The 144,179-nt window shown below is 39.2% G+C and overlaps 1 protein-coding gene across 1 annotated transcript; it reads right to left on the bottom strand.

The window, feature by feature from the left end:
• Positions 1–34,258: 34,258 nt before the first annotated feature.
• LOC134853232 (protein dpy-30 homolog) lies at positions 34,259–138,340 on the bottom strand. Its single transcript, XM_063869200.1, has 3 exons — positions 138,328–138,340; positions 34,982–35,188; positions 34,259–34,549 (listed from the first exon to the last, which is right to left on the bottom strand). Exons 2-3 carry the CDS (start codon positions 35,159–35,161, stop codon positions 34,457–34,459), a joined length of 273 nt encoding a protein of 90 aa, XP_063725270.1. The 5' UTR covers positions 35,162–35,188; positions 138,328–138,340; the 3' UTR covers positions 34,259–34,456.
• Positions 138,341–144,179: the final 5,839 nt, after the last annotated feature.

Below are 144,179 nucleotides of genomic sequence, written 5' to 3'. Positions count from 1 at the left end.
CTTCAACTGAGGCACTTTGGTACAAACATGGGAGACACCGAAGATGCAAGTTACAGTTTTCGAATGATGAATGGAACTTTTTTTCCTTTCATTTCTGCTGTTTTCCGCACAACTAATTCATAGATGAAACTTTGATAAACGATGGCACTTTTTAGACTGAAGGGATAAAAATCAAGAAACATTTAAGACGCTGTATGGCAGTTTGATACGAAGATGTAAAAGATGTTTACTTAGTGTCAAAAAATATCCGTAAAAGCAGAAATTGTTTTCAGCTTCTTACTCAAAACATAAGGTTGGAATGCTTAGATGTTAGCTAGGCCCTCATATAGGTTTCAATTCACAAAAAAATCTCATGTACGAAATTAAACCGTTCACGGATTTTGGCATTTTACTATAAAAATTGTTGAATTTTTGTTCAAATTCTGTCTGATTTTGTCGTTTTTATTTTTAATAGAAAGTTAAAGCTATAAAAGAGCTGCGATCCTTGGCTTACAAATGAACAATCCTATGCCTCAAGATTTCCTTCTGCTTCTGCGTCTTACGAGAGTTTTTAGGACAAAAACACCTCTCTGTCTTAGAACACCTAATAATTAAATGGCCATACGAAGCCTTGAAAACAATTTCTTACGATTTTTTTTTGTCTTTCTGATGAACAGTTTCCTGTATGCTATGTCGAAATTTGAACCATAAATTTTTTTGGTAGTTGCAGGGAGATTGGCATAAATGTGAAACGTTTTTTCTATCACTTCATCTTTTGAAAAGTAAAAGACGCAGATTCATTTTTTTTTATTGAAGGGTGTACCGGAAGCTTCGAGAGCGGATGTTATAGGACGAGTTTTTCTCTTATGAATTGAAACTCAGTTTGCTTGCCTTGTTCAAGTCTATCTGCCAACAATTTTTGCCTCCTTTTTGAAACACGATGCGACATTCTTCCCAGTCTAATTCACAGCTGTACTCAGATTTGACCACTGTCCAAAACTTCACGAAGAACAATAAAATCATCATCAAAGTATTCATTTTTTGGTTAAAAAACTGATGATGTGAAATAATGATATAGAAATATCTGATGCGTTTAAGTTTTTGTTGATATATGAAAATAAATATTAGAATTTAGTTTATGATTCTGAAATCTATGGTTCGACGTTCTTATTTTCGCCGCTTTATTTTTGCCGCTGATTTCTTTGGTTCGCCGCTGAACTGAATTTCATGAGCCACTCATACTTTTTGGCGGTTTGAATCAGAAGTTTGGTGCTTTCTTTTTCACCACTTAATAATTCCAGAGTTTTCATTGAAATTGAAGATTGCCAAATTGAGTTCGGCTCATTTTCCTTTTCTTCGCCACTTCGTTACAAGAGTATGAGTTCTACAAGTCAAAGTATGACGACCGTATGTGTTTGTCATGGCATCAGTAGTCCGCATGTCAATTTATCATCTCCGCATTGCCCTTTTCATCAATACATTCGGTCAAGGAAAAGGAAAAAAAGGTCTTGAACCTATAGCGCTTGTATGTTTACAACGTTCGGTTGAACTCAAAGAAAACCTTTTTAACAAGATCTTAAACTTTACACTTGAATATTACAGCCTGGTCAAATTGGGCCCAATTGAACCTACGATTTCTCATGACTTAATTCTACTGTGTTTGGGTAAAATTAATCACAAAGACAGGCGGTTTTTAGCCGACTACGCGGATTAAAAAATCAACCTTAACAAAAGCTTAAAGACTAGTTTTTCTATATATCTAGTAACATAAACTTAAAGTGATTTGATTGGTTGCAACTGCTTCTTTAGAAAATCAAGTGCAAAAAGATAGAAAAAATAGAAAGAGTGCAGAAATAGTTTGAGCTAAAACTTCTGGCAGAATAATTTAAGAAGTTTTTCATGACAGATCATTAGGTTTTTGGCTAATTCATTACATCAACCAGATACCAATAACGATTAAGGCTAAAAACTCTAATAGGTTATTCTTGACACTTACAGTTTATGCAGTACAAGCTGAATAGATTAAATTTCTTTCGATAGATTGAATACTTTCCAGAAGTTTTGCAGTGTTAACAGATTTTCACACTTTTGTTCAACCAAAATCATTCAATTCCCTAGGCTTCTTTACGTTTTGCGAAATTCGGGCCCAAAACTTTACCCCAAAAATGGGTCGTTTTTGCTTTTCTTAGTTAATCAAAAATTACGCCAAAAGTACCCAGTCGATCACAGACATAATTATATCAAAGTGAGCCCCTTACGTAGCCCAACAAACTTTAAGGAGGGTGTTTTCTCCAAAAAAAATTGCATATTGTTTAAAAAAAATTTTTAAATAAAAAGTTGGTATTTTATATAGTAAAAATGACCTTTTTTGTCTATCAAACAAAAATAAATTAATTTATACAAAATTTTGGAGATTATACCCTTCTTAAAGTTTGTTGAGCTACGTAAGGGGCTCGCTTTGATATAATTATGTCTGTGATCGACAAGGTACTTTTGGCGTAATTTTTGATTAACTAAGAAAAGCCAAAATGACCCATTTTTGGGGTAAAGTTTTGGGCCCGAATTTCGCAAAACAAATAATACCATATTAATTTTGCTAAAATTTTAAGCAAGTTTTGTCTTCATAAGTTTTCAGCTAAACTCAGCCCAATTTGAGAAAAATGCGTTTTAAATTTCAAATTTAACGCGTTTTGTCCGGTTAATTTAAATCAGCACTGTAGTCTTTAACGCTTTTGTTAAGGTTGATCTTTTAATCCCCGTAGTCCGCTAAAAACCGCATGTCTTTGTGATTAACTTTACGCAATTACGCAAACAACGTAGAATTAAGTTGAACAAAGGTGTGAAAATTTGTCAATTCATGATGATCATACTGAATTTAAGACTTTGTCCAGGTCTTACTATGCATAAATTGTGAGTTTAACCATTAATTACCTAAAAGTATGTTGAGACATTTGATTCTCCTTTTGTGATAGAGAGCCCTTAACTCCTTGAAAGATTTTAGCTGCTTTTCCAGCTTTGTTTCCTCCCCTGCTTCTGGCATTTCTGAGTGTTTCCAGCTTAACCTGGTCGGTCATCCATCTGGACTGCACTCGGATCTACTTAAGAATTGTCACCCCTCTTGATGCAGTAAAATAGTGCTAGAATTTTGTATTGAGACTTCCAATTTTGCTGCAGTGTGATTGGTCGAAAATGCGTTAATTTAATCTAATTAACAAATGCCCCCCCCCCCCTTTCCTAAAAGGGGGTAATTGTTAAGTAGATCCCTGCACTCCTCCCGTTGAGATCACTTCACCATCCTCCTTCAAATGTAAGTTTTGCTGATTTTCACATCTTTGACAGAGTGTCCTCTGCTCTGTTTTGGTTTTGATCGTACTGTTTATTTTTGTTTGCGAATTTTTTTCTTATGCTATAGAAAACTTCTTAACTTTTGGGCTCAATTCTTCCATTCGACTCAATTGTTCCTTCTCAGCTTCCTTCTATCGAAATTATATCGGTATTCAGTCTTCAATTTCAGAAATATGTAAAAACTTATTGGGATGGCATTGCTAGCATGTGTAATAAACTTGGATGTTTATACTTTTTGTCGTCTAAATGGCTTGTCGCCTGATTTGCCTAGGTCCAGTTTGTATGTACGCATCGTTGTACATACCCATAAATGTATGGACCTTTAAAGTTGAGCAAATTTTTAGAACTTCAGCGCCACAGAATGTTTGTTAAGAGTTTTTGTTTCTATTGATGTGGATCTAGAGAAATTCAAACGAGCGAACTAGTTTTCCTTGATGACAAAAGCTTTCAAGGAAGATCATGCAAGATTGTGGCAAGATATCCATGTTTCATGGATAACCCTTAGCCATGATCTTGGCAAGCTTTTCCAAGATCGAAATACAGGGTAAACTTTGAAGAACTCTTTGATACAGGGTAAATTTTAAACGTTTTTTCAAAAATTGTTAGATTACAATGTCGACTTTTTTTAGGCCGACCAAATTGATTTCCGAGCTTTAAAAAGACTTGTTTTGGCAAAGTTTTCTGCGCCGCAGGCACAAATAAAAAACAAACCAAAAAAGGAATTTGTAGGCACTTTTTTGTGGAAAATTCTGACCAAAAAACTAAGCTTTTTCGGCGCGCGCTCCCTCAAAAACAGTATATATTGGCGCATAAGGCGCCTTTAGAAAAATTATCAGTCAGTCCTCAAACATGGTTATCTCAGAGTAGCATAAAGCAACCCCCCCCCCCCCCCCCCCTAAATCCGCCTCTGCATAAAACGGAAACGTGTTTTCATATTTCGTGATAGCAGTTCATCGGTAACTAATCAATTGTAAACTGCCTATCTAGAACTAGTCTCGATGACTCAGCGCTCATTTTTCATCAATTAAAAAAAGTTGAAAAACTAATGATACCAACGAAAAAACTAGCCCACAAGCTATAAAAGAGTTTTTAACAAAAGCTAGTGTTTTCACTCAACTAATTTTCATTTGATGTTCACAATGGTGATGGTGCTGATGTTCCTAATCTGCTAAGCAACCTAGTTTTGGCAAGGATAGTTTTCAAAAATGTTGATATGATTTTTTTCATTGAAGATCTTAAGAGATTCCGAAAGAATTGCAAGAGTACTGGACAAGGTGTGATATCCCCTAAACTCTACCTTAAAGCTGAAAAAATAATCAGATTGAATCAGTAGTAAAGATAAAAAGTAGTTATGAGAACATAAGATTGTTAAGCAACTATAATCTGTCAGAAACTTACAAAAAGTAGGTTAGCTTCAGTTAAGCACAGCAAAGCTGATGAAAATTATAGACAAGATTGGCAGGTGTCTTATTCGTAGCGATCAACCGATCAACGTTAAATGATAACAGGACAATTCAATTCAACCTTATGTCATCAAACACTTGGTGGACAATACTCTGCCACCACATTTCCCCACTGGGAAAATTTCTAACAACGTATTATATTTATTTCACTCTAAACAAAAGTTTTATCCGTTTTCTTCTCCTGTGCTTCGTCTGATTTGTAAAACATAACCATAGGTCTCTTCAATTTCCTCCTTGGCGACGGCGTGTTCCCTGACGAAGACGGAATATCCCCCGCTGATACTGGAATTGCCTGAAGCTTATCTTTCCATGACTTCTCTTCCACACTCGTATCTTGATGTTTGGATGGTCCAGAACTGGTCCGATTTTGTCCGGAGTTTCCATTTTGTCCGTAGTTTTGATTTCTCCAGACTTCTCTCTCGGCTAATCTTCCACCTCTACTGAATTGGTTCCCGAGCCTGTTGCTTTCGTCTTCACTTCTTTGCCCAGTGAAGTCGTCGTCTTCTTTACTATCGAAAGAGACGATATCAAGCAGCTCTCTGCAATGCTCCAGCTCGTAGTTTGCATTTTCTTCGCTATGATTGCAGACGATATCGGACATTTTTCCGCTAAAATCTTGCTTGCACCTTGCACAATTGTACTGTTGTTATCGGGCTTTTATTTGTCTCCTGGTTTTCTGGCTCGTTTCTTCTTGGTACCGCTTGTACTCCTTGTTCCGGTGAGCTACTTGAAAACAAAGTTAAGTCTATGACTCCGCCGCTGGGAATGTTAAGTAGTATATTGGGCGAGGCTGTATATCTGGCAGCTAAAGTTGGAGGTTTCTTCTCAGAAATCTGCTTCTCAGAAATAACGTATACAGCTTCATTGTCTTTGCTTGTTGTTTATATAGTTTGGCGAAAACTCTTCTTTCTTCTCAGAATCTGAATCTTCTGTCGACTTAGATACCGGAGATACGTCTGGCCACTAGTGAAGAAGTTTCCTCGGCCCGCTTGTGACTGGTGTCTTTGAAACCTAAATCTTAACAATGTACTGATTTGAATTTCCGTTTAAATGATATATGGTTCTTTCTAATTAATTTGCCCTTTGTCAGTGATACAGGTGTTGTTAGTAATTTTAGCGATTAGCCCATTAAAAATTTTAAATCATGGGCGCCCGATTTTCTATTCAAAATCTTCCGATAAATAACCACTTTTTCCGGACAACGCAATATATCGAACTCAAGGTTACTTGTTTTTGGCCTCTGAACTGGCATCTCCTGTTCTACTCTAAATCTCTGTGTCCCTTGATGAATATCGCTTCTGAGACTTGCAGCGAGAGGAGGGGATTCTTATCTGTCAGGGCTTCTGATCCTTCCTCTTCTGCAGTTTCCAATCGCTTACCGCCTTTGCAAGATTCTTTAGGAACCTGATGCTAACTGGCGCTTCCACTGACTTCTTCAGTTTCGGTGAAACTTTTCTACTCACCATTCCCCTCTTCACCACCTTCAGTCTGATCTTTGAATCGGCTGACTCTCGAGTTTCTTCTGGCTTCAGCATGGATCTCTCGAGCTGTTGCTGGTCTGATCTTAAAGAAATGATTAGTTTATTGCTAAAATTAGACCATTATGAACCTAATTACCGGCCATAAGGAAGTTCAAATGGAGACTTTTTAGAATACTCTCACGTGTTTTACGAGTTTCTCCTAAAATTGATTTGACCATTGATTGGATAACCTCAAAATTTGAGTCTAATCGCATTGTGCCCAAAGTTCTTTTGCGAGACTGAACACACCTTTCCGTCAATTCGCAACCACGGTGATCGCCTACTGGGCAAACTAAATGTTTTATCTCCTCATATTTGCAGAAATCTGATAGTTTAGCGTTTTTGAACTCAGAATACTGATCTGTTTTTATATTCCTCGGTATACTTCCTTAGTTGTCCTAACTGACTGTCTTCGGTTGTAAACTTCCCCAGTAGATCCGCATCTAGAAGGTTTTGGAATCCCGTTGTGAATGAATTCCTGTCTAGTGTAAGAATCGGAATTTTTGGTGTCGTCCTATTCCTGGCCTGACCATCAATCATGTTGACTCTCACCGAATTTTTTAATCCGTTCACCCTGAAATTCGAAAGTGTTCAGGCATAGTTTGTCTTGTTTCTGTTGACTGAATCACTCTTGTTCGTTTCCTGTTGGAAATGAGAGTTTCAGCATTGCTTCTCTCATTGATTGACTTATTGAAGGAAGATCAAATTTACTCATATGGTTTCTCTGAAAACTTAGGTTTTTTTAGTTAACTGGTATTGAAGAATTGAGGCTGTTGAGACTTAGATGTAAAGTAGGAGACAATGATTCTGTCTATTAATGAATGAGTGTAACTTCAGAATGTGTAAAACTTGGGAATTGTAATGTATTTTTTGCCATTTTGCTTCCTCCAAAACCTTGTTTCATCTGATTTGTGGCCTTTATCTTCTGAAATTGCGTTGACTGGACTTATAGGAGGCTTTAATTCTGTTGTTACTCTCCCCAGTTCCATAGAGTTTCAAAGGCTTGATTTTTTAATCAACGTAGGTTGTGCTTGTCGGGTTCTTAATCAGAGATAGGATTCTTCCGTTAGGATCTTTTGCTAACAAAAAACCTGCCGTACGTTTGTTAACGAATGATTCTGGACACCCAGTGTCGATAGTGGCGCTGAACAATGGGCCTCATGATTTCAACATTGCTCGGAGGCACTTAGTATTGCCTGTGGCGGAGTTAACTACTACTAGATTTTTGACTAAACCCGTCCAAATGATAAACCAGAGACTTTAGGGCCGAATTTTTCTCTTCGCTGTTTGCGTCTCGGAAGCTGCAATCTTCCTCGTCCAGCTCCGGTTGTTCGACTTTGGCAACTTGCGTGCTATTACAATATTTAGCGAAGTGTCCCTTTTTCCTCAGCTTCTGCATAATGCTCCCATGACTGGGCATTTCGGCTTTTGTTCAGGTGTGAATCTTTTTTCACAGCAATAACATGATTTGGATGGGGTGTTCGATTGGGCTTGTTGACATTTTCATTTCAATTTTTCTTTCCCTAGCGCTTTTTAATTCTGTTTTCGACATTGTTTTTAGCTTGGATGGTCATTAGTGGTTTTTTTCCAAAATTGATTGGAAGAATTGATTAAATTTGTCGAGTTGCTTACTGCAGACGGATTCTTCTTTTGGAGTGGGTTCGCTGTTTCGAGCCCTTTAACCTGCAACAACGCTGATTTGATGGTGTCGTCTACTATGTTTTCTGGTCTAATATCTTTTTATGTCAGAAAATCTCATTTTTGTGATATATATTTCGGAGATGACTTAATTCTTAATTTTCTCGGTCCATCCACACTTAGAGGCTTGCCATGCTAGGCAGAGATGAAAAATATTCGAGAACTTCTCCTTTTCCATGTGATGCTCTGTAAATCTGCATCCTTTTAAAGATAAAATTTTTCTCACGTTTGAATAGTTGTTCACAAGCGTCATGGAAACATTTGAGTTTTACTGAGTTGAGATTTTACTGTGCGTGTTGTTGCAAAAACCTCTTCTTTGCTTCATTTCCTGAGGCAAAGAATAATTTTAATTTGGTTCGTGGGTCTGCTTTGTGGTAGTAGACCCTTAGACTTATTTTGGGTCCCTTCTTCCGTCATTCATCGTTCGCTTCGTTTGTTTTTCTGACTGCTGCTTTGTTCCCTGCGGTCCTCTTGTCCGCTTCTGTTCTTGATTCTGGAGTTGGAAAAGCTTTTCATTTCGGCAGTGGTTGTCATGTATTGGTGCTGGGTCTGAGATTCAGCCGACGATTTTCTCAAGAATAAGGACTCCTAGCAGTTCAGATGAAGAAACTAAACTCTATCTGAAAACTGAACTTAAAAGAAGGTTGAACTAGCAGTAAAGGTAATAAATAGTAATGGGAATGATAGAATGATAAATAACTAATATCTTTCAATAGTTTACGAAGAGTGAGTTAGTTTTAGCACCGCAAAGCTGATGAAAATAATAGACACGATTGGCATGTGTCTATTTTGTTGCGATCAAACGATCAACGTTAAATGATAATAGGACAATTCATTTCAACCTTTTGTCCTCAAATACTTGGTGGTCTTTACTCTACCACCACACAAGGGTGTCCTCTGCGCCATCCTCGCTTAAAGCTACTGCAACATTCCAATAATAACTACTGGAAGCCCATAGAAGTATAAAGTATAAGTTTAATTCTGATCATAGATGTTTAAAAAATGTTTATTAAGTGAAATTTCAAAAATTCAGCGATATGATTATCTAACAAAAGATCAACACGGCTTGTCTATTCGCTCATTCATTGCGACACCACACCACTTAACACAGTTTCAATTCATTACCAATCTTTCTACTTTTTCGATTGAGTAATGTGCAATTTTTGCAGCAGGGAGGGAAAGTTATGAGAAAAACAATCATCGGTTGAAAAGTCAAAGCGAAAACTGTCGCCAATGCACAGAAGGATAACTTTATCCGGCTCAAAGTTTTGGTCTACTTTGATCGGAATGATCGTTTTGTTTTTGTTCCAAGCGTATCGCAATTCAAGCATGCAGTTTTTGCTGCAGCTGTAATCTGCAGAAAGACAGCAAAGCACGCCTATAGAACCATCAATTGCATTCGCCATATTTTCTAGCAAGCCTTCACCTCTATGCATATGGTCATAATCTATCCAGATATTGTAAATTCCGTTTTTGAGTAGTTCGTTCTTGAGTTTTTGGGCAACTCCTTGCTGTTTATGACAGTAACTAATCATAAAATGTTTGTCACTTCTTTCCGCCCCCATTCTCTGCTGATTTCTTGTCTGCTTTTTTGGTTCCTTGAGACTATATTTGGAAAAATATTCGTTTTTGCAACAGTCTTTTTCTGAAACTGGCTCACTAGATGTCAATAATCCGTCTGCGATTTCAGCGATGTCGTCAATTGGGTGTTGTTTGAATTTGGCAATTAGGTCTTCGAAATTGAGCAACGGGTTCAAAAAAGCATTCTTGTTCAATCTGTGTAAAATAACCAGGGACCATTTGGTCGTTGAATTTATCGAAGAACTATATTTAGCACAAAAACCTGTCGCCATTGCTTCAAACAAAACTTTTTCGCAAATGGATACAATTCCTTGTTTCACAAGTTCGCGACAATTCTCCGAATTGGCTGCTAGGACAGACATTGGCTCTAAAATATCTTCTGAACCAAGCGCTGCAAATTTTGCATCCGTTTGGATCTTTACGGAATCAGTTTCAAATTCTATCGTCCTGATTTGATCTGTAAACTGCAAAACGTGTTTAATCAAAAACTCTAGATTCATTTTTTTGGCCAATAATAATTTCCGATCTTTTTCGTTATTCACATCGACTACAAAAGTCAAAATTAAGAGAGCTTTTGAGCTTATGAAAACATCTTCAACGTCGAGCAAATTGTTCAGGGCGTATTTGACCTTCAAATCTTTCAGATTTGACCTGAATGCTTTACAGCTTCGAACAATGTTGTGTAAAATACCCAGAAAATATCCCATAATTTCATGAGCGCCGTTTTGTTTTGGTTTCCGGTCCAAATAAGTCTTCTGGAAATCTGGATTCTCTTGCAGATTTGAAACTATGTAAATATGCAGGTCACTTTTAATGAAGTTTTCGCATATCTCGCTGCTGCTTTTTGTTAATTTCTCCAGTAAATCAAGTATAACTGTCTGATACATCTCTGATCTTACTTCTTTTAGATAATTCATTGACAATGGAATGAAGCTCAAATTTACCAATAGCGAGCAAAAATGACTTGCACAGGAATTTTCAAGTGTTTGATGCTGGATTTCTTTCAGCTGCAAAAAAGCAGAAAACGCTTCAAAAGTGTGATGAGACAATTCGGGTTTTGTGAGCGTTTTAACGGCATCACGTGTCTTAGTTCGCCAGTCATCCGTTTCAGTCATATTTCAATTAATAACTAGTTTCTGACTAAACTAATAATATGGTTCAAAAACCACCTTTCAACTCACTCCATTCAACAGAAATTTAAAATTTGGTATGTTTAGAGCTGTTATGTACTGCGAACAAATAAATACTGGTTGCGCTTAATGTAATGACGTCACATGGCGCGAAAGCTATGAAGTTAATATTAGAATTTCTAAGACATAAAAAAAGTCTAGAAATAACTGGTTTGTCCGATTAAGTCAGTTTGCCCTCAAATTTGTTTACAGATTTTTGAGATGGCTGAGAACGTTTTTTGAGTTCATGTTAACCGGAAAACGATTACTGTTCACCTTTTTTGTTCAGACATTATTTTTCAAATGTTAATCTGCTTAAAATAGCCGATAATTTACAGATGTTGAAGCAGGTTTTTTAGCCCGAGCCTTACAGGATACGAGAGTGCATCACATTTTGGTCTGCCGACCCGGACGATATTCGGGGAACGAAATTCCCGGACGATAATCCCAACTAGCCGAAAGTGGGCAGTTAGCCGAAAAGTGCCCGAAAGAACCCCAATTGTCCAAAAGTGTTCGTTAGCCGAAGTTGCCCGAACGTGACCTAATTGGCCAAAAGTGTGCAATTAGCGGAAAATTGCCCGAAAGTGACCAATTGACCGAAATTGTGCAAAAAGCGGAAAACGTGCAATTAATAAAAAGTTGCCCGAAAGAGTCTTAAATAGCCGAAAGTTTCTATTTAGCCAAAAATTGCCCAAACGTGACCCAATTGGCCCAAAATATGCAATTAGCCGAAAGTTGCCCCAAAAAGTCCCTTTGGGCCGTAAGTGTCTAATTAGCTGAGAGTTGTCCGAAACAACCAAATCGGTCAAAACGACCCATTTGGCCGAAACGACCCAAATGGCTGTAACGACCCAATTGGTAGAAACGACCCAGTTGGTCGAAACGACCCAATTGGCCGAAACGAGCTGGTTGGCCGAAACTACCCAATTAGCGGAAACGACCCCATTTAGCCGAAGGGGAGGTCTTTTGAGATATCCTGACAGTGGATTGTGGTTCAATTGGATCGTGACAACCAATTTTTTCTCGACACCCGAAGTTTTCTGTGAATTTTGGAATTTGTTGATTTGAAGCTTTAAGTTCTGATAGAAGGTTTTTGAATGGCAAAACCGTTATTCCCAATTTCTCTCGATACCAAAACCTGATTAAAAAAATCTATGATTTTGGGAAAAAATTGGCTCATAAACCTTAATTACGTTATTTTAATAACATGTATGTAAACCAGTGAGTTAGTTTAAACAACTGTGTCGGTTGTTTTGCCCAAAACTTGTTTTCTTTTTTGAGCAAAAAAATAACAAAAAACTTTAAAAAGTCGCAAACGCATCAGGTTACTGTTGAAAGTTGAAGCGTTAGATAAAAGCGTAAGAAACGTTTCATAAAAACGTTCTGAAAAATTTTCGGAAAGATTTCGGAAAAATTCGAAATTTTCAAAAAAAACTTTGAAAAACGCAGTGAAAAATGCTTTTTTTGAAGCGTGTCGTAGCTAACTAAACAACTTGTATTGAAATTAGTTTACCATTTTTGGGAGATCCCCGTAGTGTATTATCAAGCACTTCGCCTCGCTTTTTGCTACAAATACTTTAGCTTAGGGTGTTGCGGGTGGTCAGGTCGCGGTTTGCTAGATTCCATCCCCTTAAAACTTGATTCAAAATTACTAATGTTCATTGTAGCTGCTAGCTTGCCGCACCACGCTTTGATACTTCTTTTACAATCTTCACAAAAGCGTGTATCGCAACCTGGCATGGCCATTCTCGAGTTAACTCTCAACCCAAACGCTGCCAACGTCCATAAAAATTGTCAGTATCAAATTGATCACTATCTGTCTAACCGAACCGACATTTTTATCTGGCATTTGGCACGACGCTGTTAAGAAATCTAATAATAGACACCGTAATAGTGATTTTAAAGCCTTAACACCTAACTAGCTTAAGAAAATTCTTTTGAACAATAAACAAAATCTTTACGCAATCAGGTATTGTAAACCTATAGCCACGCATAATATTTATAGTGAGTTGAAAGAGTCAAGTGTACCAGTTAATGATCTAGTAACAGATTTGATTTCTAGAAAAAAGCAGTACCTCATTGAGTTAGGGAAAAACTGTTTACAATTAGACCAGGATCCCTTCCTAGAACTGAAAACGTTTACGATCCTTAGTCTTCATAACAACGAATTGAAGTGTTTTTTGCTAAGAAAAAAGTCCTAAACTAGGAAAAAGCAAGCGGCAAGCTAATACAAACAATAAAACTGCTGAGCAGCGACTGTGAGTTATATAAAGTACTTTTCCAAAATGTGATATACTTTCTCGAGTCCTAATATAAATTATTAATAGCAAAGTTAAAGTCTAATTTAACTTTTTTCTTCAAATTGAGCATTGGAGTAGAGTTGAGCGAATATAAAACTATTAAAAATCTGAGTTATAATATTGAGGGTTGATGAATGGTAGAATATCACCATATATGAATGTTACCTAGGCCACAGTCGCAAAACTAAAAGTGTAGAAGGGCCAATTGGAAAAGCCAAAAAAATTGGTTGAGTCTTGAAATAACGTTCTCGAAAAAGCATTAGCTAAGAATGATGCACTTGTGATATAAGCTAATAAAGCGGATGAACAGCAAAATTATAACGGAGTTGACTGCATGGTGGTACAGAAAATTTAACTCAAATTTAAAGAAAATTTGAAGTAACCAGTGAAGCTCATAGGGAATCTGATCCGGCTTCAGAGGTCTGTGTTAATGAAACCAGTCGTTCAAAAGCTTCATCAGCAACGGCGAAATCCGCGTTCAGTAGGCAAAGCTCGAAGAAATTGATGACCCCAGTGAGCGCCGCAAAAACTGCTTCGAGCGAAGATGAAGCCAGAAAAATTAGAAAAACAACATGAAGCAACCTTAAGATTGAAACAACAGGAAGCCATCATCGAAAAAAAACGGCTTCAGATTAATTGGAAAAGAAAAAAACAAGAAGTTAAACTTGCAATTGACCGTCAAGAGCAAGCAAATTGTTCAAGAATGGAAAAGAAATTGACTTGAAATTGAACGCCTAAGCAAAGAAGGTCGTATTAAGGTAGCTGAAGCAAAATTTGATTGTCGTTCTGAAAGGATAAACGATTGGTTGATCACGCACTAGAGAATCAAAGAGGACCCGGGGTGATTCCACCATCTTCGACGTTTGTCACAGGCGTAAAGATGGAAAGTTGTACCAATCCATAGAGAAAAACATCAAGAGTTGGACTTTCCTCTCGGCCAGCATCGCTGAATCAAACTCTAGGTTGTGAGCAACAAGGTTACCTTTATCAATTTACCGTTTCGTTCAGCGATGGCATTGGAATCAAGCACGCTGTATCCACTAATCCTGAGCACGAAACGGAATCATTGCCTATTTCAAAGAATGCTGCACTTTACAAAACAAAAGCATCGTCAGTTTTCAATCCAGCTGTAATAGCAGCTACCAAAACTCTGGTATGCTGAACATCATCAGCTTATCGATGACCATTTCCAGTCTGGTGGCTGTCCTTAGGTCTCTTTACTCTGTAAAAGATTTTAAAAGCATCTCTTTGTTAAATCAAGCTCTTGAAAAAACCACCAAACATGAGAGAATCGTGGTCTCTTTTTTACGCCCGAACCTAATTGATTGGTCATGCCCGAACCTAGTTGACTTTAACAATTACCTAAAAGAAAAAGCAGAGGCTCATGAGCAAGTGAAAATTATGCATGAAAAGCTCAAGCTCAAAGAGGCATCCAAAACTAAAGCTGTACCGAAAGTTTTGCCTCGACAACTACAGTTGAGAAAAATTTTGAGTATCCATCTTGTATCCTCTGCAAGGGCAATAATTTCTTGTGGAAAAGCACTATATTTAAGGAGAAAACGCCAACACAAAACGCTGTGCAGAAAACAAATTGTGCTTCACCTGCTTACGAGGCAACCACGCATTCCAGCTGTTTACTCGAGCAAAGAAATGCACTAAGCAACGATGCACTAGCAGAAATAGTGTAAATATCCATGGTGTGTAAGTCCACATCCCAACAAAACTGAGTGCCACCCAAGCCCCAACACTGCTCAAACAACAACCAATGCGTCCCGGATAAAGCAAACACAAACGCTGATAGATACTTTTTCAGCAACAAAATACCAAACACAATTTCGAACCTGCGGGCACCCATTCCCCTCCGGTGGATAAAAGTTGCGCAATCTCGAACAACTATTCATCAATCCTAACATCGAAGGGTTATTGTCCATAATCAAACTCCTAAATTTCCAGAGAGCTGATTATTTAACATTGCGTGACTCAGATTCTAGCCATTTCTGGATGTCGGCCAATTTAGTCAAACATCTAAGTAAGTCATTCTGTTTTTGGAAGGGTTTGGATCTCACAGTTAATGTGATTAACACAAAGACTGCTGGTAGAACCAAATAAGTTCAGATAGAGGTATTTTCTAATTTCGATGGATTCGAACTTAGATTCCAATTAACCGCATTTGTTAAGAATAAATTTAAAGTCGGTACTAATATCGTCAACATCCCTGCCCTACGAAGCAAGTACCCGTACCTTGTCCCGATCAAACCAATTGCATATAGTTACGCCGATGTAGACTTAGTAATTGGTCAAGACTTCTTTGATACTATTCGGCCGATGAATTTTTTAAGAGTGAGGCAGATCCAATCAATTCGCCGGTCTCTGCCCGTTTTTCGAATGGCTGGGTCTTGAGCGGACCAAAGCTGACAACTACCGGTTGCCTATACGTTTTTTTCAAGTTCTATACAGATGATACCGAACTAGCAGGTCAAATAAAACGCTGATATGAAGTAGAGTCATAGGAGGCCTACTAACAGCTCGACTCCCTTTCCGCCGCGGACAAAGGAGCGGCTAAAATAATTGATTCAACCACCGTGGTCCATGATGGATCAAGATACGCTATAGGTTTGATCTGGGCAGAAGAAACTATCAGGTTGCCAGACTACTACTATTTGTCTTTGGCTCAGCTGAAATCGCTGGAAAATCGTCTAGCAAAAGATTGATCCTCACTTAAGAAATCAATACTCGAAAATTATTGAAGAGGATATGAGTAAGGAATACGTGATTCACGTTCCTCTTCATAATTTTTCAAACCGCAGCATAGTATCTTCCTCGCCTTACCGGGATGAACCTAAAAAAAGCTGGTAAAGCGAGGCGTGTCCAGAACGGAGCGTCTAAGTTCCACGGTACTTGAACAAATCTTTGCTTGTAGAACCGGACCTACTGCAAAACCTTGCATCAGTTTTCGTCAATATCATTCAGCCGTATCGCCTGACATTGAAGGGATGCTCCAACAAGTCGGAGTCAATCCAAATGACCTACTTTTTCTTCTTTTTCTGTGGCAGGAGGAACCCAGACCGATGTGGTTGTACACCAATACACCAGACATATCTTTGGTCCAAAAGATTGGCCGACGTGTGCAAATTATGCATTACAACGGACCGCATTGGATAATCAGGCGATGCTCCCTGATGCAGCTTCTGCAGTCCTTGTGAAATTTCAAATTGTAGAGATAGGCCTTGCATGTTTTTGGTCTGAAGAAGACCATATCGACGACACTTTGGTCGAAAGCCGTGGTGTCAACCATGAACTTAAAATTTCGACGACACAGCAAACGAAGTTAAGTTTGGTATCTTCCGTTTTCGACCTCATATGTCTCATAGCACCCTGTGCCCTAAAGGCGCTATTGTTGATGAAAAAAATCTGGCGCATTCACGGTGAACAACGGGATGATGAGCTACCCATTGATATCCAGAAAAAACTTCTTGTGTGGCACCCTGGTTTGCCATTTTTAGGAAAAATGAGTATACAGTTGCAGCTACTTCACCGCACCAGTTGATTATGTTGAACTACATATGTTCGGTAACAGCTCTGAAGAAGCTTTTTTTCGCTGTAGAATTTTTTCGCGCCCGTTTGAAAACTTCAATCGAACTACAAGTTTCCTTCGTCTTTGGGAAAGCAAGAGTTGCGCCAATGAAAGCGCTGTTCATCTAGAAGCTTGAAATGCAGGCCGCGTAACTCGCAACCCGCTTGAAGGAAGAATCTTGTGTCGTTCATGTGAGCTGATAGCACCACTGTGCTCCAGTGAGTAAATTCTGATAGTAAGCAACCCACTGTCGTGGCAAACCGCATCTGAGAAATTCTGGAAAGTACGAACGTAGACCAGTGTTTTCACATTCTGAGTAGGAAAAAAACCCTGCTGATAAAGAAACCAGAGAAACCTCAGAGGAGTCCTGAAAAAGATCCTTCATGGAAGTGCTTAAAAAGATCCTTCTGACTGGTCCGGCTTGTGACCTTATTGAGGGTTTAAAACCAAAACAACCCATTTTTGCATGAGCAGAATTCAGCTCCTTTCGTAGACTCCAGCGAGTGGTTTGCTCTGATGGCCAGACGGAGTCCGAATCACAGGCACTGCGCAATAAGGTCAATGAAATAACCAATCTGATTGAATTAGAAACCGTCAAACAACGACTTTTGTTGCTTTTCCAAAAGGAATAATCTTAGGTGCATTATTTATTTCTGTCCAGTAGAAAATAAAACGTCAAAAATGCTAGCCGTATTGCTCTGTATGCACCATTTATTGGTCTTGCATGCCTCATTTGTTCAACAAAGCTATTTCGCCATCGAGTTGAAACTGAATATGACACAAAACACCCAATAATCTTTAATGGAATACATACTCTCGTTAAGTTGTTTCTTAGTGACATTCGCTATCGTTATCAACGCCAATTTTTAGACTATCATTGAACCTTGTTTCACTCAGAGTTTGCAATCTTGAATCTCTGCTCGTTGCTAAAGTCCATTGAAGTCTAAGCCAAAACAATCACACCAATGACGGCAGAGATTCCAGTTTGAAAACTTGGTTACCGCCAGCCTCCCTTCAAAAATTGTCGGGTTGATTATTTTGGACCTTCTACGTCTTAATCAGGAAAATTTCCTTTCTACATGTATGACCGCAAGGGCTCTACATATTGAGATTGTCTCATGAACACGAGTTCATGTGTAATGGCAATGGAAAGATTCGTTGCCAATCGCGGCTTTCTATCAGTAATTTGGTTCGATGACGGCATCAACTTTCTGGGAGCCGAGAAAGAACTCTTGAATTGAATTCAGACGGTGGAAACACAAGCACCCGCAGCGCTGGCGAAAGCAAAAAGATCCGCAAACCTTACGAACTTTGAACTATGAAAAACCATTGTGCACTCAAACATTCTTTTGTGCTTGTAGCAAAATCGTATTATTTGTGAAGAACTTTCGTATCCTGTAAGTGGAATTTTAACCCCTGGCAGCCCCGCCACACCGTGGTTCATGGAAACATCTCTTTTGGTGTTGTAAAAGAGTTTTCTACGCAAAAATTGGAAATAGAAAACTCTTTCCCGAAGTTCTTGAAACAAAGTTTTGTCTCGTAGAACAATTACTGAACGCTCGCCCTATAACATCAGCCAGTGCAAATTCCGATGGCTTTGAATTGTTATCTCTTAATCACTTTTTGTTATTGTTACGCTCCGGGGATTTAACTTCACCGGTCGTGAAACTCGCTCCCATTTTCGGTTTGTCCGATTGAGGTCAGTTCGCCATAAAAAATGTTTGCAGATTTTTGAGATGTTTGAGAACGTTTTTTGAAATCATGTTAACCAGAAAAAGCTTACTTTATCTTTTCAGATGGTGTTTATTTATGTTAATCTGTTTAAAAATGCCGTAATTTACAGATATTAAAGCAGGTTTTCAGCTCGAGTTTTATAGGATACGAGAGTGCATCACAAGTAATAAGATTTTGCTACAAACACAAAATTTGAGTGCTCACAAATTAGAGTGCACAATGGCTTTTCATAACCCTTAAATCGAAAGGTCAAAATTGTCCGAACTCGTACAATAATGCTTGAGTGCTCAAAACAATCTGCAAAGGATCTGATGTTTTATTGGTTTAAGAAACGATATAAATCCGGGTGGACAAAAAAATGCTTATTGTATAAATTTCGTTAATGGAAAAATTACTTATGGTACAATTTCGCAGAATTCCATAGAATAAAAATTATATAGGTTAATAGCACGACAAGCATTTTTTCTATTATAGAAAATGTGCGATAAACTCTTTTTCCATCAAGGGAGTTGTACGATGTGCATTTTTTTCAACAATAGAATTGTATGATGAAACAATTTCGATAACAGTTTCGATGAAATTGTACGATAACCTTTTTTTTATCAAGGAAACTGTACGATAAGCACTTTTACATCAACTGAATTGTATGACTAGCACTTTTCTTATCAACGGAATTGTATGACTAGCATTTTCTCCATCAATGGATTTGTATGACTAGCACTTTCTTTTTAGGTGAAAGTTATACAATAAGTTTTTTTCGTCAGCCCGGATATGTATCACTTGTTAAACCAACAAAATATCAGATCTTTTACAGATCAGTCTAAGCTCACACGCCGAAAGCGGCTTTAGAAAAATTTTCAGGTTGTTCAGCCAAAAATGGATGTCGTAAAGTTTGTGTCTCTGTGTGTGTATGTGTATTAAAAACGTCAATTGTAACAAGAATTTGCAGTGTGCGTGTGTGTTTGTGTGTGTATTTAGAACGTCAATTTTGGTTTTTGCAAACGGATACAATTCAGGCGAAAAAAAAACCCGCTCCATGTCAAAAAAGAGTATAAATTGATGTCTGTCTAGTAACGCGTTGTTTGAACCAATAAATGTTCCTCAGTTCAGTTAGCAATGGTTTATGAGCCGTTTTAAAATTTGTTTACGCTGCGCGGTAAAAGAAAACTGATAAAAAAGCGCACACTGATTAATTTAAATCAATCCAATTTTTAAAATCCCGTCCATTTGTGGAAGAAGTGACTATCAGATTTTTTATTAGATCAAGGCATCAACGAATTATCAGATCAAGGCATCAACATCTTTCGGATGGCACAAGCAACAATCAACATAAACTGTTAAATCAAAAATAAAATTTTGTCTGCAAACAATATTGCACGAGCAAACTTATTCCATCACCATCTTCAAAAATTGAAACAAAAAGTGGCCAAAGAGCGGGAAAGCATTTTGTAAATTCATGGGAAAAAAGTAATGGTCCCGTAAAATTCTTGAAGTTAGTAATTTTCTCTGATTGTTTTTCGGATTTGACTTCATGTGCGAAACCTAGCCAACAGATACAAAATAGATGCCAAAATGAAATGCCTTGAGAGAACGAGTGGATAGTTTCTCTTTAGTATCACTTTTCAGTTCAGTTTCGATCTGCGCTATCCCAGGTTGACCAAAACATCCTATCACACAATTTCCATATATGAGAAACTTCTTGTCATACAATTCAAACACTTCCATACGTACAGAAATTTGTATGAAATCTCTATGATAACCATTTTTCCATATGTGAAAATTGAATGACAGGTGTTTTTCCATAATGAAAAAGTTGATTTTTTTTTTCAAATTTATTTCTCAAATTTTGGTTAGTTAAATAACCAAAAGCAATTGACAAAGACCTTGGTTTACTCCAAGCACCAAAGGTTGGACGCTTTTGCATTTACAATGTATGGAAAATGACCTGAATTATCTTAGAGCTATATCTCACGAATGATATAACGAAAGTAACAAGCTTTTGAATGAAGAATTCGATTTGCAGTTGAGAAAAAAAAACAGAAAAAAAATTGGGGCAAAGAAGACGCTAATCATACAATTTCCATTTATGGGAATTGTATGATAAGCTATTTTTTCAAGAAACCAAAACTTTTTACCACCAGACTATTTTATTAGAATCAGAAAGTCGCAGAAAATAATTTATATCTTTTTCTCAACCATTTCTCGAAATTGTACGAAAGTTGCTTAACAATCATTTTTCCATACACTTGATGTATGGAATTGTTTGATAAGCTTTTTCGGTGTATGGAGGTCAACCCAGGATCATGGCCTAACTTAAATCAAGAAGCTGATTAAAACTTCTGAATGCGCGAGATGCTAAAGAGTTAACTGCTTACGGTCATCGCTTCCCCAGATACGAGTTAAGCAAAAATTTCTCGTTAATTTTTTCCGACTTCATTGCTGACAAAAAATTGCTAGCGCTGAGGCTGCCAACATATTTATACGAACTGGCGCTGGCTACGAACTGGCCCATGTTACGAATTTTCTCTGGTTACGAACTTTCCCGTTAGGAATTGTCACGCTACCTAATCAAATATCGCTAACTAAGCTCGGGAAAGACTTCCGTGAAGTTTTCTTATGCGATATCGGCAGCCATTTATCAATTAACTTTATCTGTTTAAAAAGACTAACTAATTGATAAAAGTCTTCCCGAAATTCGGGTTTCAATTTTCAGCGATGATAATAACAACAAAGGTGAAACTGAAAGATAAAACCAAACCAAATGTAATTGGACGACATCTACATGTATGTTCTGCCGAACGATTGAGATGACAACACAAGTAGATTCTAGGAAAACTAGCCCTTATGTGAAAACAGTAAGACAAGTCTGAGTTTTCAGATAAAACTTTAATTTACTGGTAACTTTGCCACCAAGCAATCGCACAATTTTCTAACACGCATAATCATCGTATCAAGACGTATCAAAAATAAAGAAACTAAACACACACAGCCGTCAGAGGTCACAAATTGTTTTTGGATCATGCCAAAGTATATAAATGTGTGTAAGTGTGTGTGTACGTGTGTGTTTAGTTGTTTTTATGTTTAGTACACTTTGGCATGATCCAAAAACAATTTCTGAATTCGGACAGCTGAAATGAGAAGAGGTTTCGCAGTGTAAATCAGTACTTTTTCAGAACTGTTTCTGAAATATCGCTCCGCATCCTGCCAGTGCATCCTCGTCACTTTTGTTACCTTTAAAACACTCATTATCAGAAACAGTTTTTGTGTTGATTCATCTCAGCATTCGCAGAAATTGTATATTTTTTGCAGGGTGAAAAAAGTTGTATTTGTTTATGCAGAGAAAACAAATCAAATGTGATCTATGACATACATGGGCATAGTTGTGTTGGTTCGAGCTACCATGCTAGAGATCTGCATTTTTGACCTTTGTTCTAAAAACGACGGGGCAGTACTGATTTGCTCTGCTTCGTCAGTCCGGTTATCTTAAGAATCTTATAAGAATATCAATTAACTGAGGTTGCAGCTGGGTTTTAAGTAGAGTCTAACAGTCCACTTGTGATATACGGTTTGCCGAGCGAATCAGTACTGCTTCGTCATTTTCAGAACAAAGGTCCAAAATGCAGATCTCTAGCATGGTAGCTCGAACCAACACAACTGTGCCCATCTATGTTCATAGATCACATGTGATTTGTTTTCAGAGTACTGGATCACCGATCAGTAAGAATTCGCCGTAAAGGCTTTAGCCTAATAGTAATGAAAGTCTTAAAAGTTTTGCTTTTTATTTTCAATTACACCGTGCAAAATATTAGACAGTCCACCTGCGATTCATCTCTAAGAATCCATTTGCAATAAATGACCCTCTTATACTTATAGGAGGGTCATATAGCGGTCAAGTGAATAGAAATGATTGGGCGGCGACATAGGTTTTAGCGGCAAGAACCTTGAATCGCGGAAAAAAGTATAATAAAATAAAGAAAATTGTTTTCAAGCGTTGCGCGCTAGCTACTAAAACCTATAAAAGTTTGTAGTTTGAAAATTGAAGAGCACCAGCTTGAGGAGACTCTGAAGGCAATATTCAGCTTGTTTAAAGTGCCGCAAATTCTTGTTGATTTGCAAAAAAATAGTGCTGTAATAAATTAGGAGAGGAATGAGGGGGTTCTTAGAAACTTCCTAAAGTGGATTGATTATGCTTAAAAATTATATAAAAAGAGTAAAGGTTAAAAATTTATGATTTGAAACCATTCAGGTTATGTTCAATTCAAGCAGTGATTTTTCAAGTTATTGAGATTAAACTCTGCTTTTTGGGACTAGTTTTTTGTCCACGAATGAGAAACAGAGAGAGCCCTTTGTTTATTGAACGCTCGAAATAAAAAAAAAATTGTTTAATTTATCCAATTTGCTTTTTTTATAACTGATTAAAAGCAAAAGCCATTTACCCGCTTCACATCAACAGCCGATGAAAAATTCCTTTTTACTGTGAGTTTTGGTTCTAAATTAGTTAGCAACAAAAAAAATTAATTCAAATTTGTAGTTACTGTTCAGAATTTTTTTTAATAAAAACTTTTATGTTGACTTACATAGTTTTCGAAATGGGCTTGATTAGATGTTTCGTTACCTTGAATCTGAAGATCACTGCTACAGAATTGTCTATTTTTGTTCAAAATTTTTAATAAAAATCATAATTTAATTATAATCAAATCATAATAACCATAATAATAATAATAATAATCATAATCATAATAATCATAATAATCATAATAGTAATCACAATAATCATAATAATAATAATAATAATAATCATAATAATAATCATAATAATAGTATAATAATCATAATAATCATAACAATTATAATCATAATAATAATAATCAAAATACACATCTTAATATAAAAAAAATCATTGTTTATTCGATAACTTTTTGATGAAACTAATTTGAGTTTTTAACAAATAATGAAAGTCATATTTTTGTTATATTTCAGATTTATTGAGAACAAAAAATGCTATCTATTAAATATTATTTTCATCGCGGCAAGTGTTAGTCACTTCTCCCCTTTAGAATGCTGGAGAGACAAGATATGACGAGTAATATCGTCTACAACTCAAAATTATTGAAACAAAAAAAAAGAAATTCAATCATAAAGCGAGAGTTTCGAAAATTTTATCTGTGTTTACAAAAACCATCATCATGACCCTAAAATTTAACACAAACAAAAATGTTGGATTATTCCTTTACGCAGATTGAACAAAATCAAACGATTTGCGCTCAAACTAGTCTTTTTTCCAGGAGAGATCTGCGGAAAGGGCTCGTTGAGCGAGAGTTCCAAATGATATAAAACATTTTTTTTTGCAAAAGTCGGACTCATCTTAAATTTCTTTTCCAACTTCTTTTTATCCGCTATATTGATAGTTCACTATCAAATAAAAACTTTTAGAAATGATTCAGTCACAATCCCCGGCTAAGAATCGAAATCAGAGCAGAAATAATCAAAGCTACTCGTATTAGAGGCATCCGCTAAGTTTTTCGATTGCACATTAATTTCGATCAAAAAGTTTTCGGCAAATTTTTCAAATGCTGATTTCTTACTTCCTCCCCGCATTGATCTTCAAAATTTTTGATATTAAACGGAAAAAAAAGCTTCTTTAAACATTTTGATCAAAACCTTAATTATGTATCGCAAGTGGAATGTTAGAATCTTAGTAAAACCAAGCTGCAATCTAAGTTAGTTTAGATTCCTATAAGTGTCTTATGAGAGGGTCATATAGCGGTCAACTGAATAGACACTTTTGGGCCACCAGACAGTTTTTAGCGCTAAGTGCACTGAATCGGGGAAAAAACAATAATTTAAATAAAATTGTTTTCAAGCTATGCGCGCTACAAAATGTATGACACTTTATAGTTTTACATTCGAAGAGCACCAGCTTGAGTGGACTCTGAAAGCAATCCAGCTTGTTTAAAGCGCCGCGAATTCTTGTTGAGTTGCAATAAAATAGTGCTGTAGTAAGTTAGAAGAGGAATGAGTGGTCGTTAGAAACTTACTTAGGTACTTTAAGTTGAAGCATATAAGTTCCTATAAGTTGAAAAAAAATTGATGTTTTGATATCGTTTAGTTTATGTTCAATTCAAGCAGCGGTTTTTCAAACTATTGAGATTAAGCTCTGCTTTTCGGAATAGCTTTTTGTTCATGAATGAGAAACAGAGAGCGCTCTTTGTTTATTGAACACTCGATTAAAGAAACTTTTTGCTTACATTTGAGGGAATTTGCATTTTATAAAACTGATTTCAAGCAAAGTCCATTAACACTTCACATCAGGGAATTATAATAAAAACTTGATTTTGCTGCTAACTTTGATTCTAAATTAGTTAGCATCAAAAAATTTAGTTCAAATTTGCGGTGATTGTTCAGAACTTTCGCTATAAAAACTTCTATGTTGATTTATATAGTTTTCGATTTGGCTTGGTTAAATCAATTCAAAAATTTTGTTTAAATGAATCCGAAGATCGCTGCTTCTAAAAATGACTATTCCTGTTGAATTTTTTAAAATTTTTTGAAATTTATTTTGAATATTTTGAATATTTTGAATATTAATTTTTGGAAGAATGGAAGTCATATTTTTGTTTTATGTAATCAGAACGAAAATTGCTAATTTCTAAAATTTTTCTAGCTCTCATCATTATGTTCTACACACTAATCATTCGATATCAGCCTTTCCTTCCGAACACTTCCTTCCTCCGTAGTGTTTCAATTGGAAGTTGGGACACTAGTTGTAAGTTGGAAGCACAAAAACAAACTTTTATGACCTATAAAACGAATAGGTCATAAAAGTGTATGAATGTATGCCTCTTTAAATGTATGCCAGGCTATTTTTCAACAGACACTATAAAAAAAGAATGACAAGCATATTTATTGTACTGAGATATATAAGCAGTGGCGAGTTTTTGAAAAAAGCGGGTTTCGGACGCCGCTTCTTTTCCCTTCTCTTCAATGATTCTACTTTTCACTGCATACAGAGTACCAATTTATTAATAAAAAAGTAGTAAAAGGGCTAAAATGTATTGTACATCCAATTTTAGCTGACACTTCAAAATTTGTTGAAAGGCCCAAGGTTTAATAACTTCAGGGAAAAAAACGCATGCCGAAAATAAACTAAATGTTTTGGTCAAAAGTCCTATAGTTAACCCTAGATCCTTGCTTGCCTTTTAGTACTTGCGATGTCCTTTCAATTTTTGCTCGTACTGTCAATTTTTTTTTGTATTAAAGTTAACTATTATCCTTAACCAGATTTCAGTTTATTATTCACCCATAGCTTCATATATCTTCGTTTTTACAACAGACATACACTGCCCTGTTTTTCACACCATTTTCTTAGAATAATTTCATTGGTATTTTCCATTTATCTGAAATTGATTAGGAAAACAAAAAAAGCTCAATAGAAATCTCAAAAAAATGCATTGCCAAGAATAACTGGGACATTTTAGTTCCGACCATTGAAAAAAGGGAGGAACTCTGCCTTCGGGTGTTTTTTAGTTTTTTTTGTTTCCAGGCAATATAGGTACCACAAATAATCATCGAGAAGGGTTTGATGAAGCATATTATTTCCTTTTCAGTCGTTATTTCAAACGTAACAAATTCTAACAAAACAGTACTCCCAGTGTCAAAAAAAAGCGGTTGGAAAAAAACGGTGGAGAAAAAGCCTCGTTAAAATTACCTTATAAGCTGTGACTATTGAGCATATTAAGTTCTGGGTTTTTGTTGATATTTTCAACGCACCACGAAAAAAAACACTTGAAAAAAATGTAATATTATCCATAATTTTTGAAACTTGTACCTTATATCGAAAGCCAGAAACAAACAGAAGATACGGTAATACGGTGTTTTCTTAGAGTAAAAAAATCTGCTGCCAAAGAAAACTTGTGGCAGAAAATTTGCACAACAAGAAAAAATATACACAAAAAACAGAACATTATTATAGAAGGACGTTTCGGTTTTTTTTTCACTGATAAGCAGGGAAATCTAGTTTTAAATCATAATCGCGTCATAACGCTCAACAAGCAGTACATCAGTTTTCAGCTTTTTTTGGCTCATCATTTGCCTCAAGAATCCCACTTAACACTACTTCCAATTTAAACTACACTGTTCAGAAGATACGGTAAGACGGTCTTCTTAGAGGAAAAAAAATCACATGCCGAAGAAAACTTGTGGCAGAAATTTAGCACAACTTCAAAAAAAATGAGGAAAAAACAGAACCTTATTGTAGGACAATTCGTTTTTCTTTTTCGCTGAGAAGCAGGAAGTCTATATTTAAATAATAATCACGTCATAACGCTTAACCAGTAGTACGCCAGTTTTCAGCGTTTTTTGGCTCATCATTTGCCTCAAGAATCCCAATTAACACTACTCCCAATTTAAACTACACTGTTCAGAAGATAAGGTAAGACGGTCTTCTTAGAGGAAAAGAACATCTGATGCCAAAAAAAACTTGTGGCAGAAAATTTCCACAATTTCAACAAAAAAAAGAAGAACAGAACCTTATTATAGGACATTTGGTTTTTCTTTTTCGCTGAAAAGCAGGAAGTCTAAATTTAAATAATAATCGCGTCATAACGATCAACAAGTAGTACGCCAGTTTTCAGCTTTTTTGACTCATAATTTGCCTCAAGAATCCTAATTTACACTGCTCCCAATTAACACTACTCTGTTCAGAAGATACGGTAAGACGGTCTTCTTAGAGGAAACAAACATCTGATGCCAAAAAAAACTTTGGCAAAAAATTTCCACAACTTCAAAAAATAAAGAAAAAACGGAACCTTATTATAGGACATTTCGTTTCTCGTTTTCACTGAAAAGCGGGAAATTCAAATTTAATTAATAATCGCGTCTTAACGCTCAACAAGTAGTACGCCAGTTTTCAGCGTTTTTTTTTGTCTCACCATTTGCCTCAAGAATCCTAATTTACACTGCTCCCAATTTACACTACTCTTTTCAGAAGATACGGTAAGACGGTCTTCTTAGAGGAAACAAACATCTGATGCCAAAGAAAACTTTTGGCAGAAATTTTCCACAACTTCAAAAAAAAAAACGAAAAAACAGAACCTGATTATAGGACATTTTGTTTTTCTTTTCCGCTGAATAGCAGGAAGTTTAAATTTGAATAATAAACGCGTCTTAATGCTCAACAAGTAGTACGCCAGTTTTCAGCTTTTTTTGGCTCATCATTTGCCTCAAGAATCCCAATTTACACTGTTCCCATTTTACACTAGACTGTTCAGAAGATACGGTAAGACTGTCTTCTTAGAGGAAACAAACATCTGATGCCAAAAAAAACTTTTGGCAAAAAATTTCCACAACTTCGAAAAATAAAGAAAAAACGGAACCTTATTATAAGACATTTCGTTTCTCGTTTTCACTGAAAAGCGGGAAATTCAAATTTAATTAATAATCGCGTCTTAACGCTCAACAAGTAGTACGCCAGTTTTCAGCGTTTTTTTGTCTCACCATTTGCCTCAAGAATCCTAATTTACACTGCTCCCAATTTACACTACTCTTTTCAGAAGATACGGTAAGACGGTCTGCTTAGAGGAAACAAACATCTGATGCCAAAGAAAACTTTTGGCAGAAATTTTCCACAACTTCAAAAAAAAAACGAAAAAACAGAACCTGATTATAGGACATTTCGTTTTTCTTTTCCGCTGAAAAGCAGGAAGTTTAAATTTAAATAATAATCGCGTCTTAACGCTCAACAAGTAGTACGCCAGTTTTCAGCTTTTTTTGGCTCATCATTTGCCTCAAGAATCCCAATTTACACTGTTCCCATTTTACACTACACTGTTCAGAAGATACGGTAAGACTGTCTTCTTAGAGGAAAAAACATCTGGTGCCAAAGAATACTTTTGGCAGAAAATTTCCACAACTTCAAAAAAAAACGAAAAAACAGAACCTGATTATAGGACATTTCGTTTTTCTTTTCCGCTGAAAAGCAGGAAGTTTAATTTTAAATAATAATCGGGTCTTAACGCTCAACAAGTAGTACGCCAGTTTTCAGCTTTTTTTGGCTCATCATTTGCCTCAAGAATCCCAATTTACACTGTTCCCATTTTACACTACACTGTTCAGAAGATACGGTAAGACTGTCTTCTTAGAGGAAAAAACATCTGGTGCCAAAGAATACTTTTGGCAGAAAATTTCCACAACTTCAAAAAAAAACGAAAAAACAGAACCTGATTATAGGACATTTCGTTTTTCTTTTCCGCTGAAAAGCAGGAAGTTTAAATTTAAATAATAATCGCGTCTTAACGCTCAACAAGTAGTACGCCAGTTTTCAGCTTTTTTTGTCTCACCATTTGCCTCAAGAATCCTAATTTACACTGCTCCCAATTTACACTGCTCCCAATTTACACTACTCTTTTCAGAAGATACGGTAAGACGGTCTTCTTAGAGGAAACAAACATCTGATGCCAAAGAAAACTTTTGGCAGAAATTTTCCACAACTTCAAAAAAAAAACGAAAAAACAGAACCTGATTATAGGACATTTTGTTTTTCTTTTCCGCTGAATAGCAGGAAGTTTAAATTTGAATAATAAACGCGTCTTAATGCTCAATAAGTAGTACGCCAGTTTTCAGCTTTTTTTGGCTCATCATTTGCCTCAAGAATCCCAATTTACACTGTTCCCATTTTACACTACACTGTTCAGAAGATACGGTAAGACTGTCTTCTTAGAGGAAACAAACATCTGATGCCAAAAAAAACTTTTGGCAAAAAATTTCCACAACTTCGAAAAATAAAGAAAAAACGGAACCTTATTATAAGACATTTCGTTTCTCGTTTTCACTGAAAAGCGGGAAATTCAAATTTAATTAATAATCGCGTCTTAACGCTCAACAAGTAGTACGCCAGTTTTCAGCGTTTTTTTGTCTCACCATTTGCCTCAAGAATCCTAATTTACACTGCTCCCAATTTACACTACTCTTTTCAGAAGATACGGTAAGACGGTCTGCTTAGAGGAAACAAACATCTGATGCCAAAGAAAACTTTTGGCAGAAATTTTCAACAACTTCAAAAAAAAAACGAAAAAACAGAACCTGATTATAGGACATTTCGTTTTTCTTTTCCGCTGAAAAGCAGGAAGTTTAAATTTAAATAATAATCGCGTCTTAACGCTCAACAAGTAGTACGCCAGTTTTCAGCTTTTTTTGGCTCATCATTTGCCTCAAGAATCCCAATTTACACTGTTCCCATTTTACACTACACTGTTCAGAAGATACGGTAAGACTGTCTTCTTAGAGGAAAAAACATCTGGTGCCAAAGAATACTTTTGGCAGAAAATTTCCACAACTTCAAAAAGTAAACAAAAAACGGAACCTTATTATAGGACATTTCGTTTCTCGTTTTCACTAAAAAGCGGGAAATTCAAATTTGATTAATAATCGCGTCTTAACGCTCAACAAGTAGTACGCCAGTTTTCAGCGTTTTTTTTGTCTCACCATTTGCCTCAAGAATCCTAATTTACACTGCTCCCAATTTACACTACTCTTTTCAGAAGATACGGTAAGACGGTCTTCTTAGAGGAAACAAACATCTGATGCCAAAGAAAACTTTTGGCAGAAATTTTCCACAGTTTCAAAAAAAAAAAACGAGAAAACAGAACCTGATTATAGGACAATTTGTTTTTCTTTTCCGCTGAAAAGCAGGAAGTTTAAATTTGAATAATAAACGCGTCTTAATGCTCAACAAGTAGTACGCCAGTTTTCAGCTTTTTTTGGCTCATCATTTGCCTCAAGAATCCCAATTTACACTGTTCCCATTTTACACTACACTGTTCAGAAGATACGGTAAGACTGTCTTCTTAGAGGAAACAAACATCTGATGCCAAAAAAAAACTTTTGGCAAAAAATTTCCACAACTTCGAAAAATAAAGAAAAAACGGAACCTTATTATAGGACATTTCGTTTCTCGTTTTCACTGAAAAGCGGGAAATTCAAATTTAATTAATAATCGCGTCTTAACGCTCAACAAGTAGTACGCCAGTTTTCAGCGTTTTTTTGTCTCACCATTTGCCTCAAGAATCCTAATTTACACTGCTCCCAATTTGCACTATTCTTTTCAGAAGATACGGTAAGACGGTCTTCTTAGAGGAAACAAACATCTGATGCCAAAGAAAACTTTTGGCAGAAATTTTCCACAACTTCAAAAAAAAAACGAAAAAACAGAACCTTATTATAGGTTATTTCGTTTTTATTTTCCGCTGAAAAGCAGGAAGTTTAAATTTGAATAATAAACGCGTCTTAATGCTCAACAAGTAGTACGCCAGTTTTCAGCTTTTTTTGGCTCATCATTTGCCTCAAGAATCCCAATTTACACTGTTCCCATTTTACACTACACTGTTCAGAAGATACGGTAAGACTGTCTTCTTAGAGGAAACAAACATCTGATGCCAAAAAAAACTTTTGGCAAAAAATTTCCACAACTTCGAAAAATAAAGAAAAAACGGAACCTTATTATAAGACATTTCGTTTCTCGTTTTCACTGAAAAGCGGGAAATTCAAATTTAATTAATAATCGCGTCTTAACGCTCAACAAGTAGTACGCCAGTTTTCAGCGTTTTTTTGTCTCACCATTTGCCTCAAGAATCCTAATTTACACTGCTCCCAATTTACACTACTCTTTTCAGAAGATACGGTAAGACGGTCTGCTTAGAGGAAACAAACATCTGATGCCAAAGAAAACTTTTGGCAGAAATTTTCAACAACTTCAAAAAAAAACGAAAAAACAGAACCTGATTATAGGACATTTCGTTTTTCTTTTCCGCTGAAAAGCAGGAAGTTTAAATTTAAATAATAATCGCGTCTTAACGCTCAACAAGTAGTACGCCAGTTTTCAGCTTTTTTTGGCTCATCATTTGCCTCAAGAATCCCAATTTACACTGTTCCCATTTTACACTACACTGTTCAGAAGATACGGTAAGACTGTCTTCTTAGAGGAAAAAACATCTGGTGCCAAAGAATACTTTTGGCAGAAAATTTCCACAACTTCAAAAAGTAAACAAAAAACGGAACCTTATTATAGGACATTTCGTTTCTCGTTTTCACTAAAAAGCGGGAAATTCAAATTTGATTAATAATCGCGTCTTAACGCTCAACAAGTAGTACGCCAGTTTTCAGCGTTTTTTTTGTCTCACCATTTGCCTCAAGAATCCTAATTTACACTGCTCCCAATTTACACTACTCTTTTCAGAAGATACGGTAAGACGGTCTTCTTAGAGGAAACAAACATCTGATGCCAAAGAAAACTTTTGGCAGAAATTTTCCACAGTTTCAAAAAAAAAAAACGAGAAAACAGAACCTGATTATAGGACAATTTGTTTTTCTTTTCCGCTGAAAAGCAGGAAGTTTAAATTTGAATAATAAACGCGTCTTAATGCTCAACAAGTAGTACGCCAGTTTTCAGCTTTTTTTGGCTCATCATTTGCCTCAAGAATCCCAATTTACACTGTTCCCATTTTACACTACACTGTTCAGAAGATACGGTAAGACTGTCTTCTTAGAGGAAACAAACATCTGATGCCAAAAAAAAACTTTTGGCAAAAAATTTCCACAACTTCGAAAAATAAAGAAAAAACGGAACCTTATTATAGGACATTTCGTTTCTCGTTTTCACTGAAAAGCGGGAAATTCAAATTTAATTAATAATCGCGTCTTAACGCTCAACAAGTAGTACGCCAGTTTTCAGCGTTTTTTTGTCTCACCATTTGCCTCAAGAATCCTAATTTACACTGCTCCCAATTTGCACTATTCTTTTCAGAAGATACGGTAAGACGGTCTTCTTAGAGGAAACAAACATCTGATGCCAAAGAAAACTTTTGGCAGAAATTTTCCACAACTTCAAAAAAAAAACGAAAAAACAGAACCTTATTATAGGTTATTTCGTTTTTATTTTCCGCTGAAAAGCAGGAAGTTTAAATTTAAATAATAATCGCGTCTTAACGCTCAACAAGTAGTACGCCAGCTTTCAGCGTTTTTTTGTCTCACCATTTGCCTCAAGAATCCTAATTTACACTGCTCCCAAGTTACACTACTCTGTTCAGAAGATACGGTAAGACGGTCTTCTTAGAGGAAACAAACATCTGATGCCAAAGAAAACTTTTGGCAGAAATTTTCCACAACTTCAAAAAAAACGAAAAAACAGAACCTGATTATAGGACATTTTGTTTTTCTTTTCCGCTGACAAGCAGGAAGTTTAAATTTAAATAATAATCGCGTCATAACGCTTAACAAGTAGTACGCCAGTTTTCAGCTTTTTTGGCTCATCATTTGCACCAAGAATCCGAATTTACGCTGCAGTTGACCAGCAAGTTGAATTTGACAATATTAGAAAAATGAGCGTTTGACCAGCGTAAGAAGAATCTGATTGTGAAATCAAACGAATTCAGAAACAACAAAAAAAGTCAATTTTAAATGCCTAATTCTGAATTTTAGGAAAAATCAACCAAAATCAATTAGCTCACCAGAAACAAAACGAAAAAAAAAACCTAATAACGTACATAGTATTTTTGTGCCGTGTATCAAATTTTCGCTCATCTTGTCAATGAGTTCTTTTGTTACCAATCGGATATTCATTCATAACTTCCCTTATAGGTGAGGTTATTTAGCAATACATTCATTTTTTTGATTACCGCTGCAAGATTCGCTGTACCAAGGTATGCATTTGAGCGTTGGTGCATTTGAGCGTTCGCATTTAAGGAGTTTTGCGACAAAAATGTTTGTTCTATATGTTGTTTATCAGTCACCTTTTCTAGTCTTTTGGATTCCATTTTTAAAGGCGCATATGTATTTCTAAGGGGCATTTTTTAAGAAATTAAAACAATATTTCGAGGGAAAACTATAAAGAAAAAAAGATAATTTTTCTATAACAACATAATTTAATTGCTAGTTTTGATACGCTTATTGGATCTTGTTAACTATCCCCCCCTTTTTGGACCTTGTTAACTATCCCCCCCCCCCTATGCATGTACTATTTTTGACAACAATTTCTGTATAAAATATGCATTTCAAAAATGTGTAACATTAATTGGGTTTTCATTTTTGCGCGTTCGTATTTGTATTACTCACTATTTATATAAAACCTTCACAAAAATTTTTAATTCAGTATATTTTCTGAAATTGTTTTAAGCTTATTGAAAATTTGGCAGCCAAAGTTGAATTTCTGAAAATCGAAATAGGGGGTGGGGGAATAGTTAACAAAATCCCGCTTATCATTACGTCATTATTAAAATAAAACTCACAGAAGTCTTTTTAGTATTTTATTTGCAAAATGGGAATTGAGAGCTAGTTTTTACAAATTTACAATGTAAATGACAACAACACACTACATTAGAATAAGAAAATCATAGCACTGAGAATTTTAAAAAAGCTCGGCTAGGATATTTTATTTACTGTAAACTTAACAATTTTCATGAGAATCATTCATTCACGTATTCAAGTTTTCTTTTTTTTCACAAAAAAAAATCATATTTATTCGTGGAAACTTTTTTGAAAATTATATGCTCACTTTCGAAGAGTTCAACGTGTATTTTGAAATAGAACATCCATAATTGATGAACTTTTTCTCGTCAAAAAATAGGTTTTAAACGTGTTTCTAACGTTTAAGCATCACACTCCCAGTTTTCATCAAGTGCTTCAAAGTAATCTCTGAAAAACACCTAAATTTTAAAATGAGTATAGTATTTTTGATTTTCACCCGATTACGATACTATTACTATGGTGCTCAACGTTAGCCAAACTTATTTTTAGAAATAGATAGAACATCAACAATTAACAGTCCTTGTTAGGGGATTATTCTCGTTACAGAAGGATCGAAACATTTCAACCATTCAACGTGCTTTAAGCTGACCAAAACTGATTTAATTCCAATTCATTTTCAGATTTTCGAATACTGAATTCTGATTGGCTAGTATTATTTTGGGGTATTCGATCCATCGTTGACAAGAGCAATTCTCCCGTTGTTTAACAAAGAGAGATAAAAAGATAAAGTTAAGTTCAACAGAGGTCAAATTGCAAGTACTTCCGTTCTGTGTTAATCTAACCAGCCAACCAAATTTCACTTCTCATAAAGGTGTTTGTTCTTCATCAAAAAAGCCGCCATGTACTCGATTGGATTGGGAGGTCTCTCTTTCGCTACTGTATTCATCCCCTTAAACAGCAAAAAAATAAATAGGTTAAAAACGTTCAGAAAATGCAACAAAGGAAACACGGTCAGAAAACTTCATTACTCAAAAAAAATTCGGCAAAGTTATTGAGCTTTCAATCTTTTCAATCATCACTTAACTCGAACAAATTTCGTAATTAACATCAATACAGCAGCGGATTTAGCTAGCGAAAAAATCCACTGCTACAGATCGTGAAAAGAGCCACCAAATGATCACTTTACATACTAAAATCTTCACGGCCTATGTAAGAGACTACTTTCATTGACTCTTATTAACTGTCAAAAAATTATGAAATTGCTTAAGTAAACAGTTATCATTAATTTATAAATGGAAAACGATTATTAGTCAAAAAATGGTATAACAAAAATAGATTATAGGATATTCGGAATAACTCAGAACTATAGGGTCCAAATTACCTGTAGCACAATTGGCACTACTGTTTGTTCCAGATACTGTCTGGCTGGTAGGTTGTCCACTGGCCCCTTTTTACTCTCGTCCAGAGGTGGGGGGTCCAATTTGTCAGTCATCTCTTTCACTTCTGAATTGGCAGGTGGGGGACCTCCTTGATTGGCAGCTGCTGTTTCTTGTGTCGTCATTCTAGATTTCGGTCAAAACACCGGTCTGAAAAAAAATTAAAGCTCACTTCAGGTGCTAGAGCATACAACGAGACTGAGTTACAACGACATTCCTCGATCTTTTGACGCAGGTGCAGAATTTTCGGTTTGCAAATTAAGGTAACTTTGATGAAGAAACCTTTGAAGGAGCGCTCGCACAGAGTTTGACCGCTCTACAAGAAACCGAACACTTCGAGAATTTATATGATGAGTGTTTTTGAACTCTCAAATTTTTTGGATTCATAAAATTGTTTCCCCCATTTGTACTTCTGTTAATCAGTTGTTAGTTCACTCAACATAATCAATAACTCGTTTCCAACAAGTTACTGTTGTTACTGAAATTTTCTCTCTAAGTTACGTATGCTATCTCCATTTAAGTTTATCATGATAAAAAGACAGGAAAAAAGAAGCAATTTAATCAAGTAAACCACAATACCTCTTTAATAAAAAAAATATCCACCACTATTTTACAAAAAAAACTCAACAGTCAAAATGACGTAATAATTCTTTTCCATTCCTAAAAAAAGTTGAGAACAGAATAATTTCTTTTTCAAATGATAATTGCAAAAATATCACATAACACAAATTTTCCACACTTCTTCGTTTATAATAAATTGCACGTTCTCGAATAGTGGAATTCAACAAAATATTTTATCATTTGAGTTTTATTGCTTCTCGCAGCTTGTATCAATAATTTAGCCTTTAATTTCCTGTTTAAGTTTGAACCAATCATTTTGAAAATAATAATCAGATTTCGAGTCGAATGTTAATCGCATCTCCGTACAGAATATAATTCATCGAGCGTAAAACTTTCTTAGAAACATCAACTTTCGCCTCTTTTGGGTTATTCGAATACACTGACTTGAAATTTTGCCCAGCGTGAAACAATGATGCTTCGTGCAAGTTGAACACCGAGTTAGTTTTCACTTTAAAAGGTACTTTATCCATACTTTTATATTTCAAAACTTTCACTAAACGACCAAAAACATCTTCAGATGGTCCCAAAAGTTTTTGCGAAAACGCATTCGACCTCTTGACATAATCTGCAACTACTACCAAAGCATGAACTAGTGCTTCCTTCGCGCTTTCTCCTTTTCCCGCAAAAGTCAACAACGGCGATTCCTCGTTTTGTAGACGAACTTCAACAGTCGAGTAAAACTTCGCAAACCCGTTTGGAACCGAATCAAAACTTACGTCGCGTGGATAAAATTGAACTCCTTGCTTTTCTAAAAATTCTTTCAATTCTTTTTCTCTCTCGTCCAAATTTTCAAATTTTTCAACAACAGGTACACAAATCCTTTGATTAATTATAAACCTTTCAACTTTAACTAATGTGTCCAAATGCTTTTCTTGTAATTCTTTCTCTTTCTTCGCAATTAGCAATTCGGCCTCATAATGAGCTATTTCCTGTCGCAATTTCTCGTTTTCTTGCTGTATGTGCTCTTCGCGAGAGCTCGTTGAACTTTCACATTGCGAAGGTTGTTTCGTTTCCAGGCATTGCTTTTTGGCAGAATTATTTCGATCAGGAGCTACAGAATGTTCTCGTTTTTGAGCCATTGAAGTCGCACTTGAACTTGAACTATTTACGACATTTTCTCGATTAGATGTCGGGCTTTTCGATTCGTCATCCGGTCTGAACGGACTAACCATCGCCGTTTTCACCAACGATTTTGCACGTAGAACTTTAATTTCTTCACGAACTTCCAAATCTTTCAAATTAAATCTTGAATCGCCTTTCTTTTTGGACAGAAAATAGTTATACAAATCAGTCGCGTCTTGATTAAACTCTCCGTACAAAATAAGCACCGCAACTTTTTCAAAAGAAGATTCTGTATCCCAGCCTCGCCCACTGTACACAATATTGTTTACTTTCACAGTTGCTAAGTAATCGCTGCCTTCTTTTTGGTAACTTTCTTTGGGAATATTGAAATTTTGCCGCTTTGCCAGATAAGTTAGAGCATCGGTGGGCTTTCGGGGTTTGAACGCTTCGACTGGCTGAACGTCCATTGGTTCCATTTTACACTGAGCTGGACCAGCCATTTCATGCACCTGAAAAATTATTAGTTGAGCTATACGAATGATCACAATGCCCGTATAATGACTGATTAAAACATTAGGCATCCATTTACCAACTTTCAATTTAGAACACTGTTTGTTCATTATTTCTTTGTGATATTTGTTTTTTTTTTCAGAAGAAGAACTCCCCAATAGTCGCTTCCTACCGCCTTCGGTGACCAAAAAAATATGCAGTACTTCGGCTAAACTTTGCTTATTATCTAGTACGAGTCCAGACTGCTTAAATCGAGTCCAGAAAATCAATCCGTTAAAAATTAAACCAGATTCAAAAAGAAAAAAACAAGCTGAGGTGATTGAATGTCGTTTTATGATGTCGGATGACGGCTAAGACCAGCAGTAGACTCAAATAATTCACAAACGATCTGTTTACAGTGTCTAAATTTTGTTTTACTTTCATAATCCATTGACGTGGCATAAAAATGAAAAGATAGAATCAACCTGACTTTCGATGATCACAACCAGTTAAGTATGTTGTACAATATTTCTTCATAATCTCTTATCCCATTCTCAACATCATTCTTTCTGATTCAGTTTTTTTTCTGGGGTGGATCTATGTCGAATCAATAGAGAGGCCGCGACCGAATGGGTAAGGCGCAAGGTCGTGTATTTGAATCCTCAGTGCGGTTCCGGATGGAGAGCTCAAAGTTTCAATCGCCTCCGCAACGTGAGATGACCACAGCGAAACCGAAGACAACACCCCGCACCTGCCCCAGGATGGCTCGCAATTAGTAGTTTCAATGTCTCACAAAAAAAGGTATAACAAGAAAGAAAAAACAGTTCTACAGAAAAAAACTATTTCTATTCAAGTAATTTAAAATTCAAGAATCTTTGGATGAAAATGAATTGAAATATACATTTTTGAATTCCGCTGGGGTACTTCAGGTTTAAATTCATTTTAAAACTAAAAATCATTCACGTTTTTTGAAGAGAATAATTTGTCTCTTATTTAGCAAATTAATTTGAGGTAATTTACAAAGAAACCATAAGCAAACAGCCAAAATACAGCCATTATTAGTGGAAAACACAAGACTCCCGTCAAATTTAGACCCGGATACTCAGTTATTTTACAGTTTAAAATATATAACAAGGATAGCCGGTTACTGTGCAAGTAGCACTGAATGTTCCGACCATAGTCTTCAAAATAACTACAAGATGAAGTTTTTTTTTCAAATAAGTTTTTCTGCGTGGGGTGATAAAAAAGTCTGATCTAAGTTCATATTTTAGGCATATCTGACATTCATATTAAAACAGGCAAATAAGACACAAACAAAAACAAAAAAATCAAAAGATTTCAAATTTTTCTTCCAATTCATTTTAGAAGTTTTTGGAGTTTGGAGCTACAAAACTCCAAAAATAACCCAGAATGGAGCTACAAAACTCCAAAAACAAAATTTACTTGCTTAAAGTTAAACTTTTAGGGCCTAAATTTTAAAATTCTCCTGATTAAGCTGTAGTAAGCCTGCTCGCTTGCTTTATTTGCTCGAATTAAGACAAAAAATCAAATATTTCCAACCGGTTTTTCTCAACACTGGGAAAGAATTTTCAAGATTTTCTAATGTCATTCGAATCACGACAGAGAGAACTTTATTATCACTCACCCAGCCCGTTGATTACTCGTGGTAGCTGGTTTTGCGTGTAAAACAAAAAACTTAAACACACTCGAATACAAAGTTCCTTCCCATTTTCAATGGTCGGAACAAAAACACGAAATCGATTGCAAGGTTGAAAGTCGCCCCAATAAGTTGTGCTAATGGCAATTATTGTAACCTCCGATATTTAATCTTTCAATAACAATTGTCGAAATTAAAGCCTGCGCCATTATCGCTTTTTGTAAACTTGACATCAAGAAACATAGCAACGACCCCAGCCAATGTCAAAATTAGACCGAATAACCAGCACTTTCAAATATTGAAAAATACTCCAACAGTCGCTTCCTCTCGCCTTCGGTGACCAAAAAAATTATGCAGTACTTCGTCTAAACTTTACTTCAATTAATTAAGACAAAAAACCAAATATTTCAAACCGGTTTTTCTCAACACTGGGAAAAATTTTTTCAAGATTTTCTAATGTCATTCGAATCACGACAGAGAGAGCTTTAATATCACTCACCCAGCCCGTTGATTACTCGTGTAGCTGGTTTTGCGAGTAAAACAAAAAACTTAAACACACCCGAATACAAAGTTCCTTCCCATTTTCAATGGTCGGAACAAAAATACGAAATCGATTGCAAGGTTGAAAGTCGCCCCAATAAGTTGTGCTAATGGCAATTATTGTAACCTCCGATATTTAATCTTTCAATAACAATTGTCGAAATTAAAGCCTGTGCCATTATCGCTTTTTGTAAACTTGACATCAAGAAACATAGCAACGACCCCAGCCAATGTCAAAATTAGACCGAATAACCAGCACTTTCAAAACTTGAAAAATACTCCAACAGTCGCTTCCTCTCGCCTTCGGTGACCAAAAAAATTATGCAGTACTTCGTCTAAACTTTACTTCAATTAATTAAGACAAAAAACCAAATATTTCAAACCGGTTTTTCTCAACACTGGGAAAAATTTTTTCAAGAATTTCTAATGTCAATCAAATCACGACAGAAAGAGCTTTAATATGAAATATCACTCACCCAGCCCGTTGATTATTCGTGGTAGCTGGTTTTGCGTATAAAACAAAAAACTTAAACACATCCGAATACAAAGTTCCTTCCCATTTTCAATGGTCGGAACAAAAATACGAAATCGATTGCAAGGTTGAAAGTCGCCCCAATAAGTTGTGCTAATGGCAATTATTGTAACCTCCGATATTTAATCTTCCAATAACAATTGTCAAAAATAAAGCCTGCTCCGTTATGGCTTTTTGTAAACCTGACATCAAGAAACAGAGCAACGACCCCAGCTAATGTCAAAACTAGACCGAATAACCAGAACTTTCAAATATTGAAAAATATTGCTTTAAACTAGCCAGTAGTGACCCAGCGCATATTTTTCAGACACCTAATTGCTTCTTGCAAATGATGCAACTTTCACGAGCAAGAAAAAAAATGCTTAAATTAACATTCAAATAACTTGATTGTGATTTCGAAGTAAATCTAGAATTTAATGTCAGAAGTAAGCCTTATAAACTCTTATAAATCGAATAATAATCTAATAAGAGAGCCAAGTAACCAATAACACTAGGTAAAAACAGTGAAAGGATTTTTCACTGATATTAATTTTTAAAAAAAGCTCGAACTGAAATAACTAAAGCAAAAGCATTGTGGCACTCGACTAGTGATGACGCCCAGCAACCATATAATCGTGAGCTCTTGGAAAAAAAGTCATAGCTTAAATGTGTGCTCGTTATATGCGCCATTGTTAACATAAATAATTAACCTACGGGATGGTTAACTATAAAAAGAATCAAAACCTTGCGAATCAATTTCAAATGAAAATTTACATGAGGGCACAAAATATCTCAAACTATTGCGTTATATTTTAGGCAAGATAATAACATCAACAAAAATTGGCCAGTGATTAACCTTCAAAATGCAAAGCCTTCGAACTTTATATTTGAAAATAAAACAAAATATCCACGGAGTTCAAGTTTTTTAATGAAAAAAAAAGCAATTACATTTGTTGGGCAAACAGTACTTCGAACCATGTTACAATAGAAGAAAGTGGAGAAACGTAAAAAAAATGAAAAACATGGTTGTTTTTTTTTGTCCAAATTTACTTAAGTTTTTCAAAGGTTCCAGTGGGACTTTGGACATTCAGAAAATTTTGCCAGAGTCTCATTGATATTACGAAAAACTACCAGACAATTTATGAAAAAAAAATCGTTAAATAAGCAGACAGAACTAAAGCCGACAGTCAGTGAGCTGGAACTCAGCCAAAAGTTTTCTAAAAAAATCATATTGGAAAATATTGCAGTTAACACCCACATAGGATCCACAACAGCTATAAAGGTCGCGCATTCCAAGTAAGCAACTAAACCCACAGAGCTTAAGCCGACAATCATGAAGCCGAAAAATCATCAGAAGAACTTTAAGATCGAAGTTCTATAATTATACAAAAAATGATTTAAGTTCTAGATTAAGCATGTGCCACTTGTAAATGGTACACAGTAGTTAAATTTGACCTTTCATGAAATCCATCAAGCCAGCAGCACCATAAAAGATTCAACTAATTATGAAGCAAAAAGATTAAATTAATTGTTAACCCAAAAAAAGTCTTGATTCCGATTTGAAAACGCTTGCTAATCGCAGCCGTAATAAAGCAGTATTTTTTGCTATAACAGAAAAAAACAAAGATCTGAATGAATTCTAGGAGAATCACATACCTCCTTATGATGCCACACAAAAATTGCAATACAATACAACTAATAGAAAAGAGACAGAAGCCAGATATTTTTCAGAAAAACTTAGGTAAAACACAGCCAACAAGACTGTTGGAAGTGAGTCAAGGACGTAAGCAACAGAATAACAAAAACAGACTTATTTGTTTGAAAAAAATTCATCTTTATTATTTCAAAACAAAAACAGATAGTCTTATAGCTCTCTGAATAACTGCAACAAATTATATTTGACAGTTGTTTGATAAAATTAAACCAATTTGAGACAACTGAACCAAAAGGTAAAAACTTCATTTCTCTGGGAAATTCAATAATTAAAATTCATTTCCGAAACTAGAGGTCAATCACGTTTTTGGTGACTTTTACACTTTTGCTGTTCGTTACTGGAGTTCGCCTTCCTATAACAAAAAAAAAGAACTGAACTTTTAAAAAAATCAAAGATAAAAAAATTCGGAAAAAAACCATCGAGACCTATATCAGTCTGAACTGCGTTCATCAACTCTTAGAAATTAAATTTTAAAAATCTAATTTCCACACCTCTCTTGGTCCATATTTATAAACAAACCTAAAAAGCATTGGGCAGGATTTATCGAGCAGCAACTAAGGCGACAAAACTTAGGTGGAATCGCGTTAAGCCGAAAACAAATTGTTGTGATAAAATTTTAAGCTAAGAAATTTTGAAACTCAAAGTTTTACGAGCCATTTCCCGGGAAAACAAAAAAGCATGAGAAAAAATTAACCTTTGACGCGGCGCAAAATCAGATGACTAAGCAGACATAGCATAAGCTGAAAAATTTTGATGGACAAACAATTCAAAATCAGAAATTTACATATTACACACAAAGGCGAAGTTGCACTTCGCATACACAAGCAAAAATGAGACAACGCTTCTCGGAAAAACTGAATGAGTAAAACTTTGAGTAAACAAAATTTCTTAAGTGACGCACACCAATAACGAGTCTACATAATTGCTAAGTGACGCAAGCCAATTATGACGCATTAGCAGTACCATTCAATTTGAAAAAAAAATACCAACTAACATGCCTCAATTTATAGAGCGGACGCATTTCAATTAGTATAAGAATGGTTCATTGAAAACATGCGACCCTGCTCAGGTTCGAACCCTCTTATTTTGCTGCTGGTCTCCTTTCCTCGCTCTACGCTACGGATCCATGATACCTTGAAGCTAAAGTGCTATTTGTAATATAATAGTCTGTGTTAATATCCTTAGCATTGACTGTACTTAATAGCTGGATCAAAATGAACACTTACCAAATGAACACATTTTGTCGCATTAATTGCATCACAGCAATATCATGTTGGGAAAAAAAGAAAGTTCATACAATAACACAAGCTATGCTTGTGTGAAAAAATTTTCAATTACAGTTTAAACGGTTAACACTAAAATTAAATACCTTTCTTTGGAAATTATGCTGCTACAAAGCATACCAAATAAAAAAAACTGAGTTTGAAAAATCCAGAAAATTTTCCGACAAATCCGAAAAAAAAATCTTTTTTTTTATCAAGTTAAAATAAAAAAATTAACTAAGTACCTACAATGAACTAAAAGGTAGTTCAACCAACTTGAATTTTCAAAAAATTAAGCATCTTAGCACATATTGCACATTACACAAAGTTGATCTCTAATTTATTGTTAATTCTGTATAAAAACACTTCTGATAAAAATCTCAAACAGTGGGCATCTTACCGTGGATATGCTGCCAACAAAATCTGATTTGAAAAAGCTACCTGAAACAAAGTTTCTGGCCAAAAAAGCACAACAAAACTAATTTTACCTCGTAGCCTGTTTATTTAACTTTCTTGAACAAAATCACTCAACCGCTGCTGCCTCTATTCATTGTTATAAGTCCCTAGTCCCCTTGCTTAATGAATGAATGACACCCAATTAAGCACTTGCATCATTAACCAGTGAACAATATCAACTACTGTCGAAAAAAAAACTACTCACCAGATATAGAAAAAAAAGACCAGAAACAATAGTTTGTTGAAAGTTGGTCTTTCTAAGTTGTTTAACCACCTTTTTAATTAACCGCATTACGAGCTAGAATTGCACTTTTAAAAAGCTTCACAGCGATTTGTTCCTTTTTAGTTTTTTTTTCGATAGCTCTGCCATGTTTTATACAACTTCTGAAAAAGCCTTGCAGTGATTAGTTCCATTTATATGTAGCAACACACTGCAGCCTGCTTTTGATTTTTCATTTTTAAAAAGAAGTGATTCGATCTTTTTATATGATTTTCTTTTGAAATCTCTTTGTTTTTCTGTTAGAACTCTTCCCGAAAGTTTCACAAAAAAACTTCAATTGTTTCATTTTTTTCCGAAATTCTTCTAAATGTATTTTCTTGGAAATCCACGTGAACTTTATTGGAACCGCTTGTCGCTGTTTTTATGTTTTGATTGTTTTAAAAGTACAAAACCTAACTTATTGCTGAAATTTAACGAAAAATGTGAGTTATGACCGAGGTGTAACTCATAGAGTAATTTCGGATAGGGTACACCGTCTGCTCGTCACGCTATCTTATTTTCGGCCGGATAGATTCGTGCAACTTCTTAGTCTAATACCGATCCTAATCTTACTCTTATACTATCTAGTCTCAGGTTGTTTAACTAGTCTCTGCTAGGCTCAATAGATCTAGGGTATACTGGTTTATTGCGGCTGCTGAAGTGCTCGGGAGAGTCCAACTAATTTCTAAGTTAAATTCAAATCTCTCTGGTGCTGAAATTACAAGTAACTTCAGCACTTACAAATAAGTGGGTTGTTAGTTAGATGGATCATGATTGGTTAATATTAAATACTTTACATTGGTAAAACATTTAATTTATCCAATCATAAAATGTAGTTTAGATCAGGTTCCACCCATCCGGGTTTTACAGAGTTTTTTAGAACAGTTCTTCTGTAGTTCAAGGATGGATGATGGACGTTGGTATTTGGCGAACATCATAATTTTCTTCCGCTTCTTCTTGTGACAACGACAGTCTTTGCAACAGCATCAATTCTGATTTCAGAATGGTTGGCTATGTCAGGTTTTTCTGTTCTTCGGAGAGAACTTCTTTTGTGTTTGATCTAGCTTGGGAATGGCGTGGAGATTGTGCGTGGAGGGGATGCCTGGTTACTCGGATCTGTACGTATACTTGAACATCGAGGTGGTCATTGGTCTAGTTCAATGAAGTCCTTTTCTGCGAAGTCAAGTCGTACTCTAAATCCTTTGAGTTGTGATTGTGAGCGGCATATCGATTGTAGTTGGTCATTCTCTCTCGAGTGTAGTGAGGTCGTCTTGTCTTTTGATGTTCGTCCTTGGTGTTGTATTCTGATCTATATATTGCATCATGTGATTTTACATTTTATAAAACTTTTATTAGTTTAGTATTTTTTAATTATGATTTTAGTTAGTTGTTTTCACAAAAGCTTTTTGTTTTAGTTCGGTTATTTTGAAGAGTTACTCACCCTTGAGTAGCTCTTATTAAAAATAAAGGTGTGGTCACAAAGCGTGGATGTAGCGCGGTGGGTTAGGCCGGCTATAGAGCATGCTCAGGACGTCCTTTCCTGGTGGGTTAGGCCAGGTGTGGGAGTATAATTTCATGCGGTGTTTGTGAGGGGTCCTGTTTATGTGACAACGTTTTATGTTGGGTTTGTTGTGGTTTTACTTATGTTTTGTTGGTTATGTACTTTTTCTAAAAAGCAAATTGTTTGTGGTATGGGTTTGTCTTTTGACTTTTTTGTGTTTTATTATTTCTTTCTAAGACTTTGTAATAGTCTTCAAAAGAATAAATTATCCAGTTTTAAACTGGGTTAATCCGGTTTGGGTACCGTTGGTTTCCTTTTCTTAGTCATGCTGTTATTCTATGATTTGTGGTATTTAGTAAGCTGCGTTGGTTAGTTTTGTTTAGTATATGATTCCTTTCCAACCGGGTTAAAGGAAAGTTTGAAACATGTTATTATATGTTAGAGTTGTTGAGTGTGAAAACTTGAAACTGAAATTCATTATTTTAAACAATTCTTCGTGGGCGAGCTGTGCGAGTGTGGATAGAATTTCTGTGCGAATGAATGAAAATATCAAAAGGTTAGTACTGCAATTGCATTTTATTAATTTACTGCATAGAATTTGGAAATTTACTGCTAGTTATGGGGGAATTTTAAGATACAAATTTTCATCATATGAATATTTACTGCTTTTGGGGGAAAATTTTATAAATTAATTTACTGCATTGGTATTATATTTATTGAATTGTTGGTGCACAAGTTTAATAGGGTTTTTAACAGTTTTGAAGAAGTTTGCTATTTTTTATTTTTCTTTTGTGAATTTTTCAGATGATCTAGGATGAAGGCTAAAAATCTAAAGAAAACATGAATAAAGAATGGTGAGTTTTTTAATATTGTAATTAGTTAGTAATATTCATTGAATTCATACTTACCTGTTAGTCGTCGGGGAAAAAACCGTGGGGGAAGATATCGTGAATTAGTTCTGAAGTTGTTAGTAGTTTAGCTAAGATGCGGATGATATTTTTAGTTTGAAGCAGTGGCCAAAGCAATTGAAGTGCCTTAATAGTGGTTAGTTCTTCAGTGCCTACTGCAAACTCATAAGGTGTGTTTTGGATTAAGTTATATAATTTGTGGTTAAATTTAGTGTTGTGGATGAATTCTAAAATTGGGATCTCTATAGGCTGTACAAACTCGTGCGGGATAAGGAAGGGTCGGGATTCTTCGGCGTTGAAGGTTTTGGTGATGGGGCAGAAAATATACATTTGGGTTATGGGGTCATAATTACGAAGAATACCATGGAGGTTAGTGTCTTTAATACAATATGTGAAATTTAGGAAATACGGTGAAGTGTATTTTGAATTGATGAATTGGAAACGATGGTGTGGTTGTCTAGAGGGTGTGTGGAGGTCAAAGTGATTTTGGATGAAACGATAGTAACTGTATGTATGTGTTTGTTTAGTGCGCAACATAATATCGTGTGAGCAGTGTAAATCTCTTTCGTGTGTTGCAAGGAAATGAAAGGTTAGTGAAAAGATTTGGAAGCGTTCTTTAAAACTTTCGTATGCTTGTGTGTTTGTTAGTGCTTCTGAAATAATGTGATCAAACTTTCGGTCGAAAATGTTTAGTGTAAATACATATGGTGTCTTGATGAAAAATTTCTCGGTGATTTGTGGATTAGCGAAGCGATCGTCGTCTAAGAATTGATCTTGGTTAGCTCTGATGATGTTGTGATCGTAGTATTCTAGTGTATATTCATTAGCTCTAGGTGCAGTGTGTATTTTTAGTGATTTTTTATATCCTACGTAAGTAAACTGTCTAGCGGTGAGTGGTGTAGTTAGTCGATATAGCATATCTTTGTTTCGGTCTGTATCGATGGAAGTGTTGGTTAAAGGTAAGCAAAGAGGGTTAGTGAAATGATAGTATGAGGTCCAAGAGAGAGTGGGCATTAAAACGTATTCGTCTACAAAGTTGCGTGTTTCGTTAGCGTCATGAGGGGTGTTTAAGGTGTATTGTGGAAATGAGGGTAAAGTGATAGCTAAAAATTCTTTGGTGTTAGTATGTTGGGGGTGGTTGATGTATTCACGGGCTGTTCCTGGTTTTGCTGGGAAAGGATGGTTGGGAAACTTTCTTTTAAAAGTGCGGTAAGCTCTATTAGTGTTGAGTGAGGATTCAGTTGATGTGGATGATGGTGCTAATGATTCAGTATAATTTGAAGAGGGTGTAGGGGGATTGGATGAATTTGTAGTGGAGGAGATTTGGTTTATGGTCGGGGTGTTAAGGTGGTAGGGTTGTTGTTGGAGGGTAATAAAATTGTCTAGCTCTGGGGAGATTCGGGGGGTGTCTGGAGATGATTGGTCAGAATGGTATGAGGAATAGGTTGGGGTAACTTGGGAAGCATAAGAGGGTGTGGGAGTGATTGGGTCAGGGTTATTTGACAATATGGGTTGAAAAGGAGGTTGAGAAAAATGAGAAGGGTTATGAAAATTATTGGATGGAGATGGTTCTGAGTCGGCAAATTCATCGGGGGTTTCAATATTCGGATTATTTAGCTGTGAAATGGAGTATAAAACTGAAATTTGTGAGTTAGTGTCGGAATTCATGCCTGATGTTACATTGCTAGGTGGAAAATCGGGTGGCGGAAAAGCAAAAAGTGGTATTATTGGGATTGAAGAAGGAAGGTTGGTTGGATGGGAATTTGATCGATGGAGTGATCCAAGTTGGCGGCTCATCGTGGGCTAAAAAAATTATTATTTTGAGATTGAAAAGCGGTGGTATGGGGTTGTTCAATAATTTGTTCATAAGTATTATCATCTTGTGATGGATGTGTTATTATATGTTGGACGGGACTTTGCGATGTGGTGAGTCTAAAATTTGGATTATGGGTGATGGCTAAATTTCGAAAATTTCGTGGGACTAGGGATAGTGGATGGTTATTTGGTAGGGGTGGTAATTGTGGTGCCGTTGGCTGTGTGTCGACATTGTTATGTTCTTCGTCGTATGTATTTTGTCGTGTTGTTATTTTTGTGTTATATTCTTTTATTTGTGCGTCTAAAAGAATTTTGTTTATAGATGTGGAAAAAATTCCAAAAAATCCTGCGAATAGTATGCGTGCTACACTTGCTTGTCTGTTTACTTGTGTGTGTATAGCACATGTGTTGTAGATTCCTTTTAAGAGTGAGAAAAGAAATCCAATAAAGTTAAACATTGCGTATAAAATAGTCAATTTTTCTAAGATGTAGTAGGGCCATCCTAGAAAATCGAGGATCTCATTTTTGAGTGTAACAAAGCTAAAAATGTTAATTGGTGATATATCTTGGGGACGGTATTTTTCGCCGTTTAGATATATATAATCTTTAATGTCTTTAAAATATCCGCTATAGTCTTGTGTGTAGATATCGGCAAAACCTGCGGTTTCTGCAAGTTTGCGTAAGTTTTGGTCAATTGATTGTCTTTGTATTGTGTCCATTTGTGTTAATAATTCCTGGAATTGTTGTGTTCTAATGTGATGTTGAATATCTGATTTTGAGTATATTCCTATTGATTGTAAGTCTATATTTGGGTTTCGAGCGATAGCGCGAATGCTTTCTGGTGAAAATTTTTTGAGTGATTGCATTAATGTGGGATATGGAGTGAGAAGGTAATATTTATTTTCATCAGGGTTTAGTTGTACTACGTTGTGGCTATTTTCTGATCCACATGGGACTGCGGTATCCCAGAAATAGGTTCTTCGTGAAAGTGTATCCACGAAATGTACTTTATTCTTATAAAAGATAGGGATTCTTTTATAACATCGTTTATCTTCAAAAACGTAGAGTGGTGATACTTTTTTGGTACAAGTATAAAACCATAAGATGTTTCCTTCATAGTCTAAAAAATTTGATCTATTTCCAGATAATAAGTATCCTGCGTAGGGTATTTTTAATACTGCTAGTGCAAGTGATTGTAATATTTGTGTTCGTTCTAATTCGCATAGTTGGTGTAGTGTTTCTAATTCGGAGAGTGACATTTCTTGAAAAATGCGGCTAATTGTATAGTCTAGTTTCATATCCAAATGAATATCATAGTGGATATTACCGAAATATGTAGTATTCATTAGTGATAGTTCTTGTAAGCGTGTGCTTCTGGTGTCATAAGGTTTTAGATGTCCACCAGGTTGTCCGTTGCTTTTTTCAAAATTAACTGGTATATAGGATGTTCCTTCGTTTAGAGGATGACCTGTGGCATATGGGTCGATTTTCACTTTTCCAGTGGTCATGTCGAATCCTTTTTCGTATTCAACTAATATTTCAGAGTATTGTGTTCTGTGAAGTGGATTCCTGTATTTACATGCAAGTTCTGTTTCTTGATATATTTGAAAACGTGTCAATTTATTTTCTATATTATCTATGTTTCTAAAATCGGAACTTAGTTTGCGTGATGGATGGACTTGTTCATATGGAATGGATTGTATAAAATATTTTTCGTGAAATTTTATCATACGAGCGTGTATTTTTGCTACTTGAAATGTTGTACATGTATCTTCGGGGAACCAAACAATTGTTGCTTGTGTTCTCGTTGTAGGGTCGCAATATCCTTGATCATTTTTACAAGGTAGTCGGATTCCTTGATAGATCATTGTATTATCAGATAAATCTCGTGTGAGTTGTATTTTTTCGAGTTGTATTTTCCAATCGAAAAACATTATTTCTTGGTATCCTTTATTTTTCGTGTCTGCTTTGCAGTTTGATGGGTTATTTATACCAATGTGTGGTATCCAATGTTTATCATGTAGGTCATAGGTTAATCGTCCGTGTGCGCCGTTATACGGGTATTTTTCGTCTAGTTTTATATGTCCTTGGTGTCTTTCAAGTTGTGATTGATGTACAGAGTCTGAAAAAACTTGAAAATTTACTAACTTTCTTTGGGAGTTTTTATTTCGTGTGATGTTTAGTCTAAGTAATTCATTTTTACAATCGTCGGGATTGAGATGTAAAAGACGTTCTATATTACTTTGATAGAATGATTCATGGTCAAGTCGGTTTTTGTTTCCGTTCGAGACTTGTGAACAATGTACTTTCTTTTCGGAAAATGTTGCTGTGAATTTATAACCTGTAACTGTTGTTGCTCGGGCTTTTGAATAGAGTGTTGCTATTATATCTGTGGTTTCTATAGCTTGTGGTTCTGTTTCACATTGTGATACTTGATTTATTGCATATTTATGTAGTGTTTTTTGTTCATTTTCTTCGCAATCGTAATGTGTTACTAATAAATCTTGTGGTCCTGTACGAGGGGAAGGGTTTATGTTTTGATTTGAGGTTACTAGAAAAAGGAGTTGGAGAAAAATTAATAATTTTAGAATATACATGTGTATGATAATCCTGAGTATGGGTTATAAAATGTAATGTAACCAATTGTGTTTTTGGTGTATCTGTCGTACTTATATATTACTTCAGTAGTTATAAACGGTGGTGGTAATGATTGAGCTGTTATGTTAGGTGGATTTAATGGGTAGGGATGTTGTGTAATATTGTTTAATTTAACTGTGATTTCAAACTTTAATTGTAAACTGTTTTGTTGGAGTATTTGAATATTGTGATCACGGATATCGTTGTGAATATCTTGGCGATATTGTAATCTATTAAGTGCCCAGTTATGAAGGCGGTTACTTTCTTGATGTTGTCCAAATAATGGTGGAGGTGCTGTAAATGTATTCCAATCTAATCTTAAAGGAATATTTATTGATGATTGTTCTCGATATCTGGCGTCGAGATTATTTGGAAGATTTAAGTTAAAGGGTAGTGGTGAAAATTGGCTTATTGATGGTGTTGATGGTAGTGATAATGTTTCTGGTAGTGATGAGGATGTTGTTGTATCCGTAGAAATATCTATGGGGTCATTGACTAAATTTGGTTCACCTTGTGTAAATGAATGTGTAGTCCAATATGGAAGTCGTGATGTTAGGTTTGGGGGGTTAAAAGGATTTTCTCGTGCTTGTTCAGATGTTGGTGTTGAACCTAAGTAGTCTGAGGGGAGACTTGAAGTGCTTCGTTGTGAAAAAAGTGTAGGAGTTTCTGGTGTGATACCAGTGGTGTTTTCTGGAGTGGTTTGTGATGGGGATTGAGGTATATCAAAATGAACTCGGGGAGTTTGAAAATTTCTGTTTCGTCGAGGATGTATAATTTGTCTATCTATTTCTGTTGTGTTTTGGTTTTGACTAAGGTTTCGTATTCTACTTAGTTCTTGTGGTAGTGTGGGGTAAAGATTATATGTTGGTTCACTTAGGGATGCTTGTCGTTGAACTGGTTCTAGTGGTTCAGATAAACGAGCGTGCCGTTCTTCAAAAGTGTATGGATTGTCTTGAAAAGAAATACGTGTAGATGTTGGAGGATTTTGAGTAGTTGAAGGTGGTGTTTGGTTATCTTGGGATGATGTCGGTGAAGACTGATTCTGTGACTGTTGGGTAGCAATTTTTGATGGATTTTTGAATTGTTACTTTAGTGGGAAGGTTTATGTTTATTATAATATTCTTCCAAAAAAATAATTAAAAAAATTGTTGCTAGGGCAAATGTGATGATTGCTTTCTTTATACATTTACATATTGTCAAAATGAGGGATGATAGAAATGTTATGAAAATTATAAACAATAAAAAAATATCAGTTCTACTGAAAATTGTTCGTATCATTTAGACAAGTTGTTAAAATCGTACCTGTGGATATATTCAAGGGTTTTGGAAAGTTGGAGGAATAGTTCGAGTATTGTGTAGAAAATTAAAAAAATGTTACAAAAATGATTAAGATTATTAGAAAAGATTCAAGTAGATCAAAAAGAAATATTATAAAAGCTTCAAGTATTGAAAAAAAATGTTTAAAATTTATAAGTATTTGAGCGACTGTTTGAGAGAAAAGCATTTAAGAAATGATCTCTTGGTCGAATATTTTTTGCTGTTTGAGGCGATTTTCTAGTGTGGTCGAATTATTTATTAGTTTTTTGACAAGTGGGTTGAGTTTTGTAAAAAATTGTTGGGGGCAATTTTCATGGTGACTGGGAGGTCGTCTTTTTCTTTATTTTTGTTTGTCAAATGATCCGGGGTATGGTGAGATTTTTATACTTTAGGCTAATTAAAATCTTCATTTTGTTACTTTAGGCTAAGTTATCAAATTTGTTTTGGGGGTATTCGTGGTCTGAGTTGGGGAAATATTGTTGATCTTTGGGTTATTAGATAAGGGAGGGGTACGGTATTATGGTGATGTTTATTTTAGCTGTCAAGTTGGAGTGGTTTGCTTATTTTTGACCTGGAGGTTGTAAAGTTATAGTTAGAGATGTGCCTGGAGTTCTAGATTATTCGTCTAATTGATCTTAGTTTGAGTTAGAGAAAGTGACGGATTGGATGGATCCTATTGGTCTATTTTGAACTAGAATTATTGCGTACTTGTGAGCATGTTATTTTGAAAAAATGAAATGAAAAATGTTACGGAGGTTTCAAGATTGTGAAGTATGAAATCTTAAAATTACTTTTTAAATTCTACTTTCTTTAATATTTTAGATTGGGGGATGAACATTTTGTAGTTTTTACGTGGTTGATTTCGGAGTCTTGTTGTTTTTCTATGTTCAGATTTGTCTATTTCTTCTTGGGGTATTATTTGTTCTGTCATTTTTCTATTTTTTCTTTGTTTTGGAGATTCTTTATGGTTTTGTGTATTGTTTTTGGTGGCGGTTGGTTTTGTGTTTTGATTTTCGGTGGGGTTATCATTTTGTTCTGTGTTTTTCAGATGTGGTTCATTTTGAATGATTTTTAATCCTGTGAAAGAATATAATTGGGTTAATTCGCGGAGTGCGTATTCTTTTGGGTAATAAGGTAATAGGTTGTTTCGATGTTGAACGATTTCTTTTTTATTTGAGTCGGTAATTTTATATGTGACATCAGTGGGTTTTGCAATTATTTGGTATGGTCCTTTTCGAAGGGGTTGTAATTTTTTAGAAATTCCTTTTTGAGTATTAAAATTAGGTTTTGCAATTATTTGGTATGGTCCTTTTCGAAGGGGTTGTAATTTTTTAGAAATTCCTTTTTGAGTATTAAAATTTTTAAATCGGAAGCTGGTGTAAAACGTGAATTGATTTGTTCATTTATGTTTTGTCTTTGTAATAACTTTTTCGTTATTTTTTGGTAAATTTCATTGTGTTTCTTATCTCTATTTAAAATCCATTCGGTGTGTGTACCGGAGGCTAATTTAAGAATTTGTGGGTGATGAAAATGATCTTCATCGTGTGTATGTAAAGGTAGGTTATAACAAATTGAGTCTTTAGTTGGTTGACAATAACCTTGTGCGTTTTTATGGGAATTTGCTGTAAACATTATTGGTTTGCGTGGCTTTTGGTTGAAAACCATTTCATATGGTGACATTCCTAAAGTTGTTGTGATTTGTGAATTATATGCTAAGGGAAATAATTTTACATCTGCTGACCATTCGGTATATTTTGTATCATTTCCGTTGATGATACATCTAAGATATTCTTGTAGTGAACGGTTCATACCTTCGACTAAGCCGTTTGTCCAAGGTGCATGAGATGTACGTGGTTTGTGTTTAATGTTGTATAAATGACATAGTGTGATAATTTCATTATTTATGAATTCTGTACCGTTGTCTGTAACTAAAATTTCTGGTAGTCCGAATTTTGCTATCCAGTGTTCATAGAGTGTTGTGTAAGCGTAATAAGCGTTACAATGTGGTACTGGGTTAAGTGCTACATAATGTGTAAATGCGTCAACAATTACCATAATGTAGGAGTTTCCTTCTGATGAGGGTGAAATTGGGCCTTTAGTATCAAATGAGATACGGTGATTAAAGTACAGACTTTGTCCTTTAAAATCTTGTTTTTGTGCTATTTGTTTTTGATTTGGGTAAGGTTTATTCAGTTGACATACTATACAATCATTGCATAGTACTTTTATCCAAATCGGTGCATTTGGGAAGTAAAAATTTTGTATAAAATTTGAATATGTTTTTTCTGATCCAGAGTGTCCTTTAATATTTTGTGTATGTGAAATATTAAAAGCTATAAGAATCATACTTATAGGGAGACAGGGAACTGTAGATTCATTTAGGTTATACTCTAAAAGGTCTGTTTTTTCGTTAATTGTTGTGTTGTTAAATTTGCGAAAGTATCGGAGGAGTGTTTTGTTTCCTAGAATGGTTGAATCTGCTTTGATAGGTTTAGTTTTATATTTGTGCCATGATTTCAGTTGTCGAATTACTGGGTCAAGGTTTTGATATTGTTTCAGTGTTGAAATTGTAATTGTTTCTGTTGGGGGGAGGAAAATGTTTTCGATTTCTAATTTAGATAAGGGTATTGTATCAAGTGGGTCATGGAGGTCAAAAACTTGATTTATTGTGTATTTTGAATCATTTGTTTGTGGTCCTGATAAATTTATTTTATCAGTTAAATCTTCTTTTTCGATTAATGGAAAATGGTCTTTCTTAGGTAGGTGTTGTTTTGTTCGTTTTTGTTGGGTGTTACTTTTTATCCATTGAGAATATGGGATTGGTTTGAAGGTTGATGTTCCAAGTAAATCAACTTCATAATGATTATTTTGACAATCTAAATAAAGTGGGAAATGTTGTAAATTATTTATTTGTGATTGTTCAATATCAGTTTTAACTGCATATTTGCATTCTAATCGAGGTGATGTTTCGTTTTCTGCAAGGTAGAATTTTATATTTTTGGGTATTTCAACTGTTGTTTTTCGTGTAAGTAATTCAGGTGGTGTATTTCGACTTAAGGTGTCTGGTAATGCAAGATTTTTTCCTGCAGTCCAAACTATATGTAAGTTTGGAAACTTCATTAGAATTAATTGAAATCTGTAAACTCGGTGGTTTGGGTTAGATTTTTGTGTAAAAAGAAAGATGATTGGTTTGTGGTCTGTGAATAAAACTGTGGGATGTTTTGATCCAAGTATCAGAAATTCATATTCTGTAAGTGTATAGATTATGGCTGTACATTCTCTCATTAGGGTTGAGAGTCGTAGCTCTGCTTGAGTGAATAATCGGGAGTTTGCTGATATAAGGTTCATTTTGTTTGTACCATTATGTGATTGTAATAATGCTGCGCCGATGCCAAAGTTCGAAGCATCGCACATTGCATAAAATGGTTGATCAGGGTCTGGAATTGTATTTGAAATTTGTTCAGTTAAAAGTTTCTTTATTTCTTCGAATCGTGCTTGATGTTCTGTATTCCATTCAAAGTTATTTTGTTGTCTAAGGATGTTATAAAATGGTCGTAGATATAATTGCATTTTATAAACATATTTACTTAAAAAGTTTAACATTCCAAGGAATTCTTGGATTTTCTTTTTGTTTGTTGGTGGTTGAAGTTTTTGAATAGCGTCAATGCGTGATTTCAGTGGGGTGATTGTTTTTCTTTCTATGTTATGTCCTAAGAATTTAACTCTTGTCAAAAAGAAGTGTGATTTATCGGGGGCGGCCTTCAGATTTTCGTTCTGAAGTATTTGGTGATATTTTTCTAAAACGTTGAACATTTCGTCTTTTGTTTGTGATTGCATAAAAACATCGTCTAAATAGGTGATTGCGTTTTTCTTGAGTATCAGTGGTCTAAAAATTTTGCTCATAAAAGCTGAAAATGCTGCTGGTCCTATGGATATTCCATAGAATAAGCGGTTGAATTCATATTGTTGGTTTCCGATAACAAATTGTGTTAAACGTCGTGATTGTTCATCTAGTGGCATTTGATTGTATGCACTATTCATATCGGCGGTTGTAAAGTATTTGCCGTTTATTTTTGTTAAAATAACTTGTATTGGTTCAATGGGCCAATTACATTTTGATTCATCTATGAGTGAATTGAGGTATCTAGCGTCGAGAACTATTTTTAATGATTCTCCTTTAGCTATAATGATAACGGGGTTGATGAATGTGTTGCCTTTTGGTTGTTCTTCTTTATTAACTGGTGATATAATGTTGTATTGTTCTAAAATATCGAGTAATCTGTTTACTTTATCATGTAAATGAATTGGTACTTTACTTGCTCTCTGTTTTTTGAAAACTGCGTCTGGTTTTAATGGGAGTTGTAGTGATGAACTAATTTTGCCAACATCGAATTTTGATGTTGCATAGACTGATGAATATTTAATTAGCTGTTTGGCTAATTTTTCGAATTCGTCTTGTGTTATTTGTGAATGTTGGAAATTAAACATTGTTAAAAATTTCTGTTGGTCTGCTGTGTAGTTACTTATGTTGAATGTAGGTTTGAAATATGGAGTTTTTGTGAAATAATCCGTATTCCTGTTTTCATTACTTATTATATTATTTATAGATAATTCTTCATTAAGAATTGTAGATTGGCAAATATCTAGTAATTGGAGTATATTATTTACGCGATAGGCTTTTTCGTGTATTGGTGATATTGTAGCGTTGGTTTCACAATATCCTAAAAGTCCTAAAGGTAATGTTACTTGGTAAGGTGTATTATTATAGACATGTAAGGAAATGATATCGGAATTCGAATTTTTCAAATATTTTATTGAAGAGATTGTGATTTTGAAAAATTTATGAATAGGTTTGAATTCAAAATCTGACATATAAAATTTTTGTTTGTTTTGTTCTTTATCATATTGGTGAACTTGTTTGATTGAAAAATTATAGATGTTTCCTGATAGTGGTTTCAGGTGTTTTCTTTGTTGGTTAAATATCGGATAAAATTTTGAAAAGAATGGTGGTTGTTTATTTAATCTTTGAAAAAATGTTAAGGATGTTTCTTTTGTTTTTGTATATTTATCTTTGATTAATATTTTACTATTTAGTATGTTAATTGTTGGTATATACTTTGAAATAAATGGTATTCCAATGATATTATATTTAATATCAGTGATATGAAATATTTGTTTAAATGGTTTATTTAAAATTTTGCTTTGCTCCATTGTTCTGGTAGGGAGGAGAAATAATTGGATTTTTCCGTAGTTTATCAATGTTGATCCTTGTGCTGTTGCTAACTTACTGGAGGTTTCGAGAGGTGTTAGCTTTGGATGTAAAGTTTTTATTTCATTCCATGTGGGAATGTTTATTATGTTTGATTCTGCTCCTGAATCAATTAAAAAATCTATTTCAAGGTCTGGTGGTTGAAATTCTTTATTTCTTGGGCTTTCTAAGAGAAATGGTATTGTCCAAATTTTTTCTTTGGGTTGTTCTTTTTGTATATTTTGATAAATGTGGTTTGTATTCAAGCATTTTGTTTTGGTATTTTTATTGGTTTGATTTGTAGTGTTTATCTCATTTGTTTCTTGCGTCGTTGGTGTGGAATTTATGGGTGTAGTGTAATTATTTTGGAGAAATTCTGATTGATTTTCATATATATGTGATGGAAAGGGTTGTTCATATATGACAGATTCATAGTCATTTTCGACTTTTATCATATTGATAGCAAGAGTGTTTTCAGTATCACTTTCTGAATCTGATGATGTACAGTTTATTTGATTGAGTTGTAACGTATCAGTTACTGTGTCATCAATACCTGGAGGGTCTGATGTTGTTTCTGGGTTAGCTTGTACTTGATTGATTTGTCTTTGATGTTTAGGTGTACTGCTTCTGTGACGATTATTAGAATTATTATAGTTATTATTATTCCTATGTGGTGATTGGGAATAATTTCTATAACGATTATTATAACTTGGGTGTCGATTTTGTGAATTATTTCGCGATCTGTTTTGGTAATTATTGTTTGGTCTGTTATAGTTCGATCTATTATATGAGTTATTTCTTGATCGATTATTCGGGTAATTCTGGTTTCGGTTGTTTGAATAACTTCTATTTCTATTATAGGAGTAGTTTCTATTCCTATTGTATGATGAATTTCGTGATTGGTTGTTTGGATAGTAGTTATTTCTTGATTGGGAATTAGATCTAGAAACAAATCGTTGTGTATTTGAATTTGATCTGGAGTAGTTATTTCTACTATTTGGTCTATTGTAGTGATTTTGTGATGAATTATACGTGTTTCTTCGTTCTGGTGATCTTCCTCTATAACTTGAGTTATATGGGGATTGATTTCTTGTATAATTTGTATTGTTCGGGAGTGGTTTTCCTGAACTGTTGTTGCTGTGAACTGTTTTGTTCGGTAGATTTTGATCTTTTTTCATGTATTGATAGAATGATTTATTTGGTTCTTTGTATTTTTGAGGTTTATTTTGACTATCTTGCTGTTTTTGTCTACATTCGGAAATACTATGTCCGTATCGGCGGCAATAATTACACCATTTTTTGAAAGATGGTTTGCCTTTAAAGTTCGGGTTTTTTTCATAAATATTGAGTATTTCAGTGATTTTTTCAACGAGGTCTGTTTCTGATTCCTGTATATTGTTAATATTAGTGGAAGTCGTTTCAATTTTGTTAACGTATTGTAATTTCAGATTCTCCGTTTCTTCTAGTTTCATCGTGATTTCTGCTTGTTCTAATTTGTCTACTAGTTTTCGAAAATCTAAATCGGGTTCTCGAATTGAAGAAGGATGGGATGCTCTCTTTTTTATTGCTATTTTCCTTAATTGTGGTGTTAAGGTCATCATTAAGATTTCTGTCATCTTTGTGTTTTTATAGTCATGTGTATTTAGTGAATATGCTTTTCGAACTAGTGTTTCGATTCGTACTGCTATTTGCTTGATGGTTTCGTTTGGTAATCTACGAATTTCATTACATAAAACTCTTTGTTGTTGTTTGTTTCTTTCGGAGTCAAACATTTTTGAAAATTCTTGTGTAAATCTTTTCCAGTTTGATTTTATTTCTAGAGGTAGTACTGAAAACCATTTTTGGGCTGCGCCATCTAAGGTTGTTTGTATCAACGCTGTGCGTCGATGTATCCAATTTTGATGTAGTGGCGTGTTAATTGGTTCAGGTCCTATGTTTAAAATCAAATTTGCTGTTACTGCATTTAAGTAATCTTCTACAGAGTATTCAGGGTCTGTTCCTGTGAAGACCATTAAAGGTTTATTTGATGTTATCGATGATCCACCCATAAGGTATGGATTCATTGTCATTTGTAATGATTCTGCTGCATTTGGCATTTGAGAAAAATTTGAAAGTTGGTTTCTTGTTATTTCATGTTGTTGAAGATAATATGGGAGTGGTATTTCATTTTGCATTTGTGATGGTTGATACGAGTGTGCAGTCATTGGATTTTGTTGTTGAATTGGTTGAAAAGATTGTATATTAATTGGATTTTGTTGTTGAATTGGTTGTTGATGTTGTGCATCTATTGATTGTGGAGAAAAATTTCTATGATTTGTACGTGTTTTTTGTATTCCTTGTCTACGATATTCTTGAGTATTTGGTGCAAATATATCTGGTTGTAAGAAATCATCATCTGAGGATAAATAATCCATTTGATAAGATGTCTGTTTTTTATTTTTATTTTGTTGAAAAAATGGGTAATTTTCACTGCGATCCTGTGGAGGATTTGGTTGAAAATTTTTGGAATTATATTGGGCCGTTGGGTTATCCCAGTTTCGAGGTTTTGTATATTGATTAAAATTCCTTTGTGGTTGATAATTTGTTTTTGATGGATGTGTATAATTATAATTATGTTCTGCAAAGTTGTTTCTAGTGAATGTTTTACGTGTTTTTGATGGTATTGTCATGGGTCTGTATGTTTGGTAATCCATATGTGAATATTTAGGAGCAACCGAAGGTTTAACGGTTGATTGTAAGGTTACCTGTGTTTGTGAAGGATTTGTATTTCTTGGTGTTGTTAAATTTGGGCGTATTGGTGAAATACTTTGTTGTGTAGTTGTTGTGTGTACAATTTCTTCATTTATGAAGTGTGATGGTGTCTGGATATCTTGTTGGGTAAGATTCCTAGTTCCATTGAGGTTTTCGTTGTGTATGACTGTAGAGTTTAAACTATTATTTTGTGTATCGGGTAAAAATGTATTATAGTTTAATGGTGTTGCATCAATTGTTAATGGTATTACTCTTACGTAATCTCTTATGTAAGATATTGTACCTATTGCTTGACTTGAGATTGATTGTGGAAAGCTTATAAATGCGGGATGAGACCATTCGGGGTCCCAAACATAATCTGATTGTTCTGTGATAGCGGTATCATCGTTCGAATTTTGGGGTCTAAAATTTTTTCTTGCTTGTGCAATTAAATCAATATTGTGTGTGAAATAATCTATTATGAACCATGCCAAAATTTTTTGTAAATCGTGTTTGGTGTGTTGTGAAACGTCGTCTTTCGTGAAATTTTCTTTAATGATGTTTAAATAACTAGAGAGTAGTGTAATTTCATGTCGTACTTTCAAATGTTTGGATGTTTCTGTCGGTGAGACATTTGTTAGTGGGAGTTCATTTTCTAATATCGAAATATAACTATATATTATTGCGAAAACTTCATTGGTGAATATGGAGTTTGCTCTTTGTGAGTTATGGTATTGGATGCTTTTTATATATTCTGAAAAAACTTTTGAAAATTCTAAATCAAGATCGTCTGTTTGAATAGTATATGTTCTATTATTATGGTTTGGGGAAGTGAATTCTATAGAGTAGATTCCATACTGCTGTGTTATGTTGCATATATCTTTCAGATAGTGATCTATGATTTGTCTTTTGATTTTTACATCGGGGAACTCTGTTTTACATGGACTGATTCCGGGTTCAAATAAATTTACGAGTAAATTTTGACAAAATATGTGTTGTCCTCTATCAGTATCTGCGTCTACTATAAAAGGAAAGATTTCATCATCATCTGGAGTTTCGTCACCTGGGGTGTGCGTTGAACTCATTTTTTCGTTCGATGACTGTTAATATGTAATTATTAATGTGTCGAATTGGTTGATTCCAATTGTATAAATGTACTGGTTTGTGTTTGTACTGTTTTTTTATTCTTCTTTTTCCTCTTTGTGATGAATTTGAAGTTGTTTCTGAGTCAGAAAAATATAATTGATCGTGAAGTGGGTAATTTTTATCTATTGATTCTTTTAGTTTGTAAAGTTCGTCTAAACTGTTGGTTTCTGATTCTGAAAATGCGTTTCGATTTTTTGAAAATCTTTTTCGTGTTATTTGTCTTTGTTTAGTTATTATTTTTCTCTTTAGTGTTTGTCGTTTTGTTCGAATGTATCCAACTGTTTGTGTATGAGGTGTGATTACAAGGTCGTATTTTTTATTATCTATTTCACAATTGTGTAAAATGATTGTTTGTTTATTTCCTAGGTTTTTAAATGACATAAGGTTTAGGATGACGGATGCAAAAGGTTGTTAAATGATTTCTATTTTCCTAAACTGTTAGTTCTTACGATTTTTTGGTTAGCTTAACCTGGGTCTATTTGTTCAGGGTTGGAGAGAAAAGTATATCGATTCCGAAGAATGATTTTTACTTTCTCGTGACTAGTATAAGCTAAGGTGTTAACTTACTTAATCTTACTTAGGGGTAGTGATTGTGTTCAAGGGTTGGAGAATAGTAAATCGATCCACAAGGTTCAGGTATAATTAGAACGCGAGTAGTTCGTTAGATACTATTTTAAACTTACTAAGTCTAAGATTTATCCTGGGTCTGGTAAGAGGGGGGGTCAAGTGAAGGATGATTAACCGAAGTTCTTCACTGTTTATCCTAATTTGAATGATTAGTTTTGTTTAAAAATTTCTATTAGTCTTGGGTCTTTAGAAAGGGTTGGGTAGTGAATCGACGTTTGAGGTCGTTAGACACTAATTAAGTGGGTGGGGGAGAACAAAGTTGTTCTGTTTGATCCAAGGATAAGCCTTGATGATCAATTTTGAAATTTAATTAAGTAGAAAATGATTTAAGATCCAAGGATAAGCCTTGATGATCTGGTTTTAAAATTAAGTGACTTTAAGTTTTAATAAATTTTTAGATGTGTGTAAAGGAAAGATTTAGTGTTTTGATGATATTAGTGAGTTGATGATTGCTGTTATGTTTTAGATGATGAAGCTGGAACAACAAGATGATTTATGATTACTAACCATTTATTGTCATGCTACTAATTTTTATTTTTATTTTCCAATAAATATTTTTCAAACATGTTTTGTATAATACTGCAGAGTTTTAGGAAAACGATCTTAGATCTTTTTATCAATCGTTATTGTATAATATTAATTTTGTTTAGCGCCTGAAATGATTTTGAAGATTAACTTCAAGGTTTTATGTTTGCAAATGGAAATCTAAATTCATTGCAAGTAGTATTCGAAATATAAAAGTTTGTTCTGGCTTTTGCCGAACTATCATATAACTATACGGCAAGTTTCTGCTTTGTCGTATGTCGTCTTTGGTTCGATGTCTTCTTCCAATTCCGGGTAGTTCTATTATGGTTCGGAATATTGGCTCTGATCTATTGAGTCGGAGAGACATTTCAATTAAATTATTGTCGTATAACATTTTGTAAATGTTTTTGTCTAATTTCTAATCTATTTTTGGTTAATTCTAATCTAGTAAGGTCTTGTTCGAGACTTATGGTCGCACCAGATGAGTTATGACCGAGGTGTAACTCATAGAGTAATTTCGGATAGGGTACACCGTCTGCTCGTCACGCTATCTTATTTTCGGCCGGATAGATTCGTGCAACTTCTTAGTCTAATACCGATCCTAATCTTACTCTTATACTATCTAGTCTCAGGTTGTTTAACTAGTCTCTGCTAGGCTCAATAGATCTAGGGTATACTGGTTTATTGCGGCTGCTGAAGTGCTCGGGAGAGTCCAACTAATTTCTAAGTTAAATTCAAATCTCTCTGGTGCTGAAATTACAAGTAACTTCAGCACTTACAAATAAGTGGGTTGTTAGTTAGATGGATCATGATTGGTTAATATTAAATACTTTACATTGGTAAAACATTTAATTTATCCAATCATAAAATGTAGTTTAGATCAGGTTCCAAATGGGTTAAATTAGAATGGGGCTATAATTAGCTAGAAAATAGCAAATACAACTGTTGGATAATTTAACTGTCGACTAGGTCTGGCTACTTGATTCTACGCGATTCCAACTCCGACTTAACATCGAAAACTTGAAAAAAAGGAAACAAATTTTTATATATAACGGCGAAATAGCACATTTTCATTCAATAAAACTTGCTATTTCGTGTTTATGTTTTCGAGCATAGTGAGTTTTCAAATTAACTAACTGCCTATTATAATATGAACATAAATGACAATAGAAAAATTTATTTGCGTGCGATCTTGCCTCGTGTAGCTTCAAATACGGTTTCTTGTTTGTCGTATAGCTACATTGCGAGCATGCAAACTGATCCCCATAATTATTTGCCAAACGGATTGAAGTATCCGCCAAATTTTGTTTGCTGTGGAAATTTCTTCTTCCGTCCATCATTTTTGAACTGCTTGCTCTATTTGATGTTTGGCTACTGCAGTTTGGAACAATTGATGCAACATTTATTTTCGAAGCTGTTGAGGGTATGCTTAATTCCGAAACAGAGGAAGTACTGTGAGAACTACAATTAGAACCACTGGTAGTTACAACTTTATGATTGGAGCTGGATGTTATAAACACGTTATCCGTAACTTGTTTCAAAACAGTTTTACCCGCTAATAACTTTGCCTGTTTTACTTCCAAATTGTGCATTTTCTTATAGTGATAGGCTAAATTGATTCTCTGGCGGTTGGAGTACGAGCACATTTTACAGTGAAACATCCAATTTCGATGTGTTCTTCTGTAATGTGCACCGGCTTTGGCAGTATTGCCTGATTTGAAATTGCAATGCACACATGCAAATTCTCCTGTTTGCAAACGGACAAAATGGCGTGATGATAATCGGTCAAAAGGCGTCGGTGCAATGAAATTTGAAGATGTAGGTGACATTTGAGACTCGTTGTGTTCGGATGTGATTTCATTCTCGCCAATGTCGTCGGTGTAAAAGCCATCCGGTAATCTAACACTGTGACACTGTTTCGTATGAAGTGAGGTGACATCTTTCATTTTTGAGCTTGAAGTTTGATCTTCGTCTTCTGTCGGAAAAATTTGAGCTTGTTGCATTTGAAATTTTTCCTGCTCCGGGAACACTAAATTCAAATAACAGTGGTCGTTGAGATCATTTGTGAGGTTTTTCTGATTGTTTTGATTGCTTTCGTCGTCTTGGGAAGAAACGCTACAGCCAGTGCCCAAAATTTCATCAGAGAGAAATTTTTCGTAAATTGAAAAACTTTCGGCTAAAGAACCAGCTTCTTCTACATCGTGATTTAAAGCAGCAATTACTGACACTCTTTGAGGCACTATTTCCTCAACCTGCACAGGATGATTTTGTAAATTGGTACTCTGATTTACAACTCTAAACGTGTCCTCGTTGATCTCATTTATTGATGACTGCACTTCGTTTTTGACTTCACAGGCCGATGATTGAGTAGGGAGAGATATCTTATAATTTTCTGTATCATTGTAGGGATTTTTTGACCCACTCGAGCTCGATAAACTTACAGAAATTGATCCTATGGTGTTTCTTGAAGAAGACTGAACTATGGTATAACATTCATTTGCCTCTGATGTGAACGAATGCTGATTATCTTGTTCACTCTTAAGGTATTCTATAAGCATATTACAGAGGACAGAGCTGTCGAACTTGACATCGAACGAAATTTCCGGCGGGATCTTGAACATTCTGCCACTGAAATTCTAACAAAAATATGATTCTAAACTAAACGACACCATTGAGCGCAAATTCAGGTTGTTAGTCTTTTAAAGTCATTACCTCAAGGTTCATTTTGAAAACTAGGTAAAACTTATACAGCAATTGTTCTCAAGTTCTCTTTACGAAAGTATCACGATTTGAGTTGATGCACTTACAAGCATACTCGGAAACTAAAAGTGCCATTTGTAGGAGGCTTTCTAGGGAGCATGCAAACTGGCAGACACCTGTTGGAGGTTTTCTCTCATTATTATTACAGTGGCGAAGCTGTGCTTCGCATACACAAGCGAGGAAAATGCAAAAAAGAGCCCTTAACAGGCAAAATAAAGTGAAATAAAGAAGAAGGAAAAGAATTTAAAATACACCTTGAGACATTTTATAACTACGATTAGGAGTAACGCGTTCTGACATCTGCTCCAGGACCGCTTGTAAATTTACTTGCACTAGCCACCAATAAAGCCCCTACAGTCTCTATAAATTGCAAATGCTTGAAAAACTATTTCAATATTACTGATTTGAATCTCCCACCTAATGATTAGGAATCTTACGTCCTCGTACTTGGGCCACAGTCACTTGGAACTAAACTAGTGGCCCAGATTTCTGGTTTCACCTGTTTTAGTATTTTAGTCATATATTGTACTGATACCGAAATGCGCAATTTTCCAAGTTTTTTTATAAAGTGTATTTTACGCAAAAACCAAACAATACAACACACCAACAGGCTCGAGACAAATCTCAGGAGAAAAAGAAAGAAACCATTAGACAGGCGAAGCTGAGCTTCGCAAACACAGTAAATATAAATTTTTGTCGATGTATTTATATAGCGTTGGTATGGCCCTATCCAACCTGTGCACGTACCGTCGCATGACGGAAGGGCCCATTTTAATCTAAACAGGGAAAACAAAGTGATATCAGGAAAAAGGCAAAAATTAAAAAAAATTACCTTGAGAAAGTTTTTTTACTTAGAATAAGAATAACACTTTCTCATATCTGCTCCACGACCGCTTTTATTTTGAATTAAACTAGCCGCCAATAATGCAGCTGCAGTTTCTATCAAATTGCCAACGCTATGGAGCAAAAATTCCACCAAAAAAAACTATTTAAATTTTCCGGATTTGAATCTCCCGCCTGCTGATTAGGAGTGTCGCAATATTGCAGTTGCACAAAGGTCGCGCTTACAAGTAAGATAGTGGCCCAGCTAATGCGGGATTCATCTGTTGTAATATTTCTAATCATAAACTGTACTGATACCGATTTGCATATTTTTCGAAATTTCAAAGAAAAAAATTTAACATAAAACCCTAGTGATTTCTCTGCTATAATAGGATATTAACCGCTTATTTGAAGGAGAATTTTTTAACTAGAAATTTGGCTGGGTAATTTTCGTAAACTGTGGAAAAGATTCCAAAAAACTGTCAAATTGAAACTTGACTGTTTCTTAATGCATAAACTTTTCCTAAATAAAGCATCATAAACTGTACTGATACCGATGTGCATATTTTTCGAAATTTCAAAGAAAAGAATTTAACATAAAACCCTAGTGATTTCTCTGCTAAAATAGGATATTAGCCGCTTATTTAAAGGAGAATTTTTTAACTAAAAATTTGGCTGGGTAATTTTCGTAAACTGTGAAAAAGATTCCAAAAAACTGTCGAATTGAAACTTGATTGTTTCTTAATGCATGAACTTTTCCTAAATAAAGCATGGGAAGAATCTCTTATGCAGGTTCCAATTTCCACACTTGATATATAGATTGAACTCTTGATATCAGCTTTAGCACGGTGTTTTCGAGAATAGTGATGAAATTTCCAAAAAACGGTTAATTTTCGAAAAGTGGATATTTCTGATGTTCATATCGGCTTTTCTACAAAAAAAATTAGAGTTAAACAGATTAAACAGGGATAATCTAAGCACCATCTTTGTTTGGATGAACTATCAACCTCAGAATCAGCAGGTTAGTTTTTGAAGTTTCTGCGATATGTAACATTCGCCCGAAAGTACATATCGACGGAAAATAAAGCTAGGTTCTGAAACGACTAGCTAGCGTCAAAACAAAGCTCTACATGCTTTTCACCGTCTCTGCCGAAGCCAGTTCTTTTGGTGCTTTTCCTAACATCGGGTCGACAAAAACGTTAGTGCTTTCCGAGTTCGACTAGAACGTTCAATTTTACTTAATTCTTTGCAAAAATAGTGAGATCATGGCTGGGTCTCAGTATCCCCAGACCACGAGGTCACTCCTAAAAACAGGGCTTTTACTATTTATTATATTATTATTGTTTTTGTTCAGTAGATAAAAATCATCATCTCCATCGAAAATGAATCAACCCCTTTCCTCAACTCCTAGCTTCTCATTCTCTGAAAATGAATCCGGATGTTAATTAAATTCAACTCAGAACATGACCAGGAAGCTAAAAATTTATATATAATAGTCCTGGGTCCGCGACCCCTCCGTATTCTGGATTCCGTGAAAATAGCACTCCTAATTCTTTCCAGGAGGCTGGACACGCCGTCCCAACAGCCTTCCTTGTTTGTAACATTCGTCTACAGCAGTCACACATGAGGCTTAAGAAAAATAGGCCCTATAACCATTGGCTCAAGAGTCAGGGTCACTATCTCTTGTGTTTTTCTACCTCAAATCAGTCGGAGCCAATTCGGTTCGCTTGTGACATGAGACTACGATTCGTTACAGCTTAAGGCCACTAGCAAAATATCCCCCCACTCTAGAAATAAGAACGTCCCCATACTTAGGTCTCAAAATACCCAAAATACATGAACACCGTTAAAAACCGGGTCGGAACAATTGTAACATTCGCCCGGAAGATACATATCGACGGATAACAAAACTAAGTCTTAAGACGACTGGCTAGCGTCTAAACAGAGCTTTGCATGTTTTTTACCGTCTCTACCAAGCCAGTACTTTTCGGTGGTCTTTTCCAACATCGGGTCGACAAAAACGTTACTGCTCTCCGGCTTCGACCAGAACGCTCAAATTAACTGAATTACATGCAAAAATAGTGAGCTCATGGCTGGGTCTCAGTATTCCCAGACCACGAGGTCACTCCTAAAAACAGGGCTACTACTTATCATATTACTATTGTTTTTGTTCAGTAGATAAAAATCATCATCTCCATCGAAGATGGATCAACCCTTCCCCCCCTTACTTCTAGCTCCTCATTCTTGTCAAAACGAATTAAGATCTTAATTAAATTCAAGTCAGGACATGACGGGATGCTAAAAGTTTATGTGAGTTAATAAAAATCTCCGTCCCGAGACCCTTCCGAATTCTTGAATCCGCCGAATCAAGCTCCTTAATCTCAAGTTCACGCTAACTCGGAAGGCTGGTCTTCACCCTTCACCGTTGTTCGCAACGGTCTTGCAACTATTGTAACAGCACAATAGTTGCAACTCGGAACGTCCTCTGCTGTTCGGTAGTTCGTTGTTGTTTTTTAGTCTCGATTTTCGTACTGTTCGCAATCGCAGATAAAAGTTGTTCTGTTTCTTTTTGCTATTTTAGCTAAAAATGGCCGTTTCTGACGTTTCTCAGAAATATGACGTCATAATTCGAATTTTTAAAATTTAGAATTCCAGAATCTTCTAGCCTTCACCGTTTGGCCAATCGTTCAAATAACGTCCTTATCCGTTCTAAATCGCCAATTCGGAAGGCTTGCTGCTAAAATACCGAATTTTGCAGAGACTGCATTTTGGCCATTCTGGTCGAATGTCACATACTCCCCGGACAGTCCGGTCAATGTCCTCATTGAATCGCGCAATGTTCATAAAATGGTTACAGTGCCATCGAACAGAATTTACAAAATGCACGGAATTACTTTTATCCACGTCATATCAACTCACTGCAGAATATAAATGGCGGCATCATACTACATCACTATAGCCTTCAAACTCTTTCATTAATCTGCACATTGAGAATATAACCTAAGATAAAACATGTTTTCTGACTTCCAGTGTCTATGTCCCGATTAAAACTCTTTTCTCTTAGATTTAAAAGGTGTTGGCTTGCAGGACAGTCCTGCCAACCAACAAGCTAAAATTATCCTACTATGCTCCTTCCCTTCGGAAATCTTGCTTGTTTATTGTCCTGAATATTAAAACTAAGAAACTTTGTGGTTAGAAAGAACAATGCACCAACCTCCTTCTTCAAGAGGTTACTCAAGTCCTTCATATCACCACAAAGTGATCAGTTTTCCTAAGTGATTAAAAACAATCATGCAGGCTGGAATATTTAAATATACTCTTTTCTTAAGCCTTTCTAAATAAATAATAAGTGTCTCTAAAGCCACTTCTGCTAAAATCAAAATGCAAATTTATAAATGCAACAATTTCAGAACTCAACAAAATGTTTCAGTTTTCAATTACAACTTGGTTGCTTGGTTTCTCACTTGAGTTTTTCACACACATAAAACAATTCTGAGTTTTATTTTTCTTCATCATTTCTTTGTTCTCTTCTTTTTCGTCGTTTAGAAGTTCTAAAACTTCTAAATTCTTCTAATTTTCTTTCTTGTTGCCTCTTGTTTTCTCGACCATTCATCAATGTTCCATTTCCTCCTCCTGCGATGCTGACTCCGCACTTTCGGTTTCCGTGTCTTGTAGCACGTCGTTGACTATCCTGACGCTGTTGGAAGCCGTCCTCCAACACTTCTGCTCTTCTACCCTCTGTTTACAACAAGGTAGGGGATCCACGTTGGATTCTCTGTTTCTACAGAAGCTGTTGTGGAGACACAACGTCACGTTTCTCTCCAGATCTTCTTTCAGCATCTCTGCCTTCTCATTTCCACTACGCTCACTCGTTCTGGAAATTCTTTTCACAGCGGTGGTCACTGCATTCCGATGAGTCACGAAAGCTCGCTTGAAAGCTCCTGCCCCAATGTCCAGCTGATATTCACTGTACACTCTGCCATGCTTCGACATATGCTTTTTCGCATACTCGTACAACCACGCAGTCATGTTAGCTCTGAACCATGGCATCAATCGTTTTCTCGCCCATATCTTCTTCACTTCCATCGGAATATTCAGAACTTTACACATTGTCTCAAAAAGATCTAAATCTTTTAGACAATCCAATTTCTGCAATTGTTCTCTCGTCGGTGCCTCCTGTCTATTGTTTTCTCTCACATGAGCTTCCAGCCATCGTATCGCCATCATAACTCCCACTATCACTATTGTTACGGGCTGTGATGAATCTGGTAAACCCATGGAGAGCAGCTCTCCAGAGTCCCAGATCAACATCAGATTACTACGCTTGGGATACCACCAGGTCTGCAACAAGCAGTGGCAAGGAAACTCATCATGCGTCAACATGATGCTCCTCCAATTACGTTTTCCCGAAGCTTCCAGCAATGGTTCCACTTCCATCATCACTCGGTGGATTTCATCATTCTCATCTACTGCATTGTAATCTGTGACAGTTGATCCTCTCTGCTTCTGTTTTTCAAAGTCACTGAAGTTCCCGCTCACATATCCCATGAACCTCTTTCCCAATATTGACTCCAACTCTTCTTTGGTTCTCTCTGGAACTGCTGAGAAAATCTTACACAGTAACTCGTAAGACTTTTCAGACATTCTTGCCAACCTCACGCACTTCGGCACTGAAAAGGCTTGATCCACAATCGTTCTTGTACTCTTCACGTCCACAGCTACGAAATGTACAGGATATCTGCTCTTGCACATTGGAGCCAACGTTGAACCCACCAAATATCGTGCTCCTGCTGGTCTACAATAAGTTTCGCTGTGTCTGATGTTCATTTCTGTTTCAATCGCCTCCCTCCATTTTCCTATGTATTTCTGCTCAGTCTGCAGAACTCCTGGGAATACTTCTACGCTGATGGCTGTGACCATCTCATGTTTCTGTTCTAGATTCAATAGTGACTCTAAAGAACCAAACATGCTGTAGAATCCTAGTGCAGTCACTAGATTCACATCAGTTCCTCCATGGCAATCTGCTATCAATTCCGTTTCCGTTCTTGCTTTCATCACTACATTTCCAAACAATACTGTCAATTGCTTATGTTGTTTCTCCAGGGTTTTCACACAGTCTAAACTTCCACAAACATGACCCTCCAGTCCACAGACTTCCGCCAGACAGCTACCAGGTTTTACCCAGTCTTCTGGTCCCCAGCCAGGCAACTCCACTTTATCTTCTCCGTTGCATTTAGAGGCTGTTATCATCACATTATATATGATGTTAAGGTCACGCAGGTTACAGTCTGCACTCAGTTCCCTCTGTACGTCTTGTGTCGCACGTAATATTGAGTCAGCGTTGGGACTAGGACACCATGATGGCTTCATCAATTCCCACACTGCCATCAAGCTCGTTCTCAGTAATTCGTCTGAGAATCCCAACCCAAACTCCACTCTCCTGTCGGATTTTGGTACCGAAGGTGCAGTCACCTCTTCTTCCAAGACCAGTCCCAACTTGGCCTGTGGATTGTTAACGCTCTTGATCGTTACAATTCTGGACGTCCAGAATCTTAGTAACACCGCCTGCTCATAATCAAAGAAGCAATCACGTATGTCTTCACTCAGGAAAGGATTGTACGCTATCCCTATGATCCCAGATACGTAGCTATATGACTTCTTCTTGATCGGTCCACAGTATTCACTGGATTTCGGCAATGCTCCCATAGATTCTTTAGTGAGTCTTCATTTCTTCTTCGAAATACCTCAAAACTACTGCTTTCCATGGAAGGCTCACCAACTGCTCGATTGTTTCCGCCTGTACGTCAGACGACGCCAAAGTTCCGTACGCCTTCTGCTTGAGGGTGGTGCCTTGCAACATTGCTTCTAGATAACCCTCCATGGCTTTTTCTTCTTCCAGGGCCATTACATGCCCTCTAGCCGAGTTTCGGTATTCCAACATTTCCTTGTATCCACCGGTGGGTTCATCTATCGACACTGTTTCAGACACTGTTAGTCTGTTGTACTCCACTGGTGTTAGTTGTCCGGCAACACTTCCCTTTCCATGATTCATGGGAGATGGCTTGAAATCCCTCATTTTACTCTCTCCACATTGACTGAGTATTTCCATTTCTAAAGTCGCTCCAGTCAGAGTGCGGTCACTCCTTTTGGATTTATAGCCAGTTGACTTTATTCCCGCCATGAGAATGGGTGGCACCATCGCTATATCAGTTAATATTCTATCTGTGCCAGACAATTGATAATCACCTTGCCCCAAATCCATGACTTCCTCGACTCGTTTTCTTTTCGATGAGTTGCCAGCTTTCATCGATATTTCCGAATCTACTTTCGTCTTTCCAATCCTCCTCGGTATCACTCTGCTACCTAACTTCATTTTCATCGCGTTGATTTTATCAATCACCATTTTCGATCGTATCGTCCCTCTCCTGGTTCTTGACAGATACACCACCTCTCCTTCATTGTCCTGCGGTGTCATCTTGATGGGAGAATTCGCTTCACTCTCATCAGTGGCTGAGTCGATCAATAATTCACTCAATCTCCCTTCACACTCATCGAGTTTGTCAAGTACTTCCCTCATTAAGGGTTGATTGAGACCTGTTTTGAGAATGGACTGGGTCCCATAGCTCTGAATCACAGTCCAGACTTCTTCCATGAACGCCACTCTGTCCAGCTTACATCCCGTCCTACTCTCGTGGTCTCGGTGATGTACTTCCCATTCTTCTTCGGGCAGCGTTCCCAAGAAAGGTACTCTGGCTGAGGCCTCTATTCTTCTCCTCCGAGGTGATTCCATGAGAATTCTCTGATCGTTATTTCTTGAATTGCCAGGAGAGCAGCTCTCCGGCAAATTCCGTTTCATTTCCATAAAGGCTGACGGAGGCTCCAGTGTCGAGGTGCCTTCGTCCAGCTCAGTCGTTTCCAACGTATCCGCATTGTTTTCAAGATCACTGAAGATGTTGAAATCCAGGCTGGAGGTTCCTTCTATCGATGCTCTGTCGTCTTCCCCACCAGCTTGATCTTGTTGCATGGGTTCTTCAGTCTGACGGCTTCTCCCCTGTCCGTCATCTCCTTCTGACTTGTCTCTATTCGAGCCCGATGGTCCTTGTTCACCTTTGTCGGCTTCTTCCTGGAATCTCGGTATGAGCAATGTACCGGCCGACTTATCTTCCTCTTCTCCATGGACCACTTTGATTTCTTCGCAGCCAAAGGGTGCTAGGAAGATTCTCGTCTGCAATACTCCCGCAACCTTCATCTCTTTTCTCACACTGGTCAGGATCACTGAGGCTTCAGGCAATTCAGTCCTGCCTCTCATCCTCATTGGAGCTAAGCCTAGTGCCTCCCACTCCTCATCAAATCTTCCAGGCTTGGGAGTAGCAGCGTTGCTTATTCGCCTTCTCGTTGCTTGATCCGTGTACGCAAATCGTGTGTACTGTAACACGGCGGCATTTCTCCCCACGAAGTATGTATCCATCGTCGCCGAGAAATTCCCCACTCTCCTTTCATTGGTTTCGAATGCTCTCAACCTAGGAGTTTGTACTACGGAGACTGCTCCGAGCAACATCCTTCTTACCAGAGGGAATTCAGGGATTGCTTCCGGTAGCTTCTTGTAATCGCCCCAGTCCTTCGTCTCTTCTCTCACCTTGTGATATGCTGCTGTGAGACGAGGCACTCTGGTTATTTCACCATTCGTTTTGTCATAGGGCCTCAGATTCCAAAGCTTTGGAAACACCTCGATGTGTCCTCTTTCTACTTCTCCCATGCGGTCGCAGAAGTGATCGTCAAAATTGATGACTGTCATTTCCGGCTCCGCTATTTTCGCAAACAACAGATCTTCACTCATGAGCTCCCGCAGTGCCTGCTGCTCACACCAGTTCAGTGCACTACCGTCCACTGCCGATATGAGGTTCAGGTGCAGCACCGACCTCCTATATGCTTCCACTTTAACGTCAGGGAACGCAAAGGTGACTGCTGGTCCGTAGATCACTGTCACGAACTCCGTGACTCCTCTGATCAGCGCCAAGGGATCAGTCCTCATAGCTAAGCTCAAATCTGTTAATAGCGGCATGCCTCCAACATGTCGTCTAACATCTTCTTCCTTTTCAATTGTCTCGTCTTCTCCTGTTCCAAAGCGATTTTGCTGCAAAAGATACTGGATCAGAGTGTGTCTCAGGTCTCTTATTTTGTTCCACGAGTCCGTGGATTTCTGCATATCCAGATTCCTCACTTTCTCTTTAATCTGCTCTGGACAACGTGTCAGTTTCATTAGTCCTGCCAAGTTTCCGTGGGTTATTGCGATCAATGTCAGAAGTCCATCTAGTCTCAGGTTCTGTATTCCATCCGTAAGCAGTATCGCCGGTCCTTTCACGAAATTCTCCGCTCCAAATGTCACGAACAAGGCTATTAATTCCACTATCGATACTTTCACTACTGCTTGGAGGAATTCCTTTATCAAATAGTGCGAGACTTTCGGGTATACTTTTGCCAAGAAGGACGCGGTCCATCCGGCTCCCAACCCTTCTAGCATGCTGTCTGTCCTTTCAAATCCCTCCTGTCATTTCACTTCCTGGGTCCAGAAGGTTTCCAGAGTAACTTGACACATTCTGTTCACGAACTCAGCGGTCTTTTCTCCAGCATTTTCCGCCAGGTTCACTTCTTTCAGCAAGTAGGCGTGTATCCTAGTGATCATCACTGGGCCTTGCTGAAAAGCATCAGCACCCAATGCCGCTACTCTCGGATTCAGGTGCAGCCACTGGTTTGCTTCCGGCTTGGTTCTCAGAACCATCGCCTCCAGTTGAGCTCTGGTCTCCAGTGAATTCTTTCTTCTCGTGCCTTCACTCGCCACTTCCATTGCTCGGAACCACAAGTCGTTGGACATTGCCGTAATCACTCGATGGTCGTCATCTATTCCTGGTTTTAATTTGAGTTGCCGACTGAAGTTGGACAGTTCCAACGCCAGCACCTCGTCCAACACCAACATGTGTAGCGCGTGGTCCTTAAATCCTCTCATCGCGTTTGAGATATCTGACCACACTGCAGGCAGTTCAGCCTTGAGTGGCCTCAGGTTCTCCACTTCAATCATGCGATTCGGGGCTGATATGATCACATCATATTTTCCTTCCGAAAGTAAGGCTACCATCGCGTACACAAATTTCAGTCCATCCGGGAGATGTGCATATCCCGGAGACAACGCAAATACTACTTTCAACGTCACTTTATTGAATGATCCCTCCTTTGTCGCATCCACCACTTCACCCATCGACTCCAAGATGTCTTTTATCGCTGGCCATTTTGCGTTTTCTGCCGTTGCAGGATCTCTGAGCCTGCTCAGAAAACCTCTACTATGTAGATGGTCATTGATACCAGCAAACACAATCGTTATCGGGTTCATTTCTGTCTGTCTTTGTACCCCTATAGCCAATGACACTGATTGCAATAGGTCTAGGTCAACTGCGGCCAGCATTATGACGTCCGGCCAAAACAAAGACTTAGAGGTGTACACGAACTCTGAATTCGCTACTACCATGATCTTGGCCTTTCTCATTTCTGCTTTGTCGTAGGCGGCGAAGATGCTCTCATCTTTCTTTATTGCTGTCAATCCGCCATATCTCCGGGCATCACCATCTTGGTTCACTTGTTTTGGGTATACTCTCTCCTTCACATGACTAGGTGGTGTCGTCAGTTGCCTGAATATCTTCACGTGTTGTCCAATTGGCGCTCGCGCCGTCAGGAATCTTCCTGGCCTTTCCTCCCGATTCCTCTCCTCATGGTTCAATCTGACATCCTGCAACGGTCTTGCATTCACAGGTCCCATTGTGTTATTGGAGGGCAGTCCCTCCAAGTCAGCAAATCTTAAGGCTGTCGTGGAGCTGAAATTTATGCTAGCGGCTATCAACCAGTCTACGCCGGTTATTGAGTATAATCTGCTGACGGATAGCGTCGCTCCATTTAGCATCCTCCTTGCATCTTCGATGAAGCTTACTTTCTGCAGGTCCAGCTTCATCAGTTCTTCTTTGTATATGTGCCAGGGAGACGGCATGGGTCTCGACCATAACAATGAGCCTCTGTTCGGTTTCTCCTCTCGACTGCTACTCGTTGTCTCCGATCTAGTGTCTGATCTGGACGTGCCTGCTACTCCTTCGTTTGGTTGGTTGACGGGTCCTATCCTTCTCCTAGGATGAATTGTCCTCCTCGTCGGTGCTTCTCCCAACCGATCCTGCACGTCTGTTCTTCGACCTGGTTCGCTGGAGCTTTGTTGCCGGTAATTTATTGCGGCTGGGACTGTACCCAAACGCGTTTCCAGGTTAGGAGGCACAAAAGTAGTGATCACCGTATCATTCACCGTTCCCTCTCCCTTCAGTACTCCTGTGTCAGAGAGTTCTGCTTCCAACTCATCCAACCGTTCTTGGAAGACTCGATTCAACCAAGCTTGTCCCTCGATTGTGTCAAAGTGGATGCCATCCGAAGTCAGTCTGGCTTGCTCCATGGCTCTCAATTCGTGTTCAATGTCCATAAGGATCATTCTTCCGGCATTTCGATTTGCTAGGTTTCTTAAGATGTTGTTCCATCTCATGACTCCCTCGTTGTGCCTTCTTCTTGATGCTGTCAGGTTTCTTGCGTTCATTGGCACCGTGCAAACGGTCAGTACCGCGCAACTGAACTTCTGCCAGAGAGTGGTGAACAAACACACCATCATTGATTCCCACAGTGCTTCCTGCTCGTCTGATCCTCTGGAGATATCATTCGTCCCAACTAATATCATCACACTGGGTATCCTCCCGGGATTCATCAGCTCCACCATCCGGTATAATTGGGCAATTGTCGCGCCTCCAAAGGCCATCACCGTGGTGACCCATGAGGTCCTCAAATTCGTTGGCACTCGGACTAAGCTGTCTCCCAATATCAGGTGTGATGTCCCGAGTGGTGGTTGCTGCAGGTTCACAGCCGGGCTCCAGGTAGCTCGATTGAAGCAGGCTCTCGGATCTGTCTCCGGAACTCCCGTGAAACTATACTTCAATTGATTATTCTTCTGCACGTCTATTACGCGAGATACTTTCTTCGCTGGCATCTTCCTTACTTTTCTCTCTGTGATTTTCGAACTCCCCCTGAGTGGCGTCACGTCACTTATCCCTTGTCTGATTACTGTCTGGGAGAGTTGTACTCTGCCCGTATCGTCAATCGTTCCATAGGGTGCAGTCACCCCGGAACCTGGTGCATTCTTGTTAGCGACCAATCGTCCAGCTGTCTCTATCAGTCTCCTCACTGTCTGTTCTACGACGGGATCACCCAAGGTGTCACTAGGATCCGGGATTGTTACTCGATTCGTCTCTGCTGGAAGCCGTGTCTCCGTTGTTTGACTCATTTCCCGAGGTGTCAAGAGCTCCATCGGGGACTGCCCACGAGGAACATCCCTTGCAGGTATTACTTTCTCCACGGCTGTTGTCAACGCCGCCTGCTTCGATCGCTCTTTGTACTCCTGCCTTAAGCGTTCGATCTCTTGACCTTGCTTTTTGTTGCAGTCTTCAAACAACTTTCTCCACACGTCCCGGTCTTCCTCCATCGCCAGCATGGTCTTCGTCATATCGTCTAACTCCTTCTCCGTTCTTTTCAGATGATCGTTCATCTCGTCCAGATCTTGCATGGTTTGGTTCGTCTGAACCTTCTGCGTTACTTTCGCCCTTTTTGGTGGCACAGCTGCTCTCAGTGGTGAACCAGACGAGGTCGCCTCGCTGTTCATCTCCCTATGCATTCTCGTCAGCCCAGTTTTAGGCTTAGATGGCATTGGCATCTCACCTGGTTGGTAAGTCCTAGAACTTCCCAACCCAGGCTCATTCGCCAAGTCACTCCCTGAGAGAGCCCCGTTTCTCCACCTCATCACTCTCATGTTCGGGCGGTCTAGTACTCCTCTTTCTCCATATGCTGCCATCAATAGGACTTACGTGGGGCGGTCCCCACGGTTGTCGTGCCCCAAGATATTGATCAGGGCGGTCAGCAACATGACCACCTCTGGGTCCTCCAGAGCGAAGTCTCGTTCGATCAGCCGACGATAGATCGCATCTACCATCGGTCCCACATATGCCTCTGCCAGGTCCATCAATTCGTCCAGGTTGAAATTGTCCATACTTGTTCTTTTCCAAATTTGATTCGATTCGATTTGATAACTTGACTCAAGTGAGTAATTTTAAATGATCAATCAGGATCTAGAAAAGCAATCACGAATGTCACACTTGTCAATTTCACCTTAACATATATCGTTAAAATTTTCTTAAAGACAGTTCAGATAAAAAGATATTTATCCTAAAATTTATTAAAATCAATTGGTTTCTAAAATTTTGGAATACGACCTAAGATTGGACAGTCCAAACTTTGGATCTATTCCCAAAATCGTTATTTAGTTATTCATGGTCACTAACCCCTACTTACCCATGATTTTAATAACTTAACACATAACATAACATAACATAACATAACACACATATCACATATTACATGTAACTTGGTCTTTGGCCTAACACCCTCTCGCTCATCACTCAGCCTATACTTAAGTAATATTTCTTATGTAGATACACTTGTATGTTCGTATCAGAGAATATCACGTGTACGAGCGCGTACAATTCCCGAGGATGCAGTCTTCCTCTATTTGGATCGTACACTGGAAGCGAAAGCTCCTTCACGTCCATTTCCACAAGGAAGTCCCTCAGCCTCGTCAAGGACAAGACTAAATTTTCTGGGTCCACGTGTTGTTTCTCCGTTGCCCTCGTTACCAAGAAGCATAAGTACTTTCCCGGTATCTGCGACACCGCCGGGGGTAAGGCTGCTACGCCCCCTATCCCTGGTCTTTGCTTCCAAAGGAATTCCACGTTTTTGTATTCTCTCTTAAAATCTGCCGCTAGCGCCGTCCTAAAACTCATGTCTGCGGTGATCGCTATCGCACATGTTCTGTTTGTGAGTATGAAATCACTATCTGTTAGTACTATGTTACTCGAATATTCATTTGGTAAGTTAAAATATGACTCAACTACCCTGCCTATGTCAGGTTTCTTAGGTTCTTCGCCTGTTTCTGCTTCTAAGTCTCCTGTTTCTCTTGCTATTCTCAATTTTTTTATTATCAGGTTTTCAGTGTGGGTAAGTCCTACCCCCACTCCCCGGACAAAAATATCCATCGGCGTCCCCGTCGATCGCATACCGGATATTAAGTCGAGGTTAGAAGCTGGAATGAGGAGTTGTCCTTCTTGGGCAGCCCAAGAAGGATCATCTCGCTCCGTCTTAATGTATTTCGCACTTTCACGATCCACATCTTGAATCGTGACGCTGGTCTCTTTAGGATCTGATGTCATTTCGTTCAGCCACTCCAAGACTCGCAGATTTGTGAGATCATCTCTGTTGGACTCCGATTGCTCCTCATCGAAATCTACTTCGGGTTCCGATCTGTCCTCGATCCATTCCTGGTCGTGATCATCCACTATGTCAATGTCTTGTGAGACTGTTATGCTCTCTAGACCTACCACTTCTTCCACTATCTTTTTCAGATCTATCTTGTCTACTACATAGTCGTCACCGTAACGGTTGTATTTCTTTCTAGGTCTTTTCCCGTCGCCTTGTCGAGTCTGCATCGTGAACGGGAGATCTGGATCCATATTTTTGGGAACCTCAGTCTGTTCGGGATCCTGCCAATCTTCCTCCGGGTAAGGTAAGGTTTCATCATCCGCTTCTATCACCTCATTTGGATCCAGGTCCAGTGGTGTATTAGTTCCCTCCTCTATTACCTCATTTCCATCATTCTTCTCCCTGGTGCCTTTCTCGTTGACCTCGCAAGCAGGATCCATCATCAGGTAATCCCCTTTTTCCATATCTGCAGGTATACACCAGTCCTCTGTCGATGGATTGTGTGGCTTGATGTTTTCGTAGTGGGCGGCTCGGCCTGTACTCAGTCTGTAAAAGCGTCCCTCCTGGTGCACCTCTGTAATCATGAAGGGTCCCCTCCACTTCTTTAGGAGCTTCTTCGTCCCTTTCGGTGGTATAACGTTCTGAAACACCCATACGTAGTCTCCCACCGAGTAAGCTTTTGCACCAGCTGCTTTCTTGTCGAATCTTTTCCTTTGCCTTGCTTGTGCTTGCTGAGTATTTCGTCTGCACAGATCGTTCAACTCCTGTTGACGTCTGATCACATCCCTTACGTAAACCTGTGGAGATGTTTTCTTTCCCTCATACTCTGGGTAGAAGAATGTCAAGGGTAAAGACTTCTCGTGTCCCGTCAGCATCATGTGTGGACTGACTCCAGTGGTGGAGTGTTGCGTGCTATTATAAGCTCCCATCACCTGCGGAAGGTATCTGTCCCAATCGGTCATGTACCTGGAACAATATACCCTCAGCATCGACACTAGCGTCCTATTCTGTCTTTCCACCAAGCCATTCGTCTGAGGATGGTATGTCGTGGAGTGAGCCTGAGCGACCTGTGACCGTCTCATAAGCTCTTTCGTAAGCTCGCCTACGAAAGCCGTTCCATTGTCCGATTGAAATGTCATTGGACACCCATGTCTTGCTATCCACGTATTGATCAGGTGGTCGCATGTCTCTTCCGCCGAGGCCGTTATGCAGGGCACGGCCTCTGCATACTTCGTGAAGTGATCTATCATGACCAAGACTTGGTTATAAACGCTGTCTGTCATGCATATCTTCTGGTGATCTATCTGCACCACCTCGTTGAATTCAGACGACTCAATCGATTGTAACGGAAATCGTAATTTCCTTGGGTCCTTTACCTGTTGGCATGACAGGCACGCTGTTACCCATTTCTCACATGCCTTTTTCATTCCAGGCCACTCAAAGCGCTTCAGTATCCTCTGATACACTTTGTCGATCCCTTGATGGCCCATCTGATCATGCGACCTGAATAATAATTCTGTTTGATAGAGTTGCGGCAACACTATCGCGTTATACTTGTATAAGACTTTGTCTTCTTCTCTTCTCTTGCAAGCCACAATCCCGTCCTTGTTCAGATATAATCTCCCCTCCTTCTGCATGAAGTATTGTCTCAGGATCCTATAACTGTCTTCTTCTAGGTCACCTTTGTCTGGTTTACCGTTTTCTATCCACCTCTTTAGGTTACTTGTCATGCGGTCATTCCTTTGCGCCCTTAGTAGGTCCGAGAGTCTGTATCTCGCCTTCAAATATGTCTTCATGACCCTCATTTGACCATTCATCTCATTGGGCTGGTGCGTGTCCTCCTCCATCTTTACGCACCAAATCTTTGCCAACGGTTGTGTTTCTTGTTTAAACGGTTGAAGATCAGTCCTGACTACCTCTTTCTGTGGCAATAAGCTCATCGACCGCTTTGACACTGCTATTGTTTCCAAATCGTCTGCTGCGCTGTCGAAGATCCTTTCCTCTGGTATGAGATAGCGATCGCTGTCAGGGTCTTTGTACACTTCTCTATCCAGATCCCTTGCGTGGGTTTCTACCAGCAGTGTGTGGATCGCAAGTTCTGACAGTTCTGATCCCGAGCTCGAGTCCCTGTCTGAGTATGTGTCCATACTCAAATTCCTGGAGCTGTCCTCCATTGAAGCGTCTGTGATGGAGTCCACTCCCTCCTTCAGATCAGGTCCATACCTTCTCCGCATCCATCTAAACTCCCCGGACAAAACCTTGTTCTCTAGGTCCTGTTTCTGGTCAGGAATTTTCTCGTCTATCTCGGACTCCCCGGACAAATTTTCTTGTGCCGGGTGTTGATCTTGTGATCTTTGATCTTTCTCTTTATCCTTCTCCCCGGACAAATAGTCTTGCAGCAGATTTTGTTTTACAACCTCACCCTCTTCATCCCGGTCCACAAAGGTGACAGTTTTCTTTTGCTTGCCGCTCTCCTGTTCTTTTTGTCCGTAAGAAGTACTGGTTAAAATCTCTTGGGGTATTGAGGATACTAGTTGCTGAACTATTGTCCTACAATCCCTCTCGTTCTCTTCGTGTTGTCGTCTGGACGGCATGATCTTTACTTTCTCCCTGACTGTTAGCGATGCCACTGCTGCCGTCCACTCGGGGTCATCTCGGGTCACTTCTCTCTCTAACAATCCACCCAGCATCCGCATCACTTGTGGTGTGACTTGCACCGTTTTATCCAGTAATGAGAGGCTGTTTATATTCATGCGAGAGAGTTCTTGCTGGACCAGGTTCGAGCGCAGCAGCAAATCCAAAGGGATCGGGTCCCCCTTTGACAGGATCTTTATCTCAGCTGCTTTCTCTACAGGTAATTCAGGATGTCCTGGAATTGGATGTCCAGACTTATCCAACCATCTCGTTAAGGGAAGCGCTTCATAAGTTTCTTTGTCTAGAAACGAGAATCCCTCCTTTATTTCCGCCTGATTGGCTTGCTTCTGCTCCAACCTTTCATAGAACTCAGTTTTCTTGCTGAGGCTATCAGCATTCTGGTGTTTATCGCGCATCCTATGCTCGATTATCATATGGTAGCCATCCAATCTTACTATCCATCTACCAATATAACTCTGATCCATCGAGTAGGTTTTCAACCAGGATAATGCCCTGTTGTCCACGCGCAACTTGAAGGGAGCGCTCCCCAAGTATGCACGGTACTTTTCCACAAAGGTGACTACTGCAAACATTTCTGCTTTTGGTGCGCCATATTTCATCTCTGTGTCACTCAGGACCTTGCTGCCGTATGCAATGGGACGGAGAACTGTTCTTCCGTTCCATTCTTGCTCTTGATGCAAGATTCCTGAGATGGCCACCACCGATGCATCTGTGTCGAGAACATACATGCCCTTTTCTGTAGGCATGCCCAGCACTGGCGCTTCGCACAGTTCCCGCTTTATGTTCTCGAAAGCAACTTGTGCTTCATCGTTCCATTCGAACTTCTTCCCTTTGTTGCGCATCAGCTTCTGCATCGGATACACTTTGTCCGCATATCCTTTAATGAATTCTCGGTAGTAATTGGCAAACCCCAGGAAGCTCATTAGCTGTGTGTCCGTTCTCGGAGCCTTCCATGTCAGCACGGCCTCTACTGCGTCCGGATCTGGCCTCACACCATGCCTGTCCACCATTCTTCCCAGGTACTTGATCGAATCCCTAAGGATTTCACATTTCGATGGTTTGCATTTCAAGCCTGCTCTTTTCATACATCCGAAGACCTCATCGAGCCGATCAATGTGATCCTCTAGGCTCGGTGTCGCTATGACTACGTCATCCACGTAGCACATCAAGAGATTCCCGTACTTTTTGGTCACTCCTGTCAAAGCCTGAGCCATCAGCCTTTGAAAAGTTGCTGTTGCATTGCACAAGCCGAAGGGCATCCTCTTCCACTGGTACAACCCCAATTCGCACGCGAATCCGGTTTTCTCTCTGTCCTTCTTTCGCAGAGGGACCTGCCAGAAGGCAGAACCTAAGTCCAGTGTGGTGAAGAACTTGGCATCACCAAGTTTAGATAGGCTCTCGTCTATTCGCGGTATCGGGTACGCATCTTTGATCGTTACCGCGTTCAAGTAACGAAAGTCGCAACAAAACCTAAGCTGCCCCCCTTTCTTTTTCGCCATTACTACCCCGCAAGCCCACGGCGATTTCGAGGGTTCTATCATGTCGTATTCAAGCAACATTTCTATTTCTGCTCGGCACGCTTCCGATTTCTGCGGCGTCATTCGCCTTGCGCCTTCCCTATGGGGTACGGCGCCTTCTTCCAGTTCGATTTCGTGTTCGACGAAATTACAACAACCGATATCCGCCTTATGTTTTGAAAATACATCAGCGTTCCGATTTAGGAGGTCCCGCAATTTTTCGAAATCCCCCTCACCTATTTTCCCTTTTAAGTGTTCTATCTCTGGCAAAACCGGTTTGTCAGATTCTAATTCATATGACGAGGGGCGTTCCGGAAAATTCGAGCAGCTTGATAAGCCGTCGTCCGTTTCGCATTTCATTGAAAACAATTTATGAATAGATTTTAATTCATCAATCCTCTTTAAAATTTTATCTTTATTGGCATGATAAGGACAGTCTTTCACACTATATTTCTTCAAGTTTTGTGTCTCTTCATAGTCGGTCCTCATCGGCAATGCGTAACCAAGCTTCTTTCCACGCTGGATTGAAACCGTGGTGTCCAGTGTGTTCAACAACACACTGACACACAGTCCGTTTCGCGTTACCGAGAAGCTCCGGCCTAAAATCACCGAACTCTGACTATTTGGATTCGGTACTAAGCAAACCTGTTTACTATCACTTAACGAATTTAAATTTCTCATTCTAAAAATTGCTACCACAGCTTGTCCTGGTTGTAATTTTACTTTTCTATCCAAAAAAACTGGTACCTTATTCTCGTCTGTTATTATCCTATTAATTGGTTTCTTAACATACTTTCGGTCCGGGTTTCTAATCCGTATTAGACCGTTGTTCAAGTCGATCATCACGTCAAAGTTCCTGACAAAATCTCTGCCCAAGATGAATTGGTCGGCGTCGTCCAGATTCTCTACCACCAGGAAGCTCATCCAAAGGTTCCGTCCTCCCATGTGAAGGACCGTCACTGGTGTTCTTCCGGCTACGTAGATAGCTCCTCGATTTGCAGCGGCTAGTCGGAGATTCGTAGGAATCAGATCTTCCCGCGTGAAGCCCATTCTTTCCCAGGTCTTTATCGGCATCACACTCACCACCGCGCCTGTGTCCAGAAGCCCTGTGACTCCGATTTTTGTTCCGTTGGTGTCGAGCAGGTGTGCTGTCATATCTGCTTCATATCCAACATGCACCGCGTCTTGTTCCATCATGGCGTCATGGCCTATCCTGCGGACTTTGAGTTCCTCTTCACCCAAATAGATCTGCCCCATTTGGTCATCATCTGTTGTTATGTAAGTCCTGGTGTAAATGCTGATTCCATCCACGTTCAGCATTATTTGATACGGCCCATAGACCTCCAAGTAGCGTCCATGAAGTTTCTTCATGCGAGGGCCACCCGTCGTTAGTAGTGCTCGCACAGCTCTCGACTCAGTGCGTGGCTCCACCTGCCTCAGATAATCTGCATATGTGTCCAAATGCATTAAAGTGAATTCTGATGGTTCACTCAGATTTCTTATTACCTGGTGTCCAGCCACTGAGATTATCGACTGTATCTTCTTTCCTTGCGGCGCCATGCCGAACCTCTTACCGGAGATCACTTTAAGTTTCATATCTAAACTGCTTGGTGTTTTCGTCTCCTCGAATTCCGTTGCCTCGAAGCTATTCAGTTGCTCCTGAAGCTTTTCATTCTCCAGTTCAAGTTTCACTTTTTGTTCGATCTCTTTCGTCACCAGTTCCTGTTGTACTCTATTTAGAGCATCCTTTGCGGCTGCCTTGTAATCGATCTTGAAGTCATCGGCTGCAGTTGCTGGTTCCGGTTCACGTGCTTCTTCTTTTACCGCTTGCATTTTCTTTGCCGCCAGCTCTTGAGGTTTGTCCTTCCTGCGTTCCTCTGCTTCGTTCAAAAGTCGAGCCTTGCTTGCTTTCACTCCTGACAAAGCTTCTTCATGCCTTGGATGCTTGATGTCTGCCACTGCATCCCAGAATTGTGGACAATCTGATTTAAAATGACCTTCCAGGTTGCAAAAGAAACACCTCGGGCCGAATTTCGCAATTACTCCTCTCATGAAATCCTCATGTTCCAACTCTGACGCATCTTCGTCCTCGAGGCTAAAGCCTATTGCTTTCATGCCTTGTTTATAAGCTGGGCATGCTGACACATGATGGTCTGTTGAACTACAATTAGCACAAGAGCGTCTCTTGTCCATATCGTCCCTCGGTTTGTACCAATTGTTCCCTTGGTTCGCTGGTCCGTTGTTAAAATTGCCATAATTGTTCTTGTAATATCCAGATCTCGAAGGAGGTTTCAACAATAGATACTCTTTCGATTTGAGCCTCAACTCCTCCGGTGTTGGCGCATTAGTTGATAGTGGTGTGTAATGCGTGGCTAGCATCGTACGAAGTTCATCGTTTTTCACACCATCGATGAATTTTGAGGCTACGGCCAGGTTCATCCTTCGGTTTGACTCATCCGGTTGGCTGCGTCTTCTCAGCATTTCCAAATCATCGAGAAACTTGTCTATAGTTTCATCTTCCCGCTGCCTCCGTTTCTCGAAGCGCATCATCGCCTGGTGCCCCTGCACCCCTGATCTGAAACGGTTTAACAAGATTTCGAAGATTTTCTCTGCAGTGTCACGTTGATACTGTTTCTTGGCCATGACACAGTTCAGGGCCGTCCCTTCTAAGTTGCTGGTGAGGGCGCTGCATTCCTGTCTCTCAGACAAGTCCTCTTCCTCGAAATGCTGCTTCATTACCTCTATCCAGGTATCAATACAGCCGTCAGATTCGTCTTTGTAGCATCTTGGCTTCTTAAAGACTCTTCTGGACTTTTCACTGCGTTCATTGGTTTTAGATAACCTCGTCAGGAATGTCTCCAGAGACCTGTTCAGGGGTTCAAATGCTGTGGCCATTGCCGTAGCATCCCTTGAGTGTCCCGCTTGAGTGTCCTCACACCTCGTCGAAGGCTCTGTGTGCGGTGCATCCCTGCAATCCGAATCATCGTGAGCACTTCCCGCTTGGCCCACGTGACCCCTCCTCGGGCTTGTATGCCCCCTATTGCCGGAATCACTTCTCCCAGTCGCCTGTGCGCCTTGCGTTGGTCGTTCGTTAGAGGTTCGTCTGTTCCCCGTTGAACTTGCTCTATTGTTCGGGCCCCATGCTCCATTATCCCTTGTGGCATAGCCTGATGAACTGCCCCTGCCTCTAGTGGATCCATACGTCTTCCTCTTTTGATGTTCATTGAAGTTCACCTTCGGTTCCCTGCTGGGGCCTCCCGAGTTCGGTTCTCCTTCTTTTGGTCCACTTTTGCTGCTTAGTAGCCCGTCCAACCTATCCATGATAGCCTGAGTTCGCCTCTCCATCATCGCATCTATCTTTGTGTCAAGAGTCCCAAGAGACTGCTCTTGCTGTATTCTTAACTTCTCCATGTCGGCTCTTAAGCGTAACTCCCTCTGTTCCGCCTCTCTTGTCATTCGCGACAAGTTCCTCGTCATGTGTTCATCCGTTCTCTCTTTCAAGCGTTTTTCGCTCCTGTCAACTTCTTGTCTGTTGCGGTTTATTTCTTCCCGCAGCCTTTCTCTCTCAATGTGAACTGCTCTTTCTGGTTCACTCATCCTTATTGACATTTGCTCGTTTTGTTCTCCTAAACTGTCCACTATGTTGTTTAAGGCTTCCTCTAGTGCTGCCCCGTTATCCACCAGTGGCGTTACTAGTGGTGGTGTAACCCTGTCGGTCCCAGGTAACTTCGTGCTTGTCGAGATCCGGGCCTTGACTCTCTGCCTCGACGTCTTTTCATTGTTTGTTTCAAGATCATTTGACGCGTTGCCGAGCCCTCTGGTTCTATTCTCACCAGGTTCTGGCTCCGAACTTGCCCTCATCGTGAAGTCTTTTGACTGGCCTGGTTCGCTTGCTTCTTTGCTTATTGTTGTCACCACACCAAATTTGTCCGTGGTTCCAGTCTCTCTTCCGATGTGTGCCTCACTCTCTTGGACTGAACTATTGAGGCTGACTTGAGATCCATAGTCCCCTTGCTCCTCTTCATCTTCTTCCTCCTGGGACTCACCATCGTTGCCTGCTCCTCCTCCCATGCTGAATGGAAAGATGTTCCCGAAGGTGTTCTTCATTCTTTCTGAGAATGATGATGACGTTGTTTGTTTCCCAGTTCCACCTGCCATCATAGTGTTGTCTGTCGGAGATCTTCTCGTTGTCGCTACCTCAGTTGAGATGTCGGACAGTTCCGACATCTCTTCTCGATCCAATGTCCCGGTGGAAGTGGCAAGATCATGGCCTTGTTCTACCGGGGTAGATTCACTCGCCAGTCTTCTGCCTCTCCCTTCCAGTTCATTTACTTCCTGGTTGTCATTCATGGTATGGTCCGTATTGACCTCCACTTCTAATGGTTCTCTTCGCTCTTCTGAGGTCTTTTGACTTCTCGTTTCAACCATTCTGCCTGAAACCGTTCCCCTTTTGTTGGACCGGGATCGCTTGATCCAATCCACAAAAGGATCGGTCATCGTTTTTCTTTGCTTTTCAGGTATGAATTTCCTAGAGCTATTACCTCGTTTTGGTATCCTTGACTTGTCTAGACTCATTCTCTGTTCGTCACTTTCCTATGCCTACTCTTGACTCAATTGCTAGAGACCTTATAGTTTTATTAACAATAAAATGACACAACACAATAAATTTCACCAGATTCTATTAAATAGTGACCACGAATCTCTGTATGTTATCAGAGTACAGTTTGTATAAAATTTATTCGCACTAATCGATTATCGGTCCAAAGATTTGGAAACTAGCACAATATGATGTTATCAATCAATTTAAAAGATAGTGTATTCACTACCCAATCAAGCACAATTTACGTTGATTTAAAATCAAAAACAAAAATATATATTGACACAATATGAATGTATATATGATAAAACAAAAAAAAAAGTATGTGTTTTGTATTCTTAGTCGGTCGCAGTACAATAGTCGAACCTGTATTTGAAAGAAAAAGCTTTCCCTGCTTGGTGCTGCACCAAACAGACAAAATTTTGAAGGCAGTAATTTTCTCAAGTAGGCGTCTATCGCACCCACCGAGTACTGTGTTACCTATCTGCCTTCGGACTGCCCGAGCTAGACCTACTAAAATCCTCAGGGCAGTCACTTTTCCCAAAAACGTATTATGTCCAATCCACACCAATGAACCACGTTCTTTTTAATTTAGACTTAGTGTCGCGAATATCCGAGTTTGGACTTGTTTTGTATTAGTCTTGTTCTTGTCGAAAGGCAAGTTACCAGTGCAGTCACTGATACCTAGCCTGTGTATAAATAACTTAATACCTCTCACTTTTTAGTCTTTCTTTCGTCTACCTAAGTCCTTAATAAAATAATACCCCTCCGGATTGGCACAAATAGGACCCTTCCGGATTTGTCAGAATCTAGACCCCTCCGGATTGGGACCCCTCCGAGTTAGTTAATATAAGACCCCTCCGGATTTGGACCCCTCCAAATTAACAATTATAAGACCCCTCCGGATTCGGACCCCTGTTGAAAAAACTGTGACCCCTCCGGATTGGGAGCCCTCCGATTTTGTAAAAGTAGCTTTTAGGAGATTTCCTTTTTTCAACCTATACCCCACCGGATATGTTCTGTGTTGCTTATTATGCTGTTTGAATTAACTGGGAAGGGTATAGGGTCCTTTCCTAGACCCCTCCGGATTGAAGTTAAGGCACTTATTTGACAATTCGCACTAACGGTGAAGGGTCTTATCGCTTGCCTAATTTCGACTCTATTATGGTTGTCTTGTGCCTTCAGCCCTCCCTTTTCGTCTAGAACTGTCCTAAGTTACTTAGTTCAATCGCTATTACCTTTTGGTAAGGGTATAAGGGCTTTTCAGAAAAATTTGTAAAACGTGAAGGGTGTACCCCTCCGGATTTGTGTAATTTGCTAAAAACAATCTCAAAAAATTTTCTCGCTCGTTTTTCCGAAAAATTTCTGATCCTATCAGTAAGCTCAGCTAATTTCTGATCTATTGGTACCAAGATCAACTCGATATGCTCAGTAGTTCCAAAGTTATTAACCAAAACGTCTTTTTTCCAAACTCCAAAATTTTCTCTCCTATAGGTTCCGCCTAACTTTTTTCGCAAATCTAGTCCTTTCGGCCTAAAAATTATTGATCCGAGCTCAAAAGGCCTATACTCTTCTAGTTCAATGCAAAAGACCCGAATTAAAACGCTTTTGTAGAAAAAATTTGCGAAAAACTATGCTACCTGGACCCCTCCGGATTGGTGAATCTACCAAATCAAACACGTTAAGTTCGATTTCTCTGCAACCCGGAAGGCTTTCGGGTAGCGGGTTTTAAAACTCGTAGATTCACTAGTGGACGTTGTCCAAACAACTATTTTTACTGTCCTAACTCAAAAATTTCAAAAAATTTTCTGATTTTATAGCGATTCTTACTATCAAAAAATGGGAAAATTTGGTTTTTGGTACCAAACTAGTTCCAACCACTTCCGAACTAAAGTTAACCGGTTCTACTTGTTATAGTAGTGCAGTTACGATGTAACACACTAACTTAGCGCTTTTTTCCGTTTCAAAAGATATCGATATCTCAAAAATCGCGACTTGTGGGGGGATCAAAATATCGCAATTTTGACCCTAAAAACCGGTCAGTTTTCGTTGTTTTTGGCTGAAAATCGATATAAGACTATTAATCTAGGCTATATAAATAATAATATTAGGAATACTATACCCCTCCGGGTTTGTTTAATCTCCGAATTAAGGTGCTTAACTCGGATATTCGCAGTTCGGTGAAGGGTCACTACAGTGCAGCACTGTCGAGCCCCCCACAGATTACTATCTTAATTTTTGCACCAAAAGGGATACAAAACTTGTTAACGATACCCAACAGTCGACTGTAGTTGTCGTTGAGCCTCTTCCTGTTGTTCCCTGTACTGCTTGCCGGATCGGTCTTCACCCAAGACCCTTCCGAATTGAGCGCAAATCAGCTGACCCCTCCGGATTGAGCGCAATTTATCATTAACGTGCTTAAATGCTCAAATAACCCTACAGTACAAGCCTCACAAACGGGCTACAAAAATGATCGTAACGATCTTGACTGATATAAATGCCTGTAATAACAATATATCTATCAACAACAAACGGGGGGGTTGAATCACACCTTGTCTGGGGGGATGATTTCTACTGATTTTTTACTTTTTTACTGTTTTTGGTTTTTTCGGTTATTTTTTTTTAATGTTTTTTGTTTTTCTTGGGTACTATACTACTTTTTGTTTGGTTTTACTTATATCTTTAAGTGTTTCTGGTCACCAAACACTCAGGGGACGAGGGGACGGCCGATCCCCCCACCCTTCCTGGTTTGTGAATTTTCGGTCTTAACTAGGTTAAAAAACTATTCACGGCAATCCGGAAGGCCTCCGCGTTCCGAACTACCCTTCCGCCCCGGCGGTTTAGGCCTAATAAGGGCGTTAATGTGAGCATCCGCTCGGCGCGGAATGCTCGTTAACGGTTCCGCCGGTCATGATGTTAAAAAAGAATAACACCCAGGAGCGCCATAAAGACATACATGTAACATTCGCCCGGAAGATACATATCGACGGATAACAAAACTAAGTCTTAAGACGACTGGCTAGCATCTAAACAGAGCTTTGCATGTTTTTCACCCTCTCTACCAAGCCAGTACTTTTCGGTGGTCTTTTCCAACATCGGGTCGACAAAAACGTTACTGCTCTCCGGCTTCGACCAGAACGCTCAAATTAACTGAATTACATGCAAAAATAGTGAGCTCATGGCTGGGTCTCAGTATCCTCAGACCACGAGGTCACTCCTAAAAACAGGGCTACTACTTATCATATTACTATTGTTTTTGTTCAGTAGATAAAAATCATCATCTCCATCGAAGATGGATCAACCCTTCCCCCCTTACTTCTAGCTCCTCATTCTTGTCAAAACGAATTAAGATCCTAATTAAATTCAAGTCAGGACATGACGGGATGCTAAAAGTTTATGTGAGTTAATAAAAATCTCCGTCCCGAGACCCTTCCGGATTCTTGAATCCGCCGAATCAAGCTCCTTAATCTCAAGTTCACGCTAACTCGGAAGGCTGGTCTTCACCCTTCACCGTTGTTCGCAACGGTCTTGCAACTATTGTAACAGCACAATAGTTGCAACTCGGAACGTCCTCTGCTGTTCGGTAGTTCGTTGTTGTTTTTTAGTCTCGATTTTCGTACTGTTCGCAATCGCAGATAAAAGTTGTTCTGTTTCTTTTTGCTATTTTAGCTAAAAATGGCCGTTTCTGACGTTTCTCAGAAATATGACGTCATAATTCGAATTTTTAAAATTTAGAATTCCAGAATCTTCTAGCCTTCACCGTTTGGCCAATCGTTCAAATAACGTCCTTATCCGTTCTAAATCGCCATTTCGGAAGGCTTGCTGCTAAAATACCGAATTTTGCAGAGACTGCATTTTGGCCATTCTGGTCGAATGTCACAAATCCGTTTAGTTACTTTTTTTTAGACAGTGGAACTTTGATCCATTTCAGATGGATCAACCTAAAACTCGCCTTACCTCAACATAACAATCATAAAACACACTCTAGATATTTCAATTAGGTAGTCACATCGTAGCACGCTCAAGAACTGGGAGTAATTAAGTTGGTAAGCAACTCGAGAATCAAATAATATAACTAAATGAGTTTAATGTTTGTCAGTTTCAACAACAAGAACAAGTTCGTACTCTAGAGTATAATTTCTCGTGTACCATTGGGACACTCAAGCTGTCCACTTTTCCATCGAAGGTTCACTCTAGTCCAGTTTTAGTAATAATCCAGTCGAGAAAAAATAGTCCAGTTCTCGGGAACACGCTTCCTTCTGTTTCAGATGGGACAGCTCTACTCTAGTTTTTATTGTGACGGAAATTGCGAATAGCAATTTCCTACTGATTTATTTGGCAACTTTCCCGCGATCGTTACTCGATTGTTCTGATCTCTCTTTTTCTGTTTTCAGTTATCGCGAGAAAATCGTGCATGACAGGCTCCATCCGAATTTTTGAAAAATCAAATTTCACTTCAAAATTAAGCGCTCTGGTGTTTCTCAAGGTCAAACTTCCAAATATGACCGACTGGCACATACTCCCCGGACTCAAGATCGATGTCCTCATCGCGTGCTGTCGTCTGCCAGTGAGTCCCAGAAAATCGAGTGTTGCTCAAGGTACAGTGCCAGTGGTCATTTACAGAAGTTTGCAGCAGACTTAAGCTTATCTACACCCCAAAATTCACGGCCATGTAAAATTTTCCCACTATCGCTAAACAGCAATCAAAATCTGCACACACCTGCACCCTTGAATTCTCGGTTTTCAAGCCAATCATTTAAAATTTCTTTTGTCCCATTCAATCAGGAAATTGTCACGCAGCATTTTGATTTATATAGTAAATATAGCATATTAATAACAATATCTGATTCGTTAAATTTTCTTTTCCGTGAATCCAGATTTCATCCGGATTCACACTCAAGTCCCCCTTCCCTCTCAAGACTCAAGACTCCTTCGAACCACCCGCTCATTTCGCACTCTTCGCCTTGGAGGTGCCGGACCCTGAAGTACTAGACACTGCAAACTGTCTCAACAGTTCTTCTTCATCATAGGAGCTAATCACGATCTCCTCCCAAGCCTTCAGCTATTCGTAGCATCGCATCCATTCCCTTTGCTCCTGCAGCCTCTTTGCTTGATTGATTAGCGCCTTCACCCTAGATTCCCGGTTCAAACAAAAGGAGTTGTGTAGGCTCAGGCTCACGTTCTTTGCCAAGTCTTCCTCTAGTATCGATTCCCTCGCTTTTGTATTGTCTCTAGACACTTTACCCACTCTCTTCCATCCTGTCGTGATCGCATTTCGATGGGTTAAAAGGGGTCTCTTGAAAGCTTCCGGCCCAATCTCGGCCTGGAACTGTCGATACTCCTTTTGATATTTTCTCATACGATCTTTCGTTGTCATGTATAACCAAGACGTCAGTGTCGCTCGAAACCAGGGAAAGTACCTCAAGCGGCTCCATACGCGTCTGACTTCCATTGGTATGGCAAATACTTTGCATGCAGTTTCAAACAACTCGAGTCTCCTGCTGTAGTCTATCGCGTATATCGACTCAGCCGTTGGCGTCTTCGCTGCCCGATACTTCGTTATATTCTCTTCTATCCATCTCAGAGCCAGTGTCGTACTCACTACTAAGAGCGTCACCTTCTGCCGGTGATCCGGTAATCCGATCGACCGAATTTCTTCCATATCCCACACCAGGCAGAGGTTCTTGTGATCTGGATACCACACCGCTTGTGCCAAACAGTGACATGGCATTCTCCATGGGTGATCTCAATGCTCCTGAGGTTACGCTCCCTCGAGGCTTCCAAGAGAGGCTCAAGCTCCATCATTTTCTCATGCATCATGTCGTTCTCCTCCATGTTTGGAGCACCCCCACAGGTTTTCCGATCACGTTTTGTCTCTCGTGATCGCTTGTGTTCTCTCGTGATCGCTTGTTTCCAACTTCAAGAGCTCTTCTCCCCAGATCTCACTCAAGTCATCTCTCAACTCTTTCGGTACTGTCCCTCGGATTTTTCTCAACAACTTGTGCAAGTGATGCGATACCCGAGCCAACCTCACGCACTTGGGCACTGAGAAGGCCTTGTCCACTAATACTCTCTGGCTGGATGCTTCCATCATCGCCATGTGCAGTTGGTAGTGACTTCCACTCAAATTGGCCATCACTGGCCCTATCAAGGATTTCGCGTTCAATGGCAGGCCATAAGCTTCGCTCATGGGAAATCCCATTTACGCCTCGAGACCAACCTTCCAGCTCCGGATGTGCTTTTGAGTGACCTGCAACAGCCCAGGCCATGATTCCACGCTCAACGCAGTCACTAAATGGTGTTCAGACTCTAGCCTCTCCAGTGACTCTAGACTACACATTCTCGAGAAGAATCCGAGAGCTGTCGCTATGTTCACCGTAGTTCTCGCGTAACACTCCGCCACTATCTGTACTTCACTTTTCTCCCTTTCCGTGATGTCTTCAAACCAAGTAACCAGATCTTCTTTTTGAAAGGACAGTATCTCCATTCCCACACGTCGAATCCAGACAGCTAGTCGGCTCCATCTTCTTTGCTGGCCCGAGATTGCTCGTCTTTTCGCCTGACTCCTTCATCTGAGGTAAGATCAGTTTGTGCACCACACTCAACTTTGCCAAATCTTCATCTTCCGTCGGTGCTAACCTCACCCGTTCGGTGGTCTCCTCGATCAGACTCGCGTGAGGATGTGGGCACCAGGAGGGTCTTAGTAACTTCCATACCACTCCCAAGTTCGTGATCAACAAGCCATTGCCATTACCCATGTTCACTTCAACTCTCTTGTTCGAGCGCGGTATGCTCACCACCTCCGGTGTTTTCTCAAGAATCAGGCCCAGGCTCGGCCTCTCTCTCTCCAACGAGTCTATTTCCACTATTTTTTCTGTCCAGAACTTCAGCAACTCCGCTACCTCGTGGTTCCTGTGAGCAACTCCAACTTCTGAATCTAAGAAGGGGTTGTAGGCTATCCCCATCACTCCCGACACGTATTGGTACTCCCTTTTCTCACTGAGTCTCGAGTACTGCTCTGGCGAGGCCAGATTACGGTGAACATCATGTTCTTCTTCGAACTTCTTATTGTAAAACCTCCTTATCTCGTCCAGCTTTCCGTGGTTCTCTAGGGATAGTCTGGAACCATCCTCCTTTTCTATTCCAGTGCTCTGATATACGTTTAAGATGATCGTTGAGACTCTTCTTTCCACGGTTTTACTTCCGCTTGCTCTTTGGTGGCACGCCAAGATGGAACTATCAGACATCATCGACATTATCCATCTCAAGAAACATGTGGCATCCTTCCTCCTGGCCAAGCTCAAGCCTGAATTATCCCTGGCCACGTGTTGCATCAGTGCTTGATACACTTCTAGTTTTTTGCTTCCCAACTTCAACCTGTCATACGAGGTCAGTGTCTCCAACTCTATTCCCACCAGACTCCAGGTGAACATCAATTGTCCTGCGGTTCTAACGAAGGGATTCGCCATCAATGGCGGTGCTGACGAGGGTGTCCTCATTGCCTCTTCAAAATGATCCTTCAATAAGTTCTGCCAGGATCTCTTCAGCTGGTTCGCCAATTCTATCTTGTTAACCTCAGCCTTTTGCTGGTTGGCCCAATTGCGTCGTTTGCGAGCTACTCCGCTGTCCAACTTCTTCAGGCAGTCCTCCATTTCCTTCAATGTCTCGAGGGCCACCCACCATGGCCGGGAGGTGTTCCTCGTCTTGCTACTCTCCAGTGGATCACTCGTCACTTGCTTCCCCGTGGCCTGGTGCCCCTTCGAGACCCATTCCTTGCCGACATCCACTTCCCATATCTGTCCGTTTGTTGAGCCTCTCTTCACGTTTATCTTCTGGGGCTTGAAGTCTTCCTCCGACGTCGAACTGGTGGAAGCCTCTATTTCCCTTTCCACTTCGAGTGGTCTTCTGAGCTCCGTGTTGCTCTTGTATGCCGCCGTCTTGCATCGCGCCAAAACCATGGGCGCCGTCTCTCTCAGGTTTCCTTCCGAGACAGCATCCACTGAAGGACTACTCAATCCTTCTACTTCTCTCTTCCTCTTGCGAGTCTTCACATCTCTGCTTGAGGGTGTTGTCGTTATCATCACTGATTCGACTTCTCTGTCCACATCCAACCCTTCCAACTCTTGCCTCCCCCCTGCTTGAGCATTAAGGATATTAGTACTTTTAATCATATTACTAGTCCCAACCTTATCCCCCTTTATATCATCAACTATCTTATCTACAGTTTTTTGTTTCAGAGTAGAGCTGTTTTCACATTTTTCATCTCTAGTCTTTGATCGTGACTTCCTCAGCTCCATCAGCTTGTTCAACAACTCCTTCCTCGCCTTCTCATCCAGGCCTGTCCCCATCAGAAGCGGTTCTCCAAACTTCACAACTGTGTCCCACAGTTCATCCTTGAATTTGTCCAGCGTCGTCCTGAAGCTTTTGCCAAGCGTCGTCCTCCAGAGTCCCCGGGAACATGTCCTTGTTTCCTTCGTACGTATTCTTCTCCCTTTCTTCCGAACTCAAGAGTAGCATCCCCATATTGGAGGTCTCGCACGCCAATGGCAATTCCAGATTTTTCCGGGGAGACGGGGTCAGGGGTGGAGTGGCAGTGTCTGCCCAATTCTCCTCGCTCAAGTCTTTCAACAGCTCTTGAGTGGTGAGCTCCTCCCCTGATGGCTTCGGTTCCGGCGTGTTCCCCACTTCCATGTCTTCGCCGGCTTCGCTTAGAGTTTCATCCATACTCTCCTCTTCTGACTCAGTTCTTCTGATCTCGAGAATTCTCTTGAACCGGTCTTCCACGTGTCCACTCCTCTTGTCTCCAGGTGTATCTACTGACAGTGGTGATGGTGTCGCCGGGTCCAATTTATTGTACTCCATCAGGGCCACATACAGTTGACCTGCTGCATCCAGTTCTTTTCCCTCCTGTCTCATTTCCATCTCTTCTAAGCCATAGGGTGCCCTGTACCTTCGTGTCGCGAATTTCATGTCGTCCGCCAATGCAATATGCCCCTCCTTCATGATCATCTTGCCATCGTCCCACACTGGCAGCATGTTCTCAAGTCTCTCCTGCTCAAGAGCTCTCAAGACCTTTCGCACCTCATATCCGGGTGGCAGCGAGCCTCTCATCTTTTTTGCTTGCGTCGTCCACGAATTTATATTCGCCTCGCTCGTGTGGAAATAAACCGCCGTCGTGTAGCCGATGAACAGGGGATCCCAGCCATCAGTGAAGTCTTTCTGCATCTCCTCCGTTGTCATCCTCGCAAATATGGATGGAACTACTAAGGGACTGTTCATTCCCAAGGTCATCCTCCTGACTATCGGGAACTCGGGTATGTTGGCTGGCAGGATTTCTTTCTCCATTATGGCCTCTTGTTCCCTCTTAACCAGGGCAAAGCTGTCCTTCCAAGCAGGAATCCTCAAGATCTCCCGTCCGTCCGCTGTCAGTGGGTTCAAGTTCCAGAACTTGGGATACGTCTCGATGGGGCCCTCACGTTTGCCTCCCATCCTACATTGCAGCTGTCCCCTGAAGTTGTATACTATCAACTCGGCATCTTTCACTTTTCCAAAGAGTACCGTATTGCTCATCTGTGCCCTGAGCACCTCCTGCTGACACCAATTGAGCGCCGTCCATCCAGAATGCTGATAAGACTCAAGTGCGTTACAGAGTAACGATACGTCGTCACAAGGGGATCTGGAAATGCGTACGTCACTGCTGGACCGTAAATGCAGGTTACCACCTCCTCTAGACCCCGGATTATCCCCATCGGGTCCGACCTCATTGCCAGGCAAAAGTACGTCAACAGAGGCATACCTCCATTCATCTTTTTCCACTCTTCTTTCGATTTTGGGTTCTTCTCCTCACCCGTCATGTGCCGATTCTGCATCATGAGGTATTGCACTAACAGCGTCTTCAACCCCGCGGCACACTTGTAAGAATAGGTGTCGATGCTCGAGTGGACCTTCCCCATCGACAGGGGCTCCCCATATTTCATCAATCGATGAAAAGACACCAATTCCCCATGGGTTAAGAGCACTAGTGCCAGATACCCATCAGCCCATCTCTTCTCCTCGACTACACATGTAAACTGGGCCCATGTTGAACAAGTATCTGGGGTAGACCAGATATAAAGCCAAGAGCAGGCTGATGGGCATGCCCAGTATCTCCTGAACAAAGGCGAAAGATAGTCGCCTTGGTGCCGAACATTTCCGCCATGAATTCTTTGCCCCAGCAAGGACTCAAGAACTTCAGAATCTCGTGATCCCTTCTAGTCCTCAGCTCGCCCTCTGCGTGCTCTCTCCAGAACCCTCCAATCGTCACTTCATTGGCTGCCAAGACAAATCTGGCAACCGTCATGTCTCTTCTTTCGGCCAGCTCCAGTTGCTTCTCTAGAAAACTCCAGAGCTGCTTCACGAGGGGTGGTGCATCCTCCCTCGTCTTATTCGTGGCGTTCTCCAGCCTTGGTGTCAAAAATGGCCACCAGCCATTCTCTTGCGTCAGGCGGTATGCCATCGACTCTAATTGTTTCTCCGTTTCGGCCATATTTCTTCTCTCGTTACTCGGGCCTCTAGACTTGCCGGTGGAACCTGTGATCGTCACCTCCATGCTCCGGAACCACAAGCTGGCCGTCAATTGGTTAATCGCCGGGTGATCGTCCCCGATGACTGGGCTGAACTTAAGTTGCCTGGCAAAGTTCGATATCTCTAGCAAGAGCACCTCGTCCAATACGATCAGGATGTCGGCTAATCCATAAAATCCTCTCAGTGCATGACATATGTCCGCCCACGGCGCTGGCAATTCTGACTTGCGGAGCCTCAGGTTCGATGGCTCCAGTTCCCGATTGGGGGCTGCCATTAGGATTCGCCATTCGTTTCCCTCTGCTATCAGGATCAAGACCGCGTACACAAATTGTAGGGCGGGTGGCATATTCGCGTATCCAGGGGATGTAGTGAACACTGCCTTCGTCTTGGAGCCGAACCTCGAGACAACATTCTCTTGCACCTCATTCATCGCCGCAAACAACGTCTGAATGGCCTCCCATATCTTCCTCGGTGTTGGTTCCTTGCCCTTCAGCTGCTCAAGAAGTCCAGCCGCGTGCAGATGATCATTCATTCCTGCAAACAACAGCAGCTCAGGCTCACAGGGCATCTCCGACTTTATTGCCACCACTAGAGTTAACATCTGGTATAGTTCGGCTCCTGGCAAAGAGTATATCAGAGTCTCCGGCCAAAACAGCTTAGGAGACGTTCCTTCGAAGTCTGATCCCGCCACAATGACTACCCTCGCAGCAGCTGGATCTGCTCTATCGTAAACCGCCAAAGTCTTGGCCAGCTGGGTGCTCCCAGAGGGCTTCCCGTACCTGGGATCTTCCGCCAACCTCGAGCCTTCGTAGGCGGCATCTGGCAATTCCATTTCCCCCGGGTTCAGCAGCTTGTCCACTACCCTCAACTGTGCCGGGGTCGCCAATCTGATCCTGGCGATGCTCGTTCGGTGTTTGGGGGGTTCTGCTATGAGTCCAGGACTCCCCAGCAGTTTGAGGGGTCTATAGTTGATAGGTCCCATGATCGCTTTCGTGGGGATACCGGTCAGATCCGCGGTCTCCATCAGTTTTGCTCTCGAGAAGTGCGTCTCATGAGCCTTCAGCCAGTCCACGCAATGATGTCTGCTCAAGTTCTCGTGCGACACCCGTGCAATACCCAGAGTCTCCGCCAATTCTCGCCTGCATTCCAAACCTTCTGGGTCTAACGCTTTCACCTTCTCTGGATATCTCAAGCGAGTGGTCTCCATAGGCCTCTCCACCCTCTTGCTCTCTGCCACTACCACTGAGGATATCACCGAACCTGGGGGCGTTGATGACGTCACCTCCTCAGACTCCATTGGCATAGTACTCGGCAATCTGGCCTGGTTGCTCCTTGAGCTGTCTCTAGAGTCGACCCTCGGTCCCAAACGACTAGACAAAGCCCTTGATGCAAGGAACGGTGGGCTCGGAGGTGGCCCGAATGTGAATTGAGCCGTCTCTAGCAGATCCGCCTCTAGCGCGTTTATGTGTCCTTGAAAGACGTCATTCAGCCACTCGACTCCCCCTGGTCTGTCGAAGTGAATTCCATCATTGGGGGTGTCTTCAGGGAATCCCGCCTGCTCCATCCGCTCCGCCACGTCCAACAATCTGATGGGTAGCACACTCTTCCGGTGAATTTCTCGAATCAACCCGTTCAGGTTACGCACCTTCTCGTTCATTTCCAAGGCGTGCTGATCGAACTTCATGTTGTAGGGGACGGTACATACTGTTAATAGGATAGGATCCATCTGGATCTTCAGCTCCTCTAGAAGGCAACTCATCTTGTCGTGCAGCCTTGTTACTTTCCTCGCTTCTCCCCTTGACACATCGTTCGTTCCGACCATCAGGGTCACCGTGTATACCTTTGTCATCCCTAGCATCTCAAGAGTTGCCAATATCTGTGGCGTGGCTGCTCCAGCGAAACTCAAGATTCCTGTCTGCCAGTGCGTTTGGATCCGGGTAAACACCCGCCAAAGGCTGTCCCCTATAATTAGGTGGACCGCGCCTTCTGGCACTCGGGGTGGCGCAAGATATTCCACCCAGGCTGCACCATAAAAGCAATCCCTCCTGGTCCTCTGTTCCGCATTCTAATCCAGCCGATTGTGCCTGTGGTACCTCTTTTCGGTGTTCTTCTTATAACTCGAGATCATGACGCTCCTGACCGGCTGTTCCCTCCACGTTGGAGGAAGCTCCGCCCTCGCCGAGCTTTCACGACTTCTATGCTGCAATCTCTCGTTCAGCTCCTTCAGACGCGATGAGCTGCCGCTCACCTGACTGCCGCTCGAGGTTGAGGTTGGAGTTTATCCCGGCAGTACTACATCCATCAGCGGGCGTATGGGCTGCGTTTCTAGGCTGCGCAAGGAGGACGTTGCTTCATTAGGTATCCAGACTTCCAATCTTCACTCATGTGTTCTCGAGCCTCGCGGTCAAGGTTGAACCGTCCTCTTGCCCTGGGGGCTTCATCCACTTCCATGCGTGACTCTGGCCTCGAGCTGGTGACCACTCGCTACTTTGGCCTGGCTCCCTTCTGTGCGTCAAGTTCACGTTGTCGTTGTTCTATTCTCTCCATCTCTGACTTCAGCTGCTCACAATTCGCGGCATTCTCCCGCACCCTTAGTTCCTGCTGATGTTCAGCCCGCAGCATCTCAAGCAACCTCAGAGTCTGATCTCTTTCGATGACCGCCTGGTCCCTTTCCAGCTGAGCCTTTTCCCGATCCAGCTTTGCCTGATCCCGATCGAGGTTTGCCTTGTTTCTTTCCCTCTGCGTCTTCTCGAGCTCTTTCTCTAGAACACCAAGATCCGGATATGCCTCAGTCGTCTGTTGCGCTCGCGTCATTGATGGCAACTTACTCGAGCTCTGGCCTGTCGATCTTGCTGATGGCCTAGTTGTTAGTGGGAATTCTCCTGCGCCATATTCGGTATTGTTACTCAGGCCAGGATTCCTCGCCAAGTCGAAGCCCCTTACTCCTCCATCCACATTCCAAGACAACCACCTGGTCTGTTCCTGATTAGATGTTCCCTCGGTGGTGTAGCCGACCATCAAGACAGCCTCCGTCGCAGACTCCCTGCACTCACCCTGTTCTTCCAACTGGAGGATGGCATTCAACATTACCGCCATTCTCTCGTCTATTTGGGTATAATCCAGCACCCTCAGGCGTCTGTACAGCTCATCGAGAGTAGGCTTCTTCAGGGCCGCGGGCATGGATTTCCAGAATCTGTCTGCCATTTTCTGTGACTTCGGGACGTATTCAAGTGTTTACCGACTCAAGAATTACCTTACCAACTCAAGAATTACCTTACCAACTCAAGAATTACCCAACTCAAGAATAACCCAACTCAAGAATTCTCTAGAAATATTTCCTTGCAAATACTTGTTGCAGGTGTCGATTATCGCGAGTTCAGTCAAGATTTTCTTTTCTGTCTCTCGCTTGAGTGTGGTTGAATTTTCAACTTTGTTTATCAAACTTGATCTGAAAACAGAAACCATATTAAGACTTAACGTGTCATGTCCTTAACCTAGAAACCCCCCCTTTACCAGCATGGTTAAAATCTTATCATTTTCATCCCACTTAAAATAATTCAATTGGAATTTCCCATAAAAGCATGCAGATTCATTTTATGTTTTAGCACCATCAATTCGTCTAAAATTTAATTGTCATGCCAATCGCGTTTTAAGATCCCTTTACCAGTGCCGCACCCCAGTACCTAACTCAAGACTCCTCCCTCACGCCCAACTCGAGACCCCCGTGTACCCAACTCAGGCGATGCTCAAGTAGTATTTCTTGTGAAGACACACCATTATCTCAGTTTCCGCGAAGACTACGTGTAGGATAGCGTACAATTCCCTTGGGCTCAATTTGCCCCTGTTTGGGTCATACACCGGCATTGAGACTTCCGCTAGTCCTCTTTCAATCATGAAGTCTCGTAGTCTTGTTAGTGCCAACATCACGTGTTCGGGATCAATTGTGTTCCTGTCATTGACCCTCGTCACTAGGAAGCACAGGTATTTACCCGGGACTTGTGCTACTGATGGTGGAAGCGCTGCCATCCCTCCCAGTCCTGGTCTCTGTCTAAACAGAAACTCCACGTTCTGGTACTCTCTTTTGAAGTCAGCTTCCAGTCTTGATTTGAAACTCATGTCCGCCGTGATGCAGATCGCGCTAGTCCTGTTTGACAGGATGAAGTTGCTATCCGTTATCATGATGTTTTCCGAGTACTCATTGGGTATTTCAAATTTCGTTTTGAAATTCCGACCTATGGTAGGCTCTGGATCTTCCTCTTCCAGTTCCAATTCGCTTGTTTCTCTCACTTCCTTGAGCTTCTTTATCATCAAATTTTCGGTGTGGGTAAGTCCTACCCCCACTCCCCGGACAAAAATATTTATCGACGTCCCCGTCGATGTTGTCGGTTCTGAATTGTCCGGCGGAATGTCCAGTGGTCTGTCTGTTGCCATCCAGCCGAAAAGAGGGTCCTCTGCCTTCATATATTTTTCCGATGACACGTCGACTTGTTGAATGCTTTGTCCTTCGTGGCTTTCGTCTTTGACATCGCGCATCCACTCTAGTATCCTCAAGTTCGTGTTCTCCCTCCTCTCTATCTCACTCTGTTCGAGATCCGTCTCTAATTCTGGTGTCGAGTAGTCTTCCTGCGGATAGTGTCCACCATCGTTAATGACCTGCCATTCCTCTTCGGCTTCCAGTTCGCCTGCACTCAGTAGTTCCTCGCCCAATTTGTCTGGCTGTTTTTTATCAATCAAGAAGTCATCCCCGTATCTGTTGTACCTCATGCCGGTCCGTTTACGATTGCCAGTCCTGGTTCCCGGTGGTATTGGTCGATCTGGCTCCATCCACTTCGGCACCTCATCTTGCTCCGGGTCGTTCCAGTCTTCTTCTACAAACGATCCTGCTTCAGACTCCACCTCTATCTTTTCATTGTCGTCCAAACTCAAGTTCTCATTACCATCATTTTTCTCTCTGGTGCCTTTTTCATTCACTTCACACGCTGGCTCTACCACCAGGTACTCGAGACCCTCCATGTCCTTCGGCATGCACCAGCTCTCCGGGGACGGGGCGTGAGGCTTCAGATTTTCATAATGTGCTGCTCGCCCAGTGCTCAAGCGGTAGAACCGTCCTTGTTGATGTACTTCCGTTATCATGAATGGTCCCCTCCACTTCTTGAGTAATTTCTTTGTTCCCTTGGGCGGTATGACATTTTGGAAGACCCACACGTATTGGCCCACCTCATATGGCTTTGCCTGTAATATTTTTTCGTCATATTTTCTGCGTTGTCTCATTTGCGCTTGCGCCGTGTTCCTTCTGCATAGCTCGTTTAGCTCCTGTTGTCTTTTGATCGCTTCTTTCACGTATGCCTGAGGTGACGTCCTTTTTTCCTCGTATTCCGGGTAAAAGAATGTCAGAGGCATTGCTCTCTCCCTGCCCGTCAACATCATGAAAGGACTGATGCCCGTCGTTGAGTGCTGTGTACTGTTGTAGGCCCCTACTACCTGTGGCAGATATTTATCCCAGTCCGTCATGTAATTTGAGCAGTACATCCTTAACATGTTGACCAGTGTCCTGTTCTGTCTCTCTACCAACCCGTTGGTCTGTGGGTGGTAGGTCGTCGAGTGTGCTTGAGCAATGTGCGATCTCCTCATCAATTCTTTTGTCAAGTCCCCCACAAAAGCTTTGCCGTTGTCCGACTGGAAAGTCATAGGACAACCATACCGCGATATCCAATGCGTTATCAGATGATCACATGTCTCCTCGGCCGAGGCTGTCTGGCACGGAACCGCTTCCGCCAACTTTGTGAAGTGATCTATTATAACCAGTGTCTGGTTATATCCCGACTCCGTCATGCAGATTTTTTTATGGTCTATCTGCACCACTTCATTGAACTCCGAGCTCTCGACGAACTTGAGGGGAAACTTCATCTTCCTTGGGTCTTTTACCTGGAGGCATGCCAGGCAGGCATTCACCCATCTCTCGCAAGCTTTTCTCATTCCTGGCCAATCAAACCTGTGAAGTATCCTTTGTTGTACTTTATCTATCCCCTGGTGCCCCATCTGATCGTGCGATCTGAAAAGCACTTCCGTTTGATACAATTGTGGTAGTATGATGAGGTTGTGTTTGTGTAATATCTTCTCCTCATCTTTCCTCCTGCATGCTACCACCCCATCAGCTGTTTCTTTTCTTTGTAGAACTGGCTCAAGATCTTGTAGCTGTCTTCCTCGAGTTCCCCCTTCTCCTTGACCCCCGAGTGGATCCATTTGGAGAGGTTACTTGTCATTTTGTCAATTTTTTGTGCTCTTATTAGGTCTGGCAGCCTATATCTCGCCTTGACATGCTCCTTTAGCGCCATGATCTGTCCATTCATCTCACCAGGGTTGTGGATGGCATCACTCAGCTTCACGCATATCATCCTTTTCACGATTTTCATGTCATCTTCTGGCACCAGATTCGTCCTGACGTTTGAGTTGCATGACAGTTCCCTAAATGGCTTTCTTGAGACCGCAATTTTCTCAAGTTCTTCACCACCTCGTACCTCTTGTATGTCCAGATTGTACGTTCCTGAAGATGGGTCCGTCTGTAACTCCCTGTCGTGTTGCCTTATCTTCTCCTCCGCCAATATCATGCACAGACTGTCCTGGTCTTCGCTGCTCTCATCCGAGTCTTCATCCCATTCTTCACGCTCCCCGGACAATTTCCCTTCTCCGGTTTCTTCTTCTTTTTCCGTGAACCTGGACCAATCCCCGGACTCTTGATCTAGTCCCAAGTGTTCAGCTTCTTCTTTGAACGCCACTTTCTTTTTCCTAACCTTGGTCTGCTCCAGAATGTTTTCGGGGATTTTGTCAACTAATGACCGCACGACGTCCTTGCTGTCAGTGACGCTTCCTGTTGAGGAGTCAGTATTGTTCACTGTTTCCTTTCTCCGAAGTATAGTGACTTCCGGTTCCTCTTGACCTTCCTCTTGGATCACGGGCTTATCATCTGATAGTTTCTCTAGCAACCTCATTGAGTCACCATCTACCTGTGCAGTTCCCGCTTCTACCTGGTTAAGACCATAGCCTTTCGCCTTGAGCGTCTCCCTTACGATCTTGGACTTGAGTATTATTTCTATCGGAATTCTTCTGCTCCTCTACAAAATGGTCTTTTCTGAAGGTTCTTTAGGTAATTCGGGAATATCTTCAATAGGTTTGCCTGATTTGTCCAGCCATCTCGTGAGTGGGAGACTGTCGTACGTTTCCTTGTCCATGAAGGAGAAGCCATCTTTGATCTCAGGTCTATCTGCCTCTCTTTGTTCTTGTCTCTCGTAGAACTCCGTCTTCTTACTCAAGCTGTCGGCGTTTTCATGTTTATCTCGTGTTCTGTGTTCAATTATCATGTTGTACCCGTCCAGGCGAACTATCCACCTCCCAATGTAACTTTGGTCCATTGAGTACGTTTTCAGCCAACTCAGTGCTCGGTTGTCGACTCGCAACTTGAATGGCTCACTGCCCAAGTATGCCCTGTATTTCTCGACAAAGGTAACCAACGCGAACATCTCTGCCTTCGGTGCTCCGTACTTCATTTCTGTGTCACTCAGGACTTTGCTCCCGTAAGCTATTGGTCTCAAGACTGTTTTCCCATTCCACTCTTGTTCCTGATGGAGAATTCCAGAAATCGCAACTACCGACGCATCCGTGTCCAGCACGTACATCCCTTTGTCAGTCGGCATACCCAGTACTGGTGCCTCACATAGCTCTTTCTTTATCCTCTGGAATGACTCGTCTGCTGCGTTGTTCCATGTGAACTTCTTGCCCTTGTGCCTCATTAGGTGTTGCATCGGGTATACCTTTTCCGCGTAGCCTTTTTATGAACTCTCTGTAATAGTTAGCGAAACCCAGGAAGCTCATCAACTGGTGTTCCGTCTTCGGTGACTTCCAGGTTAGGACTGCTTCCACGGCGTCCGGATCAGGTCTGATGCCGTGCTTGTCTACCATCCTGCCCAAGAATTTAATTGAGTCCTTGAGTATCTCGCACTTTGATGGTTTACACTTTAGCCCCGACCTCTTCATGCACGCGAACACCTCGTCGAGTCTCTCCATGTGGTCTTCTAGTGTGGGCGTTGCTATTACCACGTCATCCACGTAGCACATTACCAGATTGCCATACTTCTTCGTCACGCCTATCAGCGCGTGTGCCATCAACCGCTGAAACGTGGCTGTGGCATTGCAAAGTCCAAACGGCATCCGTTTCCATTGAAACAGACCCAACTCGCAGGCAAACCCTGTCTTGTCCCTGTCCTGCTTCCGTAGTGGTACCTGCCAAAAGGCCGAGCCTAAATCAAGAGTCGTAAAAATTTTTGCATCACCTAACTTTGAGAGGCTCTCATCAATCCTAGGTATGGGATAGGCATCCTTCACCGTGACGGAGTTCAGGTATCGAAAGTCACAACAAAACCTCAACTGGTCGCCTTTCTTTTTGGCCATCACTACTCCACACGCCCACGGTGATTTGGATGGTTCTATCATGTCATACTCTAGTAACGTTTCGATCTCCTTTCTACAAGCATCCAATTTATGTGGGGTCATGTGCCTCGCCCCCTCCCTGTGTGGTACCGCATTCTCCTCAAGTTCTATTTCATGCTCAACGAAATTACAACACCCGATATCCGCTTTGTGCCTCGAAAAAACTTCTTCGTTCCGCTCTAGCACGTCCTTGAATGCTTCGAGCTGTTCAACTGTCAGTTTGCCCCTCAAATGTCAATCTCCGGCAGAACCGGTTTATCAGTTTGCATTTCATCTAGTGTGGGCCGCTCTGGAAAGTTCGAACAGCTCGACAGCCCATCATCCGTCTCTGACTTAAGTGATTTAACAAGACCTGAAGAATCTTTTATTTCCTGCAATCGTCTCAAGATTTAAATTTTGTCCCTTTGATTGGGACAATCAACAACTTCATTTTGTTTTGTACTCAGTCATTTCATATCGGGTTTTAACCGGTAAAGCATATCCCAGTTTCCTCCCTCTCTGTATCGTGATCGGTATATCAAGAGTATTCAACAAGACACTGACGCAGAGGCCGCTCTTCGTTATCGAGAAGGATCTTCCTAAAACAGCAGCACTTTGACTATTAGGATTCGGAACTATACACACTTGCTTGTTGTCGTTTAGTTCATTGTAATTCTTCATCCTCAAGCCTACGATTGCCGCTTCATTCGCCTTTAGCCTCACCCTCCTACTCAAGAATACCGGTGCTTTGGTTTCATTTGCCATTATTACATTTACCGGTTTGATTGCGTACCTCCTATCCGGGTTCCGTATCCTGAACATTGCGTTATTTAGATCAATCACTACATCGAAATTCCTGATGAAGTCTCTGCCCAAAATGAATTGATCAGATTCATCCAGGTTTTCTACCACGAGAAAGGTCATCCACAGATTACGTTCCCCCAAATTGAGGGCTATTATCGGCGTCCTGCCCAGCACCCGAAGGGCCCCTTTGTTTGCAGCTGACAGCCGTATTCTCGAGTCTATCAAGTCACCTTTGTTAAAGCCCATACGTTCCCAAGTTTCTATTGGTATGACGCTCAAGACTGCTCCCGTATCAAGTAACCCCCGTAACTGAGTCTTTTTGCCACTTATGTCTAGCACGTGCCCTGTCACATCTGCCTCCGTCCCGATGTGCATCGCATCTTCTTCAAGCATGGCGCAGTGTCCAATCGATCTCACTTTTAACTCTTCTTTCCCTACGTAGATTTGCCCAATTAGGTCTTCATCACATGTTATCATTGTTTTGGTATAGATGTTGATTCCATCTATATTTAGCATCACCTCATGTGGACCATAAGCTTCTGTATACCTGTTATCAACACGTACCGACTTGCTATCCCCTCTCGTGAGTAGTGCTCTCAATGCTCTAGAAGTCGTTTGCGGGCTTATACCACTCAAGTAAACTGCGTACACATCAATGTGCATTATTGTCTGGTCGCTTGGTTCGCTCAAGTTTCTGGTTACCTCGTGGCCGCCCACTGTGATTATCGACATTATTCTAGCCCCGACTTTCGATACGCCGAATGGCTTTCCCGTCACCATCTTTACAGTGTTACAATTTCCAGTCCTTGTCGAGCCCGATACAGCCTCTGGTGTTGGCTTCGATCCAGTTAATGCTTCGTTGAAATTCTGTCTTTCGATCTCCTGCCTTAGTCGTTGCTCTATTTCCTTTGCAGCCAGATCCTGTTTCACTTTGGTAATTGCTTCCGTCGCCGCTTTCTCATAATTTATCTCTAGAGAGTTCCCGGCTGCGGATTCTATCGCACCATTAACATGCGTTACAGCTTTCACTGTTTTCGTCGGCAATTCCGTGCTTGGTGCTCCTAAGTTCCTAGATTCAAACTCGTTTTGTCTACTCCGCTGATTCTGCACCGCCGCTAATGCCAACTTATGTTTGGGGTGACTCTGGTCCTTGACCGCTTCCCAGAAAAAGGGACAATCCATTCTGAAGTGTCCTTCTTGGTTACAGAAGAAGCATCTCGCGCCTATCTTGATGATTAAGCCACTATAGTACTCGTGTTCCTCCATTTGGCTCATGTCTTCCTCATCCGGTGCGTTCCTAGACTCTTCATGCCTTTTTTGTATGTTGTGCAGTCAGCCACGTGGTGATCCGCCGACCCGCAGTTTGCGCATGATCTGCGCTTGTCCATGTCATCTCTAGGCTTGTACCATGACGACCTCTGAGGTTGGCTTCCCCCTTGCGTGTTCCTGTTTTCTGAATATGAGTATTTCTTAGGCTTCATTAGCATTTATTCCCTTGACTTCTGTCTCATTTCCTCTGGGGTTGGTGCGCTGTCTTTCGACAATGTGTAGTATGTTGCTAACATTGTTCTTAAGTCATCACTTTTTACCCCATCAATGAACTTCGAGGCAATGCTAAAGTTTCTTCTGTTTGTCGACTCCTCTGGGTCACTCCTTCTTCTCAAGCTCTCAAGGTCATCTAGGAACCGATCAATTGACTCATCGTCCCTCTGCCTTCTCTTTTCAAATCGCATCATCGCTTGGTGACCCTTCATGCCTGACCCGAATCGATTCAGCAATATTTCGAAGATTTTGTCCGCGGTATCGCGTTCTTCTTCTTTCTTAGCAACCACGCATTTTAATGCACCAACTTCCAAGTTGCTGAGTATGGCTGTGCACGCTAGTTTTTTGTCATTTAAGTTATCTTGCTCTAGATGTAACCTCATCACTTCCACCCAAGTGTCGATGCATCCATCGGAGTCGTCTTTGAATTCTTTCGGCTTCTTGAAAGTCTTTCTTGATTTTCCCTCTCTCCTATCGCTTGAGTCAGTGTTCCTCGTGGCGAAGGCCTCTAGAGTCCTGCTCATTATCTCCCAAGTGCTTGCCCACGTCATGGCATCCGGACCTGCGTTGCTGTTAGCTGTTGAGTCCCCCGGACCACTCATTGTGTTTGATGTTCCATTTTTCATGATTGTTTTAGCAGCTGTTGGCGCTGTGCTCACCGCATCCCGGGTTAAAGGCAACGGTGTCGATTGCCGTTTGTTCCTTTGTGGTTCCACAAAGTCAACTCTGGTGCCTTGCGTGCGATCCGCTGCCGGTAATTCTTGTGAGGTAGAATTTCTCAAGATTGCATCCAATTTCGCCTGTATTGCACACGAACTTTCGGCCTGATTCCTGTTCATTGTGTCCATTCTCTTTTCCAGGCTACCTAACTGGCTGTTGACATCATCATATCGGTTTTTCAACTGTTGCATATCTTTACTGATGTTCTTATCTCGTTCTTCATTGGTGGCATCTACTTTGTCCGACATCTGCTGGAGTCTTTCGTCTGTCGCCTAGCCAGGTTAAAATAGCTATCCAGATACTGGTGTTTGTTGTACTTCAACTCTTTTCTTATCAAGTCTCTATCTTCCTCACTGTATTTTAGCTTTTTGTCGATCTGATTTAGTTTTGTCATCAGGTAGCCAAGCTCAAGAGTAGCTGTTTCATGATGAGCCGTTGTCCTGTTTTCGGGCGTGGCTTCTGTTCTAGCTTGTTCTTCCTTTAGGTCGGCTTCTGCCGCCTTCGTGCTCACTGTCCCAAATGTTCGTGCTCTTTCAGTTTCTGATTCTTCGGCCGTGTTGTCTCTCGATTTCATTACGACCATCATCGCCAACTTATCTGTAAAGGATGTCTTCTTCACTTGAGAGTCGTCTTTCACCGTTTCTCGGGTATTGCCTGTTGTGTCTTCCAATGCGTCTATCGGCGAAAACTCCACGGTTTTTGGATTTTGATCTTCCATGTGGGGCATCGGTGTGGATTCCGTTGTCTTCTTCTCCACTTCATCTACGATCTGGTCTGGTGTCTCTAGATCAATTTCAATTGTGGGCTCCGCTTGTTTGTCTTTAGCACCTTCTCTCGTCTTGTTCTCGGTACTACTCCTCGTGCTGACCATGCTAACTGAAAAGTAATCTTTTGTTTTCTTTGGGCCCATTGATGTCGTTCCGCGCAGCGACGAGTTATATTTCGTGTTTGATCCAGTTGTCCTTTTTTCGAGCACCGGTACCCTACTCCGTCTCATTATTTCTATTTACAATTGCTCTTATTTACAATATTTTTATATACACAATTCTATTCTAAGAATAAAATCTTTTGTGAAAAAAAATTTTTAAAAGGAAATATACTACGTGATAAAAACAATGTTCCCAGTTCTCTTTCAAAACCTTTCGAGAAACTTTCTTTATTTGTGGTCTCAACCGTACCGGGTTCCGACTAGTCTTGTTCTGTTTTAATTCTGTCTTAAAACACTTATTGTAACTTTTACTCCAATTTTTATACCGTCCCAAGACTTCCAGTTACCGTCCCTACTCTTCTTTGTACCGTCCCAGGCTTCTTTCTGCTGTCCCAAGACTGTTCGGTACTGTCCCAGTACTTTTTGTCAGTGTCCCAAGACCCCTGTCCCGAGCGTACTATCCCAGGACTACTGTCCCAAGACTGTCTCAAGACTACTGCCCCAAGGTTAGTGTCCCAAGACTACTGTCCCAAGACTAGTGTCCCAAGGCTAGTGTCCCAAGACTACTGTCCCAAGGTTACTGTCCCAAGGCTAGTGTCCCAAGGCTAGTGTCCCAAGACTACTGTCCCAAGACTACCGTCCCAAGGCTACTGTCCCAAGGCTAGTGTCCCAAGACTACTGTCCCAAGGCCACTGTCCCAAGGCTAGTGTCCCAATGCTACTATCCCAAGACTAGTGTCCCAAGGCCACTGTCCCAAGACTACTGTCCCAAGGCTAGTGTCCCAAGGCTACTATCCCAAGACTAGTGTCCCAAGGCTAATGTCCCAAGACTACTGTCCCAAGGTTAGTGTCCCAAGACCACTGTCCCAAGACCACTGTCCCAAGACCACTGTCCCAAGACCACTGTCCCAAGACCACTGTCCCAAGACCACTATCCCAAGACCACTGTCCCAAGACCACTGTCCCAAGACTAGTGTCCCAAGACCACTGTCCCAAGACCACTGTCCCAAGACCACTGTCCCAAGACCACTGTCCCAAGACTAGTGTCCCAAGACCACTGTCCCAAGACCACTGTCCCAAGACCACTGTCCCAAGACCACTGTCCCAAGACCACTGTCCCAAGACCACTGTCCCAAGACCACTGTCCCAAGACCACTGTCCCAAGACCACTGTCCCAAGACTGTACCAAGACTGTTCTGGTCCAAGACTGTCCCAGGACTGCACTGTCCCAAGACTGTCCCCAGACTGCACTGTCCCAAGACTTCTCTGGTACTGTCCCAAGACTGTTAACAAGTGTCTGAGCAGTTGGACCTCTTTCTTCTTTGCTGTAGGGACTTCTTGATTCACTGTACCTTGTACCACCACTCAAGCTCTACTAAAAATTTTCCCAAAAACCCTCTCTTAAAGGCGAAATGCTGACCCCCCTTTTTTTGTTACCTCTTTTTCAATGTTCCAGTCAACTTGCAGCCAAAACCTGTGCGCAGGTATCTTGTGATCACCTGTTCGTATAAAAAACAAACACAAATCCTCACCAAAATGCAACAAAAATCTAAGCAAGAAAAAGTAATAAAAACAGAGAGATGGACCCACCTAAAATTCAAAGGTGACGAATGTCTACCTTCTATCGAAAAAAATGTCTGGTACCTAATTGCCACGCGTTTTTCTCCCCCCAACTAATGATCTTATTGGGTATCACCAGAATTGTCTATGTCCGTTCCCCCCTACCAATCCAACCAGCGTACCTGTCTTAACTCGAGTTTAAATTTGGATATCCACCTATTTTTACCAACGCGTGTTAATGACTAATGTAACTAAATCAACGATGTCGATTAATTAGTTACTCTAATTTCCCCCCTTTTTACAATTTGCTACCGCTAACCTCTAACCTAACCAGCCCCCCTTCTAACCTCCCCCCTTTTTTAGCCCCCCTTCTTAAGCCTAAAATTACCTTAAGCGCCGGGTGCTAAACCTCTCAAGAGAAAACCGTAGACCTGTCTCCAGGCCTGCTCAAGTAAAAACGTTTCTCAAAACCGGGGGATTTCGCTTATCCAATTTTACACTTATCTCCTATAATGTAATGTGGATTTTAACGATACCCGTTCTGCACAACTTGAGAACTCGAGAACTGCCAAATCCTCTTTGGCTACTTTCCCACTCGACTGGTCACCTCTTCCAGTCCAATCTCCTATTGGTTCAGCTCAAGTGCTCCTGAACCACTTTCCCACTCGGCTGGTCACCGCTTCCAGTCAAGTCTCCTATTGGTTCAGCTCAAGTGCCCCTGAACCAATTTCCCACTCGGCTGGTCACCTCTTCCAGTCAAGTCTCCTATTGGTTCAGCTCAAGTGCCCCTGAACCACTTTCCCACTCGGCTGGTCACCTCTTCCAGTCAAGTCTCCTTGTTGTCCAGCTAAGTTCCAAGCTATCTGAAAACCCTTGACAACGCTCCACACTCGTTTCGCTTTTTGTCTTTTTGCTCGTGTTTTTGTCCCCCTAGTTGCCCCCCTTTACTCGGTTAGCTAAGCCTCGTTCGGAGAGCATGCCAGGAAGTTTTCTCGAGTTTTCTTAAAAAGCTATCACGGTACAACCGGAAGGTTTGCACGTTCCAGCCGAACCGTACCACCGGTACTCTAGAATGGGCATGCAGCCCGGAGCTGTCTCAAGTGGGTTCGACTCCGTAGTCTTGATGTCGTAAACACCCAGGAGCGCCATAAAAACACTATGTAACATTCGTCTACTGCAGTCACACATGAGGCTTAAGAAAAATAGGCCCTATAACCATTGGCTCAAGAGTCAGGGACACTATCTCTTGTGTTTTTCTACCTCAAATCAGTCGGAGCCAATTCGGTTCGCTTGTGACATGAGACTACGACTCGTTACAGCTTAAGGCCACTACCAAAATATCCCCCCACTCTAGAAACAAGAACGTCCCCATACTTAGGTCTCAAAATACCCAAAATACATGAACACCGTTAAAAACCGGGTCGGAACAATCCGTTTAGTTACTTTTTATTAGACAGTGGTATTTTGATCCATTTCAGATGGATCAACCTAAAACTCACCTTACCTCAACATAACAATCACAAAACACACTCTAGAAATTTCAATTAGTAGTCACATCGTAGCACGCTCAAGAACTGGGAGTAATTAAGTTGGTAAGCAACTCGAGAATCAAATAATATAACTAAATGAGTTTAATGTTTGTCAGTTTCAACAACAAAAACAAGTTCGTACTCTAGAGTATAATTTCTCGTGTACCATTGGGACACTCAAGCTGTCCACCTTTCCATCGAAGGTTCACTCTAGTCCAGTTTGAGTAATAATCCAGTCGAGAAATAATAGTCCAGTTCTCGGGAACACGCTTCCTTCTGTTTCAGATGGGACAGCTCTACTCTAGTTTTTATTGCGACGGAAATTGCGAATAGCAATTTCCTACTGATTTATCTGGCAACTTTCCCGCGATCGTTACTCGATTGTTCTGATTTCTCTTTTTCTGTTTTCAGTTATCGCGAGAAACTCGTGCATGACAGGCTCCATCCGAATTTTTGAAAAATCAAATTTCACTTCAAAATTCAGCGCTCTGGTGTTTCTCAAGGTCAAACTTCCAAATATGACCGACTGGCACAGTTCTTGCTCGGTAGCGCTTGTAGCGGCACAATAGTTACAACTCGGAGTGGTTTCTAACAGTTTCTAGTTATAATTTCAAACTGTCGCTGTTTTCTCGTAGTTGTTTTCGCTGCAATTATTATTGTTCTGTTTAGCCGTTTCAGTGTGTGCAAAATATAAAAAAGTTACGTGTCGTTCACGTCCGAATCGAAACTTTTAAAATTAGCATGTCAGTTGAAACTAAACCTTCCCGATTTGTCTAATCGTTCAAATAACGTCGCTAATCCATTAAAACCATCAATCTTCCAGGTTCGATGTTCTTTACTGATCTATGAAATTTCGAATGCGAAGCTGCATTTTCGTACGTTCTATCAAATATCACATACTCCCCGGACAACTCGGTCAATATCCTTATTGAGTCTCGTAGTCTTCATCAAAATGGTACTGTGCCATCGAACAGAATTTACAAAATGCATAAAATCTTTTTTTTTTCACCTCATATCAACTCACTGCAGAACATAAATGGCATCATACCACTCTATCACAGCCTTCCAACTTCTTTCACTATTCTGCAACTTCAAGGATATGACTCAAAAAAACTTTTTTTCCTACTTCCAATGTCAATGCCCTGATTTAAAGCTTTTTCTCTGAGGTTTTAAAAGGTGTTGGGTTGCAGGACAGTCCTGCCAACCAACAAGCTAAAACTATCCTACTATGCTTCTCCCTTCGGAAGTTTAGTTGTTATTGGTCCTAAATATTAAAATTAAGGAACTTGATGGTTAGAAGGAACAATGAAATTTTATTCCTCTTCAAGAGATTATCCAAGCCTTTCATGTCATCAAAAAGTAATCAGTCATCCTAATTGATTGAAAACAATCATGCAGGCTGGAATATTTGAATATACTCTCCACTTAAGCCTCTCTAAACAAACAATAAGTCTCTAAGGCCACTAACTAAAATCATAATGCAAACTTATAAATGCAACAAATCCTTCAATCTTCAAAACTCAACTAAATGTTTTCTTTTCAATTCATTCAAATGTTTCAAATGTTTTCTTTTTAGTTTCAATTGCAAACAAAACAAGTCTGAGTTTTAAAACCTTCTCTTTCGTCGCTTTTTTGTTTCCATCTTTGTTCGTCGTTTAGAAATACTAAAACTTCTAAATTCTTCTAATTTTCTATCTTTTTGCATCTTGCTTTTCGGCCATTTGTCAACGTTCAATCTCCTCCTTCTGCGACTTTGACTCTGCAATTTCAGTCTCTGTGTCTTGCAACACGTCGGTAGTTATTCTGACGCTGTTGGAAGCAGTCCTCCAATACTTCTGCTCTTCTACTCTTTTTTCTACAACAAAGTAGAGGATCAATGTTAGATTCTCCGTTTCGGCAGAAGCTGTTGTGGAGGCACAACGTCACGCTTCTCTCCAAGTCTTCCTTCAATATCTCTTCTTTTTTCCTTCACTCACATTCACTTGTCCCAGAAGTTCTCTTCACTGCGGTGGTAACTTCATTCCGATGAGTTACAAAAGCTCGCTCAAAAACTCTTGCTCCAATATCCAGCTGATACGCACTGTACACTCTGCTGTGTTTCGACATATGCTTCTTGGCATATTCGTATAACCATCCAGTCAAGTTGGCTCTGAGCCATGGCATCAATTGTCTTCCGGCCCATGTCTTTTTCACTTCCATCGGAATGTTCAAGATTCTGCACATTGTCTCAAAAAGATCTAAACTATTTAGACAATCCAATTCCTGTAACTGTTCTTTCGTCGGCGCCTCCTGTCTATTGTTCTTCTTTACATAAGCTTCCAGTCATCGTATCGCCATCAAAACTCCTACTCTCACTATCTTTATGGGCTGTGATGAATCTGGTAAACCCATGGAGAGCAGCTCTCCTCAGTCCCAGATCAACACCAGATTACTACGCCCAGGATAACACAATGGTTGTAGCAAGCAATGGCAGGGGAACTCATCATATGTTGACATGATGCTCCTCCAATTACGTTTTCCAGAAGCTTCCAGTAGTGGTTCCACTTCCATCATCTCGGTGGACTTCATCATTCTCATCTGCTGCATTGTAATCCGTGACTGTTGATCCTTTCTGCTTTTGTCTTTCAAAGTCACTGAAGTTCCCACTGGCGTATCCCATGAACTTCTTTCCCAGTATCAATTCTAATTTCTCTTTGGTTCTCTCCGGAACTGCTGAGAACATTTTGCACAATAACTTGTAAGATTTTTCTGACATTCTTGCTAGTCTTACGCATTTTGGCACTGAGAAGGCTATATCCAAGATTGTCCTTGTACTCTCCACATCCACCGCTACAAAATACACTGGGTATCTGCTCTTGCACATTGCAGCTAGAGTTGATCCCACCAAATATCTCGCTTCCGTCGGTCTACGATAAGTTTCACCATGCCGGATGTTAATTTCCGCCTCGACCGCTTCTCTTCACCTTCCAATATACTTCTGCTCGATTTGCAACACTCCCGGAAACACTTCTACACTGATGGTCGAAACCATATCATGTTTTTGTTCTAGATTCAACATTGACTCTAAAAAACCAAACATGCTGTAGAATCCTAGTGCAGTCCCTAGGTTCACCTCGGTTCCTCCATGGCAACCTGCAATCAATTCCGTTTCCGTTCTGGCTTTCATCACAATGTTCCCAAATAATATCGTCAGTTGCTTGAGTTGTTTCTCCAGGGTCTTTACGCAATCCAGACCTCCACAGATGTGGCCCTCCAGACCACAGACTTCTGCCAGACAGCTACCAGGTTTGACCCAGTCCTCTGGTCCCCAGCCAGGCAACTCTATTTTGTCTTCTCCGTTGCTCTTACTGGCTGTCGTCATCAGAATCTAGATGATGTTCAGGTCACGCAGGTTACAGTCTGCATTCAGTTCTCTCTGCACGTCATGTGTCGCTCGCAATATCGAATCAGCGTTGGGACTAGGACACCATGAACGCTTCATTAGCTCCCATACCACCATTAAGCTCGTTCTCAGTAGTTCGTCCGAGAATCTCAATCCAAACTCTTTTCGGTTGTCCGATTTTGGCACTTAAGGTGCAGTCACTTTTTCCTCCAAGACAAGTCCCAGCTTGGTCTGCTGATTAGAAGCGCTTCTTATCGTTGCGATTCTTGTTGTCCAGAATCTTAGCAACACTGCTTGCTCGTCATCAAAAAAGAAGCTATCGCGTATGTCTTCAATTAGGAAAAGGTTGTACGCCATCCCTATGATTCCGGATACGTAACTGTATGATTTCTTGATGATCGGTCCACAGTATTCACTAGATTTTGGTAGTGCTCCTATAGATTCTTTCAAGAGCCTCAGGTCATTGTTTGAGAACCTCCTTTTTTCATCTGTTTTCTTCATTGGTTTTAGTTCCACGGGTACTTTCATATTTACTCGCATTGGTTTGCGCTGATGTATGTTCAAAAGTGCTAGCAAGAGCAAGGCTTTCGCTTGCTCATCGCCTTCTCTTAGCATGTTGACACAAGTGTTCAATGCTGGCACTGAAATTTGTTCTATCATAAAACGAATGAAACAGAGAGCGTCTCTCCGCTTCGCGCACGCTACTGCTGCTCCTTCTTGGGTTATCAGATCTCTCACATTCGTCATTAGGAACACCGTTTCTCCATTCGATCTTTTTCTTTCTTCCGAATCATATTCCCCGCGATTCAGTCCAGTCATGCACCAAGCGAACCCCAGTTGTAGCTCTGTTGTCACATAAAGTATTGCTATCAAAGCGTGTATCTTCGGTGTGGTTCTCATTTCTTCTTCGAAGTATCGTAAAACTACCGCTCTCCATGAAAGTCTCACCAAATGCTCGATCGTTTCCGCGTGCATTTCAGACGATACCAGAGTCCCGTGTGCCTTCTGCCACAGGGTGGTGCCTTGCATCACCGTCTCCAAAATAACCTTCCATGGCACTTTTGTCTTCCAGAGTCATTAAGTGTCCTCTGGCCTAATTTCTGTACTCTAACATCTCCATGTATCCACCGGCGGGTTCATCAGTCGATACAGTTTCCGACACTGTCAGTCGGTTATATTCCACTGGGACTAGCTGTCCAACGACGCTTCCCTTTTCGTGATTAATGGGAGACGGTTCAAAGTCTTTAAGGATACTCTCTCGATATTGGCTGAGTATCTCCATTTCTAACGTCGCTCCAGTCAGAGTGCGGTCACTCTTCCTGATTTTGCAACTGGCTGATTTTGTTCCTGCCATGAGAATGGGTGGCACCATCGCTACGTCAGTCAACATCCTATCTGTGCCAGGCAATCGATCATCACCCTGTCCCAAGTCCATAGCTTCTTCGACGCGTTTTCTTTTAGCTGAGTTGACAGCTTTCATCGAGATTTCGGAATCCACATTTGTCTTTCCCGCTGTCCTCAATGTCACCTAGCTGCCCAGTTTCATCTTCATTTCATTAATTCTGTCAATCGCCATATTTGATCGCATCAATCCCTTCCGTGTTCTTGACAGATATAGCACTTCTCCTTTTTCTTCTTGCGGCGTCATCTTGATAGGAGAGTTTGCCTCACTTTCGTCAGAGGACGAGACGATCACAAACTCGCTCAATCTCCCTTCACACTCGTCGAGTTTGTCAAGGACTTCCCGCATTAGTGGTCGGTTGAGACCTAGTTTCAAAACAGACTGGGTTCCGTAGCTCTGAATTACTGTCCAGACCTCTTCCATGAATGCCAGTCTGTACATTCTGCATCCTGTCCTATTTTCATGGTCTCTATGATGCACCTCCCACTCTTTTTCGGGCAACGTTCCCAAGAAAAGTACTCTGGCAGTGCCTTCTATTCTTCTTCTCCTTGGTGATTCCATCAGGAGTTTCTGCACCTTTATTTTTAGAATTTCTCGGAGAACTGCTCTCCGGCAAGTTCCGGTTCGTTCCCATGAAGGCCGACGGGGGTTCCAGCGTTGAAGTTCCCTCGTCTGCCGGCTCAGTCGTCGCTTCAAACGTCTCCGTGTCGTTTTAAAAATCACTGAGGAAATTGAATTCTAGGCTGGATATCCCTCCTGTCGAAGCCTTATCGTCTTCTTTCTCGGCTTGATCGGGGTCCTGTTGCATAGGTTCTTCCTATCGACGGCTTTCTCCCTGCCAATCGTCTCGTCTTGGATTCTTTCCTGAACTTGAGGGCCCTTGCTCTTCACTTCTTGCCCCATCAGGAAATTTCGGTACAAGTAGTCCGCGAGCTGACTGATCTTCCTCCTCTCCATGAACTACTTTGACTTCGTCATAGCCGATTGGTGCTAGCTTGGTTCTTGTCTGTAGTGTTCCTCCCACCGTTAACTCTGGTTTTACACTCGTTAAGATTACGGAGGCTTCTGGTAAGTCAGCCTTGTCTCTCATCATCATAGGCGCTAGATCCAGTTTTGCCCATTCCTCATCAAACCTCCCCGGCTTCCCAGTCGCTGCATTGCTCATTCGTCTCCTCGTTGCTTCATCCCTGTAAGCAAACTGCGTATACTGCAACAGTGCGGCATTTCTGCCCACAAAACACGTGTCCATCGTTTCAGAAAATTTCGCCATTCTCCTTTCATTAGTCTCAAATTCTCTCAACCTAGATGTTTGCACTGCGGAGACTGCTTCGAGCAGCATCCTTCTTATCAGAGGAAATTCAGGGATTTCCTCCGGCAGTTTCTTGTTATCAACCCAGCCTTTCGTCTCTTCTCTCACCTTATGGTACGCTGCAGTCAGTCAAATAATTCTTGTGATCTCGCAGTTTGTTTTGTCGTAAGTCTTAGAATCCAGAGCTTAGGGAATATTTAGTACCCTCTGTCCACTTCCCCCATCCTGTCTCGGAAGTGATCGTCAAAATTGCCGACCGTCATCTCTGGCTCCGATACCTTTGCAAACAAAAGGTCTTCGCTCATGAGCTCTCGCAGTACATGCTGCTCACATCAATTCAGCGCGCTCACGTCCTTTGCTGATATGAGGTTCAGGTGCAGTACCGACCTCCTGTATGCTTCCACATTAACATCAGAGAACGCAAACGTGACTGCGGGTCCGTATATGACCCTCACGAACTCCCTGGCTCCTCTGATCAATGCTGAGGGATCGGTCCTAATACCTAAGCTCAGATCAGTTAGCAGGGGCATGCCCCCAACATGACGTCGCACGTCTTCCTCCCTCTGAATAGTTTCATCCTCTCCTGTTTCAAAGCGATTCTGCTGAAGGAAGTACTAGATAAGAGTATGTCTCAAATCTCTTATCTTGTTCCAGGAATCCGTAGATCGCTTCGCGTCGAATTTCCTCAAGTTCTCTCTCATCTGCTCCGGATAGCGTGTCAAATTCATCAATTATCCCAAGTTTCCATGCGTTATCGCGATCAACGTTAGAAGTGCATCTAATCGCAATTTCTGCACAGGTGAGCAGTATCGCTGGTCCTTTCGCAAAGTTCTCTGCTCCAAACGTCACGAACAGGACTGGTAACTCAACGATCGATGATTCTACGTCTGCTTGGTGGAATTCTTTTTATCAGATATCGAGAATGCGAGGGGTAAAATTTCGCCAAGAAGGACGCGGTCGTCTGGCTCCTAACCCTTCCAGCATGCTGTCAGTTCGGTCAAAGCCTTCTTCTCCCTTCACCCTCTGTATCCAGAAAGCCTCCAGGGTAACTTGGAACACTCGGTTTACGAGCTCGGCTGACTTCTCGTCAGCATTTTCGGCCAGGTTTACCTCCTTCACTAGGTAGGCATTGATTTTCCTGATCATCACTGGGCCTCGCTCGAAAGCATCCGCGCAGCATGCTGCTACTCGAGGGTCAAGTGCAGCCACTGGTTAGCTTCTGGTTTGGTTCTCAAAACCATCGCTTCCCAGTGAGCTCTGGTCTCCTTCTTGGAAATCTTTCTTCGCTCTCCTTCCTCCTTTATTTCAATTCCTCGAAACCAAAAAACATTTGACATTACTACATTACTCGATGGTTATCGTCAATTCCTGGCTTCCGTTTGAGTTGTCGACTGAAGTCGAACAGTTCAAACCCCAATACTTCGTCTAACACTAACATGTGTAGGGAATGGTTCTTAAATCCTCGCATCGCATTCGAGATATCAGACCACACCGCAGGTAATTCAGCCCTAAGTGGCCTCAGATTCTCTATCTCTGTTCCGCAATTTGGGACAGATTTGATCACATCATACTTCCCTTCCGAGAGCAAAGCCGGCTCACGGCTCTCGGTTTTATCTTGGTGAAGGCACCTATTACTTCTTTCAGGGTGTCTATTACTTCCCCCATTGATTCGAGGATATCCTTTATTGATGGCGATACAGCGCCTTCGGCTGTCGTAGGCTCTCTGAGTCTGCTCAGGAAACCCCTACTGCGTAGATGGTCGTTCATGCCAGTAAATATGATTGTGATTGGGTTCATTTCTGTCTGTCGTAGTACCCGTTTTGCCATCGACTCAGACTGCATTAGGTCCAGGTCGACCGCTGCCAATATTATATCATCAGGCCATAACAGAGACTTGGAGGTGTACACGAAGTCTGAACTCGCGACTATCATAATCTTTGCCTTCCTCATTTCTGCTTTGTCATTCAGTGGATTCATTCCTGCCCTAATACGCGATACAATTTTGGAACGCATGCATCTAATACAACCGGTAACGAAAGCAATGCTTGATATAGCGGAGGATAACTCGTTCCAGTACATTCACCGGACAATCTTGGCTATGAAACAAAACTGCAATTAGTGGATGTAACAATTTGAAAATCTTAAGGCCGCTATAGGAAAAAACAACCTTTTGATTTCTTTAAAAGTGTAGAACCAAATGAGGATAATCAAAAAAACTTTTCAGGTTCGCTGCCGGACGAAATAAACAAATAGTTAGGTTTCCCAAATACCCGACCTCAAAGTAGTTACTAATATGACACCGGAAACGGAAATACTTTTTTTGCAGAGATTTAGAATGAGAACTGTGGCGCCGAGAAAGACAGGTGCAACAAGGCTCAAACGCTTAAAGCAAATTGTTTCAATTCTATCATGATGAAAACAACAATGAACTCCTGTTTGCACTGGTAGATGACAATATGTTTGGTGGAGCGCTTCCTACAAACCTTAAAAACACGAATAAGTGTAATGGAAACAGATCCACAAAAACACAGCGTACAAATTGGTTTCGGATGCAGTTGAACTAACAAAAACAATGAAAGTTACACCACGCGATGCTACAAAGTTTTTTGCCGCTCGAGATTCACAAGGGTAAATTGGCAAATAAAATCTCATCAAACAGCCATAACAAGCAAACCAAAATTTTCTTTGTTGGAATATCATAAGACTGCCTTACAAAAAGGTAAGAAAAGACATCAGAGAAAAGAACCTTGAGAGTCAGCCACTAAATCAGAGCAGATGCACTGCAAAGATTAAACCCCAAAATAAGCAGCCAGAACAACTGGTACAAAGCACCTGTTTGACACAGAAAACAACCGGTAAAGACAACACTTGTTAACTTGAAAAACGAACAGGGGAACTCCCCAAAGCAAGGGGAGAGCGATGTAAAATACCAGCGTCATCAGCATCCGACTCGGAGGTGTCAGCATCATCATCAGAAAACGAAGTGTCGGAGCCAATCAAAAAGAACAGGGTCACCAAGAAAACTCGACCACATAACAGAGTGTCAATACGGATACGTAATTGCACCGTCTTTACGAATTGGGAACCAAATCCCAATTTTGCAGGTGGGGTCGATAAAACAAACTCCTCAGACAATCGCCAATTTAGGACGCGCCGTCCCTAAAAAGAATTGGTCGGGGCAAGTGCCAACCAGCAGGGATTAACAGTATGCTGAGAAATCCTAAGGTCATTGGAAATAAAACAAGAGCAATGGACACAAGCACAGCAATTGGGGTGGTAAAGCTAGCTATTAGCAGCGATTCAAGTGGGACAGACAAACATGCAACGAGCACTCGCAACAAAAAGTCGCCAGAAATAATCAAGTTGAAACTCAAAAACAAAAAACTCATGTTCAGAATCGACTTGTGCTTTTAATCATGACATGAGAAAAAGTTTCAATTAAAGAATATGGTCAAATTTGCGCGGAACACTTTCTTTTGAATGAGTTTTTACAAATAAGTGGTGTATATATGCGAAACCCAAATATAGAAAAGCTAATGATATGACGATTGCTACCTATGAAAATATTTTGATTTTTTCTTGTTCGACTTCGACACTAGATTGGTTGAAAAAGGTGCCAAAAAGCAGACTTTGTTTCAGCAAACTTTCAAAGTATCAAAAACTGCCAACTGTTTATTTGAATATCTACCACCGAGAGATATCTACTTCCTTGTTTATAACTCCACTCGCTGGAAATTACAATGCTAAAACTCATGACGTAGTCATCATACTTGGACCATATGTAGGTCATATTGGCATAGGTGGGTTTTCCTTGTAAAAACACTTGAGAAATTCAAAAATATTTCTACTGTATGCAATTTTACATGATTCCGCAGGTTTTCTTCACGAAGTTTATAACACTCGTCCCACTTACTCTTATATGCTGGCCTGGAACTGTAACAAAAGCCTAATTGGCCATTTGAGTGGCGAAAAATTCTGTTTATTTGTCGAACTAACGAGACCAGACGACTATCAATTGTTAGAAAGTTGAGTGAACGATCAGTCGTGCTAAGTTTAGGAAGATTTTGCTATAAATTTAATTTTTTAATTAAAAATTTAGCCATTGCAACTTATGATTATAGCGACTGTCTGTTTTTTGTACCTCTAGACGTTCTGAACTTGGTTGACAAAATGTTTGCACGGAATTCATTGAGAAAATGGTGATTATGTACATTTGAACCTCAATCAGGTTGTTCCAAGTTTTTTGCGAAATCCTATCGCCGTTTTTTACCCGAAAGGGAAAGAGAAGTCGGAAATTCTTGCAAAGTATTTGGATCGCAAAGTTGAGAACTTTGGATGTCTCCAGAGAGTGATATAAAAAAATCGTTGCCCAGAGTTGAACGAATTGAATGCCAAAGTCAAGTGGTTCAGCTGAAAAAATCAATTACACTATCTGGAGAAGAGTTGTATACTTTAAGAAGATTTTTTCCATTGATTGATCAATTCATCAAGTTTCAACCTTACAATTATAATCAAAATATTGCAAGCAAATAGGAAGTTCATCTTCCCAGTCTAGTCTCAATTCCCAAACGTCACCCCGGAATACAAATGGTCCTCAGCAACTGTGACCTTCCTGAAGAAGTTCAAAAGTTAGTAAAGGCTGAAAAAGTCAGTTATATGTATGAAATAAATGACAAGGTCAATGAAATAACTAATTTTATAACGCAGGTTATACTCGATACAAGAGTTTTTTTGTTCAGAATAAGAAAGTTTCTTGTTATGGCATCAGCATATGTTTTTTCCAACTTCTCAAGAAAGAGTTGATATAGATAATGGGTCGTACTTAGAAAGAGAGAGAGAGAGAAAGAGAGACCAAATCGACAATCTGAATTTTTTTGAAAAAGCATTTCAAGAGCCAGGTGCAAGTATAGTTACAAATTACGTTTTTGACAAAACTGGCAACGAACAAAAATCTTGGAAGTTTTGTACTGATGTTTCTGTCTCCAAATCAGAAGTGTTGTTTATGTCTCAATTGACTTTCATTTTAGTTTGACCAATTTAATGTATCTATAAAGTTTATTGGACGCAACTAATCGTTTGGTTTTCAACAGAATTTTGGTTTTCAGAATTTCCTTTTTCAGAATTTTGGTTATCAAACAAAATTTTGGTTTTCAATAATGTCTGGCAAGGATTTAGAGCGAACAAGGATCTCATCTTATTAGACTTGTAATTTATGTTTGATTCAAGTTTTTGACAGCATAGAAATGGCAGCAGAATAAATTGCTCTAAATCCAAAGCATAAATAAATCAGAGAACAACCATACGCAGTACATCTGTTGTTTGATAACTCCATCAAACCTAAAAAACGGCAAAAAACCGACTTGAGTCGTCTAGGACCCCAATTACAACAAAAACAACAACATTTACTCCAGTCATACTAACACATGAAACAAGTAACATTGCCAAAACAAAAAATAATCGCAAGAAGAAGCGCTCCTTCTCACTGAAGACAAGGAAGTAAACTGGAAACAAGTGCCGAGCCTGATGAAGCATTAATTAGTAAATATGTTATAATTACACCTCATGGACCAAATTAAACCTCAGCGTGCAAAAACAGTCAAATATCTAAAAAAAAGTCTATAAGTCCAAAGACAAGTCTAAAAAAAGAAAATTTTTTAAAAAATCAAAGCAAGTCATAAAAAACAAAAACACGTTAACAAAGTTCCAACCGGTATTGAAGCATCAGTTTAATTGTATAGTATACAGCAACAAATTAAAAAATTGTACAAGCCTGCTTCCTTACGATTTTGAGTTCTCTCAATTTTGTCGAACAGTTGGTTATCAGCAAGTACGCCAAAGTCGGGGTTCAGGCAATGATTACCAAAAAAACTCAATAGAAGCAAAAAAAGAGGTTCCACAATTCCACTTCAACATCTACAGCCATCGTTTCTCCCAAAAGAAGTCGACAAGTTCCTGCTCAAAAACTACAAAAGACAGAACCAATAGAACAGTTGCAGATAGTTAAGGAGAACTGACAGCGCACAAAGCCAAACGGGAAGAAGAGAAAAAGAAGGGAAGAAGACAATGAAGCGTAAAGAACGCCCGATAACTATTCAGAGTCTGCAACAATAGGGAGGACGAAGTCAAAAAAATAAAAGTGGTAAGTTTACAGCAGCTGATGAAAAATTATTAGAAAAACAAGTTTACAAGTAAAAATCTAGCCTTCTTTGGAAGTGTAAGGAATTCAAAAAAGGAATCAAAACTTACAATTTTTACATTGGGGGCGTTTATATACAAAAACCAAACGTTTCGTTGTAAAACACAGCGTCTCAATTAATAGTTTTTGACATAAACGAAACATGGTCAATTGATCTGGCGTATGTTCATAAACTTGGAGGTTACAACGAAAACAATAAGTATCTTATTGTTACATTAGGTTGCATGTCCCGCTTTCTTCGTGTTTCGTGTACAACCATTGAAATCAACTTATGTCATATCAACTGCAGATCTTTAAAATAAAACAGACAAAAAATCTGGGTAAAGAGGGCACTAAATTGAAGGGATCTTTCAAAAACATAATTTAAAAAATGGTGTAGAAACTTTTACAACATAAAGTAATAAAAACATCGGCTGTCGCGTAGAGGAACATTCAATCAGTTAAGGGTTTGATTTTTAGGTATTTGGAGGAAAAACGGATTCTTTCCTACAATGATAAGCTTCGACATTTTCTCAACACAAGTAACTCGAGAATGAACCGGGTTATGAAATTAGCCGCGAACAAGTGATCAAAACGTTTGTTTTTGTCGAAATTTTTTGAGAGCGCAACAATCGCTGATACTAGTTCGCCTACCAAAGTTTTACAATGGATATTTTATTAGAACGTCGAAGGATATACATAATCCTTCCCTGTAAAAATTTTCGGAATTTTCGACATACAAACAGGAAACGCACCATTTTATAAACTCATCGACGCTGATAAAAAACCAATACAAGGTAAAATTAATGAGCCTTAACTAATCAAGTTTTGGAAAAGGAATGAATGACCTGAACAATGTCTGACAAAATTAGAAATAAAAAAATTCATTTACTTTTACAATGGTGTCATCAGCCTGAATGAAATTTTTCTTTGGAAACTCGATAGCGGGCTTCGAAAATCTCTTCAGCGACAATATTGATCTAGAAAGTAAATCGAGAGTTGCATTGACAGAAAAAATGTTTCCCACTCATTTCAACAATGAAATGGATATCAAAAAAGAGTACTGCTAAAACATACAAAGTTAAAGCAAGACTTACAGTGAGAAAAGGTAAAATATCTAGCCCATAAGATGGAGAGACAGGTGAAATCACAAAGGGTGATTACTTTGAAACGGAGAAACAATTCAGCGAAATCAATCGGAAGATTGATCTTGATAGTTTCATTTACAGTGTCGACTCCATTAACAAACATTTTTCCTTATGGATGGATTATTGGAAAGACAGTACATTTGAGAGTCCACAGATTCCCAAAGATTGAGGTTTCAACCGTACACGAGAAGGAAAGATACAGCCATATTGGTTATAAACAATCCAGTTATAACCATAGCACTCTCACATCACAAAACCTTATCTCTGACTACTCTGTTGATAACTCTGCTGGAATGCAAATAATGTTTATCTACCTAGATATGATTCGTTGTCAGATTGTAGATGACATCAAAGTACCGTTATTAGGAGTCATTGATACAAATCGAACAGTGAAAAACGGTAACGCTTTCAGCATTGAACCAAATCATGAAAAAAGTTTCAGCAACTTGAATTATAAAAACACCTCGTGAATATTATCCTGAGCATTTTGATAAAGGTGCAAATAGAAACTGGTAAACTTGCACCATTACCGGAAGAAGGAAGAGGAGAAGTTGTTTTGACTTTGAATTTTCAAAGGTTTTCCGATTATGCAGGCGTACTATCATAATCAAGCGAACATGCCACAGTTCTCAGGACCTTACAGGCAGCGGGGTAATGGCTTCGGGGTTCTGGCTATGGGCATTGGACTACTAGCAATTCATTAGCTCGGATTTTTAAAGTATCGTCAGAAAAAAGGTACAAAATCAAGCAGCACCCTAGTTAATTGATATAGCAACTCGGAAGAAAACACCGAAGCAAGCATGAAAAACACACTAAAAAGCACAATCAAAAAACAAGTTGATCAGAAAAAAGAAAGACAACAAAAAACGACAAAAAGAATAACAGAAATCTCATTTCAAGCAAACGAACTCCACTGAGAAAATGCTCGAGTTTTTTCATCAAGGTGCGAAAAGATTTCTAACTTATCACCGACTGAAGCAACCCACAGCTCAAAAACTTTTTTTGAAAGACCTCCTTTACTCGTTACATTTGAAAATCCAATCACTCGCAAAATTGGTTCATTTTATTCACTGATGGTCCCATGCTTGAATTTGATGTTTTACGTGACAGAAACGAACTTTGTGATCTTCAACGAACTCACTTAGAGTTTGTAGCATGCATCGTTCAACTTAATGGTAATGTCCTGCGAAGTCCTGCTACAGACGCAGCCGAACGAGACACGCCGAATTTGGTAAAAAATCCCCTTTCATATTTGTTTTCCGAATGCACGATGAGCTCGAGTGGAGAAAAAAATCAGCGACTGATGCTATTTCTGTTAATAAAAAATCATTTCACACGGTAATGATGCAAAACAAACATGACTTGCCTGACAAAAAAATTATTATGAGGGTTATCCGTCTAGTTTTACTGGCTGACGATGTCGCGGAACGTAAGCGGATCCTAGCTGTCTTTGGAGAATTGCATTCATTTGGTAAAATTGCATGTGATTTCTTATCTTGTGACAAGGATCTAATTAGTGGTAATAAACCTAGATTTTCTTTGAGACAATCTCCTAATGACTTGGTTATTATGTCAGAGCACCGAGAAAACATTATCAGTTTCAAATCAGGCAGGCAAACCTATATAGGCGCAAAATGACAGAAACAGACTTCGCACTTTCATCGATAGAAACGAATCTGTTGAAAACAGCAGCATTCTAATGTTATATTGAAGTTTTACTTGGTACTTTTTTGGCCGCAACTGGTGTACAAAGCTGGTGAAAAGAAGATATTTTTGCCAGAGAGCAATTTGGTTGAATGATTGTGACAATGAGCACAAATACGGCTTACTTGGGTGGGTACAAATCGAACAAACCGTTTCGTTAACAAAAGTTTCGACTGTATGAAATAATTGATTACCGAAATGGTCTAGCCAATGCAGGTATACCTGTATCAACAACTAACAACCAAAAAACAAACTATAACACAATAGAGGCTCTAGATTTGTTTCCAACAGTAGTCGTGCAATGAGTTCGGCTAAATATCACAATCTTTTTAATATGTCATTTGATGTCAAGTTTACTAAGGAGACTTCACATGACCAGTTGCACCATTTTAGTAGCAAGGAAAATTGATGCACCGCTGGCGGATAATGTGTAGTTATTTTTCATGGGAGAGCGTGCATCAACAATTTTTGAGCGTTCCGTTTGAAAAATAGCCAAAAACAATATTTTGATTTATATCGAAAAAATGAAATGGTTAAGCTGCAGAATACTGAGCTTGTTAACCGATGCAAGAAAGTGAAAAACCAGTTTCGAGTCATTTTTCCAGCTTATCTAGCATTTAGAACAATTTTGAAACGCGACAAAACTCTCATGATAGTGAACGGAAATCAACTCAGTCCAGGCAGGAACTCACTATTCGCTCAAATTTGCCGGTCCAATTTTTTTTGCCGACCTTCCTGACAAGGACTACTCAACTATCGACATGTATATAAAAGTCGGAGGTATTCCATTCATGAAGGAAACCAAATACTGACGAACAAACCAAACCAATCAGCTAACTTAATATTGCGTGGACTTTATCGTAGTTTTGGTGCTCAAATTATAATTTAAACTAGATTTTCTACAGAATTTATGGTTGCAGGAAATGAATTCTTGAGTTTTGTTAAACAATGAGATGTTAAAAAATTAGTGATACAGATGTTTTCTATAACGTTTTTCATATAATTGTTTTCAAATAACTATTTTACTAACTTTTTAGCTTGAACTCAATCATTCATTGTGAGCCTGTTGAGATAAATCTTACCGATCGATTGATGGCATTCGAAGCAAAATTTATCATCTTGGCTGCATGTTCAGACGAGGTACTGATACTTATATAAAACTGAGAAAAATAAATCATCATGTTGGTTGGTAAAGATGCAATAGCAATTTAACTGTTTGCTAGTTTTAGCATTCTAACTATCGCGAATTTTAAAATCTGCAAAACCAATCTTTCCTTTTTTACAGCAACAAAAATCCTGCGCTCATGCAACGATTCCAAAAACATTGAACATGCTGATTTTTTTTTAGTTCAAATTTTTACTAACATTCGTTGTGTTTGCTGAATAATTAGGACGCTATAAATTTCAATACATACTCTACAGTTTGAAAGAAACTTAACTAATTAACCGATAAGAAATTTTTTGAAGTATATCAACTAACTCAGTTATAATTCAAATGACAAACGGTGTTGTGAAGGTTTTTTAACTTTGTTTTTTTTTGCGTAAAACGAAAACTCAATGCCTCAAGCTTAGCGAACAAAAGTGATCCAACCTTTTTTACATTTCTGAAAAACAAAGTTGAAAAAAAGAAAAAAATGTCAAAAAAAACATTGAAAGGACAGGTAGCGAATTGCGAGCAGAAAACAGAAAACAATTGTCACTTCCGGATGAAAATGTGAGTCTGTAGGTAAATTCTGATGTTTGAGTGTCGTAATAGACAATGATTTGAGTTTACATTAGTTTATTTTCTTATTGTTTTTTGTCTTTACTTGCGTAACAAAAGTAACGGAGTATTTGTGCTCGGAGGGGTTTTTCGTTCTTCAGACAAAATTCGACTTTTTAAGTGAGAGTTTTTGACGGGTTTTGTTTGTACCAGCCAAAAAATATTGTTGTCCTGATCTCAAATTTGAAACGATACTTTACTTGTGTTTCATTTTCGTAAAATTATGCGGGTTTAAACATTGCTAATATTGCCAATTTGGGACAATTACCTCGCTATATATTTCGCACTATTAAAGCGCAAGTGGATATTTAGTCAATCTTAGAAAACGTTGCAAATTGGTTGAAGGAAATATATTTGCCCTAGAGAAAACTTAGAATCTATAATTGGAAAACTCAGATAATCACTCCAACTTTTTACTGTGAATCAGAACAAAAACAAAACAGTTTTCTGTACAGATGTGATTGGAACATTTTATTAGACATCCATAATCTCTAAAAAGAAAAACCTCGTTTTTCATCTATTTTAATTTTTTTATTCGTTTTTTTAGTCGCTGGGTGCTAATTACGATGAATCAATAAATTTTTTCAAAGGTTGAATCAGAAACAATTATTGTTTGCTTAACGAAAACTCGGTTGAGAAAATTTCCAAGTGTTTAGAATTTTGTCATGTTCATAAAAAGTGATTGCGAATTTCTTTGAAACGAAAGCAAGGGGTTGCATTTTAGCAGTTCTGTCTAAAAATGAAACAAAAATATCATTCATAAGGAAGAAAATTTCAACTGATGAATTTCAAATAGTAACAATATCTAATCAGAGCTGTTACCAGGTCCAGAAAACATAAACTTGAGATTTTCATTGGCACCATGATGTCTCATTTCTTTGATAATGATGAAAATTACTAACGATGATAACTTTTTTACTATTTTACTAATGAAAAAAAACAATTGGTCAGTTTTTGCTGTTTTTGACGATGAACGTTGGTATTTGGCGAACATCATTTTCTTATTCTTGTTCCTTGGAGAAGAGAGTTCCAGGAAGCTAGAGTCGTCGACATAATTTCTCTTCAAGAGAAATGTTCCAGAACGCTGGATTGTTGGACAGGAAGTTATCTTCTTGTCATTCGACAACCAATGTGATCCCCAATGAAATCAATCAGAATCCAAAATCCAAAATGCTTTGCTATGTCAGTTTTTGTCTGTATTTGTGGAGAACTGTTTTGTGTTCAGCTTCGTCTGGGAATGGCGTGAAATTCGTGTTTGGAAGAGATGCCCTGCAACTTGGATCTGCACGTATACTTGAACATCGAGGTGGTCATTGGTCTGGTTCAATGAAGTCCGTTGCTGCGAAGTCAAGTCGTACTCTAAATCCTTTGAGTCGTGATTGTGGACGGCATGTCGGTTGTGTTTTTGAGCCATTCTTTTGTTCAAGTTGTGATGGGATCATCTAGTCTTTTGGATGTTCGCCTTTGTTGTTATGTATGATCTATATACTGCATATTATGATATAAATTTTCTAATTTTTGTTAATTGGTTTCAGTTATTATCTTAATTAGTTGTTTTCACAAAAGCGTTTTAATTTAGTTCAGTTATTTTGAAGAGTTACTCACCTGTGAGTACCTCTCATTAAAAATAGGAGTGTGGTCACAAAGCGTGGGTATAGCGCGCTGGGTTAGGCCGGCTATAAGCATGCTCAGGACGTCCTCTCTGGTGGGTTAGGCCAGGAGTGGGAGTATGATTTCGTGCTGTTTCTTTGAGGGGTCCTGTTTTGTGTTAACTTTACATGTTGGTTTTTTCTGGTCTTTCTTGTGTTACTTTTGGTTGTGTCCTTTTTTCAAAAATCAAATCGTTTTTGGTTTGGGTTTGTCTTTCGACTTTTTTGTGTTTTTTATTATTTCTTTTGTTGACTTTATAATAGTCTTCAAAAGATTAAATTATCCAGTTTTAAACTGGGTTAATCCGGTTTGGGTACCGTTAGTTTTCTTTTCTTATTCCTGCTGTTATTTTATGATTTGTGGTGTTTAGTAATTTGCATTGGTTAGTTTGGTGTAGTGTATAACTCCATTCCAACCGGGTTTAAGAAAAGTTGGAAACTTGTTGTCATTAGTTGGAGTTGTTGTTATTGAAAACTTGAAACATAAAATCATTATTTTAAACAATCTTCGTGGGCAAGCTGTGCGAGTATGGATAGAATTCTTGTGCGAATGAATGAAAACATTGAAAAGGTTAGTACTGCTTTCTCATTTTATGAACTTGTTGCTTGATTTTTGAATTTTACTACATTTGGGGAAGTGTAAAACTATAAATTTAATTTAACTGCTTCTTGGTGAAATAATTTATAAAAAAATTACTACATTGGGTGTGAATATTTCTACATTATTTAGTGCGAAAAATTTAGTATAGCAAAAATGTTTTAAGAAATAGGTTTTAGCAAAAGAGTTTTACATGAGTCTTTTTTTAATTTAACAAATTTATATTTTTTTATTTTTCTTTTTTCGTTTTTTTTGTAGATGATGGTGATGAAAAGACTAGAAAAGAATTCAAACATTGTAGAATATGGTTAATTCAAATTGATTTTATTAGTTAAGGTATTTCAATTATACTTACCTTAGTCGTCGGGGAAAAAGCCGTGTGGGAAGATTTCTTGCATGATATCGGATGTTGTTAGTAACTTAGCTAGTATGCGTATGATAATTTTAGTTTGTAGCAGTGGCCAAAGCAATCAAGTGCTTTGATGATATTTAGTTCTTCGGTGCCTACTGCGAACTCATGAGGTGTGTTTTGTATTAGATTGAAAATTGTGTGATTATATTTAGTATTGTGAATAAACTCTACTATGGGGATTTCAACAGGTTTTATGAATGGATGCGGGATGATTAAGGGTCTTGATTCTTCGTCTTGGAAGGTCCTTTTGATGGGGCAAAATATGTACATTTGGGTGATGGGATGGTAGTTACGGAGGATGCCGTGGAGGTTAGTATTTTTAATGCAATATTTAAAATTAAGAAAAAATTTTGACTTATATTTTGAGTTAATGAACTGAAAACGATGGTGGGGTTGTCGTGATGGTGTGTGTAGATCGAAGTGGTTTTGTATAAAACGATAATTTGTGTAAGTTTGTGTCTGTTTAGTGCGTAACATAATATCGTGGGAACAGTGCAAATCGCGTTCCTGTGATGAAAGAAGGTGAAAGGTTCGTGTAAATAATTGAAAATGGTTGTAGAAGCTTTGGTATGCCTGAGTGTCAATTAGTGCTTCGGAAATTATATGATCGAGCTTTTTATCAAAAATATTAAAAGCGAATAGGTATGATGTGTTAATGAAAAATTTTTTGGTAAGTTCTGGGTTGGCAAAGCGGTCTTCATCTAAAAATTGATCTTGGTTAGGGCGTATGATGATGTGATCGTAATATTCAATGGTGAAATCGTTAGCTCGGGGTGCGATGATTGTTTTTAGTAACTTTTTAAATCCAACATATGTGAATTGTCGAGGTGTTAGAGTTGTTGTGAGTTTGTATAGTATATTTTTGCATTTTTCATTTTCAACTTGTGTATTATTAAGTGGTAGAAAAAGAGGATTAGTATAGTGGTAAAAGGATGTCCAAGGAAGTGTTGGCATTAAAGCATGCTCATCAACAAAATTTTTTGTGTCATTATTAGTAGTAGAGGTATTTAAATTGTATTGTGGAGAAGATGGTAAGTTTATTTGAAGGAAGGTGTTTGTATTTGTGTGTTGTGGGTGGCAAAAATTTTCTTTGGCTGTTCCGGGTTTGGTTTTGAATGGGTGATTTGGGAATTTTTGTTTAAAAGTGCGATAAGCTCGGTTAGTGCTAGTGGATGTTTCAGTGGATGTGGATGATTCAGCTAATGATGGGCTGTAATCTGATAGCGGTGTAGGTGTTGGTGGGCTTGATGATGTGTTTATGGATGACAAGTGATGGATGCTAAGAGTATGGGGTTATGTCATTTGTTGTTGTAAGGTAATAAAGATATCGAGTTCTGAGGAGATTTGTACAGTATCTGGGGAGTTATTATTTGATCTTTCAGAAAGAGATGGGGTATAGGTTGGGGTAACTTGGGAAGCATAAGAGGGAGTGGATGACTGGTTTGAATGGGTTCAAAGGTTGGTTGTGAAGAAATTGAGGGGTTGGTCTGGGTATGGGTAGATCGAGATGGTTCGGAGTCTGCGAATTCATCGGGAGTTTCCATGTCTGAGTTGTTAAATTGTGAGATAGTATGAAAAACTGAAATATCTGAGTTAGTGTCTGAATTCGCGCTTGATGGTATATTAATAACTGGGAAATTGGGTGGCGAGAAAGCGAAAAGTGGAATAATGGGGATTGGGTTTTGGAGGTTGGCTGAGTGGGAATTTGAGCGATGGAGGTCTCCAATTTGTCGGCTCATCGTGGGCTAAAAAAATGATTATGTTGAGACTGAAAAGTGGTGGTATGGAGTTGTTCAATAATTTTTTCATATGTATTATCATCTTGTGAATGATTTGCGTTATGTGTTGAATGGGGCTTTGTGTTGTATTTTGTCTGAAATTTGGGTTATGTGTAATTGCTAAGTTTCCAAAACTTCAGGGAACTAATGATAGTGGGTGATTTTGTGGTAGGGCTGGTATTTGTGGTGATATAGGTGATGTGTTAACATTGTTATCTTCTTCGTCGTATGTATTTGGTCTTGTGCCTAATTTTGTGTTATAATCTTTTATTTGTGCGTCTAAAAGTATTTTGTTAATTGATGATGAAAATATTCCGAAAAATCCTGCAAATATTATACGTGCTACACTTGCTTGGCGGCTTACTTGTGTGTGTGTATAGCACATGTATTATAGATTCCTTTTAATCGTGAGAAAAGAAATCCTATAAAATTAAACATAGCGTATAAGATAGTCAATCTTTGTAAGATGTAGTAGCGACATCCTAGAAAGGCGAGAATTTAGTTTTTTAATGTTACAAAACTAAAAATATTTATAGGTGAAATATCTTGCGGTCTGTAATTTTCACCGTTTAAATATATGTAATCTTTAATATCTTTAAAATATCCGCTGTAATCTTGCGTGTAGATGTCTGCAAATCCTGCGGTTTCGGCAAGTTTTTTTAAATTTTGGTCGATTGATTGTCGTTGTATTGTAACCATTTGTGTGAGTAGTTCTTGAAATTGTTGTGTTCTAATAGGATGTTGTATATCAGATTTAGAATAAATTCCAATTGATTGTAAGTTAAAATTTGGATTGCGAGCAATAGCTCTGATATTTTCTGGTGAAAATCTCTTTAGTGGTTGCATTAATGTAGGATATGGTTTGAGTAGATAGTAATTATCTTCGTCGGGGTTTAGTTGTACGACATTGTGGCTATTTTCTGATCCACATGGGACTGCGGTATCCCAAAAGTATGTACATCCTGAAAGTGTATCGACAAAATGTACTTTATTTTTGTAGATTATGGGGACTCTTTTATAACAACGCTTATCTTCGAAAACGTATAATGGTGATTTTTTTTTTGGTGCAAGTATGAAAACATAAAATATTTCCTTCGTAATCAAGAAAATTTGATCTATTTCCTGATAATAAATATCCTGCGTAGGGTATTTTTAATACTGCTAATGCGAGTGATTGTAAAATTTGAGTCCTTTCCAATTCGCATAAATGATGAAGTGTTTCTAAGTCAGAAAGTGACATTTCTTGAAAGATTCTACTAATTGTGTTCTAATTTCATGTCTAAAAGAATGTCATAGTGTATGTTTCCAAAGTAGGTGTTATTCATAAGTGATACTTCTTGTAACCGTGTACTTTTACTATCAGATGGCGTTAGTTTTCCACCAGGTCGGCCATTACTTTTATAGAAGTTCACTGGGATGTATGATGTTCCTTCGTTTATCTGGTGACTTATTGCATATGGGTCAAACTTGATTTTTCCATTGGTCATGTCGAAACCTTTTTGTGTTCGACAATTATTTCTGAATATTGTGTTTTGTAAAGTGGATTTGTATATTTACATGCAAATTCTCTTTATTGATAGCTCTGAAAACGTGTTAATTTATTTTCTGTTTTGTGTGAATTTTTGAAATTAAAACTTCTTTTGCGAGATGGGTTCACTTGTTCGTATGGAATTGATTCGATAAAATATTTTTCATGAAATTTTATCATTCGTGCGTGTATTTTTGCTACTTGAAACGTAGTGCATGTATCTTCGGGAAACCCAAGGATTGTTGCTTGGGTTCTTGTTGTGGGGTCACAATAACCTTGATCATTTTAACAATGTAATTTAATTCCTTGATAGATCGTTTTGTTATCTGATAAATCTCGTGTGAGTTGTTTTTTTTTTCAAGTTGTATTTTCCAATCAAAAAACATTATTTCTTGATAACCTTCATTTTTTGTGTCTGCCTTGCAGTTTGAAGGGTTATTTAACCCAATGTGTGGTATCCAATGTTTTTCGTGTATATCATAAGTTAAAAGTCCGTGTGCCCCATTATATGTGTAATTTTTGTCTAGTTTTATATGTCATTGATATCGTTCAAGTTCTGCTTGATGTACAGAGTCGGCAAAGACTTGGAAATTTACTAATTTTCTGTCTGAGTGTTTATTTCTTGTTAGGTTTAATCTGAGTAGTTCGTTTTTACAATCATCGGGGCTGAGATGTAAAAGTCTTTCTTTATTACTTTGGTAAAATGATTCGTGATCAAGTCGGTTTTTATTCCCGTGAGAAACTTAAGAACAATGTACTTTCTTTTCGGAAAATGTTGCAGTAAACTTATATCCTGTGATTGTCATTGCTCGGGCTTTGGAATACAATGTTGCTTCTAAGTTTGTAGTTTCTATAGCTTGTGGTTCTGTTTCGCATTGTGTTATTTGATTTATTGCATACTTGTGTAGTGTTTTTTGTTCGTTTTCTTCACAATCATAATGTGTTACTAATAAACCCTGGGGTCCTGTGCAAGGAGATGGATTTGTGTTTTGGTCGGAAAATATTAGGGAAAAGATGTGTTGAAATGTTAGTATCTTTAAAATATACATGTGTATGATAATCCAGAATACGGGTTAGAAAATGTTATGTTTCCGATTGTGTTTTTTGTATATCTATCGTATTTATATATTACTTCAGTCGTTATAAATGGTGGTGGTAACGTTTGAGCTGTTATGTTTGGTGGATTTAATGGATAGGGATGTTGTACAATATTATTAATTTTAACTGTTATTTCCAACTTTAATTGAAGATTGAAGACTGTTTTGTTGTAATATTTGAACGTTGTGTTCTCGGATATTTTCGCGGATATCTGGTCTATATTGTAATCAATTAAGTGCCCAACTGTTTAGTCGGTTGCTTTCGTTATGTTGTCCGAATAATGGAGGAGTTGCTACAAATGTGTTCCAATCTAATCTTAGGGGTACATTGGTAGATTGTTCACTGTATCGAGCGTCAATATTGTTTGGAATATTTAATGGAAAAAACGATGGTGAGATTTGACTTATTGATGGTGTCGAGGGAAATGATAATGTTTCTCGTAAGGTTGATAATGCTGTATCCGATGAAGTATCTATTGGGTCATTTAATAAGTTTGGTTCTCCTTGCGGGTAAGATTGTGTTGCCCAATAAGGTAGTCGTTCGTTGGGATTAGGGGGGTTAAAAGGATTTTTACGTATTTGTGCGGATGTTGGTGTTGATCCTAGATAGTCTGACGGAATATTAGATGTACTTTGTTGTGAGGTTAGCGTTGGAGTATCTGGTATTGTAACACTAAAGGTTTCTGAGCTTGATGGTGTTGAAGATTGAGGTATGCTAAAAGTAATTCTAGGAGTTTGAAAATTTCTGTTTCTTCCTGGGTGTATATTCTGTCTTTTTACTTCAATTGTATTTTGGTTTTGACTAATGTGTCGGATTCGATTTAAATCTTGTTGCAATGTGGGATACAAGTTATATGTTGGTTCACTTAGTGATGCTTGTCGCTGAACTGGTTCAAGTGGTTCAGATAAGCGGGCGTGTCGTTCAAAAGTGTACGGGTTGTGTTGAAATGAAATGCGTTTGGATGTTTGGGGGTTTGGGTATTTATAGCTACTATTGGGTTTTCTTGGGGAAACGTCGGTGAAGACGGTTTTGGCGGTGGTTGGTTAGCAATTTTGAAAGTGTGTCCGATTTATAGGCTTTTTAGTTGGAAGATTTATGTTTATTGTAATATTCTTCGATGAATAGATTTAAAAGGATTGTTGCTAAGGCGAATGTAACTTTTGCCTTTTTTACTTATTTGCATATTGTCATGATTAGGTATGATAAAAATGTGAGAAAAATTATGAATAGTAAAAAAAAATCTCTTCTACTAAAAATTGTTCGTATCATTTAAATAGACTTTAAATTATCGTACCTGTAGATGTGGTCAATGATTTGGGAAAGTTGGGAATATGTAAAAATTAAGTTGGTGTAAAAAATTAAAAATATATTGCAAAAAATTTATTAAAATGATTATAAAAGCTTCAAAAGTTTCAATAAAAAATGTTATCAAAAGTTTAAGTAGAATAAAAAGATTAATGAAAAAGTTTATGATTAAGTTTTTAAAAGTGTTGACTGTTAAGGAGAAAAACATGTAAGAAATGATTCGTTCGTCGAATATTTTTTGAATTGCTGGTGCGAAGTTCAAGTGTGGTCGGATTATTTATTGATTTTTTGACAAGTGGGTTGAGCTTCCTGAAAAACTGTTATTTTATGCTAATAATTATGCTAATATTAGAGCTAACTGTAGAAAAACAGTTATTTTATGGCGCTCGGGAGGTCTTCTTTGCTTTATTTTTTTTTGGTGGGTAATCTGGGATATTTTTGAAACATTTGTATTTTAGGCCAAATGATCATGGTTCTTTTTTACTTTAGGCTAATTTGCCATTTTTGGTTGGAGGGTTTTTGAAGGCTAAGTTGGGAAAATATTGTTGATCTTTGCATAATTAGATAGGGGAGGGTTGTAATATTATCTTGATATTTACTTTAATTGTCAAATTTTAGCAAGTTGCTTATTTTTGACCTGGAGGTTGTTAAGTTATAGTTATAGATATGCCTGAAGATTAATGTCGGTCGGCTAGTAGGTTGGTATTAGAGATATGTAAGGTGGCTGATTTGAGTGAATTCTATTGGCTGAATTTGAACTAGAATTACGGCGAATGTTTCAGCTTGTTAATTTGAAAATGTGAAAGTTCAAATTGATTGAGATGTGTATGAATTTTTTAAAGAAGTAAAAGTTCATTTTTGAAATTCAACTTTCTTCAATATTTTAGATTGTGGGATGAAAGTTTTGTAATTTTTTCGTGGTTGATTTCTAAGTCGTGATGATTCTCTATGTTCAGATTTTTCTTTTTGTTCTTGTGGTAAGATTTTTTCTATCATTTTACTATTTTTTCTTTCTTTTTCTGATTTATTTGGGTCTTGTGGTCTTACATCTTTGCTAACTGTGCTTTATTTTTGAGTTTGTTTATGATGATTATCATCATTTACATTTGTTTCTTCTTCTATTTGTGTATTGTTTCGGATAACTTTTAAACCGGTGAAAGAATATAATTGGGTTAATTCGCGTAAGGCGTATTCTTTCGGGTAATAAAGTAATAAATTGTTACGATGTTGAACAATTTTCTTTTTTTGTTGAATCTGTAAATTATATGTTACTTCAGTGGGTTTAGCAATTATTTGGTACGGTCCTTTTTGAAGTGGTTGTAATTTTTTAGAGATTCCTTTTTGGGTTTGGAAATTAGGTATTAAAACCAATGTTCCAATTTTTAAATCTGTGGCTGGCATGAAACGTGAATTTATTTGGTTGTTGATGTTTTGCCTTTGTAACAATTTCTTCGTTACTTTTTAGTAGATTTCATTTTGTTTTTTATTTCTGTTTAAAATCCATTCGGTGTGTGTACCGGAGGCTATTTTAAGAATTTGTGGGTGATGAAAATGATCTTCATCATGTGTGTGTGTAATGGTAGATTATAGAATATTGAATCTTCTTTTGGTTTGCAATGTCCTTGTGCATTTTTGTGGGCATTTGCTGTGAACATAATTGGTTTTCTTGGTTTTTGATTAAAAACCATTTCATATGGTGACATTCCTGAAGTTGTCGTTATTTGTGAATTGTATGATAAGGGAAATAATTTTACATCTGTTGACCATTCTGTGTATCGTGTATCGTTTCCATTTATGATACATCTAAGGTATTTTTGTAATGAACGGTTCATACCTTCAACTAATCCGTTTGTCCAAGGCGCATGAGATGTATGTGGTTTATGCTTAATATTGTATAAATGACATAGTGTGATGATTTCATTATTAATTAATTCTGTACCGTTGTCTGTTACTAAAATTTCGAGTAATCCAAATTTAACTATCCAGTGTTCGTAGAGTGTTGTGTAAGCGTAATAAGCATTACAGTGTGGTACTGGGTTGAGTGCTACATAGTGCGTGAATGCATCAACAATGACCATAATGTAAGAATTTCCTTCGGAGGATGGGGAAAATGGTCCTTTTGTGTCAAATGATATTCTATGACTGAAGTATAAATTTTGTCCTTTAAGATCTTGTTTTTGTGCTATTTGTTTTTTGATTTGGACAAGGCTTGTTCAATTGACTTTTTATACAATCTTTGCATAATACTTTCATCCAAACTGGAGCGTTTGGAAAATAAAAACTTTGTGTTAAATTCGAATATGTTTTTTGTGATCCGGAGTGTCCTTTTGTATTTTGTGTAAGAGAAATGTTGAATGCTATCAATATCATACTTAAGAGGAGACAGGGAACTTTAGAATCATCTAATTGTTATTTTAAAAGTTCCGTATTTTCATTTATTGTTGTGTTATTAAATTTTTGTGTTTGTTTCCTAAAATTGTGGTATCAGCTTTTGCTGGTTTTGTTTCATATTTGTGCCATGATTTAAGTTGTTTTATTACAGGGTCGAAATTTTATTCTCGTTTCAAAAGTTCAAGTGTAATTTTTTTTGTTGGTGGGAGAAAAATATTGTCAATTTCTAGTTATGATGAGGAAATTGTGTCAAGTGGGTCATGAAGGTTAGAAACTTGATTTATCGTATATTTTGAGTCGTTTGTTTGTGGTCCTGATAAATTTGTTTTATCGGTTAAGTTCTCTTTTTCAATTAGTGGAAAAAGGTCTTTTTTATGTGGTTGTTGTTTGATTTTTTTTTTGCTGATTGTTATTTTTTATCCATTGTGAGTATGGAATTAGTTTAAACGTAGATGTACCTAATAAATCAACTTCATAGTTATTAATTTGGCAATCTAGATAGAGTGGGAAATGTTGTAAACTATTTATTTGTGATTGATCAATGTCAGTTTTTACTGCGTATTTACATTCTAATCGGGGTGATGTTTCGTCGTTCGCGAGATAAAATTTAATATTTTTTGGTATTTTGACTGTAGTTTTTCGTGTAAGTAATTCTGGTGGTGTATTTCTACTGAATGTGTCTGGTAATGCAAGGTTTTTTCCTGCTGTCCAAACTATATGTAAGTTTGGAATTTCATTAAAATTAGTTGAAATCTATAAACTCTATGATTTGGATTTGATTTTTGTGTAAAAAGAATTATAATTGGCTTATGATCGGTGAAAAAAACTGTAAGATGTTTTGATCCAAGTATCAGGAATTCGTATTCTTTAAGTGTGTATATTATAGTTGTGTTCTGCAAAATAATTTCTTGTGAACGTTTTTCGTGGTTTTGATGGCTTTTTCATTGGTTTATATGTTTGGTAATCCATATGTGAATATTTAGGAGCAACCGAGGGTTTTACGGTTGATTGTAAGGTTACTTGTGGTAGTGTTGTATTTCTATTTTTTGCTGTTGTAAGATTTGGACGTATCGTTGAGATACTTTGTTGTGTAGTTGTTACTGTTGTGTGAACTATTTCTTCATTTGTGAAGTGTGATGGTGTTTGAATATCTTGTTGTGTAAGGTTTCTAGTTCCATTGAGGTTTTCTTGATGTATTACTGTTGAATTTAAGCTATTATTTTGTGTGTCGGGCAAAAATATATTATAATTTAAAGGTGTTGCATCAATTGTTAATGGTATTATTTTTACATACTCTGGGTGAAGAGATATTGTATCTATTGCTTGACCTGAGATATCAGCTGGGATGTTTAGGAATAATGGATGAGACCATTCAGGGTCCCAAACGTAATCTAATTGTTCTGCAATGACAGTGTCGTCATTGTTACTTTGAGGTCTAAAGTTTTTCCCTGCTTGTTCAATTAAACCTATATTATGTGTAAAATAGTCAATTGTAAACCATGCTTGTGTTTTTTGTGAATAATGTTTAGTATTTTGTGAAACATCATTATTGGTAAAATTTTGCGTTTAAAAATGTTGAGAATGCGGCGATTTTGTTTCTTACCTTTGTGTGTTTTGATGTTTGGACTGGTGATGTACTTTGAGCTTCTGTTCTTTCTAATATAGATACATAAGTATATATTATTGCAAAAACTTCGTTGGTGAATATCGAGTTTGCTCTCTGTGAGTTGTGATATTGTATGCTTTTGATATATTCTGTGAATACATTTGAAAATTCTAAATCAATATCGTCTGTTTGAATAACATATTTATTATATGATGTTCTTGGTGTACTGATTTCTATGGTGTAGATTCCGTATTGTTGTATAAGTTTACATATGTCTTTAAGATAATGTTTTTTAATTTGTCTTTTGATATTTACATCTGGGAAATCAAATTTACACTGATTCCTTGTTGAAACAAATTTATGAGTAAATTTTGGCAAAATCTTGTTTGTCCTCTATCATTTAGTGAATTTATGATAAAGGGGAAAACTGTTTCTTCGTCTGGACTTTCGTCACTTTGAGTGTTGCTCATTTTTTTGTTTGATAACTGTTAATATATAATTATTAATATGTGTAATTGGTTGATTCCAATTGTATAGATGTACTGGTTTGTGTTTATATTTCTTTTTTATTCTGTTTTTCTTTTTTCGATGAAACTGAATTTGTTTCTGAATCGGAAAAATATACTGGATCCTGGATTGGATAAGTTTTATTTATTGATTCTTCTACCTTGTATAGTGCATCGAGACTACTGACTTCTGATTCCGAAAATGCATTTCTGTATTTTGAAAATCTTTTTCGTGTTATCTGTCTTTGTTTACTTGGAATTTTTCTTTTTATTGTTTGTCGTTTTGTGTGAATGTACTCAACTGTTTGTGTATGCGGGGTTAGTACAAGATCGTAATTTTGATTTTTTATTTCACAGTTGTGTATGACGATTGTTTGTTTATTTCCTAAGTTTTTCAATGACATGAGGTTTAAGAGGATGGATGCAAGGTTATTTTTAGTGATTTTAATTTCCTAGACTGTTAGTCCTTACGATTTTTTGGTTAGCTTAACCTGGGTCTTTTTGTTCAGGGTTGGAGAGAAAAGTA

Source organism: Symsagittifera roscoffensis, chromosome 8 (assembly GCF_963678635.1).
Source record: "Symsagittifera roscoffensis chromosome 8, txSymRosc1.1, whole genome shotgun sequence".
Lineage (NCBI taxonomy): Eukaryota > Metazoa > Xenacoelomorpha > Acoela > Convolutidae > Symsagittifera > Symsagittifera roscoffensis.
This window is presented reverse-complemented; position numbering and strand designations above follow the sequence as displayed.

Coding starts and splice junctions, on each gene's coding strand:
- LOC134853232 (XM_063869200.1), bottom strand. CDS start 35,161: ATGACGACACAAGAAACAGCAGCTGCCAATCAAGGAGGTCCCCCACCT. Junction 34,550..34,981: donor TAGTGCCAATTGTGCTACAG/GTAATTTGGACC, acceptor TTGCTGTTTAAG/GGGATGAATACAGTAGCGAA.